The sequence below is a fragment of the Perca fluviatilis genome, chromosome 22, assembly GCF_010015445.1.
Source record: "Perca fluviatilis chromosome 22, GENO_Pfluv_1.0, whole genome shotgun sequence".
In the NCBI taxonomy this organism is placed as follows: Eukaryota; Metazoa; Chordata; class Actinopteri; order Perciformes; family Percidae; genus Perca; species Perca fluviatilis.
In genome coordinates, this window is record NC_053133.1 from 12,492,216 (window position 1) to 12,612,119 (window position 119,904).

At 38.9% G+C, this 119,904-nt stretch overlaps 4 protein-coding genes across 6 annotated transcripts; 3 read left to right on the forward strand and 1 right to left on the reverse strand.

Annotated features, from left to right (window-relative positions):
- The first annotated feature begins 1,393 nt into the window (after positions 1-1,393).
- LOC120552538 (retinol dehydrogenase 11-like) lies at positions 1,394-5,503 on the forward strand. 2 transcript variants are annotated; one of them, XM_039790672.1, is made up of 7 exons: positions 1,394-1,719; positions 2,121-2,236; positions 2,652-2,807; positions 2,972-3,076; positions 3,439-3,648; positions 4,339-4,531; positions 5,074-5,503. In XM_039790672.1, exons 1-7 carry the CDS (start codon positions 1,706-1,708, stop codon positions 5,174-5,176), a joined length of 897 nt encoding a protein of 298 aa, XP_039646606.1. In that variant the 5' UTR covers positions 1,394-1,705; the 3' UTR covers positions 5,177-5,503. The 2 variants fall into 2 exon arrangements, with proteins under 2 accessions (XP_039646606.1, XP_039646607.1); XM_039790673.1 differs by having other exon boundaries at positions 1,397-1,719; positions 4,339-4,545; positions 5,074-5,090.
- Positions 5,504-15,769: 10,266 nt separating this feature from the next.
- LOC120552208 (retinol dehydrogenase 12-like) lies at positions 15,770-22,485 on the forward strand. Its single transcript, XM_039790041.1, has 7 exons — positions 15,770-15,901; positions 16,500-16,615; positions 18,686-18,841; positions 19,178-19,282; positions 20,534-20,743; positions 21,327-21,519; positions 21,693-22,485. Exons 1-7 carry the CDS (start codon positions 15,891-15,893, stop codon positions 21,808-21,810), a joined length of 909 nt encoding a protein of 302 aa, XP_039645975.1. The 5' UTR covers positions 15,770-15,890; the 3' UTR covers positions 21,811-22,485.
- A 1,598-nt stretch (positions 22,486-24,083) lies between these two features.
- sec61g (SEC61 translocon subunit gamma) lies at positions 24,084-26,034 on the forward strand. The gene is made up of 4 exons (XM_039790045.1): positions 24,084-24,227; positions 24,610-24,716; positions 24,921-25,023; positions 25,867-26,034. The coding sequence occupies exons 2-4, from the start codon at positions 24,623-24,625 to the stop codon at positions 25,874-25,876; spliced, it is 207 nt and encodes a 68-aa protein (XP_039645979.1). The 5' UTR covers positions 24,084-24,227; positions 24,610-24,622; the 3' UTR covers positions 25,877-26,034.
- Positions 25,542-107,852, reverse strand: tpk1 (thiamin pyrophosphokinase 1). Of its 2 annotated transcripts, none has more exons than XM_039790044.1 (9): positions 107,761-107,852; positions 104,286-104,376; positions 96,714-96,788; positions 81,656-81,725; positions 69,623-69,695; positions 65,211-65,306; positions 60,403-60,549; positions 49,923-50,031; positions 25,542-26,862 (listed from the first exon to the last, which is right to left on the reverse strand). In XM_039790044.1, exons 2-9 carry the CDS (start codon positions 104,326-104,328, stop codon positions 26,717-26,719), a joined length of 759 nt encoding a protein of 252 aa, XP_039645978.1. In that variant the 5' UTR covers positions 104,329-104,376; positions 107,761-107,852; the 3' UTR covers positions 25,542-26,716. The 2 variants fall into 2 exon arrangements, with proteins under 2 accessions (XP_039645978.1, XP_039645976.1); XM_039790042.1 differs by having other exon boundaries at positions 49,923-50,034.
- Between the last annotated feature and the right edge of the window lie 12,052 nt (positions 107,853-119,904).

A 119,904-nucleotide genomic window follows, 5' to 3' on the forward strand; every position in this document is an offset into this window, starting at 1 on the left:
TATGGTACTTTGTAAAAACAGGAAGTTATGACTAGCTTTCACATGGTTTACATGAGACCTGGCTGCCCGGCCAACACAGAACCTGACTGTAGATTTGAATTATTTTGGCTTTTTTTTCCTTTTTTTCTCATTTGACTGATAATATGTGGGATGTCCTAAACTTCTTCATGTTGCTACAGTCTGCCCCCTAGTGGTAACTGTATCTTAGGATGACAAAAAGAGAAGGCATCTTTAAGTTAATATGGAAATTCTGAAAATGAAATACAATTAAATAAAAAATGTATAAACAGGTCCTACATTGGCTTTGGGGTGGCTGTTACTCAGGAGGCAGAGCGGATTGTCCTTTAATCAAAAGTTGACAGTTTGATCCTTCCTCCTCCTGTCCACATGTGACAAACCCAAGTTTGAGTTGCTTCCGATGGGCAGGCCAGCACCTTGCATGGCAGCTTCACCACCATCAATGTATGAATGTGTGTGTGTGAATGAGTGAATGAGAGACAAATTGTAAAACACTCTGTCCAGTAAAGTAGAAAGGTGCTATATGAATGCAGTCCATTTACTAGACATAGTCTGTGGTTTCATACTCATACAAACATAAGGCCCATTTACCACAACACATACACATACATTTTTGCATGTTTTGTATTTAATGCTAATGAAATAAAAGAAATAGAGCCCCCTGAAGAAAAGAGGGAGGTGGAGGGGGGGAGGCACTCTCAAGTAATGCTCCGGGTTCAGCGTTCACACTCCAGCCCTTACATGCATCAAATAAACTGCCATGGTCACCCCAATCAGCAATTAGGATAACAGCCTCACATACAGCCAGGTGATAACTTAGATCTTCCTGTGGAAAGCACCAGAAAATCCACAGTGGTGAAATGCTGAAATTACAGTCAGCTCACCTGTGTATCCAGGTTTTCAATTTCACCTGCAGTGACTCTTCAGCATAGACACTTAGATAAGATTGGTGTTATTTCCCAAAAGGTAATTTTTCATTCAGCAGATGCAGTTTCTAGTTACTTCACAGAACTTTTTGTATGCAGGATATGTGAGGAGCTTATAAAGGTAAAATCAAACTACCAAAAACTATATTAAGTAATTTTACTTAGGAACACCTGGATCATAACCTTAAAATTAAAAAAAATTAGAAAGATTGTTAATCACTTTTTACGTGTAATAGAGTACTTTTCTTTGTGTAATAACTACTTCTACTCAAGTAAAAGATCTGAATATTTCCTGATATATTTTACTGACACACACCAATAATACTTTTTCTTTATATTTTTACTTGTTTTTCGGCAGAATACAGAAGGAAGAAAAAGAAAAGATACATGTGACATCACAACAATCTTCTGTGTCAAAAGTTAAGCAATATATATCTGTAACTAGATACACAAACAGTTCTCTGTTACTTACGCTTTTTGAAATGTAACAGTACTTCATGTGATTGCTCACCATTAGCCCAATTAGACACTGGCAAATTCATTAGCTACATTGACAGACTTTTAACAGAGGGGGGTTTGTATGAAATTATGACATCCCAATGCACTCTCAACTATATAAAGGGCAAATAAGTACTTTTTATTTCTCATTTCTCCATCATCCTCTCTTTCACATCTCTTGAGTCTTGAGATAACATCGGTGAAATAAGGAGCCACTTACATCTATTCATAGGAGGGACAATTTTGTGTCACCAACTACAGAAATGCAAGCAGTCAGGTAAGAAACTTCTCATGTAGGATATCATCATGTAAGCCAAAAAATCTATTCACAAGTCACTTTTATTTTCCTGATTTGGGTGATTGGGCTTCAGGTCAGTTCAGACTGATGCTGAAATGGCAAGTGAAGTTGCCAGGTCAGCTCAACACCTGTGACTTTTAACTTCATTTTATACGCTGACTGTTGTTTTTTGGCATTTACTGTTTTGCCTTAGGTGGTAAACCTCACCCACCTTGTAATTTAGTTACTGTAAGTTTAAAACAGGTCACATAAACAATAATTTATTTCCCTTTTTAGTTTTTTATTCTGTTGACAGTAAAAATAGGATTTCCCTCTAATGCTTTGTGTCAAGCCTATTAATATTTCACTCATCATTTATACCTTCTTGCCTCATTCCTCAGGTCTCTGTTTATCCCCAAGTGGTCTTCAGATGTGCGTCTAGAAGGGAAGACAGCTATAATAACGGGGGCTAATGTTGGAATAGGCAAAGAGACAGCAAAAGACCTGGCCGGCAGAGGCAAGCAAACAGAACTGCACATTTAAAGACACATGAGTACCATGATGACTTATAGGCTCTGTATTATTCTTTATTGCTGTGTGACTCAGAGTGTCTGCTTAAACATTTTTTTAAGCTTAGCAAGCTCATATGAATAACAAATATAATGAGGTGGCTCAAGTATTAAATTAACAAATTAAATAATGCTTACAAGCATATAAACCAATACTGGTTTTAAGAAAATACAGCTAAAATCATATGACCAGAGCAGAGAACTGGAACTACTAATGCCTGCCACACTATGTATTGATATATGAACACTGAGACAAAGATACATGTTTAAAAGTAAGCTCAAAACCACCTCACTTTCTTCAAATTTCAACATGAATGTACATGCAAGCACACAGTCACCATTAAGAGGTATTAATCTCCTTAGGTGCACGGGTGATTTTGGCATGCAGAGACATGGCAAAAGGAGAGCAAGCTGTTTGTGACATCATGAGGGAGGTGGAGGGAGCCAAGGTAGTCGCCAGGCAACTGGATCTAGCTGACACCAAATCGATCTGCCAGTTTGCTGAGAATATCTACAACAGTGAGTGACACACACACACACACACACACACACACACACACACACACACACACACACACACACACACACACACACACACACACACACACACACACACATACACTACAGAATACAGCATACATTTTACAAAAAGTATTGCAGGTAACATATGTTGTGTTTTCCAGCTGAGAAGACTCTTCACTACCTGATCAACAATGCAGGGGTGGCTATGTGCCCTTACGCCACCACTGTGGATGGATATGAGATGCAGTTTGGAGTCAATCACTTAGGTATGAGATTAAAATATAGAGGAAATACACTTTGGGGATTTTTAAATTAATGGTGGGGATGTTTGTTGAATTCTGAGGGCCTCTCATTTATTAAAATAAATCTACTTTAATTGGTATGGGCCCCTGCCAGTGGCCCTCACTACTTTTTATTTTAGCAATGAAGTATAAGTATAGCAAATTATCAACCAGCTCATTTGTGTGTCTTTGTTCTTATCACTGATTGGATGAACAGTGAACCAATCTCTAAAGCCTTTGTCAATTTCTTTTTCATCCCATTTTTCAATTTCTTTTTTCAACTTATTTTCTCTTGCTCCAAACTGCTTGTCTTTCTCTTTTCTTCCGCCCACCGTCTCCATCTTCAGGTCATTTCTTCCTGACCTTTCTGTTACTGGACTTGCTGAAGCACTCAGCCCCATCCCGGGTCATTAACTTGTCCTCTGTAGCTCACAACATGGGCAAGATCCAGTTTGATGACCTGAGCGGTGAGAAGAACTACCACCCTGTCAAGGCCTACGCACAGAGCAAGCTGGCCAATATCCTGTTTACCAGAGAGCTGGCCAAAAGGACTGAGGGTATTGATTGATTGATTTATTAGACAGTAACAGAAATAAATGCATAACAAGATGCCAACACAGTGACATTGTACATTTATCAGAACTGTCGAGGATAACACAAGAAAGTTACAAACTTATTTCCATTGTGGTCCTCTAGTAGGGTGTGTGTTTGTGGAAGAGATAGCAACATTATGCGCCATGTATGTTTGTCTTATGTATCTTTCTATGCCTCTCTATCTCTTTCCCTGTGCGTAAAAAATGGATCCGCATCTCTTGCCAGTGTGAAAGTCTCATGCCTTAACCACAACCGCTCTGGGCAAGATACAGAGCAAGGAGAGACTTGTTTGTAAAAAACACATCATTGCTTCACTGATCACACCTTGTTTCTCTCACTATTAATCTAATCATTTCTACAGAGATGATATGAATGAAAAATTACTTTTGTAAATGTCTTATCATGATATAATAAATGATGTGATGACTTTATTCATGAAGCTAAAGTTAATATACCCGGATTCTGATATTGAGCTGATCATTACATCCATGCACCATGTAATTTGTGTTTGGCTAGTATTAGGTTGTTGTCAAGGATTTTTTCCATTTCAGTTTGACCAAAGCACTACCGAGGTATAGGAAAGTAGTGAAGATTTTGGGAAGTTGGCATCCACATTAACCCATTTGAACCTTAATGCATCCCTTTGCCTACAGCTCTAGGTGTGATGGCCTACTCTGTGGACCCCGGCACTGTAAACACTGAAATAACAAGGCACCTGAGGCATCCTCTTGTGGGCATAGTCAAGACGTTCAGTTCCTTGCTCAAGACCCCGGCAGAGGGAGCCTACACCACCATCTACTGCACCGTCACTCCTGAGAACCAGCTGCTCACTGGAGGATACTACAAGTCAGTCTGAACTGGTATTGCACTAGTAGCAATACTCAAGATCAATCAATTCAAATTAACCAAACCAAGCCACTTAACAAGCCTTCTTAAGAAGTAAAAAGCTGAAAGGCAGCATTACAACACACACATTTAAACAACCAGATGCCATTGTTTCTTTACAGGTGCATAATGTTTGAAATTGTAGTTGTCATTAACATATTTAGTTACAAGTCACAACATTAATAGTATATCTTACCTTCTTAGGATTTGTCGGTTAGCAGGACACTTCAGAGACCTTACACCACCAGAAAGTATTTTTATAAGGTGGCACATGCAAACATATGTCAATCAGCTACATGACAGCTACATCTAAAAGCGATCACAGCTACTAAAAGGCCATACACTGAATGTACAAAATGTACACTTCTCATGAGACACTGTTTAATTGAATCCATGTGGAAGCCATCATTCATCATTGATTTCATCCCTAATTCTGTATTTTTTCTATTTTAAAACATGTACAAAAGAGGTCATTACATGCCTTTTCTTTCCATTCCCTGCAGAGACTGTGCCATTGCAGAGAGCTCCAGGGCCGGTCAGGATGATGGCACTGCCTTAAAGCTGTGGGTTGTGAGCTGCCACCTGCTCGGCATCTGCTGGATATAAACTTACATTTAAATATGCTCTCCTATATGATGTGAAGCACTATACATGAGCACATACAGTGATAGACTTGGTACAACAAATAATATGCTGATGCTAGATTTACTCAATGCTGAACATGTAGGTGTTGGACAAGTAATGTGTAAATTGCCAAGCTAAACAGGAAGATACTAATACAAGCCTAATCTACTTCCACCAAGGAGGTTACGATTTCCACTCCGAGCGCCCTTCTAGTTGTAATAGGAGTGTAATAGTTAGTGATGGTCAAATAAAGCTTCTTGAACCATTTTATTTATTTTCTGAGCTCACTAGATGGCGCTCTCTGTTCAAAGAAAAAGGTTAAAGGAATGGCAATTCAGTGTGTTTTCAACCCTTTGTTGAAGAGAGAGCCCCATCTAGTGGGCTCAGAAAAAAAGAGAAAATGGCTCACGAAGCTTCATTTGATCATCATCACTAGTAATAGTGTTAGAGTGGTTATGCGGGCTGAGATGCTAATAGGTTGGAATAATAAATGTTCATAGCTGCTGATAATAATAAAACTATCACTGATACTCCAAATTGCCAATTGTTCTTAGGTGTTTTGTTTGGCTCTAAGTTATCAGTATTATTATGTTATGTGAGCCTCAGGATGTCATGTATGTACTTGTAGTAGGATGTAACAAATGTCCACCATTGCATGTGCACGTAAATGTGCTATTGAGCGATTAAATGTTTGCAAAACCTCCTGTGTTGCCATCTTGGAGTTTGATTAATTTTGATTTAATTGATTAAATCTAATTTATCAGGTTTAATTGTTATTATTGTTATTGATTGGTATAAAGTGTTTGTCAGCTGGTGAGAGAGCACAACTTAAAATTATGGAAGAATCAAGTATGTTAAAGAAAACAATATTTAAAATTTTATAAAAGGGGAAATAATAAAATCAGAAAATTAGTGAATGCCTTTTGCTTCTTGTTGTAGTCATGCTTTCACCTCCTGCTCCTGTATGCTCGTCTACTGCTGGCAGTTTTCACTATCCAAAGATCTGCTGCAAGCCCAGCAAGAAGACTGCTGATGTCTGTCATTTTCATAGTAAAGAATGAGCATAGATAATATATATAATTATAATAATATAAAATTGCCATAGTGCCATAAAAAAGTCATAAAAAGTCAAGCTATAGTATTCCATAAGGATTTCAGGATATAGTATGTCATAAACATGTCATAGTATAGTATGCAAAAAAAGATTCATACAATTGTCATATGATAGTATGCCACAAAAAGTCTTTAAGGTAATAGGCATGTAATAAAAACATCATAAAAATTCATAGTATCGTACATAATAAAAATTATCATAGTACAGTATGTGACAAGAAATTCATAAAAAAGTCATAGTTTAGTAGGCCATAAAAAATGCCATGTCATACAATTGTCATAGAATAGTACGTCACAAAAAGTCATAAAAGGTCATAGTATAGTGTGTGATAAACAAAAATCATAAAAAGTGATGTCATAGTATGCCATATAGCATGCCACAAAAAGTCATGAAAAAGTCAAAGAATAGTTTGTTTAAAAAAGTCATAGTATATGTCAAAAAAGTCATAATATAGTACGATAGAAAAAAGTTATAAAAAGTCATAGTATAGTATGTCAAAAGAAATAATAAAAAAGTCATAGTATAGTGTGTCGAAAAAAAAACATTAAAAAAAGTCATAGTATAGTGTGTCGAAAAAAGTCATAGTATAGTATGTCGAAAATAGTCATAAAAAGTCATAGTGTAGTGTGTAAAAAAACGTCATAAAAAGTCATATTATAGTGTGTCGAAAAAAGACAGTATAGTGTCGAAAAAAGTCATATTATAGTATGTCGAAAATAGTCATAAAAAGTCATAGTGTAGTGTGTAAAAAAACGTCATAAAAAGTCATATATAGTGTGTCGAAAAAAGACATAAAAAGTCATATTATAGCGTGTCGAAGGTTGCTGGGTGGATCAGTGGTGTCCCACTCCCCTCACCCCTGGACATTTACCAAACCCGCCTCACCCGCAAAGCAACCAGCATTGTGGGTGACCTCAGCTACCATTCACGCAGCCTCTTCAGTCTCCTGCCATCTGGGAGAAGACACCGGAGCATCCAAGCCTGTTCCACCAGACTGGCAAACAGCGTCATTCCCCAGGCTGTCAGGAAGCTCAACACCCTCCCCTCTCTCCCTCCCCTCTGCCCCCCCTATCAGGATCAGCACTGGCCACTTTATAAAAAAGAAGACACTCCGGAACTCTTCTTTTTCTATTGCACATTTCAATATCTTTATCTTTAGTTTTCCTGTACTGTTTGAATTTGCCTTACATTTTCACTATTTAGAATGTATTACTGTATTGTATATATTACTTATCTTTTCATTTCATGTTACTTATCTTTCTATATCTTATTTGTATATATTACTTATATATCTTTTATTTTTATTTTATACATTGTATATAGTGTCCTTATTGCACTGTGGGTCGGAGAGAAACGTATTTTCAATTGCTCTGTATGTCTGGCACATATTGCAGAATTGACAATAAAGTTGACTTGACTTGAATTGAAAAGAGTCATAAAAAGTCATAGTATACTGTGTCAAAAAAAGTCATAGTATAGTATGTCAGAAAAAATCATTAAAAAGTCATAGTATACTATGTCGGAAAAAGTCATAGTATAGTATAGTAATATTATAGTACAGTATGTCAAACATAGTCATAAAAAAGTCATAGTATGTCGAAAAAGCAAAGCTACCAGCATACTGGGTGACCTCAGTTATCCCTCATACAGCCTCTTTAGCCTCCTGCCATCTGGGAGAAGGTATTGGAGTATCTGAGCTTGTTCCACCAAACTAGTATAGTATGTCGAAAAAATGAAAAAAGTCATATTTTATGTCGAACAAATCATAAAGAAGTCAAAGTATGTCGAAAAAAGTCATAAAAAGTCATAGTATAGTATGTAAAAAAAAGTCACAGTATAGTGTGTTGAAAAAATCATAATAAAGTCACAGAATAGTATGTTGAAAAAAGTCATGAAAAAGTTATGGTATAGTATGTAAAAAAAAGTTATAAAAAGTCTTAGTATAGTATGTAAAAAATAGTCATAGTAAGTTATGTCAAAAAAAAAGTCATAGTACAGTATGTTGAAAAAAGTCATGAAAAAGTCACAGTTTAGTATGTCGAAAAAAGTCATAGTATAGTATGCCGAAAAAAGTCATAATATAGTATGTAAAAAAAAATCATAAAAAGTTCATAGTATAGTATGTCGAAAAAGATCATGAAAAAAATCACAGTATAGTATGTCGAAAAATGTCATACTATGTCAAAATAAATCATAAAAAGGTCATAGTAAAGTATGTCGAAAAAACTCATAAAAATCTCAGTGAATGGTCAACAATAAGAAAAAAGTGTTAGTAAAAAAAAGTCATAGTATAGTATGTCGAAAAAAGTCCTAGAATTGTATGTTGAAAAAAGTAAAAAAAAAGTCATAGTATATGTCGAAAAGTCATAGTATAGTATGTAGAAAAATAGTCATACAAAAGTCATAGTATAATATGTCGAAAAAAGTCATAAAAAAGTCATAGTATAGTATGTTCAAAAAGTCAAAGTAGAGTATGTCGAAAACAGTCATAGTATAGTATCTCGAAAAAAAGTTTTGAAAAAGTCAGTGTACTATGTCAAAAAAGTCATAGTATATGTCAAAAAGTCATAGTATAGTATGTCGATAAAAGTCTTGAAAAAGTCATAGTGTACTATGTCGAAAAAAATCATAGTATAGTATGTTGAAAAAGTCAAAGTATAGTATGTCAAATAAAGTTATGGTATTTCAAAAAAAGTCATAGTATAGTATATTGAAAAAGTCATGGTATATTGCGTCGAAGAAGTCATAAAAAGTCCTAGTATAGTACGACGAAAACAGTCATAGTATAGTATGTTGAAAAAAGTGATAGAATAGTATGTCAAAAAAGTCTTGAAAAAGTCATAGTATAGTATGTTGAAAACAGTCATAGTAGAGTATGTCAAAAACAGTCAGTATCTCGAAAAAAGTCTTGAAAAAGTCATAGTAGAGTATGTCGATAAAAGTCTTGAAAAAGTCATAATGTTCTATGTCAAAAAAAGTCATAGTATATGTCGAAAAGTCATAGTATAGTATGTCAAAAATAGTCATACGAAAGTCATAGTATAGTATATCGAAAAAAAAGTCATGGTATAGTATGTCGAAAAAAGTCATAGTATAGTATGTCAAAATAATATAAAAATAAAATAATAATTTGCACTTGATGGGAATCAAACTCCCAACCTAAAACACCCCAACCATATATTCTAGCAGACAGAGCCAATTAACAAGTCATATTACTGCATGTCGAAAAAAGTTATAAAAAAGTCATGGTATAGTATGTAAAAAAAGTATATAGTATGTCGAAAAAAGCAAAGCAACCAGCATTGTGGGTGACCTCAGCTACCCCTCATACAGCCTCTTCAGCCTCCTGCCATCTGGGAGAAGGTATTGGAGCATCTGAGCCTGTTCCACCAGACTAGTATAGTATGTCGAAAAAATTTAAAAAGTCAAAATTGATGTCGAACAAATCATAAAGAAGTCAAAGTATGTTGAAAAAAGTCATAAAAAAGTCATAGTATATTATGTAAAAAAAAAAGTCACTGTATAGTGTGTTGAAAAAATCATAAAAAAAGTCACAGAATAGTATATTGAAAAAAGTCATGAAAAAGTTATGGTATAGTATGTAAAACATAGTCATAGTAAGTTATGTCGAAGTCATAGTACAGTATGTTGAAAAATGTCATGATGTAGTGTGTGGAAAAAAAGTCATAAAAAGGTCATAGTATAGTAAGTCGAAAAAAGTCATAGTATAGTATGTCGAAAAAAGCAGAGATGGCAAAAGTACTCACTTCCCGTACTTAAGTAGAAGTACAGATACTTGTGTTAAAAAATACTCTGGTAAAAGTAGAAGTACTGATTTAACTTCTTTACTTAAGTAAAAGTAACAAAGTACAGGCTTTGAAATGTACTTAAAGTATAAAAGTAAAAGTAGCCTTGCGAATGACAACCACTTTTTATGCAAAGCTACCTGGACCACACACGTTACTAGAGTGCAAGATGAGAAACTTCAGTGGACATAAAAACCAGGCTCTTTATATGCCATTGTCTACATTTTAAATGGATGTCTGCCAAACATCACATACTGTATATGATTATTGTGACAGAGACTGGGACTCCAGCTTAATAAGATTCTGACTGAGTAGCAAGATATGAATTCAATTGTGATTCTGTGAGAATTCACAGATCCAGTTTCTCTTTTTTAATCGTCCCCTTAACATTTAAAGGAATCTACATGTATGTGTGTGTGCTCAAATATAGAAAGAAAATAAAGGATACAATATGAATTACTAAACATAGATTAATTAAGAAGTTCCCCATACTTTTAGAGTTACACAGCACATTGGCCAGGAGTCATACTTGACGCCTCCTAGCCTATCTCAAACATCTCTCTCAGATAAGGCCAGGGATGATTGGGAACGTCTTGCTGCTTGTCTGCCTAATCTCTGGGATCTCGGTTTTCTTCATTTTCAATCATGTCGCCGTCCATACTAATAGTGCTAACGTTACCACCATCATGCTGCAATTATTTGCCGCAAATGAATGCAGAATGCGGCCGAATCTGTCGAGTCGTCTTGTAGTGGTGCGTTACATGCAACGTAGCCTACAGTATATTCCCATCCAATTAGATTGAATTCGGTATTGATCACGTGAAAAGTAATAACGGTAACTCCAGTGAAATTATTTGAAACTTGCTAGTGAGGACTAGATTAGGACCGTATTTAAAGCTGATGTTGGTTTCAAACTCCCCCCCCCCCCCAGGTGTGTCTGTAAAACACGGACAACTTCTCTCTTTTGATGCTTGAGAATGACGTTGCGTGTAGCAACGTGAAACCTAGCTAACAGGTGAAAAACACAAACAACTAAATCACTAGCTAACCTACTTTAACTGTGCAGGAACTATAGACCAATACAACAACAGGCTTACATTAACTGACAACATAAGTTATACGACTTACAGTTCTCAAGGACGCACACACACGATCTCAACTGATTATCCTCCGGACAGCAGTCTCTCTTTCTTTTTTTCTCACTTTTTTTTGTGTGGCGCCCGCCGCTCGCCGTTCCGGTGAGGCGCGTGTCCGCGCTATTCTCCGACATTACGACCTCTTGTACAAAACTAAAGTAACGAGACAATTTTTAAAATGTAAGGAGTAGAAAGTACCGATATTCGTGTTAAAATGTAAGGAGTAAAAGTAAAAAGTCGCCACAAAAAAAAATAGTAAAGTAAAGTAGAAATATCCGAAAAATCTACTTAAGTACAGTAACGAAGTATTTGTACTTCGTTACTTCCCATCTCTGGAAAAAAGTCATATAATATGTCGAAAAAGATCATAAAAAAGTCACAGTATAGTATGTCGAAAAAAGTCATAGTATAGTATGTCGAAAAAATCATAAAAAGGTCATAGTATAGTATCATAATATAGTATGTCGAAAAAAATCGAAAAAAGGTCATTTTATTTTATTTATACCTGCAAATATCTACCACCCTGTGTGTTTTTGTTACATGTAGTGATTGTATTGTTATGATTGTTTCTGTGACTGTAAATTGTGATCTCTTGGTATGATTTGTTTTTGTTGTTTATAATCAATAAAAAAGACAAAGGAAAGAAAAAAGTGTTAGTAAAAAAAAGTCATAGTATAGTATATCGAAAACAAAGTCATGGTATAGTATGTCGAAAAAAGTCATAAAAAAGTCCTAGTATAGTATGTCCAAAAAGTCAAAGTAGAGTATGTCGAAAACAGTCATAGTATAGTATCTCTAAAATAAGTTTTGAAAAAGTCATAGTGTACTATGTCAAAAAAGTCATAGTATATGTCGAAAAGTCATAGTATAGTATGTCGATAAAAGTCTTGAAAAGTCATAGTGTACTATGTCGAAAGAAATCATAGTATAGTATGTTGAAAATGTCAAAGTATAGTATGTCAAAAAAAGTTATGGTATGTCAAAAAAAGTCATACAAAAGTCATAGTATAGTATATTGAAAAAGTCATGGTATATTGCGTCGAAGAAGTCATAAAAATGTCCTAGTATAGTACGACTAAAACAGTCATAGTATAGTATGTTGAAAAAAGTGATAGAATAGTATGTTGAAAAAAGTCATAGTATAGTATGTTGGAAAAAATCATAAAAAAAGTCATAGTATAGTTGAAAATAGTTACACAAAAGTTATGGTATAGTACGACGAAAACAGTTATAGTATAGTATGTCGAAAAAAATCACATTAAGTATGTAATTGAAAACTCATAGTATAGTATGTCGAAAATAGTCATACAAAAGTCATAGTATAGTATGTCCAAAAAAGTCATAGTAGAGTATGTCAAAAACAGTCAGTATCTCGAAAAAAGTCTTGAAAAAGTCATAGTGTAGTCAAAAAAAGTTATAGTATGGTATGTCAAAAAAAGTCATACAAAAGTCATAGTGTAATATATTGAAAAAGTCATGGTATATTGCATCGAAGAAGTCATAAAAAAGTCCTAGTATAGTATGTCAAAAAAAGTCATAGTATAGTATGTTGGAAAAAATCATAAAAAAGTCATAGTATAGTTGAAAATAGTCACACAAAAGTCATAGTATAGTTCGTCGAAAACAGTTATAGTATAGTATGTCGAAAAGAATCTTTAAAAAAATCATAGTAAAGTACGTCGAAAACAGTCATAGTATAGTATGTCGAAAAAAAGTCATGCAAAAGTCATAGTATAGTATGTCGAAAAAAGTCATAGTAGAGTATGTCAAAAACAGTCAGTATCTCGAAAAAAGTCTTGAAACAGTCATAGTATAGTATGTCAAAAACAGTTATGTTATGGTATGTCAAAAAAAAGTCATACAAAAGTCATAGTGTAGTATATTGAAAAAGTCATGGTATATTGCGTCGAAGAAGTCATAAAAAAGTCATAGTATAGTATGTTGAAAAAAGTCATAGTATAGTATGTCAAAAAAAGTCATAGTACAGTATGTCGGAAAAAATCATAAAAAAGTCATAGTATAGTTGAAAATAGTCATAGTATAGTACGTCAAAAACAGTCAGTATCTCGAAAAAGGTCTCGAAAAAATCATAGTATAGTACGTCGATACAAAAAAAGTCATACAAAAGTCATGTATGTCGAAAAAAAGTCATGCAAAAGTCATAGTATAGTATTTCCAAAAAAGTCATACAAAAGTCATAGAATAGTATGTACAAAAAAAGTCTTATAGTGTGTCAAAAAAAGTCTTTAAAAAGTCATAGTATAGTAAGTCTAAAACAGTCATAGTATAGTATGTCGAAAATAGTCATATAAAGTCATAGTATAAAATTTGACTTTTTCTCTGTGACTTAAAATAAATTAGCTCTTGATGGGAATTAAACTCCCAACCTAAGACACCCCAACCAGTTTTCTAACAGAGTGAGCTAAGGAAGGAGTCCTACTACTGTATGTCGAAGAAATCCATAAAAATGTCATAGTTGAAAATAGTCATAAAAGGTTATATGTGACTTAAAAGTTTTTTAACACTTGACAGGATTCAATCTTCCAACCTATGAGACCCACACAAGTCTTCTAACAGACTGAGCGGAAGCACAAGTCATAGCATTGTACGTCGAAAAAAGTCTTGAAAAAGTCATAGTATAGTATGTCGAAAAAAATCATAAAAGACTCACAGTGAATGGTCAACAATAATCTGCACTGGACCTAACTAATTATAAAATGCTTATTTATACCTGCAAATGTCTACCTCCCTGTGTGTTTCTGTTGCATGTGGTGATTGTATTGTTATGATTGTTTATATGTTTCTGTGTTTTATGTTTCTGTGACTGTAAATTGTGTTCTCTTGTTTTTGTTTAAATTCAATAAAAAAGGAAAGAAAAAAGTCACAGTATTGTATGTTGAAAAAAGTCTTGTAAAAGTCATAGTATAGTATGTCAAAAAATGTCATAGTATAGTATGTTCAAAAAATGTCATAGTATAGAATGTCAAAAAAAGTCATAGTATAGAATGTCAAAAAAGTCATAAAAAAGTCCTAGTATAGTATGTCCAAAAAAGTCATAGTATTGTATGATGAAAATATTCATAAAAAAAGTCATAGTATAGTGTGTCAAATAAAGTCATAAAAAATGCATACTATAGTATGTTGAATAAAGTCATAGTATAGTGTGACTTTTTCTCTGGACATGTGACTTAAAATATAATTTGCACTTGATGGGAATTAAACTCCCAACCTAGAACACCCCAACCATATCTTCTAGCAGACAGAGCTAAATAACAAGTCATACTACTGTATGTCGAAAAAAGTTATAAAAAGGGTCATGGTATAGTATATCAAAAAGGGTCATAGTATAGTATGTCGAAAAAAATCATATAAAAGTCCTAGTATAGTATGTTGTAAAAGTCATAAAACAGTCCTAGTATAGTTTCACTTTCCTCCGAATTAAGGTCTGATGGGAATCAAACTCCCAACCTTAGACACCCTAACCAGTCTTCTAAGAGACTAAGCTAAAGAACAAGTTATAGTATAGTGTGTCGAGAAAAATTATAAAAAGTCAGAGTACAGTATGTTGAAAACAGTCATAGTATAGTATGTCAAAAAATGTCTTGGAAAAAGTAATAATATAGTATGTCGAACAAAATCATAAAAAAGTCATAGTATAGTATGTTGAAAAAATCATAAAAAAGTCACAGTGTAGTATGTCGAAAAAAGTAATAGTATAGTATGTTGAAATAAATCATTAAAAAGTCATAGAGTAGTATGTCAAAAAAAGTCATAAAATCATAGTGTAGTATGTCGAAAAATTTTATAAAAAGTAATACTATAGTACGTCGAAAAAAGTCACAGTATAATATAGTATATCATAGCATGTCAATATATGTCGAAAAAAGTAATAAAAAGTATTTTTATAGTATGTCGAAAAATAGTCATATTATAGTACGTTATAATATTTCGTAATTCATAAAAACTTATAGTGTAGTATGTCATGTAGTCATAAAAAGTAGTACTAAACAAGTGCAAGAAAGTCATAATATTTTGCAAAAAAGCCATAGAAATATAGTATGTGATACAAAAAAGTTGTAGGTATAGTATGCCATATAAATATTCATGCAAAGTTATAGTATAGTATGACACATAAAATGTCATTACAAAGTCATAGTACAGTTTAGTACAAAGTAGGCTACTTAAAAAAGTCTTTGTAAGGGCCTTAATGGGACCTTTCGGACATTCAGGATCTTATCATGATAAAAGCATGCTACAGGTGAATGCATAATAAATTACTACAAATGTAGTAGACTAGTCTACCTCTTCTTCTAGTAGGTAATTCGATCTCGTCGAACTCAATTCTTTTGACAGAATAGATTTCCTTCCACTCTCTTGGGTCAAGTCAGCCAGTAACTTGAGTCTTTCCGGCAGCAGGGGCCGGCTGTTAAACAGTCTGCAACTTGCGAATCAATTATGCGTCAGCTCGCTCCTGATTGGCCCAGCCGTGGGTTTGTCATGACAAACGGGGCGGGGTAGGCAGAGGATGACAAGCACGACATGATTTGACGAGCTGTTGGAAGGACTGAAGGAGGTAAATTAATTTCTTGCTGAAGTGGCTCACTGGTCCTGAGGTGGGAATCTGTTGGTCTTGAGGAAGAATGTTCTGCAGGTAGGAAAAATACACAACCGTAATAAAACAGCAAAGATTAGGTTGGTGGCGTAATAGGAATGTTAGTAATTTTAAGGAGATTACATTTCACCGTGACATCGAATTGGGCAGATTAGACCTGTGTAAAATGTTTAATTAGCGTCGATTTTGGACGTATTTCTTTGCTTGGTAAGTGTTTATTGTTTTTTGCTCCTGTGAATCTGTGTCTTTGTGACTGAATATTTTCTTTCATTCATACAGGAAAAAAGCCAGGTATTCTCATATAATAGCCTTATCATAATCACTGAATAGAGATACAGACCACCTGTTATTTGTACAGGATACAGAAAATAAACATATGTGCTTAAATGTAAAACAAAGTCCACATTTTAGTAAAAGAGTCAGTTTAATCGACAATTTATGGATCATGTTTAGCATGCTTGATTTTCCTGTTAACATATTTCCAAATGTCTACACTTCTGTGGAAAATTCCACTAAGGATCACGTTTCTGAATAGACAAAGTAGACGGGGATTGGACACGTATACATATTAGTTATTATGAATGGAACTATTTTCATTTATTGTTTGTATTTTCTGTGATTGTTGTATGTTGTTCAGGAGTGTTTGCTGTAACCGTTGGTCATCTGTGGAGAGGTTAGATGGGAAAACAGTCATCATCACAGGAGCCAACACTGGAATTGGAAAAGAAACAGCCAGGGACCTGGCAAGAAGAGGTGATGTTCAGGCTGGTCTGTCCAGCTGTGTGTCTCTCTCCATCTGTCTCAGTCATAGAATATTATATATATACATATGTATGTATATAAAACATTCTAGGGCTCAGTCTATTTCTGGCTCACTTGCATTAATGTGTTAACCTGCCTCTTTGCATTTTTTTCTGTCATTTGTACTTGACTTTCAAACTTTGACTAACACATTCCCTGGATTTAAGCACCCCTAATGCTTTGGGTGGTTTAAAGCTATAAAGCGTGATCTTTGTCCTCAGACCTCCACAGACTCAGGTTTAATCCTACTTGTTTGCTTATTCGATGTGGCTATGCTGTGTTATGTTTTGGTGGGACTATCAGGCTGTATCAAGTGATTTTATAGCCTCAGCATAACTTAACCTCTTACATATTCCAAGACCAAAATAAAGGGCAGACGGAAAAGACATTACCAAAATGAGCATCTTGCTTAACACTTCACCAATCCAAGTGAAAGACAAATGGCAGTGATGGAAGACAGGCAATGCATTAAGAGGACAGAGGGAGCATTGTGAGAATCTGCCCACTGCCCCCCTTAGCCAGACAGGCAACAAAGAGAGATTTGAGGGTACACCCAGCAGTACACACACGCACACACACACACACACACACACACACACACAAATGCAAAATAATATGAAAAGTGGTTCTGCATACGTGTTTCCGTTGTTTCATTTGTTTGCACTTGAAAGGCTCAGCATGGTATCTTCCTCCTCTTTTTTTTTTTTTTTAAAACAAGCACTGTGCATGTGTGAGTGCATGTGTGTGTTTTATTTTTGTAAATAAAAGGGCAACCAGGACTCTTATTTCCATCCAGTAGTGAATTTTACAGTAACAGATAAAATAAATATAAATACAGAACAATGTGAGAAATCCAAAGTGACAAGAGAAAGACAGGACGAAAAGAATCATTACTGCATGAGGGAAATAATAATATTGTGGTCCTTGCTTCTGGAGAGTTCCCTGTCAAAAATAAATAAATTACATTTCAATAAATGGGATTATGTAATGACATGATGGCAACATGATTAGATTTGGGAGGATTCATAACCGAAGGTTCTTCCTTGGGGCACTGTATCACAACCAAACTGTATCTCAATGTTTAGTTATAACATTCATTTACCATGTTTACAAAGTGAAATTTGCATATTATTGAATCAGAATATACAGAATATGATCAGGTTTGACTTAAGTCATTATGTACATTTTGTCCTTATTTGCATACGGACATCATATATGCATGCATGAGACTGTGTAATCATTTGCTGGATGATCTTTAACTTGACTCAGTATAACCTTCCATTGTCATTGTTTGTTTACTTTTTATTTAATTGAGTGAACTTGGCCTGGGAAATGTGGGAACAATTGGGTTTTCCCACATGGGAACAGCAGGGGGGGGGAACAAAGACACTGTGATGGGATACAGACGCTACACTCCAACTGATTAATGGCTCTCCTCTTCCTTAATTGGTGGGCACAGCAGCTATTTGTGTGTGTGTGTGTGTAGTGGTGGGGGAATTGTCTCTCTATTTGTTACTTAGTGTGGGCATGCATGCATGTTTGTGTGTTTCTTCGTGGGTTAGAGAGAGTGTGTGTGTGTGTTCTGGGCTCATTAAGGAGAATGCATCGTAATTTGCATCAGAGGCGAATGAGAATGACACAGTTGAGAGGGTCTTGTGTGTGAGTGGAGCAGCTGGCTAAATCAGATGCTGAGTAAGAGGTTAGAGAACATTAAAGGGTGGTCAAAAGTGCACTGAGAGATGTACGTACTTCCTCCTTGATTGACAGCTTTGTGTGCCTGAAAATGAGCAAAGTTTGGGAACTTTAAAGGTTTCAAACCTCTTGTGTGTAGAATATTTGCCTTAATATATCACTGTCAAGTTTATATTTAGCCATTAGTATAACACAGTATAATACCTAGGAGTAGTTTAAAGTTTCACTTGAGCTGTGTTTCTCCAGACTTTGGTAGGAAAAAAGTAGTGTGGAATGGGGAGAACATGGCGCTATTATCATAAGTTGTGACCTTCGGCCCTTGTTTTTCAGGCGCTCGCATCGTCATGGCGTGCAGAGACCTGGAGAGGGCAGAGGAAGCCCGGGCGGACATTTTGGAAGACACGGGAAATGAGAATGTGGTCATCAGGAAACTGGATCTCTCTGACACCAAGTCCATCCGAGTGTTTGCTGAACTCATCAACAAAGGTAGGAAAGTAACTATTACTATCTTCATCGATAGAACGGTTTTTGGTTCGATCCCCTGGCTCCTCAAGTCCACTTCTCTGTGAGCAAGACACTTAAAATGTCTCCTGATTGTTGGGCCATTGCTTTGCACAGCAGCTCTGCCACCATTGATGTGTGTGTGCGCGTGGGTTAATGAGAGGCAACTGTATTTAGGCCATTTATCTAACATCTGGGAAATTATTACTAACTCTTCCTTCTCTTTCTGGGTTTGTGTGGGATGTTCTTTTCAGAGGAGAAACAAGTGAATTATTACTAACTCTTCCTTCTCTTTCTGTTTGTGTGGGATGTTCTTTTCAGAGGAGAAACAAGTGAATATCCTGATAAACAATGCAGGCGTCATGATGTGTCCCTACTCCAACACTGCTGATGGGTTTGAAATGCAGTTAGGTGTTAATCATTTGGGTAAGTCGTACTGGAAGTTGCAGTCTCTCTCATAACATGCAGTGAAGTGATTATGTTGGATAAATGAAAGAGAGACCGCTCAGTCTTGGTAATTGTTGTAACATAAACAGTTGGAAGTCTTGTCTTTGAGTGATTTAATAATATCATTATATAGTGACAGAAGGCATTTTCCTACTAAGGAAGGTAACAATATTTGAATCCATATATGGTGGTGTTATCAAGCTACATGTACAACAAACATGTAAGTCAGGAAAATGGACTAGAGTTACTGTTTTCTTCAAGCTATCAGTATTTTCCCAGTATTGAAGAAAGGCTTCCTTCCAAATGATATTTTCCTCGCTGGTATTTTTATCACAGGCTGACAGAGAGAACAGGCTGTACTCGAACATGGTCACCCACACACCTACACTAACACATGGGCAGACACACAGTCACACACATGCAAACACATATTTAAATATATACCTATACATTCACAAACATGCTTTACATGCACTTTAAAGAATGACAAACTCTGGTTAGAACAAGAGTAAAACAGGAAATAGAGAACAATAGTATGGAAAGCAAAAATACTGTTAAGTGTCCTTCACAGAGTTCACATGTGAATGCTTAGGGCAGTGGCATTGTGTAAGTGGACCCTGAGCAGAAATCAGTTTCCATGGAATCACAAGAACATCACATACTAAATTACATACATTCAGAGAGAGACAAAGACCACCACAGAGGAAGAAACAGAAGGTGACAAAGACATAGCAGTACTGTAAAAATAAAAATCACTTCAGTGTTATTGATAAAGCTAAAATTGATATTGCCACAATTTAAAAGATGTGTGTATAGAGCACTTTACAGGAGCTCTCTGTTCAGAACTACAAAAACACAACACATGCCAGAAGACCAGAGACAGTACGTTTGTTTGTACATAAGAAACATACCAAGAGTTTAAAGAATCTACATAGCATCTTGTCGGTGGTAATGTCTCACAGAGGGGTACCTCTTCAGCAGCTCCAACTTTCTCTTTCTCAGCTCTTTTTAATGACAAAGTAGGTTATTTAGGCTGTTTTATGAGTTGCTTTTCCAAATGTGTGTTTTTGGCTGGCAGTATGACACCTTCAGATTTGAGTTGATAATGATAAGAATATGTGTTTGGCTGTTAAAGTTTTAAAAATACCATCACAGTGTGGTGTAGTGATGTTTGTTTGAGTAGTGTGAGACAATAGCCTGAAAGTGTGTGTGTCTCATGACTTTCCTCAGGTCACTTCCTGTTGACTTACCTGCTGCTGGACCTCATCAAGCGTTCAGCTCCTGCCCGTATTGTCGTTGTGGCATCAGTGGCCCACACCTGGACCGGCCTTCGACTGGATGACATCAACAGTGAAAGGAGTTACGATACCATGAAGGCCTATGGGCAGAGCAAGTTGGCTAACGTCCTCTTCGCACGCTTACTTGCCAAACGGTTACAAGGTGAGGTGAGACGGTGCATGCCATAAGCACACAAGATACTTTGCAGTTGTTGCTAAGAAAGGTGAATCAGAAAAGGCAGCACTGTATTCAGTTTTACATAAGAACAGACTGACTGACTTGTAAACAAGTTCAGGCTTACCATTACTTTCACACTGGATAGCTTGCGCAAGTGTTTGTTCTAATTTAATTGTCTCATTCTGAGGAAGTGCAGCAATTACATATAAAACAGACTTTATTTGGAAATTAGCCATTTTGTTGACTCAATCCTTTGGTCTTTATTTTTCTTACGGGCCATGTCCATTAGAATTTTAACTCAAAAACAAACAGAAGACAACATTAAAGAGAAAGGAAAAAAAAGTACTATGGCTAATATGGCTATTTTGTTTTTTTCACTTTACTCAGTCAGTGATACAGCTACTGTTTGAAAAAGAAGCATATTTTGCAGAGAAATATGTGTAAATTGTATGCAAAATCGGAGCAGAGTATGCAAATGTTAATAATGTGGACATGCTTGTTTGCATTTGTTGACATAAATACACAGTATGTGTGGGTGACTGGGTAGGTGCCTGTATACGTGTTGCAGGTACAGGGGTGAGCGTGTTCTCTCTGCACCCGGGGGTGGTGCAGTCTGACCTGTGGAGGCACCAGCACCAGTGTATCCAGTTGGCAGTGAAGATCTTCAGGATTTTCACCAAGACAACACTGGAGGGAGCACAGACCACCATCTACTGTGCTGTGGAGTCAGGCCTGGACAGCCAGAGTGGAGGGTACTTCAGGTACACACAGTATTTCAGCCAACCTACAATTTGTTATAAGAGCTTTCAGAGTGCAGACTTCATGCTGCTCTGTATTACTACCTGCTGTCTTTATAGCTGATGATTTTTATTTTTATACACACATTTACAGAAATGCAGCACACTGTGTAATGGTCATTCTCTGTCCCTGACAGTGACTGCGCTCCTGCAAGGTGTTCGAGGGCAGCTTCTGACGATGACTTGGCCCAAAAACTATGGGAAATCAGCTGCAACATGCTTGGCATCTCCTGGCAGTCAACAGTGGCAAATTAACTGTGCAGTGAAGGATATTGTATGTTATATATCATCTTTTAAACAGCACTTTTACACACTTCTATAAAGGCATTATTGTTACTGTAACTGTGAAACAGATGTAGTTTATGACTCAAAGTACATTACAGTCCAAAAGTCATTAAAAAGAGTTTGTTTATTTTGTAAAATATCAAAATGAATCCGACGTTTTAGTCAAATTGTATTTATCAAACAAGACTGCATGATGTCTTTTACCGTACTTTTACTAGCCGATGTGGACATTCTTTATTTAGTCAGTTTTGTATCCTGAGTGCAGTTACTGTTCTATTTTATATTGGACAGCTTGTAAAGACGTTAGCCAGCATGGTCTTGCTTTTAATGAAAATGACCTGCTTTGTGAAAGTCTCTCTTACATGCCCCTTACAAACTTTGAGTTCCAGTGTGGCTGTAGTTTTCGGCACTGATGAGAACAATTTGGCTCTAAACTGCCTCCAAAAGCCTTTTTTCAAAGTAACATTTGAATGAAATACTCTACAGCAGCGAACACATACAGTATTGTGGTTGATAAAGCACTTACAGTTGCTAATAATACGAAGTGGGTCTTTTTCTGCTTTTATAGCACTTAAAGTATTATAATATAGGCTACAATTTTTAATAAGTAAAACTTGCGCCATTAAATGAGTACAATTAAAATGATTTCTTTTTTCACTGAAATATGTAATTGAATAGCCTCATATCGTGCCATCTGCCATTTCAGATGACTTCCTCAAACCTCAAAAAAAGTTACACTGGCAGACATATTGCAAAGTTCTGCTTGTTTGTGACTTTTATGTAAAAGTTACTGTGTACATGAGTTCATCTGAGTGTTTTTAGTTAATAGTAACATTTTCCAAGCTGTTAGGTTGACCTTTTCAGTTGCAGTAATGTGACACTGGGATCAATTTAGCCTTTGACAGCTAAAAGAGATTAGTTTGGTGTATTCATAATGAGAGAATTGAGGGTCTTAAAGTCTTAGCCATACCACCCAAACAGATGACTGAATGTCGATATGACTACTTACAGTCGATATGTAAAAAGTAATGTCGGAATCCTGCTGCCTATAGCAAAGTATTGTTTAGTATTATTCACTATTTTGCTAATTGATTGAGGTCCCAATAATGGATGGAAAAGTGTATATAATGCAGCGGACTGCTCTTAGTATTACTGTAAGCGTGGGACTTGTTACATCGTAGACTCAGTAAATTGTGGCACAAAGACCAAGAGAAAATGCCACAATTCCTTTTAGAAACAGTATCTTAATCTAAATCACATGATGGAGTATTTAAGACTAAAGGAATGTGGCATGAGCAAGAGGAGTGGCTATGAGCAGTCTAGGACCAAGTTCCCTGAGAGCAATGTGTGAATTCAAATTTAGATGTGTGTGTGTGTGTGTGTATATATATATATATATATATATATATATATCAGCTATCCTTTTTCCAGAAATGTGCTCTATTTTGAAAACAGTACTTAATTTATTCTTATTTTATTCAATACAAAATATGAATATTTCATTAATACTCCCCCTATATCAGTACTGATCCCACAGCTGCCCTGCTGTGACACAAATATACATTCACGTTTTCATGTGTAAGAACAAAAAGAGCGAACATGGTATCATGTAATTAAATTATTATGTGTATTAAATTATAAAGAATACACAGACAACTGCACAGTAAATGTAATGGTGTAGGTAGCTGTTTACGGTCAATAGAAGAAGAAAACATTTTTATATTTTAGAAGTAGTAGTCTTGTATATTCATAGTGTATTCTAGTCTATTTGTATATTGTGTATTCTAGATATATATCTTATATTTACAGAGTATGCTAAGGTTTTTCTTGTATTCTGTATTGTGCTATTTTGATTTATATTATTTGTTGTGTTTATTTTTTATGACGGTCTGGTTTATTTTTCTTTAGAACTTGGATTTTGAAAAGTGCTCTATAAATAAAGATGATTATTATTATTTAATTTATTTAATTTTAATTAATTATTTTGTATTGATAGATATTTTCCCTGCTGTCTATCTATACGATATGTGGGCAAAGAAAAAAGGAGGTAAACATGAATATTCAAGTATTTCAGTCTGTAATCAGTCTTAAAAAATAAGTCAGGCTCGAGTGCTTTTCTATTTCGCAGTGTCACTAAAAAGAGTTGGAACAAACCCGGAACAAAATATATACCGTATATATATATATATATTTTAAAGCGAGTATGAACCTCCTCGCCTGTAGGTGGCAGTGTGGACAATCCAAGCTCAGATAAAAAAAGAGAATGAAGATCATACGCATGCGCGTGCAAAGTCTACGTCAGCTCTTCTCTACTAACAAGCTGCCCAAAAGCTACGTGGCCCTCACTCTACTGACTGTCTTCTCGTATAACACGGCCTCACAAACAGGTAAGCTAATTACTATTCTATTACAATTTATTTTATGTTTTACATGAAGATAACCCACCAACCTGTATGAGATTTTTTGACTTGTATTTGTTTATTTATTGGATTTCCAGCTAACCTAGCGTTACGTCGACGTGATAGCTTTTCTTATGATAACGTTAGCTAGCTAGCTTAGATACGTTAACTAACTTAATAAAATGCTTTTCAATGATAAGGACATATCTTTCAACATACTTGTTAATATTTGATGGGAAAAAAGAGAACATCTACAGTATATTAACAATATAACATATGTTGGTTATGTAAGGCTCGGGCTGTTGAAGTCAACGTCAGCACTCAAATCAGTCAAGTTTTAACACTGATTTTGCTCTTATCCTGACTGTAGCTTGAACACCATCATGGATCAGGTAATGCAGTTTGTTGAGCCCAGCCGGCAGTTCGTCAAAGACTCCATACGGCTCGTAAAGAGATGCACAAAGCCCGACAGAAAAGGTACGTTAACGTTAGGTTCATACTTTCATTTGGCACAGCCTGTTTTTGTCTTTGGCAGCAGCGTCCAACCTTCATTTCAATCCAGCTACCCAATTTCAAGTCTAGGCTACATCATTCGGGACTCGAAGAGCAATATTGTTTTTTATGTAAGGTCACTTGATTTTTTGATGAATTGTAACCTTGATTATTATTGCTCTCCTTCAGAATTCCAGAAGATTGCCATGGCCACAGCGATTGGGTTTGCCATCATGGGCTTCATTGGTTTCTTTGTCAAACTCATTCACATCCCCATCAACAACATCATTGTGTAAGTAGCAGCAACACAACTTACTTACATTTAAATTGTATCAAATTTGTTTTGTTGATTATTTTAGTTATGTTATGTTTACAGTCATTGGTTAAGACAATGCTTCAAGTATTGTTAATGCCATTATCTAAGAGGAACTGTGAAGAGGTGGCCCAATAGAAAGGGGCTTGTCTTGATGAGAGATTGAAACATTTTATCTTAGTGTCTCAATGATATCAGTGATTACTTCTCAGTTTCTAATGACACTACCCACTCCCTTTTCATGATCAACTGCTTTGTCTCTAACACAATTCTTATTGACCAGTTCCTAGCATACATTACCAGAAAGCACAGTAATTTAATAAAGACCAATTTTCTATGAATAACAAGTATTTAATTAACATGAGCATTAGGTGTTTGTTTTTTTTTGTTTAGTTTTTTTAAATCTCCTCATTGCAACAATGCAGTTATTTATCATTAGTTATGCCTTCTAAAGTTAAGTTTTATCAGTACACAAAAGATGAGGGGGGACAAAAGTCTAACTGGTAGCATCAATGCTTTTATTTGTGTGCACAGTAGGATTAAACGTTCAAATACATTTAGGATGTTATCTTAATAGTCAGAATACACAGTATCCTAAAGTGCAGAAATTGGATTGTCTGTTTTTGAAAAAAAGAATTGTGGTACAACGTTAAATGGAAGTGGTACTGATACACACAATCATTGTATTGTGGCTTTCTTAAAAGCAGCAATTAATTGGTTTGCTTTGCCATAAAACTGAATACATTAAATAAAATATCCATGTACCAGTTTTCTTTCTCCAATCACTAACACTGCTTTTTTTTTTTTTGTATTTCCATCTAGTGGTGGTTAAATCCTGGTCAAGAAAAAACACAAACTTCAATACCCGGGGACAGGAGATGGTGGTGTAAAGTGTTATTGAGCTGGTGTGATTGGGGACTGAAGGGATGTCATTTTTACATTCTGTGCAACATTTATAGTCAATGTGTAAATAAAACAGATGAAAACCCACAGACTGATCCCATCTATTCAGATAGCCCTGCTATCATTACAGCATGCATACAACAGTTTGGTTTTACATTATCTGACTTAGAAATACTGTCATTAAAAGGCACAAATAATTTGAAGCTGGTTGTACAGTATTTTCCATAGTATTGTTGATATGGTAGCTACAAGTGGACAGAGGAACCGGAGCACTGATGTCAAAGGCACGTAGTGAAGGCTGTGATACAAAGTAGACACCTGCACACATTTAAAGTAAGGTGTACTTTTAGGGATAGTGAAGCAGGTCCTTAAAAGTTCCCTGATATCAATCTTTCTTCTTCTATGAAACAAATCAGATGGTGGTGTGTGTGATAAGGCTTAGATTTTGGTTGTGTATTTGGTACATATACATAAACAGGGATACATTTATATACCCTACACTATACCCTAACCCTCTGATATAATCAAGACATGGTCAGCTCTGTTGGAATAAAAGAAAATTCCAAACCGACCAAAAGAACAGTTGACTATTTTTCAAAATAGTATCAGCTCTTTTCATACACTTAAGTGAGGTGTTTGGCCACAAGTTATAGTGCTTTTTACTTAATTCTGCACAAAACACAAGATGAGTGACTTTGCCATAACTCAGCGGTAGCAAAGTAGGTTCTGACTTGTCAAATACTGCCTGAGAAGAAGGATTTCTTCTGTGTCATTCCCCATCCTTACGTATGCCCATGCTCCAGAGCAAAGGCTGGTCTGTTGTCACGGTTACAGGCTTCCTGGGCTTTCCAGGGGCAACGGGTTCATAGGTGTTGGAGGTGCTTACCAGCTTCCCAAACTGCAGGACGTGGTTATCTGGACAGAGGAGACAGGCCGTGATTAAATGCAGCTGTAACGAGGGCCTACTGAGTGATACCACACTTAATGGCTACTTTAAATATTCTAGTTAAATGATGCAATGGGTAAAAGTAGATAATTGGTTTTCAGTGTGACTAGTTATAATCATGCACAATGCCTTCTGTATTTTCTGTTATTTGATTATTAATAATGCAGCTGTATGCCAACGCCTTGCTAGAGAGGATGTGGTCTTGAGCAGTTTGTGTCCCTGTATAACTGAGGCGAGGTGGACCACATGACTTTGCTTTATGTCTGAGCAAAGAAAGTTGGACCTAGCGAAGCGGTCCGAGGCCAAACGGTTCACATTCACAAAGGCTATTATGCTAAGGCAACTGAGCATACACTTTATGGTTAATGATGTGCTGAAAAAAACCTCTGAAAGAGAATCCTTTAGCCGCCACGAACAGGAAAGGGGACTTCTGAGGTGTATGTATGAGGTGTATTTGTTTTTGGCATCCTAAGTGAAGCAAAATAACTTCAATAAGACAGCCTTTATAAGAGGAATGTTTTGATAAATTTTCAACCACATGATTTTCACAGACTTGTAATTTACCAGAATTAACATATCTATTATATATGACTATATTTTCACTTTCAAGACCAAATGCTTTAAAGGTTAAACCATACATTCTGTAAGTCTTTGGTGAGATATATGCTTTAATTTCATAATTACATTTCCTCTGTGCTTTCTATTGGTCCCCAGACTAAGGGATATAATCAGTTCACGCTCAAATTAATGAATTCAAAATGAAAAAAAAAAAATTTGATTTACTTTTTATAAAGCTGAATATAACAGTGTGAACGTTCCAAAAGTTGAACTAAACCACTCAGACCTGAAAGGACACCTAGCCAACACTGACACCAAGTGGTCGAATCAGGAAGCTCAGCAGTATCTGTAGCGAAGGGACATCAAATTCTACAAGTGTGAGGCAATCAGTGGTCAAGAGTTACCTGAATAATATTCATGTAATAAAGGTAATTATTTTTTAATCTTACCACGCTTTGTAACATATAAAATTGTAATGATAAACCTCTAAACGACTTGTCAGACAAATTAATAGCTATAACTCACGTGGAAATATAGACGTTTTTTATTTAGTCGTGCAAAATAATGAACTTTTAAAGAAAAATACCAAAACCATTGACAGTGCTTCAACAGGCCCAAATGGCAGAAATAGAAGTGTCACTTTTCTCATTAACAGTTATATTTATTCACGCAACATTTGCTCTGAAAAAGCTGAGCTGACAAACACCCTGAGAGTGGAGCTGCTGGATCAGCCTAATGTGAAAAGGGCAAACTCACCTCAGGAGATTTCCACCTGGGGCTCTCTATTATTCATTAACTAGTATTTGTCATTATGTCCTTACTATCTGCAGCAAATCAAATAGTAAAGCCTTCCTCCCCTGCAGATCAGAAAAGTCAGCTTTTATTGTGTTGATGTAATACGTCACAGAGAAGACAAAAAAAGCTTTCACCTGTTTAAGACTCAGCACTATCGTATAAACCAAGCCACAATGTAGCTTTTTTTTAACATTTTTAGTCTATAAAGCACTCTATCGCTCAGCTCTTTCAACTCTGGCTGCTATTTATCTAATTATCTGGTTTGCCTGCTAGGTGTCAGTGGGCCATGAGCAGTACCTGAAAGTGAGATGGATTAACACTCTGAGAGGCACAAATCTCAGCTGTGGGCCAGATGAAGTTTGATTTCTACCTGTCAATCATCTCCGTTCCATTAATAACTATTTTATTTACATTTGAGGAGCTAGCATTGACATCTGCTCTTCTGAATATATGACGAAGGCACCAATTTGTAACTTTTCTTTACACATTCAAAGTAAAGTTTTTTAATCTGACTGCTTTTTCTGTGCAGTTAAGATCAACCAGGTAACATATTACATAGTAAAGTCACATCATACAGATGGATATAATAACAATATAAATAATAATACAGATTTCACCTAATTTCACTACAGATCATAACATAAAAGACTAAAGAGTTGTTTTACATTACATAAAAAGGTACTAAACTAGCATTCTCTATGTCAAGTATGTATTAATGAATCTGTAAAATCTGTATGAAAGAAAATGATATGAAGATTGCTTGTTATAGATTTTATAATATGAGTATATAATGTTTACAGTATACACACAGTAGAGTTAGTTCTCATAAACTTGGACTTAGATCTAAAAGGCATTACTTTAGCAAAAGTCTAAATCCTTAAACTTCAAGTCCAGGAGTATTTCATGGGACCATTCTCCTCAAGGTCTCAGGACATTCGGTGCCAAGGCAACGGTGATGCATTATTAGTAGAGAATATTTTAGATTAGTCAACGTTTTTTTTGTGGGGTTTGTATATCTTGATGAAATAAAATGAATTTCTGGGTCTTGCAAATACAGCTTTTCTATATACAGTATGTATTAAGGTTATTTCAAACAAGTAAAAGTTATATTCTCTTGTGTAGAATAAGGAGACGATGCAACTATTGCACACTATTAACCCAAAACCAAAACCTGATAATTGCATTGTTTCAACATCCTTTAGAAGAGACAAAAAAAATAAAGAAGGTTATGAATGTGCAAAAAATAGTTTGGGTGGAATCACTACATGCAGAGGTGAAAGTGAACACAAAGGAACAAAGACAGGGGAGAAAGAAGCAAATCATTTGTCCACAGGCGCCTGCACGCACATCAAACGAGGACCAAAAAAACTACTGCGCTTCAAAGACTGCCACACAAGCATGATATTAGAACAGCTTGACTCAGACCGAGGAGGAAAATAAGATGTGTGTGAAGTTTGAGTACTTAATAATTGAGTGAACACAGAGCCACAGTCACTATGTTTGTATGAGACTAATGTCTGTGTTAAAGTAATGTATAAGGGAAATGTGTTTCCTCTAGTTTCATACCAGAAGAAGTGTTGCCAAAGAGCTGGAAAAAAACGGAGAAGTCGAGGCAGATGTAGTAGTATGTTGCATTATATGTGAGGGAGCGTGTATACTTTTACAGCTCTCTTTGGGAGGATCAAAAAGTCCCGATAAGTAATTGTGAAGATAAACAGGGATTTCTGTGTAGATTCTGATAACAATTGTGAATTTTAAAACCTATTTTCTCAATCAGTTTCTTATTAAGAGCAATATGGTCCAACACTAACAGGCCATTTTCCAAAGTTGAAACCGTTTTACATTACAACCTTCATTTGTGTTTAAAAGGTGAGGTCACGTACCAATCAGAATTTAGCAATACAATAATCAAGATGTGATAACAGTTGCAGGGTAGCTTGAGTATGTTGCCACGCCACTACCAATCAAATCGCATTAAACCATCCTTACACACTCCTGATGAGGCAGATTAGCTGTTGACTGTTACACTTGTAATAAATAATAACTAAGTATGTATTTTCCAAACTTCAACTTTGATTTTTGCTATTTAGCCATGAACATTTAATGTTATAGAGACTATTAGGGGCTTTAATGTCTTTCTGTAAGGTTTGTAATTGGCTTACACTTCAGTTGGTCAATGTCCCAATAATTTAGTAAGGATAATATAAAAATATAAATGAAAACTTTTTATATATATATATATATATATATATATATATATATATATATATATATATATATATATATATATATATATAGTTTCATAACTATGGTTATAACATTATCATGTGATTTCTACCTCAGCACACTGTGATTGTATTACAATCAGAGAGGTGAACACATGTCAGAAATGAGGATGTTTTTTAGGGGTAGAAGTGATGGCTGGTGTAAATAGCAAAATTACCACCAGAGGCAGCAGAGCACTATAAAAAGGAAGCATTAGGAGTCCTACTCAACAGGATGGCAGAGTGGCACCTACATTTACAAACAGACATTTTCTATTCTGGCTGTCTCTCATCCATTTTACAAACACACACACGCACACACACACACACACTTAGAGGCACCCCCCCCACCCCAACCACACACACACACACACACGCCGCCCAACACACACACACACACACACACACACACACACACACACACACACACACACACACACACACACACACACACACACACACACACACACAAACTATTTACAGCACAAAAGGCTTTCAGATGGCTTCATTAGTAATCCCCTCCTTAAAGCTGATACCAATCAATAATGGGCCCTGTTGCAGAGGGGACCGAAATGAGCGTCGCACCCTCCAGTGATAACAATGGAGATGTTTGCTGCCTGTAATTGCATTTCCAGCGCCACAGCCGAAAGGGCCCGTCAGCTGTAAGTAGGCCGTATTTACACAACAAATTACCCAGGAGAGAGGATGGGCGAGACAAGGAGAGTCTCACAGACACTGCAGTGGACAGGTAGAGAGGGGAATTATGGGTGTTGTGGGCCATTTTTGAGAAGACTTGCTCCGTTATTTTTGCCTCTCAATGTTTTTTTTGTCTCGAAAGACATGATAAAAGGTGCAGTATGAAGCATTTCTAAGCACCAAAACATTACTGTCAAATTATCTGTGATATATTAGTGAACTGTAATACACAGCCACAGTCAAAGTAACTGGTCTCTATCTAAAGCTTCCATTTATGTTCATTTCTTTTAAAAAATGAAGACCATATTTTCAATTAAACTGAATTTATTTCTTTTGCAAAGATGATGCTGATATGTGACCCAGCTTCACTTTGTTTTACTGTACAGGTTGCACCAACTTTCATTCCCCTCATTTCCCTGCCACTATTATTCTGAGCTGGAAGGAAATCACTTACTGTTTTGTGCCATTAAGATATTGACAAGTAAAATCTGCCCATCATATATTTGTTTAGGCTAATTTTACTATTCATTTGTAGTGACAGATGAAATTGTTCACTGACAGGAAAATGTGACACATCACGCCTTTAAAATAGCATTAAGCTAGTCACTGTGATCCCAGGTACTCCAACACAAACAGTTTGTTTTCTTTTCCCATTATATTTGAATGTGTTTAGCGTGAAACACTTGCCCCCTTTGAACGTGACTTGTCATCGAGAGGCAAATGGAACTCATTCAGTCAGATCCTCCACTCCTTTAGACCAGTGTGCTATCAAATTTCATCACGCTTCACAGTTCGAGAGAAAATCATTTTCTATAAATCATGTTTGTTCAATACTGAGCTGTCCAATTACTAAAATGAGGTGAATATATGACTGTGTTTTGCAGAAATTCTGACGTTTTATTGCCACCTTCAGAAAGACACAGTGCATCACTGCGATAAATAAGATTGTACAGAATCTATATTTGTTCAAGGTAAGACAAGAGAGCAATAAGAGAAAACATAATAGGAGGTATTTAATAGGGCCAAGTCTGATCTAAGGCCTGTTCACCTCAGATCCACCAAATGATCGTGGGGGAAGATACTGTTTTGTGTGGTTGTTTTTTAAACATTCATCTTTAAAAACCTGAAATAAGTGAATTATAAGCTCACACTTGTCTGTAGTTTGCAGATGGATGAGGCAAAGACAGTTAATGTACAATTTACAATATTCAGCCAAGTTATATCTAACTTTCACAGAACACAAGAAAAAATGTGGGTTTACCGGTTAAACTATTAGATACAAAACTACATAAGAGCCTCTTAGAGTTTTGTTTTTGTAGTTGATTCTAATCCTTTGGGACTCTATATACAATGTACACGTACTCCCAGTTTTAGTGTGGTAAGGAACTAAAACCCCAATAATAGGAAAGATTTTGAATATCACGGATTAAAAAAAGACTGTCCTATTCAAAAAACCATATATATTTAAATTAGCCTGTAATTTCAATACAGTGTCCTTCGTTTTCTCTACCTCTCTCTTGTATTTAAGGCTATTTATTGGCATGAGCCACTAGCAGTTAGCACCATCTGCTGTGCAATGATAGCTGCTTCCATTATATCCATATAATGTTTGTGATTGCGCTGCTGGGATGGTCTGAAGAGTTCTGGCTTAAGTTGACCTTCAGATAAAAAAAACTTGTCTCTGCTGGGAGTGTTGTATTAGTCAGTCGAGAGACAAAGTGCAAAGAGACACAAGAGCAAATTATATATTTTGATATTCAAGGGTGATTGTAGGGATATGTCATTGTTTATGTGTTTTCATGGGGTGGCTGTGGCTCGAAGTGTCCTTGGGCAAGACACTGAACCCTGAGTTGTCCCCGATGCTGCGCATCGGAGTGTAAATGTGTGAGTGTTTATCTGATGAGCAGGTTCCACCTTGTACGGCAGCCTCAGCCACAGCGTATGAATGTGTGTGAATGGTGAATGGTTCCTGTACTATGTAAAAGCGTTTTGAGTCGTTAAGACTAGAAAAGCGCTGTATAAAAACAGTCCATTTACATTTACATTTTTCTTGATGCAAGTGGTTGAGTAGTTTAGTTGATAGGGTTGATGTGTTTGTGGAAATGAATATGAGTTTACTGTTTATTTGTCTATACGTTAGATGATAGCTAATGCATGTTTGGTCCAAACATCTGTGAATGTGTGCACTCCTCTGCCTCCTTGCTAGTGTGCAGCTCCACTGGGGGTACTAGCAGCAGTTCACATCAGGCTGCTCTTCATTCCCCCTCTGCCCCCGTGTGTGATGTGCACAGTGCCAGAAATCTACAGATCCATAAATAAAACCATAAACAGCAGTTTTCCCTCCCGCTGCCACACTGCACCGCTACAGAATGCATACACTTTTCATTTCCCCTCTCTAGGACCTTGGTGAGGGGGGAGCGAAGGAAAGAGGGAGGAAATGAGAGGGAAAAGAGAGCACGGAGACGGCAGAGAGTGGCGGTGTCATTATATAGAAAGGTGTAGCAGAGGAAGAGAGTGAGAGAGAACGTGTAGAATGGGATATGAAAGAAAAAGCAAGACCGAGAGATAAAGGACGAATAGATTAATTTCTTTGAAATGAGACAAAAACACCAGGCGAGAGCAAGGACAGAAAAACATTATCGGGGAAAGAAAAGAGAAAGGAGATATGAAAAGAATAGGAGAAGGTCAGGGCGCGTGTTTGCATCTCGAGAAACCGAAGGAAAAGGAGAGATCTTACAGTAGAGATGTCTGCCTCTGGCAGGGACACTGGGTAAGACCTCACTGAACCAAGTTTTGTCAGACACATCCGTTTGACTACAAGATAAAGTACATTGCTTTACCTTTGAAAACAATCCTTTCCAGTATTTAGAATGCTTCCTGAATACTGAAATCTCAGGCTGCACACACTGCTAAAGGCTTGGGCTGCAGCAAACAACTTTAAAAGGTCCTGTCAACATATTCTTAGATTTACTGTTTCTAAATTCATATCAAAATATTTTTTTGCTCTCTGTTTCACAACTACAGAATGGGATCCAAATGCCTCGCCTATTTTTCCTATAAGGCTGTTGTGTGTTCTTCAGAGTTTGAAACAGACATCACAGCACAGCAAGGAAAATAGTATCTATAAGTAAAGTCTTCGCCAACCTTTTAAAGCAAAGAGGCTAGTAGGAAGGCCTACTAGAACTAATTTCAGTTATAGAAAAGTGCTAAAGAAGTGCTAAAAGTTGCTCTAAGATGGTACCAAATGTACACAATTTGCTCCAACAGTGAGTATAGGCTAATACTGCATGTGTAAATCGTCAAATTACTGTATACCTGTATCCTCTCAGCGATTCTTCATGTTCAGAGTGCAACTAAAAATATGGAACATGCTGTGTAGTCTAAATTAAAACATCTCATTTGCATGCCAATGTGTTTGTGAAGGCTTACACTCATAAACAGCATTCTCTCATTAACAGTGAGAGGAAGCTTTCTAATCTTGCCCAAAGTTTACTTTTAATTAAGATTTCTCAATTGCTTCTGCTCTCTATGAGACTTTGCCGCAGAAATCCATCTGTGTTCACGTGTTTGTTTTTTATCAAACTCAGCACCTGTTTGTGTTGGATTCACGTGTCTACGCATCTCATGTTGCACTAGTACAAGTGTGTTCACAGGCGCTGGTGTCTGGAAATACCTTGGGAGAATGAGTTAAGAAACCCCATCTGGTAGGTCATTTGAAGGTCTTTTACTATTGCCATGACATTTTAAACACTGTGTTCGGAATAGCATGCACGTGAGAGTAGTTTCATCTGCAGATTAGGTGTAGCATTTGAAATTGCTGGAGACACAGGGAATGGGAGGGAAAGAAAATGCATTTATATGAATTTATAGATGGAAATGTGTGTGTGTTTGTCTCAGACTCAAACATACATACATGCATCTGTGTGTGTGTGTGTGTTTCTGTAGGCATGTGTCAGATTGTATTAGGAGTGGTGTATGTCGTTTTAGATCTGATATAGTACATTTACTCTTAAAATGATCAGCTGTGATATTGACAAACTCAAGTATTGTAATATTTAAAAGAAATATGCGATATGATCAAAAGCATAAGAAAAGCTGTTTTGTCACTGCTTTTTCAGAAGTCAAGAATTTACTTTTGATCTCAACTTTCAAGCAAAAGGGACAAGAAGTCCAGTGCTCAGGTAAAAAATGGGAATTTTATTTACTATTCTATGACAACTGAACAAACTCCATCTGCTGATGAAGATCATGTCATATGGTCAAACGCTCAAGAGCAGTTACTAAATGGTCCAAAGCTAGATCCACTGTGCATTTTACCGGGCAAGAACACACAAGACTTTTTTTTCCCAGCAAGCGCCATTCAATGTATTTACGTTTGGTAATTGCCTCTCTATATATTGCAGTAGATTCCATTGTTACATTATGCATTCTACTCAATCTATATACACGAAGATGCAACCCCGAGCGTATGTTCACGCCAGCATGTGAGTGGAGTGAATCGGTGAGAATTTCTGCTCCTCTCTCACAGAGCTGTTCGTTCCCTCCACTACCCCGCTCAAAACTGCTCTGCTCAATACTGCTCCGCACTCAACTCAGATTTTACCTCGCTCCACTCAAGTCGCTTACCTCTCGCTCCAGAAAAAAAAAAAAAAAAGGTGTGTTGTAATTATTAGATGAACACCGCCCTAATTCCCTTCATGCAAGGAGCTCCAGCAGCAAAAAGCCCAGTAACACAGGACTCGGCCATGCTTCAAACTCAGGGTGTGAGCGATACCCGGGCGAAATTGGAGCGTAAAGGTGCAGGGGATAAGGCAACGCTAAAAATCCACTCTGTGCTCTATACAAAATACAAAATCCCCCAACTCGCGCTCCTTACTCGCTCGCTTGCCTTTCACTCACATGCTCTTATTCACGCTTCAATTTTCCTCCGTTTTGTGTGTGACAATTAAAATAAAAGTATTGATTAATCTATGTATTGGGTTCTGAGTGTTTGCTAAAAACTCAGGTGACCTACACTCAATACTGTACTTGAAGGCATCCTGTGTAGACACAAACGGAGGACTATTGCTGCTGCTGCTCTGTTGAAGTGCTGCTTCCGCAACATGAGTTGTGTAGAAATTGTGTAATTCTGAATCATTTGATCATGATTTTAGTATTACCGGTGTTGGACAACATTGACTGTGATGAATCCTCTAAGCTAAAAGATACAAATACACACTTGATCTTCTATGGCATTTATGCAATTTGACATGTCACCTAGTTGCCGCTCTAGGCATTTTTGCTGCCCCCAGTATTCAATAAAAGTGTCATTTGGAACAGAACTCTGCGACCAGTGTTATAAAGTCTTAATGATTAAAACTTTACAGACCTGGAAAAGACAAACTTTAAGATACCGCTTAAGATTTAGTAAGCTATATCTTGATATTACATTAACAAACTCAACCGAATTGTATGTCACAACATCAATATTATGTTGATTTATTGCCCAACTCTTGTGTATGTGTGTGTGTGTATGTTTCAGTTTGTGCTTGTGTGTGTATTTAAGTGTCTGATGCTTATTATTGCATCGATGTATGGGCCTGATGATACTGAAGTTATGAGGAAAAAGGTTGTACCAACAGGAGTACTAGCAGCTTATTTGCATATCAAGCTGAATGGAAACCTTACAGAGGAAAGCCTCCTCAGCCATTCTATCATCAGTGGGCTGACAGCCATTCTTCATGGTTCACAGAAGTTTCTCTTGCTCTTTGTTACATGGATAACACACACACACACACACACACACACACACACACACACACACACACACACACACACATATATATATATCTGCATATCCACACATAAAAGAAAACTATCACAAAGTAAAACACAAACAACAGCACAATGAAGCAAGTGCACGCCCGCAAATGCAAAACACAAGCATATAAAAGAAAAGATACATTCATATCCACCCACACACTCACACACACGCTTTGCGGGGAATAGTTGGTTTGTGGATGACAGCTATTCAAATTTGTTGTCCATTATGATCCATGCTAAGCCGAAAACATCATGACAAAGCAGGTTTTAACACACACACACACACACACACACACACACACACACACACACACACACACACACACACACACACACACACACACACACACACACACACACACACACACACACACACACACACACACACACACACACACACACACACACACACACACACAGTGCCAGAGGCCATAACTCAGACGGTGTTGCTGCAGGATGAAGGCTTTTTAATATTAAGTTGTCTGACGGGAGAGGGCTGAGTCACAAAGAAATGACTACGGAGGTTTTCCGCACATAACACACACACTCGGACACACACGTAGGATAGACGTTCTGTCAGTCACACAGATGGAGACCTATTGTCTCAATGACCTTCATAACCATAATCATCCATTGCTTTTTACTAATTGGAATAAAACTGTGGTGATATAAAGGTCCTCAAAAAGCACACTTGGGGGAATTTCATCTCTGACAATAGCTCTTGACCCACATTTACTTCTTAAGGAGCATACTAGATGGCAGTCAATGAGAGGCATCATGGGGAATGAGTGTTTAAATACTAAGCCTGAGGCATGTGTTGGTCACTTAAACCCATAGACATTATATAATGGACCAACAGACCCCGTTGCTCTGGACGGAGACCATTGAAGGATATTAGAAGCACTTTTCCTGTGATGGCCAGCTTTACTGCGCAGCCTCCAACTGACAGAGACAACGTAAATGTGACGTGAACAACGTATCTGAAAGTTGTAAGTCTTCTGGTAGCTGTGCCAAGAGAAATCTCAATCATTTCCAATCTTACAGAGAAAGAGAGCGTAGGTATATGTAAGGAGATAACATGGGCACAGGATAATTATTGCTCACTAAAATGCTAGTTAACATTAGTAATTAAACCTAAACAGCTTATGTAAGTCAAAACTGCCTGCGAGCTTCTCCTGTACTATACGGTAATTCCTCTACTGTGTGACAGTAAGTCTTGTGGTTATGACACAATCGTTAGCCTATTTTTACAAAAGCGTCTGCTACGGAGCCATAACGTGAGGTACAAGGTAATGGAGCCTTTTATACATTGTCGTGTTTCTTTAGAACTAAACAATGGACAAATAGAGTCTTTAAACGCTTCAGATGTAAAGTTATTCGCTGTCAAGTGACACCAAAATGAATGCTAGTCAGTGGAATGCTAACGGGAGGTGATGGCCAGGTAGCAACAAAATGGCGCCATAGGAGGTTCGAGTTCTGAAGCGAAGCTTACCCCCTTGCTTAAACCGTGGCTGCCATGGTTTTGACTGAGCTCCATGTTGTATTTCAAAACCACTGTGTGTAAGAGTTTAGATCAAGTGTTTGTTTATTTCAAAGTCCCCAAAATTGCCATCACCATGTGAGTGGCCTCACTCAAGACAAAGGCATAATCAAAATTAAGGTATCATACACGTCATCCCTAAAATATTAGAAAGTCAGCTGAAAAACTGACAAAACATGCGATACCATTCCAAACTTGATCAACTTTGGGGACATCCGGACCACATGGGTTGATTTGGACTAGATATTGCCACATCTTTAAGTAGCAGTGTCATAAAACATTATTGTAATATAAAATCCCAAATCATGATACAATAAGAATACTAGTCTTCTGGCGGTAATATTGAATGGACTGTCAAAGATCATGAGACTGTCATGACTTCACAAAAGTAATTTTCACTTTGAACAGAAACAGGCCATAAAGCTGGAAGATAGCTGTCCCCAAAGACATTGCCTGAAACCAGAGGTAACACATTCAGTGAATGGGCCATTTAACGGAGTACAATGAGTGTTTGATGTAAAACAGTCAGGCTCTCTTTTTCTTCAGACAGTCTTTTCATAACTTCCATTCACAGTGCATGTGTCTGTATAGCTTGAACTCTTTTGTAAACAACAAATCCTTTTAATGACTGCCAAGGAACATTTTATCTCCCAAAATTAGCTTCATATCACAACGGTAAATGCACTTAACAACTCTACAAAAGCAATATCCATAAAAGCAAAGGATAGGGGAGAAAATGAACAATTAAACTAAGACAGAACCTTCTAACAGGCAGTGGCTTTCAAAATAAATGGGAGTTTAAAAAGTCCAACTAACCAATCAAAAGTTCTAAAATGTCTCAACATGACAAAGCAGGCTTAAAGTGTCCATCCAAACCATACAAAATGTTCAATTTGCAAGTATAATACATTTTAGTTCATATTCCTATCTACATTGATCAAATTGAATAGTTCCATAACAATATGACCTGTGCAATAGATATTCCAGGTATAACAAATGCCAGCCACTGACACCAGCGTCTCTCCCACACACTGGAGCTTCATCACACAGGGGGAAATGATCCCATGTTTGTGACAAAATAAATCAGTCATGCTGTGTGAATGTATAAATTTATTTCCTCCAAATACAACCCCTCTAAACCCTCTTCCTGAATAAAATACTAATAATGGTCAAACAAAGTATATCCTGAATACAATGTTTTATTTAGTGTGCAACTGGCTCCAACGAATGGAGGCTAAATACTAATAATAATGTACTTTATTTGTCCCCTCGGGGAAATTCATTTTTTCAGTCTGTTAATTTATTTTCTTGATTAACACACAGGCACACACAGGCAAATGCATCACCTACCCATGGATCCATGTTTTTGAGCCGCAGCATTACAAAGGCCTAAAAAAAACCTACATGAGACCCCCTACCTCTCCATCATCTACCCACACCTGCTGCTGTCTATCCCTAAAATCCCAACTCAGCATGAAGGCTCAGTTTCTATTCATGTCAAGGGATAATGTTAGTTTGAAACTTTCACAGTGGATATTATTGTACCTTTATGTAGGGCAGTTTCACAAAAATAAACTATGCATAAACATACAACAATCAGTGTAACCTGTAGATACATGTTGTTGTTAGTGGGTTGATAAAACAGGGTTAATTTATTAGGCATTTTAATATAGTTGTATTATAAATAACAATCAATGTTCAAGGTTCAGTGGGCTTTTAGTTGGTTAAATACATGGCTCCTTACTTGCACACTTTGCATTAGCTTCTCCTTACACTTCATCTTTAATATGTGTGCGTTTGGCATTAGTATAAGGTGTCATTAAATGTTTGCAGAAGGTAATAGAGGAGCTTTGCTGCATGCTTATTGCACCTATATGCATGCTTGTGTCTGGGCCCCCTGATGCACAGGCTTTAAGGGGAAATAAGCATGATGTAGTGATGTGTAGGTGTGTGTTAAGGAAAGAGATAATGACCTTGACTTCATGGGTTTGCCACAGTTGTTTCTAAACAGGGATGAAAAAATAATACACCATTAACTGACTTCAATAAGCTATAGTGTGTGTGGGTATGAGGCTTGCCGAGCTGAATATATCTCCAGCTCTGCAAGATTTAATGCCAAACACTGCTAAACATTATAATCAGTGTGAATAAATATATAATGCAAGAGCAAAGTCCAATCTCCAAATAACTGGAGACATTAATGTGGTTGAACATTCACATACACCTACATACAGTGTGATCTGAAGGTTGCTGTGCTAGAGCTGAGCATGTCCGGCTTTCATTGCTGTGGAGACTCAATGACATCCCTTTACATCAGATTAATGTTACAGTGATTATTTGCTATGGGCGGTCCACTGCCACTTAATTTTCTGCGGGGTACAGCAAGGGCAAAGGAATGCAAAACAGCTAAGAAAATGAGGAGGGAAAAGTAGGGGTTAGGGCTACTTAATGCAAATAAATTGGCAGGGGTCTTAAAGTGTTACTGCAGGGAACACCAATCAACAATCGGAGCCTGGCCAACAAAAGCTGGGTCTGGGTTTATGTTCTCGGGCATGGCTAATCAGGAGCACAAAGAACCCTTATTTTGCATAATTATTGGTATCAGCAACCCAGTTTGAGCTTCTACAGTCAATGGTATGAGGAAAAAAATACAGCCTTAGTCTGAGTCTGCCATTGTTTATGTTAAAAATATTTAAAGCTATAGTGTGTACTTTCTGTCGCCCCCATGAGGAATTCTAAGTAATGACAACAACACTGTCTGCGCATTCCACATGACGCAAGTTCGGTGATCGTGCACCACCCCCACCTCTCCTCCACACAGTTGCTAGTAGTCCCATCAAAGGATGAGGATTAAAAAAAACATGATGGACTCTTCAGAAGAGGTTATTAACTTGTAATTGTTAATGTCCTCTTCGTCTCCAAAGCTGAACGCTGCTGTTGTCCTTTCTTAGCGGTAACGTAAGACGCATCACTCGAGCTTCTGTGCGCGAATGTCGCCGGACTTCACCATTTTGTAAACATAGCCATACTGAGAAATACAGAGAGTTGATATGCTTAATGAGCTTTGTATCAACTCATTATAATGTAACGGACATTCATTAGTATGAAATAGTTGCGCACTATAGCTTTAAGCTTGCAAGAAAGTGCAACATTTTGCAGGATATTTTGGAACTAAATAGGGACCCTATTTAATATGAGATACAAATGTATGCTCACCATACTTTTTATTTCTTTTTATTTCTTTTATTTAACCTTTATTTATCCAGGTAAGCCGATGGAGAACAAATTCTCATTTGCAACGACGACCTGTCACATTCACACAGTTCCACATTCATACCTGGAAGCTGCCCAGTACAACCTCAGTCTGATCTGCTGGCCACTGAGCAGCTGCACTGGAGCAGTTGGGGTTAAGGACCTTGGTCAAGGGCACCTCAGTGGTGGTAATAGGAGAGACAAGTGCTGCTCTTTCACTTTCGGTCTGGGAATTGAACCGACAACCTCCCGGTCACAAGCTAACTTCTCCCTTTGCATATATAAAAAAAAACATTAAAAAGTGTGGTAGAAGCCTGATGTTAAATTCAAAAGACCTGAAAAGCTTTACCTTTTAAAGGTTTTCACACTTTGTATTGTTGAACCTCTCCTGATAACTTAACAATTGTGTGTGCATATGCTGTGTGATCAAGCCAAATAAAATCTGTCAAAGTCAAAATCAGATCTCTCTAAAGCAAACCAAACTAACACAATGTGTGGTTCATATTGAGGTCTAAATGGAAATGTGTACAGTTATCTTGAGGCTGAAATCTTTGCAGGTGAAACAAGCACATGAAGCTAAAAAACTCAGCTCCCACAGATGTCCACTGCAATATTTGGTCCAAGAAAGGAACAGATGTACTGCCTAACATTAGAACTACAAACTTCTGAAGAAAATGTACACTATTACAACAAAGCAGCAGATCAGTAGAACTAAAATGAACAAAGAGAAGGTAAAACCTGTAAATTCCTATTGGTATCTAATGATGGCTACTGAGAAGTAGATGGAGAAGTCAGCAGAGAAAAGAATCAGTCACCTCTAAGTAAAATAGTAATTATAGAAGAGACTGAATTAGCATAGGTACAAAAGTAAGAATTATTGATTGATTTTATTAAGTTTGAGGGTTGAATTCTTAAGATATTACCAGGATACACATTCCCAGGTCCATCAGTTGCCAAGCCATCAAGCAGGCAGATTAGGAGTTGGAGAATAACTACTGTTCTGCTTATAAGACTGTGAATTTAATTTTGTCCAGTCTGAACTATGATTTGCATATTTCCTATTTGAAAACACATTAGAAAAGAAAAATCGCTTCTTCAGCAGAGAATCAGCCATTAGTATGAGAGTGGAGAACGCCTTACTCCCCACCTCCAGAGTGACATTATTGCATAAGGGCTCCAAACCATAGCAGTCGGTGGAGCCAGAAACAGAAACCCTGAAGCATGTCCTACTCTTTGGCAGATGTCACAAGCTGCAAGAAAAGTGCTGTTAAAGTAAGACCAGGGCAGGAGGAGCAACAGCATCAAAGAGAAACCATCCTTGACCGCGAGTAATCGTATCATTTTTCTTAATCATCTAATTTAGAAGAAGGTGGATGCCTGGTTTGAGCAAGATTGCTTTATATATAGCAAAGCATCAACATGAAATTTTGTTTTGCTATTATGACACACTACTAAGATTTAAAGGTACCCTGTGGAGTTTTCTTGTAAACAAAGTGTCTGTTTATGTTCAATATTTCATATTTTGTGCATCATTGAGGTCTAACAAACATGTTAAATGCATGTCCTTTCAGATTTTTCTTAAAAGTTTGAAACCTGCATTGTTTACCTCAATGTTTACTAGCTTGAAGTCTTCTTTTCTTTGCCTTTGTTGGCATATAAGTGCGTTTCTGGATAATGTTACCCTCACCTGTTCATCACTGGAATAGTAGAGAGCATTGGCTAGAATGAGTAGTTTGACATGTTGGAAAAAAGTATGAACACAACATGTTGTGGTATTACATGGGGCCATGTGCTGGACAATTTCTTGGCCAGGCACAGTTACTTCCTGGAGTCTCTACTAATTACCTGTCAACCCCACGGTGACATTACAGGAAGTCTCTGTATGTTTGGCTAAGAAATAGTTCTACACAATCCTCCATTAAAATAAAACACAAATTGTTTAGGCTAGCTGTTTCCTCGTGTTTCCAGTCTTAATACTAAGATAACCAGCTGCTGGCTGTAGCATCCAACCGTTTGCAGGATAGTGATTATTTATTTTTCTTAATGGGCCCTATCTTGCACTCAGCGCAATTGCCTTTATACACCGACGCATGTATCATTCCTATTTTGCACTCGACGCACAGCGGACTTTTCCCTCCACAGACGCACGTCGGTAAATTAGGGAATGTATTTGCGCTCCCGGGGGCGGTTCAGCGAAAAGAGGAGGCGTGTTCCGGCGCTAACGTTACGTGGTGCTATTTTGCAGTTTCAGAAAACAATTCCGCCACTGACCAGGAAAAACCTGGTCTAAAGTCAGTGGCGCTAGTCTAAAGTCAGTAGCGCGTTATTCAGATGCTATTTTAGGGATGAATGCTTGGCAATAATGTAGCGTGTGCACAACGCGCATACACTTCTCTCATCTACAGCAGTTCCCATTTTTTAAAACCATACATAATTACAAAGAAAAATATTACTGAAAATGCGCTTCATGTGTTTGGATAGATCAGGAGGCACTTTACAGTACAGTCCTCAAAAAGTCGCAGCATTCTTTGTGGCTTGTTGTGTTTTACACAACATTTCCATGAATCATGGATGTGTTGATGACATAAATGAGGAAATATTAGAGGACTTAAGGAGACGTGATGTTGAACTATGGTGGGATTGGACACTCCGACGGAATCTGGTCCGGGAGTGGCAATGCGCGATGCGCTCCTGATGGAGCGGGTGGACGGAGATGGAGTGGGCCGGCCAAGACGGCGAAGGCATTTATTACTTTGCCGCATCCCGGACAGCTCCCGCTGGCGTGCGCCAGGCAAATCCGCCGTCATAATAGCAATCCGCCATGGAACAAGCGCGCCTGCTCTTAAAGGGAATGAGAGATGACACTCTGATTTGTTATTTTCACGTTACGCCCAAACCACACCTAGCTACTTCAGACCAACCCATTTAAGATTTGCGTCGGGCGCATGAGTCATTTATCCCGCCGGTATAATAGCAACAGCACCCGAGATCCGCCCACAAAGCTACTTGCGTTTTGCGTTTCACACTTGCGTTTCAGATCGTTAAAATAGGGCACAATAGCTTAATAGAGCAACGTATCCTCTTCAATCGTGAAGAAATATTGCTAAGATTTAAAAAGCTAATTCCATGGTTGTGGGGAGATGGAGGACAGCTTCTTTATCTTCTTTAGACGTTACAGCAACCCTGTAATACTTTAATAATAAGCAAATATATAATTGTTTTGCTGACTGAGAAACCTGTGTTCACCCTGCCATGTCAAAGCTAAGCAGTGGTACACCTACGTTGAACCCTGGTCAAGAGCATGGTTGCAAATTCAAGTTGGATTGCAAGAATTTACCAATTTAGTCAAACATGCAACAGATGTGCACTGCTTCTGTCTGACATAGGAACATGATTTACACAAGTATCAACAGAGATTGGGTAAACAGTAAATAGTAGGAGGTTGAGAGGGGGAAGTCAAACTAGAAGAAATAAATAACTGGATGAAGCAGGTTTATTGGACAATCTACTGGCAAGCATCTACTGTGGTAAATCGTCCTAGAGAAAGAAAGGGAATACTTGCTGGCCTATCAGCCTACAAACTCACTCAACTGCAAAAACACCTCAGCTGTGGTAGCTGGTGTAACCTGATATCAAATAATTGGAACTATAAAAGTAGTGAGAAGAGGAGGATTAAATGAGGGAATCACGGAACAAGAACGTTTTGTACAAAAAGGAAAGGCAAAAAATACTTTGTTGGAAATTGACTACATTACAGCCGAGTTAGTACATAGCTGTGTGTGTGTGTGTGTGTGTTTGTGTGTGTGTGTGTGTGTGTCATCACAAATGACTAAAGCCTGCCATGTCTCTTTCTCTCCCTGTCATATGTCGTCACATCATAACCTTTCACCCTGCTCTCACTTCTTTCCCAAAAATCCCTCTTTTCTCTCCTTGCATTTCCATTTTTCTAGCGGTGTTGCTCTCTTCCTGTCAAGCTCTCCCTTTGTCTCTCTAACACCCCGTCTTCACCTCACTCAACCATTCTATGTGTTGCAAGTGTATAAACAAAATGTGTTAGTGAGTATAACATGACCATGTTGTTGCAGCGATAGAATTAGTGCTGTGAAAATGTACATAATGCTGAGTTTACTATGCAGGGATTTAGGGACCCCGGGAGGAGTAGCTACTGTTACAATACAGTAGCTACTCCTCCCGGGGTCAATTACAACAACAACAACAAAAATTTGAGAATTTACACCATAGAAGTGCGTGTTTCACCATGTTCAAAGATAGTAAGACAGGTTTAACCGCAGGGCTTTAAATTACCTTATTATCTTAGGTCATTTAATTTACTCATGCACTGAATGCAAATAATATAGACACCTCCTTAGAAGAAATGCTGTGATCCTATACTGTATTCATATTTACTGTATTGTATAAATTATTAGTAATTATCACACAAAAATACATTTAAATAGACTCAACAACTCTTTGTGTGTATGTGACATATTAACATGAATTTAAAGAAAAATCATAGATAGGAAATCAAGGAATATTGCCCTGAGCTACTGTCCAGATCCCACACCCCATCTTAAAATATATGCACGAATGCGAGCTCACTCATGTATGGACACATAGACACAAGCGATAGCACGAAAAGCAATATGTTTGCACAGACAATGACCGTATTTACTGACAGTTACCAAGGGGGATTTTAGAGCGGATGATTGAAAATTAATGCAACGTACAGAAGGTGATAAGTAGCTCAGCTGTCAGAGTATCTAATAATGAGAGGGAAGATAGCAGGAGTGTCAGGGAGAGACAGGATGAGAGCATATTGGAAGGTAAAGGGGAAGAATGAAGCGAAAAAGGAAATGGCAGTTGTGAACGAGAGACAGTGTGAATTAGTACAGCTTAGTATGTGAGTGAGAGATTTACAGTATGCGAGCTCAGAAGTCCATCTGTCTCTCCAGCCGGACTCTCATCACCACATTACATTCAAAGCACTTTACACAACATACACTGCCCTCTTGCATGGCTATTAGCAAATAGCCCTCACTCCATTATAAACTTGACACTCCCCTCCTACATTGTTACCTCTGCTACACCGCAGTCACTTCATTATTTAGAAGTACACTCCCTTCCTTTAGTATCATTACCGCAGTGCAGTCCTTTCATTAGACAGCAGTTTCAACAAAGACTCTCTTGAGCCACGGCCATCCACGGCTCGTGATGTTGCAGATTGCCCTTCCTCCTTCCTTTCTTCTCCCTCAATGCCTCACAGGCTGAAGGCTCTGAAGAGTTTGCTATGCAAATCCTGTGCATTCAACCTCTACTGCAGCACTGGGTGATACAAATAAAAAATCTATATCACAACTGTTTTATATATTTGCCTTGACAATGGTAAATTCATAAGCACTGTTAGCTCTCAGGCAGCTACAACACAACCACGCGTCAAAAATCTGCTAAAATAACCATGTTTTCAGCAAGCTTAGTCATTAAGGAATTAACTCTCATCTGTTGCATGCCTTTGTTTTTAGGATTAACACAAAAAAAGGAAACTTTGTCCTCAGGGTGTTGGAGTTTTTTTTAAGAACATTAACTTATTAGACACAACAACATGAGCAAAATGAAGTTCGTTACTTGCTCCTGATGGCAGTTTCTATTCTACTGGTAAGCACTTTGCTTTCCAGCTCCCACGTCAATGTTCAACTTGAAATGCCTGATTCAAATGTATGTTCAATTTTGTATGCCTCAACTGATGTAACGTTATCTGCAAACTGCTTCAAGGTTCCAGTAAAGTTGCCACTCTGCTGTCTCTGCTGTTCCTTCATGTCTTATTAAAGGATCAATTCAACAAAATGACAAAAGCACATTTCCTCAACTGGCATCTAGCTAGATTTTCTTGAGGTTATAAGATATCCACCACTAAACTTCTGCCACTACTCCGATACAAGGGAGGTGAATGGAATGTTGCTTGTTGTGCTGCTGTTTCCCACAATTTTCTATGTAAATGTATACATGTACGTATAATTTTAAAAGAGATATTGTGGTTTACTATTTTCCAGTTTAAATGAATAACAAAGTAAATCTCACTGACATTTGTTTCAGTATGACATCATAAATACCAGATGTGTAAATATGTGCTGTTGAACCTTTTAGACTTGGTGTGATAGAATGTTTTCATACATGTGTACTGTGTCTGATTTGATTTCACAACAATATCAATTATTAAACAACTAACATAAAAAATGAACACATGATATAATTTACTTGGGCAAATGGTATTTCAAATCATCCTGCACATTCCCCTGGAGTACAACCAAGTTGGCTAATAACCGACTACTCATCCCACATTTACGCTCTAGATCAAAACACCATGAATCATTGCAGAATTTTATTTTTTAAAGCAAAAGTTAAAACAAGCTCTGGATGCAAGTAAAAAGTCCCCTTTGGGGCAACAAGGCTGTAATGGCTGACAGCCCAAAATTCTTTCTTTATAGGAATATCATATATTTTTCATCACAGAAAGGCTTTGAACGTGGGGGATCATTTCAATGGACTTCTAACTCGAGAGTGGCACAAAGCTGATTTGGGCCCCTGAGCAAGTTGCTTTGAAAACCCTGCACAGACAAGACGCACATTTAAATAGTAAAAACAAATGAACAAATCAACGAAAAATAGTATTACAAGATGCACTGTTGCTATATGAACGCTCATACATACAGTCAAACATGAAAAACTCCTCATATTCCTAATTTTTGTTTCCTATTCTGGTCTTTCCTCCCAACCCCAACGGGAAATCATTACTTCCAGCCTTCTAAATATGCATATGATTAATTATGCATCTTGTTATCACTGGCTAATCTGCATTGGACTCTCCATGTATAAAGTCCCTCTCATTACCATTCAGAAGGCCATCCAGGTGTGCTCAGTAAATATACAACACACAGTAGCTGATCAAAAAACAAACACAAAAAAACAAATTAATAAACGGAGCACACACACACACACACACACACACACACACACACACACACACACACACACACACACACACACACACACACTTGCATATTCAAACAAGCAGACAGACAAGCATGGACACACAGGTGTGCTCTCTCAAGTGTATAGACTCCCAGAAACATACACACATGCATACACAGACACAGAAAGGACACCCACCAAGAATCAGACACATTATGCAACCCCACTGACAGAAGGTCCAGGTTTCCCTCGTACTGGTGGCAGGATGGTTTGTGCCAACTCATTAAGAATACAGCTGGCCATAAGGCTTAGAGCGGGGTAAGAGCACAGAGGTCCTCAGTCGGGTGTCTGATTGAATTTCCACACAATGTTCAAGAAAATAAAAAGCTCATTGTGGCATCTACAATGTTCAATATATGAAAGCTGTCTAAAATGCAGTTTCATTTGACTGAAGCAAATTAAGCATCTGTTCTTGAATTGGAGCTTATCGTGCGTGTTGAAAATTCAGTGGAAGTCAATTCCACTGTCAACTGTATTGTTAACTTACGGTAAAGCGTAGACACTTGTCCTCTCCTTCACCTGAAAACCTTATCTTTAGGCTACATACCGCCACCAATCTTCCTAACATGTATCTTGGTTATTTGGCTCTATAGCAACATAAATAAGAGAGTGACAATTGGCCTAATGACCGGTATAAGATTAGATAGCAAAAATATGACGGTTTCACGGTATTGCAATTACAGTTAATTATTATTATTTTTTTAAATGTCTTTAAAAAACTTTTTTTCTCCATTATTTTTAAACACACTGCATAGGGCAGGGAGACGGATTACTAAACTGCACTTTCTGTCCTTGACCACTCATAAAAAACCAGCTCATACCTTCGGAACAGTATGACGGAAAATGTTAGTGGTTCTAAAACCTTGACTTTATCAAACCGCGGTGTACCTTGGAACCGGTCACCGGCCCATGCCTACTCCCACTGCCTTTCCCTTTATACATCCCTTTCCTCTGTCCTGTGCACGAGCACGAACGGAATAGTGTTGTGTGGCTTTTTACTGAGCCTACAAATAAAGTTCAGTTACAAGGAAAGTTGGAGACTAATTATAGGCTGCAGAGCATCATTCAAATGCTAAAAATGAAAAAAAGGACTCACTCAGGTTCCATTTCAGTCCAGAAGTGCTTGTTTGGCAGGGTCCACCTACTGGAATGAGGCTGCACCAGTCACCCTCCAGGCCTGTGTTCACCTCCAGTTTATGGCTGCCCTGCTGACACACAGCATAAATGTGAAAATAAGTGTGTGTGTGTGTCTGTGTGTGTGTGTGTGTGTGTGTTTTTTGTGTGTGTGTGTGTGTGTGTGTGTGTGTGTGTGTCAGAATCGATGACAGGTGTAAACAATGAAATAGAATAAATAAATAAAAGAGAAAACAAATGTGGAGCAAGACTTCTTAACTATTCCAGACCCAAATGAGAAACTGAGACTCTCTGCCCAGGGACTAAGGCTCATTAAAATAAATGATTGCACGTGTCAATGCTGCAACCCAAGGATACCCTGCCATTTTGAATTGCAGTCCATTTTACTGTGTGTCACAGGGAGTCAAACTATTATGTACTGACACCCCACAACAGTACTAACAACCAGCTTGTTTAACTTGAAAAGCAGTTAGTGGTTGTACAGTTATTAATTTTTCATTTAAAGTCAATGGGCAGAACATAGCACATGTTATTATATTATAAAGAACTGTATCTATTGATGATGGGGAGGATGGCTGACTTTGTTAAGAGATGTTTTTCAATGGTATGTGAAGGACAGGTGAATGTGTTTTTGAGTTACAGTGAAGTCTTTCTGAAGTGCTCTACAAAGAAAATAAATATGAACAAAATGTTAAAAAGTCACAGTATCCCTTTGAAAAACTAGAGCGTAGAGGGGGGAAAAAAAGCATCACACAGTGTAGGTGCAAGGTAGTGTCACTCTTCAGACTGAATAATGACTTTTCTCTGAATGTACTGGTTATAATAAAGCCTGACGCTGGAATGTAAAAAGGTCCAAAAAAAGTTTCTCTCTTTCAAAGCACACAGAAAAGATACAAAGAAACACCTCAAACTCATTACAGCACATATGAATGTATTCGGTAGGGAAACTGCTTGAAATATAATAATTATGTATTATAAACACTTTAAATATCTGCAGGCTACAAGTACCATGTAGGCTCAAACTGTCATACACCCAAGCATAAGTACAAAAGACAAAAAGCATTGACAGTTAGAACTTAGATCAGTCATCTAAAAGGATCACACAGACAAAGACAAAGACAGCAAAGACTTTTTCAATTAGGAGTTTGAAATCTTGAAAGTGTGATATGTTGAAAGCAGAGTTTTTCTTTGCTTGGCTTCCTGGAGCTGCCGAGCCAGAGGGAAGGAATAATGGGAAAATTCTAAGCGTTGGAGCGTTTGGTGTTCAGGAAACATCCCTGAGGTTGTTTTCTATACATAAACACAGTCTCTTTGTGCAAGTGTCAGAGTTAAGAGTGTGCGAGCAACAGAGAGAAGGAAAAACAAATGCACGTGCACACGCTTATGTACAAACATATGCCGAAAAAAGGCTTCAATCAGGGTGATAACGTACCTTTTATGGTTGTAGAGCCAGCTGCTAACTGTGATAGCAACTTCTTAGTTAAGACAGCGAGAAGAAGATGGATGAAGATGGAACTTTAGTTGTTAAAAGTGGCCTGGTAACTTCTTATGCAGTGGTTTTAATTCAAAACTAAGTATGAGTAGAATTTTACTGTTAAACGTTTTCGGTTTTAATTTAGTCATATTTCCTTTGTGTTAAGACTACAACAATTTGGTGGTGGCTTTGAGTTCCAATTTAAATGATTTTTGAAAATATTTTAAAAACTGCATAAATACAAATTAAAAGGCAAGCATGTTATCAATGCTACCACTAAAAGTGAATATGTTTGTAGGTGGTGTGATATGCAAACAGGCCTATGTGCATAGTACTAACAGAGAATAAGGAATAAGAAACATACAGTAAAATAACACAATGGGCCCTATTTTAACGATCTGAAACGCAAGTATGAAACGCAAAACGCAAGTAGCTTTGTGGGCGGATCTCGGCCGCTGTTGCTATTATACCGGCGGGATAAACAGGCTCGTTCGAGATGAACTGCGCCTCGCCTGTAAAGTAGACGAGAGCAGGCGGCAGCAGCCGGGGGCGGGGACAGAAATCCGCTCTCAAGTCGGACAGTTTTCCAGCTGATTCCAGCAGCCTTCAGGCTGAACAGGAAGTGACACAAACACTGTGGTCCGTTCGGGTCCGATTCCGATTTAATAAAATGTTATCGGACCCATATATCAGCTCCTACACAGTCTCCAGTTGGTTTTATTATGACAGAGTAGCTCTCAAAATGCTCTACATGCGATCTGTTGCTGATTTTAATTAACAACAGACTGTAGATGATCAGTAATCTGAACAGATGTAGTCTCTCTGACTTCTAAACATCACTATCAGCCACACAACATGTGTTCTGTACAGAATAAGCTTTTAAATCAGACAAATCGCAGTTAAAATCCCTCCAATTCAAAATCAATAAAAAGTTTATATAAAACGTCATCATGTTGAGTCGATTCTGAACCAATCAGCTGTTCGATCAGCTGAGAGGCCGGCGTTTCCCAGCATGCCCTGGGTCCACCTGCGTCCGCCTGGCTCTTGCAGTTGGTGAAAAGCAACCGCGCTGCCTGTCAGTACCCGATCCGTTCCACCTGCACAATCCGTTCTGCGCATGTGCAAGATGACACGTATGCCATGACGTAGGCGCAGATGATAATGCTGCGTTCATTCCACCACCACCACCTTGGAATAACGGCACAGCTTCCACCTGCACGATCTGTTCTGCGCATGCGCAAGATGTTCACACGCTAGCCTCCAGCTAACGTTAGTTAGCTAATAGCTAATTCGGCGGACCGCTAGGTGATTATAGCGGCTTGCCGTTAGCCTCCCCCGGGAAGCTAACGTTAGTTTAGCTAACGGTTAATTCGGCGGACCGCTAGGTGATTATAGCGGTCTGCCGTTAGCCTCCACCGGGAAGCTAACGTTAGTTTAGCTAACGGTTAATTCGGCGGACCGCTAGGTGATTATAGCGGTCTGCCGTTAGCCTCCACCGGGAAGCTAACGTTAGTTTAGCTAACGGTTAATTTGGCTAACCGCTAGCTGATTGCAGCGGTCTGCCGTTAGCCTCCACAGTTAAGCTAACGTTAGTTTAGCTAACAGCTAATTCGGCTAACCGCTAGCTGAGACAGCATGTAAACTTTAAAAGACCCTCAAAATAAAACTTGAAAATAAACGTTAACATATATAACAGCTGTTACGTCAGTTCTACTTTACTTGTGCTCATTTAAAATACAATCACTCAATACTTGTCTTTATTGTTATTACTGTAATGTCTTAATTTAGCTGTAGCTTGCTTTTCCCATTAAGTTTAACTTAACGTTATTTTAGACTGAATCTAGCTGCAGAAACAACGTAAACCAGTGGGGCGGTGCCTCATTTGAGGTTTCGGCATGAACGACGCACTATGCTTCGCGCACGTCATAGCATACGTGTCATACTTGCACATGGCAGAACGGATTGTGCGGAACGGATCGGGTACGGTCAGTACCCTATCCGTTCCAACCTGCAATAATCTGGTAGATAATGGAGAGGTACTGACCGTACCCGATCCGTTCCACCTGCACAATCCGTTCTGGCGATGTCAAGCAATGACACGTATGCCATGACGTAGGCGCAGATGATAATGCTGCGTTCATTCCACCACCACCTTGGAATAACGGCACAGCTTCCACCTGCACGATCGTGTCATCTTGCACATGCGCAGAACGGATTGTGCAGGTGGAACGGATCGGGTACTGACCATTGACATATATATTAATGGACCAATAGACCCCGTTGCTCTGGACGGAGACCAGTGAAGGCTATTAGAAGCACTTTTCCGGTGATCTCTTCCTTTACTGCGCAGCCTCCAACTGACAGAGACAACGTAAATGTGACGTGAGCAACGTGTCTGAAAGTTATTAGTCTTCTGGTAGCTGTGCCAAGAGAAATCTCAATCATTTCCAATCTTACAGAGACGGAGAGTGTAGGTATATGTAAGGAGATAACATAAGCACAGGCTAATTATTGCTAACTAACATGCTAGTTAACATTCGTAATTAAACCTAAACAGCTAATGTAAGTCGAAACTGCCTGCGAGCTTCTCCTGTACTATACGGTAATTCCTCTACTGTGCGACAGTAAGTCACTTAGTTATGACACAATCGTTAGCTTATTTTTACAAAAACGTCTGCTACGGAGCCATAACATGAGGTACAAGGTAATGGAGCCTTTTATACATTGTCGTGTTTCTTTAGAACTAAACAATGGACAAATAAAGTCTTTAAACGCTTCAGATGTAAAGTTATTCGCAGTCAAGTGACGTAAAAAAAAAATGGCGGTCAGTGGAATGCTAACAAGAGGTGATACCTTTGTAGCAACAAAATGGCACCATCGGAGGTTTGCGTTCAGAAGCGAAGCTTACCCCCTTGGTACTGACACTGCCTGCGTCTCAGAACTGCGGCCGCCTTGGTCTCGTGAGATTATCGTTGCCCTCGTGTGCATGACGTCAGAGCAAGTCGGGATCAAGTCGGACACAAATCTAACCGGCATGCATTGGGCGCCGATCGCCGGTGATCGATTCTGCGCAGATCTGGCTCATCTCGAACGAGCCTAATGACTCTTGCGCCCGACGCAAATCTAAAATGGGTTGGTCTGAAGTAGCTAGGTGTGGTTTGGGCGTAACGTGCAATAAACCAATCAGAGCGTCATCTCACATTCCCTTTAAGAGCAGGGCGCTTGTTCCATGGCGGATTGCTATTATGACGGCGGATTTGCCTGGTGCACGCCAGTGGGAGCTGCCGATACGAGATGCGGCAAAGTAATAAATGCCCGTCTTGGCCGGGTGGCGATGTTGCTGCGGCCTCTCGGGCGCGTCTCCTCAAGTCTGGAGAGGATTGCTGCAGCCATGGAGCGTGGGCCTCCAAACGCACCACCTGCTCCTGTTGTGCCCCTTCCTCTTCCCCCCACTCCATCTCCGTCCACCCGCTCCATCAGGAGCGCATCGCGCATTACTCCCGGACCAGATCCCGCCGTAGTTCAACATCACGTCTCCTTAAGTCCTCTAATATTTCCTCATTTATGTCATCAACACATCCATGATTCATGGAGATGTTGTGTAAATCACAACAAGCCACAAAGAATGCTGCGACTTTTTGAGGATTGTACTGTAAAGTGCCTCCTGATCTATCCAAACACATGAAGCTCATTTTCAGTAATATTTTCCTTTGTAATTATGTATGGTTTGCAAAAATGGGAACTGCTGCATCCATTTAGATGAGAGAAGTGTATGCGCGTTGTGCACACGCTACATTATGGCCAAGCATGCGCCCCTAAAATAGCATCTGAATAACGCGCTACTGACTTTAGACTAGCGCCACTGACTTTAGACCAGGTTTTTCCTGGTCAGTGGCGGAATTGTTTTCTGAAACTGCAGAATAGGACCAAGTAACGCTTTGCACCGGAACATGCTTCTTTTTCGCTGAACCGCCCCCAGGAGCGCAAATACATTCCCTAATTTACCGACGTGCGTCTGTGGAGGGAAAAGTCCGCTGTGCGTCAGGTGCAAAATAGGAATGATACATGCGTCGGTGTACAAAGGCAATTGCGCTGAGTGCAAGATGGTGCCCATTAAGAAAAATAAATAATCACTATCCTGCAAACGGTTGGATGCTACAGCCATAGCTCTGTACGACTCAACATGCTAACATGCTCACAATGATATATATATATATATATATATATATATAAATATATATATATATATATATATATATATATATATATATATATATATATATATATATATATATATATATATATATATATATATATATATATATATATAACAGGCCAAAAGTTTGGACACACCTTCTCATTCAATGCGTTTCCTTTTTATTTTCATGACTATTTACATTGTAGATTCTCACTGAAGGCATCAAAACTATGAATGAACACATATGGAATTATGTACTTAACAAAAAAGTGTGAAATAACTGAAAACATGTCTTAAATTTTAGATTCTTCAAAGTAGCCACCCTTTGCTTTTTTTTATTAATAAGGCAAGGCAAGGCAGCTTTATTTATATAGCACATTTCAGCAACAGGGCAATTCAAAGTGCTTTACATAAAACATGAAAGAGCATTCAGAAAACAATTAAAAACAATTTAAAAACATTCAAAGTCAAGAATAAAATTTACAGTGCAGTATAAGAATTAAAAAAAATAAAACTGAGAGAAACATAAAAGACAAGAATAAAATTTACAGTGCAGTTTAAGCACTGCTAGGTAGGCACTGCAGGTAAAACATTAAAACAGTTAAACTTTTAAAAGCAGATAAAATAGGTTATTTAAAGAAAGGCAAGATCAAAAGATAGGTCTTCAGCCTTGATTTAAAAGAACTGAGAGTTGAAGCGGACCTGCAGTTTTCTGCGGTTTGTTCCAGATATGTGGAGCATAAAAACTGAACGCTGCTTCCCCCTGTTTAGTTCTGACTCTGGGGACAACAAGTAGATCTGTCCCAGACGACTTGAGAGGTCTGGGTGGCTCATAGTGTAGTAGCAGATCAGAAATGTATTTTGGCCCTAAACCGTTTAGTGATTTATAAACCAGCAAAAGTATTTTGAAATCAATTCTTTGAGGCACTGGAAGCCAGTGTAGAGACTTCAGTACTGGAGTGATGTGATTCACTTTCCTGGTTTTAGTGAGGACTCGGGCAGCAGCGTTCTGAATCAGCTGCAGTTGTCTGATTGATTTTTTAGGGAGACCTGCAAGGACACCGTTACAGTAGTCAAGTCTACTGAAGATAAAAGCATGGACAAGTTTTTCCAAATCCTGCTGAGACATAAGTCCTTAAACCCTTGATATATTTTTAAGGTGATAATAGGCTGATTTTGTAATTGTTATTAATGTGGCTTTTAAAATTCAGGTCTGAGTCCATGACTACACCAAGATTTCTGGCTTTGTCTGTTGTAACATTGTCGTTTGAAGCTGAGCGCTGACTTTTAATCGTTCCTCTTTAGCTCCAAAAACAACCACCTCAGTTTTTTCTTCATTTCATTTAAGAAAGTTCTGGCACATCCAGTCATTAATTTGTTCAACGCACTTATTCATTTGTTGTATTGGGATAGTTCCCTGGTGATAAGGTTATGTGAATTTGTGTGTCATCCGCGTAACTATGGTAACTTATTTTGTTGTTTTCCATAATCTGAGCCAGTGGAAGCATGTAGATGTTGAACAGAAGAGGCCCCAGAACTGAGCCTTGGGGAACTCCGCACTTCATATTTGTATGCTCAGATGTATAATTACCTATAGACACAAAGTAGTCCCTATTCTTTAAATAGGATTCAAACCACTTTAGTACTGAGCCAGAAAGACCAACCCAGTTTTTCAATCGGTCAAGTAATATGTCATGGTCGACCGTATCAAATGCAGCACTGAGATCAAGTAATACTAAGACTGAAATTTTGCCACTATCTGTGTTTAAGTGGATGTCATTAAAGACTTTAACAAGAGCCGTCTCAGTGCTGTGGTGTGGTCGAAAACCTGACTGGAAGGCATCAAAACTCTTGTTTAATAATAAGAAAAGGTTGAGTTGTTGAAAAACCGCTTTTTCTATGATTTTACTTAAAAATGGAAGGTTTGATATCGGCCTAAAGTTGCTCATTAGTGACGTGTCAAGATTGTTCTTTTTTAGGAGTGGCTTGATGACTGCAGTTTTTAGGGCCTATATAATAAGGGAAAAAATTCCACTAATTAACCCTGAGAAAGCACACCTGTGAAGTGAAAACCATTTCAGGTGACTACCTCATGAAGCTCATTGAGAGAACACCAAGGGTTTGCAGCGCTATCAAAAAAAGCAAAGGGTGGCTACTTTGAGGAATCTAAAATATAAGAAATGTTTTCAGTTATTTCACACTTTTTTTGTTAAGTACATAATTCCATATGTGTTCTGTCATAGTTTTGATGCCTTCAGTGAGAATCTACAATGTGAATAGTCATGAAAATAAAGGAAATGCATTGAATGAGAAGGTGTGTCCAAACTTTTGGCCTGTACTGTATGTATATATATATATATATATATATATATATATATATATATATATATATATATATACACACACACACACACACACACACACACACACACACACACACACACACACACACACACACACACACACACAAGCAGTGTCATGACTTTTCCTAAAATGTTGCATTAATTTGTAACTTGGAATTAAAATCATTACCAAAAATTCATTATTATCATTTGGTCCTGTTTAAAAGTTATCTCTGCTGAGACACTATTTAGCATGTCATTGGGTTTCTATGTAGATGCTGTTCTTCATCTGACCGTTACTACCAACACGAGAAAACATACATATGAAAGGGTATCGTCATTTTTGTAAAGATTTTATTTCTATAAACAAAGTTGAGACTTTTCTCTTTGTTGTCTTGCATTTATTACACTAAAGTATTAGCTTCAGTACAAAACAGACCACCCTGGGTCAGTTCTGCGGCTCATATCTTTATGTATTATTTTATATTTGAATGTCGTTGCTACCTTGGGATGAGTTAACATACCTCAGGTATCACACTTTATCATTTAAATCAGCTCTTGTACTGACAAGTTTCACTCCTCAAAAGGGCATCAGGTAAACAAGCTGGTACATTTGACCTGAGTGTGTGCGCCTTAAGAATGATGTATAGCACAGATTGGCTGACACAGCGCTGTGCAATGCCTGTCCCACAACACAGAGAGCAGGCTTTCTCAGGTACCTTAGAGCTGGGATGCTAGCTTGAGTAAATGTGGCTCTGCTTGGCCCTTGCAACAGAGACTCAAATAGAGCAGACAGCAAAGGAAAAAAACAACAAAACAAATGAACTCAGTGCAACTTTTTTATTTTATTTTTTAAATTCAAATTGAGCAAATTTAGCGTCACCTTAAGACCTAGACTGATTAAAACATCTTCGGACTCAGAATAAACAAGGCTGCAGGCAGAGTCCCTACCCATATTTTGATAAACAACATGAGAATTATGCAATGCCCTGAGCCAGCTATAGAAAACACAAGATTTCTGCATATTTCCCAAAGATAGCATAATAACACTTTGACACCTCATCTGGGAAACAAAAGCTAAAACAAACAGACATAACCCTGATTAAATCAGAGCACATCTGTGACTTAGACATGCACTGATTTACTCAGGAAAGAAGAAGCATGTCTCACTTATTTTCTAAAATGTGCATGTATAATGGGATATTGCATTTACAAGCGGCTTTAAAGCTATAAGCAATATTTTCGGGTGACACAATCCCAACTTTTCAAATTTGCAAAACGGACATAACTGGTAATTTACCAGTGGCTTTAATTTGTTGTGTATTGAACATAAATTTAAAAAAAAGTATGCATTGACTGTACCAACGAATCCTGAAGCTAAGCACGTAACGAAGCCGTGATTGCATGGAATACGGGTAGTGAGGATATTTGGCAAAAGTTGTAAACACTTCAATAACAGATGTAACTTGAACAAATAGCACCGGGTCTTTCGAAGGTTGTGTTCACCTTCATGTACAGGCGTCTGCGTTCATCAGTCGCTGGCGAATTGGAGCTGCGTTGACAAACGAGCTTAATTTACCCTCACTGAAGTAAGATTAATTGGAGGTGTCGAGGTATGAAGCAGCAAATGACAACGCGCCTTTGGAATAATGACGAGAAGTAGGGAGGGAGTGCATGAGAGAAAGGTTTACTTAACGTATTACACAGTGTCACCAGGAAGTGTGACAGTTTCTTATTTGTCCTGAAGATCCTGCAAATAAACAACAAAGAAAAAAAAAAAGAGCAAGAAAAAATAGCAATGTTTGTCCCAAATGGCGTCGGCTCGGCCCACTTGTAAACTCAATCAACTGAGGAACATGAGAAAGAGCTGGCATTGAGGAAAAACAATTTGGGAGCATCAAAAGAAACTCTCTCTCTCTCTCTCACACTCTCTCTCTCTCTCTCATGCACAACAACAAATTAGGGCACCATAAGAGCAGAGAATTGTGTGTCTGTGTGTGTGTGTGGGGGGGTCTTGAAGTGATTACTTAACAAAGAAACAAAGTGTTCAACACTCCAATCAAGGTGGAAGCAGTGCCAGGAAAAAAAAAAAGTTTTGAGAGAGAACAGAAAATGAAGACCTGGGAGAGGGGTGATTCGAAGGGGTAGAAGATGCAGATGCAGATTAGTCTGTTGTATTTTAGTCAAAATGTACTGTGGGTCTGCCTGTGTGTATAGCTTTTATATGCGACTTCAAATACTGATACAGCCATATGAGTCCACCTTTTGCTTCGTGTAAAGTGAAATACTGTGGACACCTGTGGAAAAAATGACTAGCTGACTTAGTACCTCAAAAATGAGAAACAATGGACAGGACGGAATCATTACACAGTGGTTTGTCTATGCATATATGTGAAAGCTGTGTAATGCATGTTTATAATACACTCACGGGTCTGAGTAGGTATGCCAGGCTAGTCCCCTGTATGATCAACAGAGGGAGTTGGGTCATGGACAGAGCGTGGTGGAGGGTCTCAACAGATGCCATGATCTGGTCAAATCTGCCAGCCAGACCACCCAGTGTCACTATGGCATCCACCTGGAAAGACAAACAGCACATATGAAAAATGCCACGGTTCGATATACTGGACTGGTTCTCTGGCAGGGTGCTATTGTTTGTATCAACGAAGAAAAATGACAGCAGAAGTGGCTGCAGAAACACAAAGAAGAAAAACATTTAAAAAATAAAGGTTTAAAAAAAGCCTCTATATGTGAAATGCCATTGCTCTGAGAAAGTGTGTAAAATAGACCACATTTAGAATAATTTGGCAACCATTAATAGAAAAGGAGTATGGTATAATAAAAAAAAACAAATGCCAGCCTCTTATTTTAACAAAGAAACAAACAAGCAGAACAACACATGACATTGGGACAAGTAAACATTAAAGGAGAGCAAGGACAGAGCTTTGAGAGAAAACTAAGATGGAGGACAGATAAACAATCAGTGTTCAATTATAGAATGAATTTGAGCCATTATAATGACATCAGTCCCTTGAATTAAGAAGTGAACATGTTAACAGCAAACCAAGTAAGCTATAGTAAGTGGATTACTTTATAATGCCATTTTCTTCAACCTCAGAGCTAAAATAAGGTTATTCTTAACTTTGAGCCAGCAGTTTTCATAGATACAGTATTTAGAGCTCTCAGCAGTTATATCCTTATACAAAGTCCCTGAGCAGTCAAGCACCAGTGCTGACAGCCTTAAAACCCAACAGAGTCTAGAGGGCTGAGGCGCTGTCAGAGGCTGACGACTGACAGTCACACCAGCACGGAAAATTAACCGAATACCATCAATCACACTGACTTCACTTCAATGTTTTCACTTCAACCACATATTGCAAATAAATAAATACAAAAGCAAACACAATGTATGAGGTAAATTCATTTTCTATTACCTGTTCTGATCCTGGGCTGCAGCTAAACTACTAATCAGCCAGATCATATTGGCTACATTCATTTGCTACTAAAACAGATGAGCGTTTTTCCTGTGTGGAAATGTATAAGCATGCATTAAACCATTTAATAAATTACAGCACAGGAAACAGCAGCCTCACTTAGCCACTCTGAAATGCCATTACCTCAATGTATTTAACATTTTCCAAAAGGTAAAAGAGCTCCAATCAAACTTATGCTGTAGCTCCTTACTATACATGTAACAGACTATTTACCCAACTGAATGTATAGTAACTAACTTCCTGCCGCAGGTGATGGAGTTCAAATAAAACCAAGTGCTGAGAGATTGAGGTTATTTCAACATCTGGCTGACACCCCCACATTCAGAGGCATCACCTGAACTGTAAACAACAACACTTGGTAAACAGACATCCTTCAGCAAGAGAGAGAAAGAGAGAGACAGAGAGAGAGATAGAGAGAGAGAGAGAGAGAGAGAGAGGTTATGAAGTAGAAAAAATGAAAATCTTCCAGTCGAAAATGTTCACGGGATTTAATAAAAATTATGTAAGAAATCTGAAATTCACTGCATTTACCTAGCCAGAGCTAATTCATTCCTACAAACAATGTACATCTTTAAAAACAGGTCACAAATATGAAAATCATTAAAAAGAATGGCTCAGTAATTTCCTAAAACAGGTTTTAGCTTTCATTACTCAAACAGGAGTACATAGTGCATGGGGGCCATCTTCGGCCACTAGTAAGTAATCACAGTACAGCACCAGGGACCGTGACACCCAGGTGTGGCTCATTGATACTGTGTGTTTTTAATAGTTTTTGAACAACGGACGTCTATGGAACAGAGGAATAAGATACATCAGTCTTTGGTAACGAAGAAAATACTTTAGTTAGTGGAATCAATTCTTCTCAATTTTTGGTTTTGCTCTTTTCGTGAGTTTTTCAAAAACGAAAATTTCCAAAATGAAAAGACAGAAAATTGCCTTAAATGTATCCTTTAAGTAGGATCTCTTATCTACAATATGTTTGGCCCTTTTGTCCTTCCATCAAATCATCTCCCAAATTCATCGCTGATGTCCTTCCCACCTTTGTAATGGCTTACTAAGAACAATTTATCATACAAAAGAATGCCCTGAAAGGTCCAAAGCTGCTAGAGGTAGGAATGAGAGAGGAGTGGAGGGATCAAACCAGCAGCGAGTCGGCAAAGCCAGACGACAGAAAACCTAAGAGAAAGCAAACAAAGCTGAAAGAGAACAAGGAGCAATGACGACAGAGAAAAAAAATAGTGTATTGTGTTTCAGCGTCTGATGACACACTAGCTTGTTTAATCTTCCGCCTCCCATCAAAGTTCTGTTGTGTCCGCTACGCATATCAGACTCCATTTAACGGTTTGAATTTTTATGTGTTCCTATTTCATGTTTGTTTACTGAAAACAAAACAAAAAAAACAAGCAGGGCAAGGAAAATCTCACGACTGAATGAAGAGAATCTAACAAGCTGGCTCAACAGATCCGGCTGTACTCTCTCCTGATTGGCTGGGGGAGCCAGAGCGAGCAACGCTGCCTCGGAGATCAACACAAAAACTCATATCCATTTCTTAGGGATGATGAACAGATAACTAGAGAAAGAGAGAAGAAAATTAAAAACAGTAGTGCTGCTTATGCCTGCAACAGTGAAGCTACAGGAGAGAAGCTAACTAGGACAGAGCTGTGAGAAGACAAACACACACACACACACACACACACACACACACACACTTCAACAAGTGCACACACACACAGATGTAAACAGGTACCGAATTCTCACTTGCAAACTCGCCTTTCACAAACGCATGCACGATATAGATAGACACATACACACACAGACAGAGACGTAAACACACACCCACATATAAATAAATATGTATACCCACAAACAAACACATACTCATCCACCCACCATAATCCTTTGATACCATTCTTTGGGAGATAAATTCTCCAAATCGAGCGCGGAGCTGTGTGCAAGAAAACATTCAGGGGCTAATATGTTGAATCTTAAACAGCCCAAACAGGAGCACAGTGTTTGGTAATCTGCACATCAGCAGTTATTATTTCATCTATGTTTTTAATAATTTAAAGAGGCTAAGTGGATAGAAATTAGGGAAAGTGAGCAAAAGACAAAATGACAAGGCATGATATTAAAACCATTAGAAGAGTTCTGCTTTTATATAACCTACTCCTAATTGCAAAGTGTTGAAGGGAACAAAAGTTCAAATAAGAGTCATAGTGGGTAAAAAAGAAAAAAGTGTGAAAATCCTGGTACACAAACAAAAAAGTCATCATCAGAAACTCTAAGAGAAAGTCAAAAACTGATTGCCAGGCTCCTATCTCTTGCAGGCAGACAGACAGACAAACACTCAAAGGCAGAGTAAATATTAGCCAGGCCTCGAAAAAAAAAAAAAAGGCCAATGGAAGAGAAGGACAAAAGTGTATCCTCTCTTAAAGCCTGACACTGAAAAACAAAGTGAAAATGCACAATGTGGCAACACACGTGCATACTGTATGAGAGGAAGTGCAGTTTTGTGTCTGCAAGCGTCTTCTCCATGGTCTTTCATCAGCATAAAGTGATTGAGGCACTCGCCAGTGATTGGGGCAACACTAAGCATGGCGCTTAAAAATTCTAATAATGGAGAAAATAGGGAAAGAGTGAGAGAGGGGAAAGAGACAGATGGACAGGACGAGGACAGAGAGATATATAAGTACACAGGTAAACAGACGACGAAATAATGATAAGGAGGAATAAGGATCTTTGTTGAAATTAGAGATATACTGTTGGTTATAGTACATATTTTTTTTCTGATGTGATGTACATTCTGTTCAAATCAGCTGACGTTTTAAGAGTCGGAATAGAAATTGAGTCAATCTCTGGATCACATCTCTGCATGTCCGACTGTAAAGCAGCCAGATGGGCACGGGGCTTCGCTGTAGCTGGCAGCTCATTTCAGAGTTTTGGATATGAGTTTGTTAGTTACTTTGAAAAAAGTCACAACAAAAGTGAAGAACTTCATCTTAAATTTGACAAACCACAATTACACTTTGCATTTTATGTGTAGGTGTAAATGGGGCTTATGTCATTCCATTTCTTCAGGGAATGTTGAGTGAGCATGTGTGTTATTCTCCAGCAGCACGCTGTTTTATATTCATACGCCCACACACACCTCAGATCTGCACGCAGCCAACCGAAGTCCAACACTACTGACCTCTGAGCAGCTCATCTGGAGTTCCTGAGGAGTGAATGCCTTGCTTAAGAGCACTAAACTCTCTGACGCTATGGGAGAGGAGAACTTTACTTATTCATTTTACCCAGTGCTATAACTGCTGCTCGTCCTTTTAATAATAGAAACAATATCTATTTAAAACAATGCTTTTGACACTGATATGCCCAGGAAGTCACTGTTCCTGGCCAAGAAATAGTTCAGCACATAACCCCCATAAAACCACAACTTATTATTATTATTATTATTATTATTATTATTATTATTATTAACTATTTGTGAACTTTGGAGGTGCTGGTAGGCAGATTTTCTTTCTTAATTTTTAACAGACAGAAATGAAAGTGGGATTAACCTTCTCATCTAACTCTTGGCAAGAAAACCCATTTTGCAAAATCTCAAACTATTTCTTTAACATAAAAATGTCGGATACAAATTTAAAAATATAAAAATAAAAACGGTCAGAGTGTGTGTGTGTGTGTGTGTGTGTGTGTGTGTGTGTGTGTGTGTGTGTGTGTGTGTGTGTGTGTATTGGATGTTTACCTGTAACCGTCGTCTCTGAACTTCCTCCACCATGATTGCAAGGCACTTGGTGAAGTCAGTTAGATCCTGGTCAGCTGTTTCTATCAGCTTGCACCCCTACGCACAAAGAAAAATGGAAACCGACACGAAGGCAACAAAACACAATCAGATGGATGTACACACACACAGATAACAAAACAAAAACCCAGGCAGAGATAAAGGATAGGAGGATAAAACAGCACAGAAAAACAGAACTAGATAGAGAGATGGAGAGAGGTATAAATCAGTGTTTTAGTCTTGTCTGGCTGTCTGTGGGCTGTGTTGCTGAATAATGTAGAGGTTCCAGTCAGTGGTCCTAAACTACAACATCCAGGTAAACAACTGTGCTCTGGCTTTCTCTCCCTCTGACTCCTTCTCTCTCCATACACTGTCACCAACTTTGCTATCGCACATGCACACACGCACGCGTGCGCGTGCGCGTGCACACACACACACACACACACACACACACACACACACACACACACACACACACACACACACACACACACACACACACACACACACACACACACACACCTCCATTTGATCCCATCCATCCCCCTCCCTCGCGGATGCTTTTCTGTTCTCTCCCTTCCATTTATGCAGAATTATTCACCGTTTCCGACAAATCTCTGAAGGAACGCCTCAAACTTTCCCATTGTTCTGCTCCTTAGGCATTACCATAAAAGTCTGTTCTCTTCAAGGAAAAAAGGTATTGCTCCTTTTTTTTTTTTAGGCAACCTGTGTGATATTTGTGAAAAAGGACTAATATTACAGACAGCTGCAGAGAGAGCGAAAAGGGTGACAGGGAAAAGGAGGGTGTGTGATCGTGCGTGCGCATGGTAAAGTATTGGATCGGCATTTCAAACTGTAAACTGATTGCACTAACACAGTACAGCACAAAGATCACACAGGCACTGCATATTCTTTCGTCTAAGGTGTGTGTCTATGTGACACCTTACAGTGTATTTATTATTTAATAGAGCTTCACATCTCCTCACACATATTCTGGTTTGACATTTTGCTCGTTATAAATAACGAGGAGTCCACTTCATAGAAGAATTAGCATTTTATTTGCATGACCTTGGATAGTTTAGTAGTCTAAATATGCCTACATGAACAAGTCTCTTGCGATGCGCTAGAGACCCAGGGAGCAAAGGCTACGACGTAGGATGACATCATAAGACTCTTGTACCTGCACAACGTTTATATATAACTTGGGTAGAATACATTTACATCTTATGTAAAAATGTTTTTCAAGTAAACACACATAACTCTTTCGGTCTCCTCCAAAATGCAGACTGCTGTTTATTTCACTTCCCAATGTGATATCCCCATTGGGATTATAGTCTTCTATAACTGACACTAGTCACCACTTCTTGCATGCTACACATCAGCAGGTCCTTAAAACATTTTGCATAAAGTATTTTGGTTGGATCCATTTATTTATATTTTACAAGGTAGTGGATTTGTGCATTAAAGTCAAACAAACTCAACAGACATCTAATAGCGATTCCCAGTATTTTATAATAATTTTATTTATTTGGATAAAGGTCTTAAAGGGAAAAGCACAATGTATTTCCACAAGAAAGAAGCAAAGACTAGGAAAAGGTCTGAAAAATAAATAATACATGATCAGATTCTATTTTCTTCCCTTTATTTCTACAGGGGTATTCATCTTGGGACCACCGATCTGACAGAAATATTGGACAAGTACTGCACATCCAACATCCAACAATTGCATTGATCTGTAGCAAGTGTTAAAAGAGAAGCAGTGCTTCCTGCCAGGCTGTGTTAAAATTAATTTTTTTATTTAACCTTTATTTAACCAGGTTAGTCTCATTGAGATATAAAATCTCTTTTTCAAGAGAGACCTGGCCAAGATAGCGGAACAAATATGTTACATATTAAAACAATTTACAATCACAAAACAAACACAAAAGAGGCAAAGACATCTCAAGTGCATTTCAATTAAATAAAAGTACCATTAGTTAAAACATTTGCACGTGTGGATGGACTCATTGGTTCATAGCCAAAGATGGTGTTCAGGCTATTGGCAGAGAGGGTCAATTGAGAACAACAAAGTTTAACTTTTGTAAATGTTTACAGGGAATTGGTCATGAGTATGATGGAATGTATTTTATTTCTTAAAAGTAAAAAGGTTTGCCTGTTTCTGGGTCAGCATGTGACTCTAATCACCTCTAGAGGTAGTTTTTAATGACTGGGTTTAAATGGATCTTGGTGCACTGATAGTTGAAGCAATGTCAGACTGCACACTTTGATGATTCAGTCTGCATGTTCTTGTCAATGCAGGTGGAATTCCTGGAGAGTCTCGAGCATATTACACCCCAGTCAACTTTGGATAGTCACTTATCCACTTAGGCAGCGTGATGTCTGTTCTGTAAACCTGAAACATCACACACTCAGAATGCATTTCTCAAATCAGTCATGTGTGTGTGTGTGGAGTTTGCGTGTTCTCCCTGAAAACGTATGTCAGGTTACTGCTCCTGTCAGTGTCCGTGACCAAAAGGCACTGGCGAAAGAACTGGAGTTGGCTTATATGCAGAGGACACATTTTGTTTCTATGTATACAAGGGCTGTCTAGACCTACTCTATCTGTAAAGTGTCTTGAGATAACTCTTGTTATAAATTAATACTATAAATAAAATTGAATTGAATTGAATGATGGCAAACAGGGGACCTATTCAGGATTGGATGTATTTGGGTCACAACATTGAAATGAATTATCTGGACACAAAAGCTCACAGAAATATACCAGTATTTCCTATGTTACCAACTAACCCTTATTTTAACTGCCCCATATATACACTGCGCTGACAACATTTGTCTTTTATTATCTCATTAAGTAATTGAGAATATCCCAGGAATTATTCAGGAACAGAGATAACTTGTGTGTACTTATTCACAAGTACATCGTTTATTCGTATCCTCTAAGCCGGATTTTCCACCAGGCGCGTCTGCCGTGTTCCGGCTGCGCCGCGGTTTTGTTCCGTCCTCCGCCAAGCGCCATACCACGCTGGGAGCCACTCAGAAGCGGAGCTTCTTGCCTGCCCGACTCGCAGATTTGATTGTCTCTAGAAGTACTTAAAAGAACAATCACGTTTATTAAGCTAGTATCTACCGTCCACTCCAAGCACTCCTGCAATTAAACTACATGCCTTCTCTTTTCTGGCGTTGTCCTTATAAAAAGGATCTGTGGTGTCGTTTTATGTTTTTCCATCTCCAAGACGAATCTCTCGTCGTCCATGGTGTTGTAGAGGAGACATATACGATATTGGGGGGTGTCTTTTAGCAAATTGATGGGATGCTCTCGTGGTTTCACTTCCTGCCCGGCTGTTTGAACACCCCGCGGCTCGCGTGAAAATAGACCTGGCGCGTATCTTCAGCGGAGCGGAGAACGGCTTCACGCAGGCTTCTGGGACGCGCCGTGACGCGGGTGGTAGAATATCAAGCATTGATTTGAATGGCAGCGATTGCTGGCGGGGGCCGCAGTGCCTCCGGAACACAGCGCAAACGCGGCCGGTGGAAAATAGGGGTTATATATGACCCACAGGAGCATTTTCCTTCCTCATATCTAAACCTTTAAACACGTTGTTAACATTGTGAACATGGGTAACATGGGTCACAGTTTGGTTCTGTCCAGGCACCAAAACTACTTAGTTAAGTTTAAATTTCATGGTGTTTCATGGTGTTTTAAGTTTAATGGTAATATGTATTGGTTACATTTGTTTACCCTATTACCTGTAGTGTCTTGCAAAATGTATGGACTTTTACAATACATATCTTCATCTTATTGCCAGAAATCTCCACTTAAGTAGAACTTACATAAACATTTTATTCCTAGCATAGTGATGGATTTTCACAGTATTTTCTAAATGATAAATAATCCATATTCCCTCTGTAAAAGTCTTTGACTCTAGAAACAAGAATTTTCAACCTGGCTTTATCCAATGTTCACATTTATGTTCTGGAAATGTATGCAAATTTGCACATATTTAATTAGATAATGCCTGATTTGCATATTAAAACATACAATTTCAGAAAACTTAACATAAAATATATGTTCAAATGTTTACCCTTTCCACCTGTAGTTTCTCCCCTTAACTTCAAGTCATGCCTCAAAGGAATCCATGCTGGGAAAGTCAACTTCTTACTAACGTTGCCTAGATGTCAAAGTGGTTAAGGAGTCAAGTTGTACATTTAAGGATAAAGATAGTACTGAGTTATTTAGTCCAAACTATCAACTTATGTCTGTTTAAAGCCCTATTGCTTTGTTTGTGTGTGTGTGTGTGTGTGTGTGTGTGTGTGTGTTAGTATTTCACAGTGTGTACACCTGTAGATCTGAGAATGTCAAGTTGTGTTCCACTCACCTTGTCTGCATAGAATGCTTTGACCTCGGCAGTAATGGAATCAAAATCCCCACTGATATAGTCGGGGAGAAAGCTGGATGTAAGGATAGAAAAAGAGGGTGAGTGACAGAGGGAGAGGGTTACGATTGCAAGAAAGGCAGAGATAGAAGAGACAAGAGGAGAGAGGACATCAGGGCATGTGTCAGCTCTTTGATCTGTGCAGCGAGGGAGAAGGAGTGACGCCGCCGGGGGAAGACGAAGAGACATGTAGAGTGACAGGGTGATTCTCTGTGGCACTGAGCCTGGCCCTGTCACAAACGTGCGCGCGTGCACGCACACGCACACGCACACGCACACGCACACGCACACACACACACAAATAAACAGCATGATGTACCTGGTGTTCATCAGATATTGGGCTGTTCCATTACACTGAGTGACACTACATTCTCCATTACAGCCGAGTATCGGTTTGATTACCACAGGTCACAGTGCAATTTGATGTTTTGAATAATGTGCTCAATCAATGTGTATACTGTAAAAGTAAACTGTGAAATAAGTTAATACAAATAATCAATGTGTCCGTTTTAGGAATGGGTTTATTTATACAGACTACTGATACGGGTTAGAGGACAAAGTGAAGTAAAAACAATGCAGACTTGTGTGCTGCAATACACTTGATGTTTTTTAAACAACATTGACATACACATTGACAGTCAAGTTGCTGTCAACCAAACAACACTGATAAACAAATTGTGATACTATAAGCCAATATCATAAAGTATAAGTCAAACTGTTTCTGGTTTCTTAAATATTATGTCCTGTGCATCCAAAACATGTTGGGTTTCTCGCTGAGGGAAGATGCTGATCAAAACAGTCGACATTTGAAGCTCAAATCATGCTTTAAATACTGTAATAAAAAGTGATGAGAAAAATAGGGAGAAAACCCAAATTGTGTGCTCATTATGCACCATAGCCCCCCTATATAACAGGGTTAAGCTTTGTTTAAAGGTGCACATTTCAGCCATCTTAAATGATTAAAATCATAAAAATAAATTCCCTATTCTTTAATAATACCTGAAAAGTAATGTGCACTAAGAATACAGAATGTATTAATTTTGACAGTTATTTTGTAGTTAGTATGCAAGTAGTTTATATCGACAATGAATCATTTAGGGGATTGCTACAGTCCCGCCGGAAGATCTGTCGGATGTCCCTCATTTTAGGCCGGATGTCCGTTACCTTCTGCTTTCTTTCTTAGGACTACGGTTAACGGCTCCTCAGATCTCTACAGGATAAATCCAGACAGCTAGCTAGACTATCTGTCCAATCTGAGTTTTCTGTTGCAATTTTTGAACGACCACATGTTCCACCAAAACAAGTTCCTTCCCGAGGCTATTTTGGAGAGGCACCGTTATTGTGTCCGGTGCTTAGCACCGGCCAAGACGATTGTGATTGGTTTAAAGAAATGCCAATAAACCAGAGCAAGTTTTTCTCCCATCACGGAATGCTGTGTGGACTAACCTGACCCTCCTCCGCAGAGCTGTGGAGGAAAGTCTGGCAATGCGAGACTAGTATGCAAGAAACAAATGTGTGTTAACTTTCACGATTACAGGAACATGTGTGCTGGAGGATGCAAATGAACCTGGATCGTTAGGTTCTAAAGCATGTTGTTTGCTTACGTAAGGCCGCTGTACATGCACATTATTTGTATAACAGAGTACGAAGAAAGAAAAAAAAAAGTCTAAATGCAATTAATTGACATAAAAATTCACCCAGCCCTACTTTTCCATGGTTTTATGACTTGCATAACCCATTATTGCCCCTCAGAAAACAGGCACAATGATCACAAAATTAAGTAATACAGAATATTAGTTGTAAACTACATAAACCTGGCAGAAATACTATGTTAATACATGCAATTAAGAGGATTACAACGGAAAATTAAACTGGGCAGGAGGTTTGGGAATATACGTGCATGCAGACGTTGCATTCTGAATACAAATCTCCCAATGTATTTCATTCATCCAAATACAACTGTGTTTTGAGGCAGCCTGCATTCCCAGGGTGTAGGAATTAACAAGGTCTGTAGCAGATATCAGTGGAAACAACCAAAAATCTACCAGCCGCTACTGAGTAGAATATTTCTGTCAGAGAGACAGATAGCTCTCTGTTTATTCCATTTGTGTGTGTGTGTGTGTGTGTTTATGTGTAAGGAGCAGGACCACGCAGGGATGCGGCTGCCGCTATCTACAGGCATTAACAGGTCTGACATTATGATTTCATGGTTGGTTGGGTGTGTGTGTGTGTGTGTGTGTGTGTGTGTGTGTGTGTGTGTGTGTGTGTGTGTGTGTGTGTGTGTGTGTGTGTGGTGTATGAATGTGCTGCCCAGCAAGAGGCGAGAGCGATGTTCCGGTTGGTTGAAGAAAGAGATACAGAAGGATTATTCCCTCCCTTCCTCCTCAGTGTTCCCATTTACACCAACAAGATACAGCAAAACAAACAGAACAGCAATTGTATGCAATCTGCTGCCACACACACACACACACACACACACACACACACACACACACACACACACACGTAAAGACAATCTGACACAACCCGAGCTGGATAAAAAATTTTATCCAGGTAAAAACCTTCCTTGTCCACACAAACACATACAATGTACACAAACCTCTGCAATAAGCAGGTTCACACAAACACATGCACAGTTTTGCCCGCCTTATAATCCACGACGCCACAATTGCATCTCCATTCAGAAATAACCTTCATGTGACAGATGGGACGAGACACTGGGCCTGATCAGAGCTTCACACACACACACACACACACACACACACACACACACACACACACACACACACACACAATTGTGCCCTGTGTGCATGACTCTGTTGGCGGATAGTAATTGACCAGGCGAGATTCTAAATTCTGTATTTGTGTCTGTGTGCGTAAGCGTAAATGCGTTTGAGTGTGTGTGTGTGTGTGTGTGTGTGTGTGTGTGTGTGTGTGTGTGTGTGTGTGTGTGTGTGTGTGTGTGTGTGTGTGTGCATGCTGAGTGTCTGACAGTCTTCACTTCCACATTAATATTAACTGACACTTTAATTTGGATGGGAAATAGAGCATTTTACCGCCAGTTTGTCTGAGTACCGGGTGGCGGGGATGGCTGTGTGACCTTTGCCTGTGTTTGCGTGTGCGTATGTTTGTCTATCAGCCTGCTTGTGTGTCCCTCTCTCTGCAATCTCTTTGCCGGCTTTTTTTCTCCCTCTCCTTGCCAACCCACACCTCTCCTTTTGCATGCTGTCTTCTCCTTTACACCCTCTTTCAATCTTGTCTCATTTCCGCTCTGCAATACTTACTTTTCAATATACCTGAGGCAATTTCTGTCAATCTAACCACTTCGTTAAGTCAAAAAAGCATTCCCTTCCACCATCTTATACTTTCTGTCTTTGTTTAGAGCAAACTAAACCTGCACCATGCTTCCATTTGACCACTTAATTACAGCAAAATGTTTTGTTTATATTCTCTTGCTTCCTTTCATCATCTCCTGAATCAAAGCATGATGACGAACACTCTTCTCACTTTTCTTGTCTTTTTATCACTTGAGGAGATGCAGCTCTGATTACTCCTCTCATTCCTCCCATCTCCCAATCAGAGGAGGAGAGCCAGTGAAGGGGTGGAGGTATTATTTTGGATGACATCATTAACGATCCATATTCAGTACATAAACAAGCCAAAGCACAGCACTTTGTCACGTTCAGCTCTCTGACTCATAAGAAGACTCACAAACTTGCATATAAACTCTAGACATGGTTTGTGACAAGATATAACTTGTCAATGTGAGTGTATGTGCTAGAGAGTATTCGTTGATTGAATGGGTTTGTAGGTGACGGTCATATCTCATCAGAAAAACAACATAATCGGTCATTTAACCTCTTGTGATCATGACTGTCCCTCTTTCATTATGAAAAAGGCAGAAGAGGGCATAGTGCTGCAAAACCTCTTAGGCAAGCTTGGTGTCTGACTTGGCACTGGAAGCCACAGCATCCTGTCTTTCACCAACAGCCAGGGTTGAGTTTAGAAACCATCGTAATCACATTTAGAAGAAACCAACAAAGTAGTTTTAGTTTCATGAACTTAACCAAAACTCAACCATAGAGATACCAGACTAGAAACCATATTAATCATTGGTCTTAGGTTCATAAGGGTTATTTTGAAAAGGTATTGACAAATGACCTGTTTTGTAATTCAAATATGAGGACTTGTTGGTTTGTAGAGGTGAGTTGTATGTGGTTTATAAGTGTCTGATTTCATAAAAATAAAAGCAGTACAGCAAAGGTAGGCATTAAAAATCTGTGCTAACAGAGATCTTATTATCCCATTGCAACAAAAGTTGTGATTAGCAAGACCTCAAGGCACATGAGTGTGAGGTTGCTTGCATGCTGATGTACAGATGTCTTTAACGTGCTTGCGTTATTCTGTATTGAAGCAATTAAAAGAGCCACCTGTTTGACAATGTTTGGATGTAGGTATGATTATGAAAACATCTATGTGTGTCTGTAGCATCTGGATTTGTTCATCCAACAGCAATCCAATGATTTGTGATACAACAGTGTCTAATCCCAAAGTTTATCAGCTCGATGCCCATAGGCTGTCAGACTAATAACCAGACACAGTCATAATTCCACACACTCCTTATCCCCTAAACTCTTAGGGCTACTAGGTGTACTAAAGAGAGGGGGGAGGAATAATATTAATTTGAATTAACCGTAATCAAAACAATTCGTAAATAAATAAACTTAACAAAAACTAATGATACCTCAACACACACTATGTCAAAAGTAAAGTGCAAAGCCCACGTTAAAAAGGTAAGACCCAGTTCCCCATGCTCATCAACTCAACTCAGCATTTCCAACACAGAGCAATAAACGCAAAGGGACCTTTCAATCAGTCTATAATAGACAAACTCCACTTGGAGTGTAACAGCATAGCAAGTGTAGTGAAAGAATATCTGGGTTTAAAACAAGCAGAAGAAAGACAGTTAGGCTATGAGCTTTTTGACAAAGGATGACATGATAATAAAGAATTCAATTTTATTTTATTTATAGTATCAAATCATAACATAAGTTATCTCGAGACACTTTACAGATAGAGTAGGTCTAGACCACACTCTATAATTTACAAAGCCCCAACAATTCCAACAATTCCAGTAATTCCCTCAAGAGCAAGCAGTGCGACAGTGGCGAGGAAAAACTCCCTCTTGGGAAGAAACCTCGGACAGACCCAGGCTCTTGGTAGGCGGTGTCTGACGAGCCACAATAAACACAATAAAATCAGTAATAGTAGGTAATTACTGCTGATTGAGAAATTATTTTACTGCTAAGAGACCTACTGTAGTAACGTAACATTAAATAAATTATAACCACCTACCACAACAAGAAGAGAAAAAGAAATCATGAATCCAAAAAGGTTCCATTGTAAAATGACTTAGCATGTTGCTTTAATTCATGTTGAGTGTGAAATGAAATGAAAGCTAATTAATAACTGCACTGAAAGCAATTAGGAGCAAGAAGCTGTTTCTTATTAGTCATCAGCTGGTCCATGAGTCTCTCAAACGCCCTGCCCGGTTTCATTCACGGTGTAATCCTCCTAATTGTTGGCCTGTGACTCTGTTTTTTAGATCACGCAATTCTCGATACCCCAGCAGTTAAACAGTTCCCAAGCTGTGTGACTTGCAACATATTTGAAGGGAGCTTTGAATGGATCGTATAATGAGAATGATACATTTGAAACCTTGTTAAGTACATTCTAAACAAATATCCTTCTAAACAATCATGTCAGCCTTAGAAATCTTTGCTGACCCCATCTGCATATCAACTCAACTCACATGGGGACCACAACGCTAAAATATACTGACCCTATAAATACTTTAATCATAACACAGTCGGCCTGTCTGGTGAGGATAAAGAATAAAACTTGTGATATGCAAATGAGAAAACAAGAAATGACAAATAGAAAGAGCAACTGTCGGGAGATATCTCTTTGCCACTAAGTCTTATAAAATAAGCAGTCTCGCACTTGACAACTTCATTTGCGGAGGCTGACAGCATTATCTTCTCCAAACCCAAATGCATACTCTCATGCTGACAAAACTATGCTCTGACAATCTCTTCCACATATACAAATGCTTAGTCAAACATGGATTGATTCACACATCTCCATCTTCCTGTAACTCCAACACACACACACACACACACACACACACACACACACACACACACACACACACTTTATAAACTCTGCTCGTGTACAATTTCCTCCTCCCACATCCCCCCTCTTTGCTCCCCCACCAACCCATCTCTTGACTTCTTATCCTCTCAGAGGATTTGATTATATGCACAAATTAGACCAAATGCTTTTTTCATTTAGAAATGGGGAAGATAGAGGGTTCGATTACAGGAGAGCCAGAGGGTCTCAGCTCCGACGAAAGAACCTGAGTCCAGATGAAAGCAATTTAAGTGCAAGTTTGGTATATAATAATACTAATTTGCCAATTCATTTTATGAGGTGAAAGGCTTTAAATTGCTGACAGTTGCTCAGTGGTCATGTTGGTCAGCTTAAAGTGTTTTGAATACCAGTTTGTAAGTTGAGGGTGAGGGTTCTGTTGATAGAATTAAATAATTTACTGATAATAATCCATATAGCACAAGTTATTGTATAGACCAGCTGTATCCTACAGATACACACACACAGCCATATAGGGCCATATCTTGCACTCAGCGCAATTGCCTTTGTACACCGACGCATGTATCATTCCTATTTTGCACCCGACGCACAGCGGACTTTTCCCTCCACAGACGCACGTCGGTAAATTAGGGAATGTATTTGCGCTCCCGGGGGCGGTTCAGCGAAAAGAGGAGGCGTGTTCAGGCGCAAACGTTCTCTGGTGCTATTTTGCAGTTTCAGAAAACAATTCCGCCACTGACCAGGAAAAACCTGGTCTAAAGTCAGTGGCGCTAGTCTAAAGTCAGTGGCGCGTTATTCAGATGTTATTTTAGGGGCACATGCTTGGCCATAATGTAGCGTGTGCACAACGCGCATACACTTTGCTTCTCTCATCTACATGCAGCAGTTCCCATTTTTGCAAACCATACATAATTACAAAGAAAAATATGCGCTTCATGTGTTTGGATAGGTCAGGAGGCACTTTACAGTACAGTCCTCAAAAAGTCGCAGCATTCTTTGTGGTTTGTTGTGTTTTACACAACATCTCCATGAATCATGGATGTGTTGATGACATAAATGAGGAAATATTAGAGGACTTAAGGAGACGTGATGTTGAACTACGGTGGGATTGGACACTCCGGCGGAATCTGGTCCGGGAGTAATGCGCGATGCGCTCCTGGTGGAGCGGGTGGACGGAGATGGAGTGGGGGGAGGAGGAAGGGGCACAACAGGTGCAGGTGGTGCGTTTGGAGGCCCACGCTCCATGGCTGCAGCAATCCTCTCCAGACTTGAGGAGCGGCGCCGAGAGGCCGCAGCAACATCGCCACCCGGTCAAGACGGGCATTTATTACTTTGCCGCATCTCGGACAGCTCCCGCTGGCGTGCACCAGGCAAATCCGCCGTCATAATAGCAATCCGCCATGGAACAAGCGCGCCTGCTCTTAAAGGGAATGAGAGATGACGCTCTGATTGGTTTATTGCACGTTACGCCCAAACCACACCTAGCTACTTCAGACCAACCCATTTTAGATTTGCTTCGGGGGCAAGAGTCATTTATCCCGCCTGTATAATAGCAACAGTGCCCGAGATCCGCCCACAAAGCTACTTGCGTTTCACGTTTGATAGCCTACTTGCGTTTCAGATCGTCAAAATAGGGCCCATAAAGTACTAATGTTATTAACTGTATCAACAGCTAAACAACACATTACTTTAAATCATTGCAGTTTTCTAATTCACCTGAATTCAATCACCTGAGCTCCAGTTCCTACTGGTACCAAGGAGTCCCATTACTAACTGGGTTTTTGGTTAGTTCTTGCATGAAACTCAGCTCTTTGTGGAGTAGTTAGTGGCTGATTTTGCCAGTTTCCTAACCACAAACTATAGAGGTATGTAATTAAATGGGCAGTATTTTAGTATTTATTAATGCATGTCCATGGTGGATACTGCTTCTTGCCTGCTGCTAACACAGTAAGTAGAAGATTCAGAAAAAAAGATAAGTAAGACAAAGTAAAAGACAGATTAAATTGAGAGAGAGACAAAAGCATGTGATGAGCAATCCATATAAAGGCACATTTATGGGGCTTTGAGCAATTTAATGCAAATATGTCAGAGTAGTACTTTAGATTCAATACCAGGAAAAAAAACAAATAAGTGACAGATTTCTAAGAATTGAGCAACTGCTAGGACAAAGTGATCAAGTGTATAGACGTCAGTCATGTACTGTATATCATCACATAACAGAATACTAACACAGGGTTTAAAAAAACAGTGGAGACAGGACCATAGATGTCAACAGAGATGAGAGGTGTGTGTGTGTGTGTGTGTGTGTGTGTGTGTGTGTGTGTGTGTGTGTGTGTGTGTGTGTGTGTGTGTGTGTGTGTGTGTGTGTGTGTGTGTGTGACTGAGAAACTGAGAGATTGCTTTAATAAAAAAAACACAAAAAGCATTTGAATGGAAGGTCCATCTGGATTTTGTATGAAAATATAAATATGTACGGTTTGTCTTCTAACACTCCATACAGTGAAGTTAAACCATTGTCACTCGACTTATCATGAGAGGCAGAAAGCCTTAGCCTGACGTGCCCTCTCCTCTCTTCATCCTTAATGACTATCATTAAGGCTGTTTTGACAGAAAATCACCACCTTTCTTTTAACTGTGGCAGGCCGTCCACCCACATTGTGAGAGAAAAGCATGGAGGCTGTAGAAGCTGACCGGAAACTTTATTATCCTCATTATTTTCTGATGAAAATACACATTTGCAGGCAGACGTGGACAAATACACACACAGGTAACCTCACTCAGTAAGGCCATTGCTTTTTCAAAGTGGTTTGCCATCTTTTACATTTCAAAGAAAACCTTAAAAGATATTGTAACGCTACAAATTTGGTTTGTCCTCCAAAACACCACCTCAGGCACAGTTTCTCTACAGGCAAAAGAACTGCCTTGAGTCTCTCAACAAATCTGACATAACTTAACATCTTCACTAGCATAAATGCAGTAAATTTGGTCAAAGTGATGTCAGCGCACAGACTCCGGAGTACTTTTGCTGGCTTTTTTTTTTTTTTTTTAACTAAATCTTAAAAGCCGACGTGTTCCCCTGCAGCGAGGCAGCACAATTTTGTCAGCATCACTTGCAAAGGTTTCGAAGAGGACTGATCCTTTAATGAGTCTGTTGATGTGTAAGCAACAGTTTAGATGCAGGGCCTCTCAGAAGGCTCTGCTCTGCTTGTATCCGACAAACAAAATAGCCCAGTTTTGATATTTTGAACTCAAGTTTTTCACTGTGATTTCTGGGGTGAAATAAATGTCCCAGCAACGGGTTCATTTGTACATTATTTGGGGGAAAAGTGAAAGCCCTAAGATGTACACCTGCACACAAACAACCCACAGAGCTTTGCTCATCTATGTATTAAGTCTTTATCTTGATTTCAAAATCATATATCAAGCAATCTCATCTTTTGTTTTCTTTTTCTTTTCCTGCATTTCTCTTATAAATCCCTCTATTTGATTATGTGGGGCTGCTGTTGTCTGTGTGGCCAGTACTGAAAAGACAGTAAGTAAAAGCACCTCCCTTCCTCTCCTCCTTTCCCTCTTTGTAGCCCATTAGTTATGTTAATGTTAAGGTTAAATACATCTTAACTTGCTAGTGATTGATTTATGCATCCCCACCCGTAAACATTCCCTTCTTTTCCCTCTCCTCCTCTTCCTCATTATGCCCCCCCCCCCCATCTCCACCCTCCCTGTATAATGTATAACTTTTCAGGACATGCTGTTTGGGGTTGTAAGCGGTTGGGCTAAAAGTGAGGCTTGGCTGTCAACTCCACTGTACAGGCTGCTGACAGAGCTCAGACTTGAGGGTCAAATAATGAATGCGCTATGTCTTACAAACAGACAGACGTATGAGCGATGTCTCTGCCAGCAGGCCAAACATGCTCAAACTCACTCTCGGAGACAAAGAAACATAGCCATGTTTCTTTTGAAAGTCAATGAAAAAAATAAAAATACATGCTCGCAGACACGCAAAATATACATGGTTGTCCTACTGTACTAGTAAGGACCTTCATCATTCTATAATCACCAACAAAAACTGTACTGGCATACTTTTAATCACATATAATTCTAGTTCTGTACAGCCTCATTCCCATCTAGAAGCATAAGTAAACAATTGCTGTTGGTTGAGCATTTATTGTGGTAATCTTAGTAATCACGGCAGTGTCTAATTCCAATTTTCCCTATCTGCAGAGGCACACCACCATAAACTGCAGCGACGCACTGCCATGAGTCACTGAATGAGGCAACTGTCTGTGGTTAGTTCACGTCTGTGGCAGCAGGACAGTCAAGTGTGTTATCTAAGTCAGTTAAACAGGTAAAGTAAAGCTAACGTAGGTAACGTTAGCCTGTTACGGTTACAAACAGGTTTGGTGGTGAACAACACACTAACAGATGCTGACAGATTTGGTGTTTTTAGCTGAGCTAGACCAGAAAATATGCCGTTAAAACAGTTCGGTGATGCGTTTTTTCCCTCATTGTTCTCCATGAAGTTTGCTGGAAGTGCTTTAATGTAGCGTTTTATGTGGAGTGAGCACTTTGCCGGACTCTGATTAAAAAATAGCCTTTTATGAACTACATTGCTTGTAAGGAAATAACGGGAGTAACCGGTAAACCAGCTTTGAAAGTGACATATTTACATAAATCATTGATAATTCTTCAAAGAAACTTTAAAGTGTTAAATTTAGAACAGAATTTGGTCTAATCCGCCAGGCTACAGCAGTCAACCTGGAAGAAACACTGGTATTTGTCCCGCGGCTGCCCCTCCTCCACTGTGAATGGACAGCTGGGTAAAAAGTGACTGTGACGAACGCAGCTTTTTACCCAGAGTTGGACATTTTTCTACGACCAGAAAAAAGCACGCAGCACTCAGCGCAGAATAGACGCACAGCACCTCGTCATGCTGCTGGTGTTTGTAGCATCCTGTGAATATGGGGCACCCCCATTGCGAAGCATTAAAAACGTATGGTGGCTTTAGGAAAAAAACGCTTTGATGGACACACAACACTTCCAGGTAGAGTGCACTGTGGATCATTTAGTTAATATAGAGATAACATGCAGATGTTTTTTCCCCCCCATCGACCAAATGGTTGAAGTGTAGGTAGAATATCAGTTGGGCAAGATTTTCGTTGGTTGAATACAGTCTTACTAATAACACTATATTTGTTGTTAAAACAATAAGAATTTCAGCTTTAATCTTAGGTCCTAACCTCAAGGACAAGAATAAGTTTGCGCACTGAGAATGTGCAAATGGGCCTAAAAGATGTCCCTTTGCAAATATGTCCTCACCTCAGATAACAACCTAAAATGGTTGTTTCCAAGACAGAATTGCAAGAGCATGCATGTAGACAGACAAACATAGACGCACATAACATCACATTCACACCCTGACAGAATACGCACTCATGCTCACACTCGGGAGTGTTAATGTGAAAGCCTAACACTTCAGGGACACAGTGAACCCCAGATCCATCTTGGCCCTGACAGCGGTCCTCCATTAGCCACACACAAAAAATGGTTGCAGAATGCACACAGAGTACTTTGTCAGAAACACACACAACACTAATGCATCAACAGGGTGCATTTTCCCACACACACAACACACACACACAGTTGCTGAATGCATGATGCAGTACTGCTGCTGCTCAAAAACAAACACAATGCTAATAAATAAACATTCTGCACTTTCAAACATAACCACACATCTGAATGCACAGAGGAAGACATAAGTGAAAACACAAATTAACTAATGCAAATGTGAACACAAGACAGACTCACCTGTCTCTAACTCCAGCAGTGATGTTATGAAGGTGATTGGCAGCTCCATCAGCACAAGCCCTCAAGAGAGCTACAGAAAGATAGACAGAGAGAAACTTTAACCTGTGTAACTGCGGGCAATTACTTTTTACAAAAATAGGACACCTTACATTTACCGACACGCCTGCTTTTTAAAATATAACCAAGTTACTGTTACATATGACCCAGTTAAAACTGGTGAAAACGATGTGTAGTGTCACAATAAACCAGTTTCCACTCATGCAGAGGTGTGCTTAGCTTACAGTATGTCCACTCCACTTCAGATGTTTTGATTGTTGAGTCAATTTGTATGTTCCTATCTGGTTGCACCACGACCAGTTTAGTCTAACTGGTGGCATACAGGTGTAACTTTCTCTACGTGCTTCACTAACTAACATTATTTCTCCCTCCCCAAAAACTCATCACATTTAGTGAGAGCCTCAGTGCAGACAGGAAACCCCACTTGGGATTAGTGCCACAGGAGAGGGGTGCAAACAAAAATGGCACTTACTAAGAATACTTGGCATTGTATATTTTGTTGAGCAAAGAATTAAGAATTGTGAGCTGCAAATTTATGAGTGCAAGTTGTACAGGGTACAAGGATGTTCAAATATATTATTCTCAGGTAATAGAGTTTGTAGGAGCAAAATCACACACTACTACTCCTGATAAATATACTGCATGCTCTCTCGGTGTATCCTGTGGTGCGGCTTCATTTTCGTGCAAAAGTTCATTTATTTCAGTAATTAAACTTAAAAGATGAAACTAATATATTATATAGACTCATTACATGCAAATCGAGACATTTCAAGCCTTTATTTGTTATAATTTTGATGATTATGGCTTACAGCTTATGAAAAACACCAAACAAAATCTCAAAAAATTTGAATATTACAGTACATGAAATCACACAAAAAAACCATTTTAAATAAAGAAATGTCAGCCTTCTGAAAAGTATAATCATGCATATGTGCTTAGTATTTGGTTTGGGCCCCTTTTACATGAATTACTGCCTCAATGCGGCGTGGCATGAATGCTATCAGCCTGTGGTGTTACGGAAGACCAGGATGCTTCAGTAGCGGCCTTCAGCTCTTCTGCATTGTTCGGCCTCATGTCTCATCTTTCTCTTGCCAATGCCCCATAGATTCTCTATGGGGTTCAGGTCAGGTGAGTTTGCTGGCCAATCAAGCACAGTAATCCCATGGTCATTGAACCAGGTTTTGGTACTTTTGGCAGTGTGGGCAGGTGCCAAGTTCTGCTGGAAAATGAAGGCAGCATCTCCATAAAGCGTGTCTGCTGAAGGAAGCATGAAGTGCTCTAAAATGTCCTGGTAGACGGCTGTGTTGACTCCGGACTAAAGCACAGTGGACCAACACCAGCAGATGACATGGCTCCCCAAATCAACACAGACAGTGGAAACACTGGACTTCAAGCATCTTGGATTGTGTGTCTCTCTACTCTTCCTCCAGACTCTGGGACCTTGGTTTCCAAATGAGATGCAACATTTGCTCTCATTAGAAAAGAGGACTTTGGACCACTGAGCAACAGACCTGTTATTTTTTTCTTTAGCCCAGGTATGACGCTTACAACATACAACATTTGAAGCCCATGTCCAAGATCCATCTGTGTGTGGTGGCTCTTGATGCAGTAACTCCAGGATCAGTCCACTCCTTGTAAAGCTCCCCCACACTTTTGAATGGCCTTTTCCTGACAATCCTCTCCAGGCTGCGGTCATCCCTGCTGCTTGTGCACCTTTTTCTTCCACACTTTTCCTTTCCACTTAACTTTCTATTAATGTGCTTTGATACAGCACTTTGAGAACATCCAACTTCTTTTGCAATTACCTTTTGAGGCTTTCCATCTTTGTGGAGGGTGTCAATGATAGTTTTCTGCCTAACTGTCAGGTCAGCAGTCTTCCCCATGATTGTGAATTCTACTGAACCAGACAGAGACCATTGAAAGGCTCAGGAACCCCCTTTGCAGAAGTTTTGGATTAATTAGCTGATTAGAGTGTGACACTAGCCTACAATATTGAACCTTTTCACAACATTCTAATTTTTTCTAAAGTTTTCATAAGCTGTAAGCCACAATCATGCTTCGCATGTAATGAGTCTATATAATACATTAGTTTCACCTTTTAAGTTGAATTACTGAAATAAATGAACTTTTGGACGATATTCTAATTATCCGAGTTTCACCTGTAGGTAACCTTTCCCGCTTCGGTTCCCCTACAGGTCGGAAGCAGAATTGTTCATTACATTACATTATGCCAGATCGGGTAGCGAATCTTTAGTTCAAATGAACTGGACAATGTAATGTAACCGACAATTCTGCTTCCAACATGTAGGGGGGCCGAAGCGGGAAAAGTTACCTACCTAAGTTGCTTTAGAGGTGTCCAGGAGTTTTGTGAGGACACCCACAGTTCTAGAGCCTGCTGGCTTGATTTTTAAAGGCAACATAGACACCTAACAATGCAAAGCACTGATCTATGAGACACTTGTTTTGTAAGAATTGTTTAGATAAGTGCCATATAATAAAAGATGCACTATTAGACAAGGATTGTAACATGCTTTGTGAAGATACACGGAAATTATCTCTAAAATATTGCATTATATTTTGGCTCATACATATATATGTAACACGAATAAAATGACATTATTTTGATGACAATATACCAGACACATGTACTATGTGTATTGAATGTAAAGGAAACATGTAACATTGCATGTGGGATTGCAGGGAAATAGTAGAATTTTGGAAAGTAAAACGTGATAGACAGAATCCCCTCTGTAGACTTTTTGAAATTAAAACTTAAAACTAAGGAAAAAGGAATATATACACTGACACATGACATGACATGTGTATCTTGCAAGCCAAATGGCTTATTGCTCTTTATTGGGAGAAAGCAAACAGACCAAGAATTAAATAATGGATTAACAAAATGGCATCATGTATGGTGTTCAAGAAGAAATCTTGGAAACCTTTTATACATTCCTTAGAAATGCAAGGGTTAGATAAGGCAAAAGAGCACGGAGAGTACTACCTAGAGCGTAGGCAACATTGTTTTTCCAGTCCTTCCAGAAAAAGTTTTTTTGTGATTATTGCGGGCAAAAATCCTTGATTATGCAGCAAGTTTTCTTAAAAAATGCGATGGAATATGCAGGATATTTATGCAATTTTATGCGATGAAATTGTGGGAACTTGCAAAAATTGCGGGAACTTGCAAAAACTGCGGAGAAAAAAAAGTGATTCCCCCAACACAATGCTTTTCGATGATGTTCACGTCACATAATTACGTCACTTCATAAGGTTCCCATGGCGACAGGGGAAAATGGCTGTTCGTGTGAAGTAAACGCAACATTTAAGATATATGGGACTTTTTTGCAGGGATTATGAAATCATGCAAGCCCCGCATATTTTGCACGGAAATCGGCAATTTATGCGGTGAAAAAAATGCAGCCCCCGCATCAATATGCAGACTTTGGCTGATTATGCATTGAATTATGCAATCGCATAATCGCGTTTTTCTGGAGGGACTGGTTTTTTGGTACTGCTGTTTTTTTGGTTGTTTTTTCTGTGTGGGTTTATGACACTCATTCATCTGTTGTTAGTAATACATTATTGTAATGTTTTCATATGGTGTTATGGACCTTTTTCACAGCAGACATTTTGACTTGTCATAGTAGGAAAAGCACAGCTGAAATTGATAACCTTAACAATGGCTCAAATCCATCAAGTGTCCCAGTAAGCTATTTCAGTGAGTCAGCATGCACAATACCAGGGCCTCTCCTAAGTGGAATGCAGCAATCATTAATGGTTTGGAATACACCTGTGCTTTTCCTACTATGACATGTCAACATGTCTGCTGTGAAAAAGGTCTATTGGGAAGGGTCTGGGGAAGTGGGGTGAGGGAGGGGAAACATTGGTTGTACTTGTCATTGATTTGTAACTAATAAACATTGTTTACAAAATGAAAAACTTTGGCATGACTTCAATCACTGCAAAAGTTTGATCCAAATTGGTTTGAAAGAAAATTTCTGCAATAGAAAAAAATTACAAAAAGGCACGCTACATAGACCATAGACCTGTAAATTTGATTTGACCCTTTGAAGGCAAAGTAAGTGAAAGTGCACTTATCTTTTCTGATTTTAAAAACAGACAGATGAACCATTCTTAAAAAATGGTATTCCAGTTGCACTAAATTAGATGCAAACTATTTGCAAATGTATGCACTTTCATGGCCTCTATTCTATTCAAATTGAACAAGCAGCCTATTATTTTAGTCTTTTTTTTCTGTTTGGAGCTGCTGTGGTGCACACAGGGGAAAAACTTCAAAGTATCCGCTATAATTTTATACTTGCACCTACTTTCAAACTAACTAAAGCCTGCACCAAAGAGATGGGCAAGTACACGTGTTCTGTCTCATCGGCTTTGTTTCTCCAAATGTGTCCATTCCCTAAACCCATCCTTGAAGCCTCTGTGAATGTCATTTGTCTCGTTGCAAAAAGGAGTAATACAATAGGTTATAATATGAAGAATACGTTCCAGTCACAGCTGTCTATTACACATGTGAACTGTGCAAGCACACATTCCTGGAAGTTGACACGTATTTTTACTAAATACATACATTTGCTACTGTGATAAAATCCTGTCTCACAGGGCTCAAATTATTCGTTTATTGGTGAATACAAGCCTTAGTCAGGGGGAAACAGTGGTTAACCCTTGTGTTGACTTCGGGTCACATTGACCTGTTTTCAATTGTTGTTTTATATCAGAAAATATAGGACGTAGAAATAAATGCTGAAAATGTGTAGAAGAAAAATTTAACAATTTAATATGTTGGAAAAAGCAAAAAACGAACAAAAAAAGGCGTCAAAAACGTCGAAAGGTTGACAGAAACACAACACAAGGGTTAAACACAGACTAAGGGTGTAACGATTCTCCAAATCCTTGATTCAATTTGACTTTTGACTTGAGTCCCTTGATATTACTCGCTACGGCGAAAATTCACACGTAATGTAGGTCAATGTCGGCCAAACTGCGTTGATAAACACACTAAAAAGCGATTATGCATCTTGATAACGCACCAAAATGGCATACAAATTGGCGTGTCATACATACGCCACTTTATGAGATCAGTGGATTGCTGCCTACCCTGCATGCAAATGATGAAATGAATCGTACACAAACACGTTAGATGAATGCCCAGGCTCTTGGGCTCTCCAGCACATTGTTTTGTTGCCGGTGGTTGCGCACGTCTCCGGCCATTCAGCACGCTGTTTATTATGCAGGCTGAGAAGGGCTCCCTGCTCCCCCTGCCCTGGCTGAAATGCTACCTGGATGTGTGAAGGCTAGACGGAAAAAGGGGACACGGCAAATCTCTAGATGAACCACAGCCGAGCCGAGCCTGATTAACTGCATGTTACCAGAGTAGCATTAGTTTGAGCAAGAATGGTAGGTGCATTGAGTGAATTGCATGCCCACACAGGTGATTTCTCTTTCGTTGGCTGACTAGGCCTCTTCTCTTGGGTTGGTCCCTCAGTCTCCTGTAAGCTTTGTTGCACCTGACATTTTGACTTGTCAAGGCAGCAAAAGCGCAGATGAAACCGATTTTGTTCACAATGGCTCAGTTCGGTTTTGTTTGTCTGTTTGTCAGCAGGATTAGAGAAAAACTACTGGCCCAATTTTCATTAAACTTAGTGAATGAGAGTAGCATGGGCCAAGGAAGAACACATTAAACTGTGAAGCGGATCCGAATCAGGGGGCAGATACAAAAGTTATTTTTTCCCCTTTCGTTAACAATACGAGACAGGGCATGACAGAGGTCTGCGCTCTCCGAGTGCCCTTCTAGATTTTATATAATCAATTACACCAATGCTTTCCCTGCTATGACCTGCCAAAATATCTTCTGTAAAAAAATTAAGGTCTTATTAGTTCAAAATACACGGCCCTTACATAAACCACAAAATAGTTTGGCCCAACTTCAATCTAAGCAGAAGTTTAATAAATCAGAATACACCGGTCTGCGTGTATAGGGCCTTTAATGCATTACCTTTCTCAAAACATTTGCAAAGATGATTTTTTTTTTTTTTTACAGTCTGAAGACTTTATCATTTACATCCATGTGTGCTCGCTGACAGTCTTCTTCTCTTGTCTTGATGTCGCATTGCTAAGTTTCTTTGTGCGTAGCTACCAACTGTCGATCATCGTCCGTGTGGTTTACAATGCTCACGCGTGCGTGTCCGTGTGTCCTAATGCACACAAACTAAATATTAACAAAATGGGAAGCTCTCATGAAAACTAAGTTCTTTCAAAATTGGTATTTACTTGAAGAATATCACCTTGTGTTCTAAGGTATTTAATTATTAATGAGACAAAACTACCTACTACCTACCTCACACTTCAGGGTTAAATCACCATCAAGACTTTCTACTTGTAATTTGCCTTGATTTGCTCACCTCACAGGCATGAATTAAATATTTCAGTTTGCACTTCTGTCCTCCAGGTTGTACACTGTAATAACACATCTAGGTGCAGAGTTTAAACTTAGCATAACTGCCATCTTCACAGCAGCAGTTATTATTTCTATATCTACCACGCATAAAAATATAGCATCTGCAACGCATACTGTGTCACACCTACATACTGTAAAATAAGTAAGACTAGTTTAAAGGAGAGGAATGAATATTTTTGATAGAGGAGGGTATCCTTCTAAATCTAACTATCCCAGGCTTGAGAGTTTACAAAGTGAGAGAATGCAGACGCATTTGCAATGATGTAAATAAGACACTTTCTTAAGGCAGCGCTTTTATTCATAACCTTACTGTCGCCGTTTCTTGTCAAGAAATGATTGGAATGTAAATGACTCATTATCTCTGACAGAGTGCAAAGGCTGAGAAACTTTTCAAACAATAAGAGAGAAACTCTTCTTGGTGGTGACAGACTGTAAAGCTATCAGTCATTATAGGTGTGTGTGTATATATATATATATATATACTTTAATTTTCAGAACTAAGGTTGTAAAACAGTTACTTCTGTCTGTCAATCATTTACTTAGCTTTGCGCACACACACACACACACACACACACACACACACACACACACACACACACACACACAAATTTACTTATATTTGTATCATTTTAGATTATATGCATTTGGACTTTTTTCTTATATTTATAATATAATCTTAGGCTGCATTCACACTGTGGTGTAATAAAAACGTCTGTCAGTCAACCACAAACTGCAACATTTTATGATGGGAGACTTCTCCTTGCCAAAGCTAGTTTTGATAAGCAATTCAATGTGTTTACGTCAAAACCACTTTTGACGTTATTTTACACTGTTAATTTATTTACCATTTACCATGCCTCTTCACAAATAAAAAGTACCTCCGCTAATGTAAAAAGAAATAATAAAAAAAGTTTATAAACAATGTTAGCCTTATTAAGCCTCAGGGAAAATGATCAGTCGCGCTATACATCAATCAGCAACGGCCGTGTATTAAATGAGTGAGGCGATTCTTCAAACTGTTTAGAAGTTGTTTCCTTTAAGTGTTTCTCATGAAAATGCATAGAGAGCTTGTGGTCTAACAAATGTGTTTAATATATTTCCTTTCTAATAAAACAAATGTAAGGCAAATCCTTTGAATATGTTAAATCATGCATTGTTTACATCCATGTTTAACAGCTAGCACTATTCTACATCACCGCCTGACACATTACTACACTTTTTTGTGTGTTACTGCCACCAGCTGTCAATCAGTGGTATACCATTAAACTGCATGTGCACATTACAAACAAACAAACAGATACATAGGGAATGTGAAATGATTGATCCATAGCACTACCAGTAGTCAAAAACTCCACTGGGTACCTTTAATCAGCATAGCCCACTGTAATGTCGGGGGGAAAAGAAAACTTCAGAAGTTTATAGAAGTTGAGAAAAGTAGAAACAATCTGATGCTCAAGTGTGAGAAAAATACTTAAAGCTGCACTACAGGGTAGACACCAGGCTGACATTAGTCTGAGTATCACCAAATTGACAAGTGTATCCAATGCAGTCTGGTCAAGTTGAAATTAGTTAAAGTTATATGGACCTGCTGGACTTGAAACATCAATGGCTGTGATCATCTAACCAACTTCCCAGGGGGAAACCCTTTACAATGTTTAAAACCTTTTTCTGCTGTGTATGCATTAGTAATTGATGTTATATTGTATGTCCCTGTATTTTAAAAATGTCACAGCAAAGCACTTTGTTCCCTGTGTTGATGTCCAACCATATAACAAGTGCTGTTGCTTTTCTTGGGTCTGTGTGTCAAACAGTCAAGTGTGCTTCTTCTGTCGTTTTAAGATTGCTGTTTTTGACTCCAAATTCACATAAACCGAGTCAACCTTATTGAGACGTTAACCTTTATTGTAAGGGAAAGGCCTGTGCGATCATCTGGCGTAAGTGGGTAAACTGAACTTGAGAAAGATTATCTCTCCATCTGCACTTTATTCACAGGCAGTGAAGATACAATTACTGTCATTCTTCCACTGAAAACAATGAATTGCCGGCTGCTTGAAGTACGCCACAATTGTAAATGCAACAGCCTACCCGACTCCTCCTCAGAGCGTATGGGTTTTACAAACAAGCTCAACAGAAAATCACATCTAGGGACATAAGCAGCCAAATGAATTCTGCTGATGGTACGATGTGAGCTTAGCAGAGACAGCAGAAGCGGTCAGTGGAGAGGACCTTGTAAATTAACTAGCTGTAATAATCCCTCCCCAGGCTTCAGAACCAACTCCTCCTGTCACTTACTCTGCTGGATGACCTATACACATGGTTGTCAGGAGATAATGCACTTCCACACACAGTACTTAACCTGTCATTCCAGTGCTTTTCAACCATCTGTTTTGCTCTTGAGTTTGATGCAGGAAAGATGCATTTACATGTTCATGCAACACACACACACACACACACGGGGAATATTCTATAGCAGGCAAGTATTGATGAGGTTAGTGGTAAGGATCAGTGTTGGGAAGGATACTTTCAAAACGTATTTCGTTACAGAATACAGAATACATGCCCACAAATGTAATTTGTAACGTATTCCGTTACGTTACTCAATCTGAGTAACGTATTCTGAATACTTTGATTACTTCAGGATTACTTCCACATTGAATTGCGTTTTATAAGTGTAGGAATGCAGCTATCACATCCAGCTTACTAAACAGGCCTATACTGGTGTGTTCTTTTTATTCCAACTAGCTGAATGTGTACCTGAACAAGCAGATAGATTATTGTATTGGTAGTCCCGAACTGCATACTACAAAAATCTAACCGCAGTCTTGCTACCACGAGCTAATTTTAGCTAACGTCAAACGGGGCTAGTCAGTCTTTAAACGGCTCAGGAGCTAGTAAATCAGCACGTAGGAGAATGTAAAGTCGCACGTCAATGTTAAAATAGCAAGGTGACCAGTAAAACTACAGCAGACGACTACTCTTGGCTAATTAAAAAAATAGCTTACTTTAAGATGCTTCTTCAGGTTGGAGGTGGAGTAATTTGGACGCTGAAAGGAGGTTGGTTGCTGGCTAGCACAGGTTGCACTGCACAGTTATATTTCATTCTCCCCGTTCGTTCTTTAATCTGAAATGCTGTTTGAATTTCCAAGATAGAAACTTATTCCTGCCCTGGCTCTGTCGTGCCGGTTCCGACTCCATTGTGACTGATCATGCAAATAGCTATTTTTTTCGATTTCATATCGGGGCTTCTGGAAAATTGCCTTAATTTAGTCAGAGTGAATAAACTCGTGAAACAGAGAAGTATCGTCATGTAATCCATTGATTTCAACAATGTAACTGTATTCTAAATACCAACGATTTAAATTGTAACTGTAACGGAATACAGTTACTCATAATTTGTATTCTGAATACGTAACGCCGTTACATGTTTTCCGTTACTCCCCAACACTGGTAAGGATTAATACCCATCAGTATGGGGCTTTAGCACTGTACAGAAGAGGGCAAACGGTCACAAAGAGCGGTGAAAAGATTATTATCCTTATTATGATGCCTTGATGTCCTCCCCTCATCTATCAGTCCACCTCTCCCCCTCCACCTGTCACCCTGTCTCCAGAGCCACCCTCTCTATACCTTGCCTCAACTTTGATTGATTTCCTGCACAAATATCTAATTTTCTTTTTTTCGAGCTCCACTCTATTCTTCACTTTGTCATTCTCTGTGGCAAAATTTCACCAGCTCTTCCATTCTCTCTTTCCCATCAAGTTTTACAGGGATTACCTTATTCTTCAAATTCTCCGTGTACATTCACTCCATCTGACACATGGGCTTAAATGCAGAAGTTTAGGGTGGTGGGTGGGTGTGTGTGTGTGTGTGTGTGTGTGTGTGTGTGTGTGTGTGTGTGTGTGTGTGTGTGTGTCTGTGTCTGTGTCTGTGTCTGTGTGTCCGTCCGTATCACCCACCCGGCCTTGATTGCAAGGCTGACACTCAACTGGCTGATGGGTGATGTTCATAAACTTCAACAGGCTGCTCCACATCAACAAATGATGAAATCAGGCACAGGCCTGGTTTTCTCTTGTAGAGAGTTACCTCTGCTGATTGCTTTATTGATTTGCTTGTTTGTGTTGTTACACAGTGAAGTAAGTGAGGCATCCGTAAGTAAGTAAATGAGTGACTGATTGACTGACTGAACAGATGACTGACAAGATTAACAAGAGTGTGACTGATGGACTAGATGAGTGGGAGGGTGCGTGAGTGAGATATGCAGCATGATCCCACTTCGCAACATCACACTCGGCACTTGTGAACGAGCTTCCCTTTGATCAGTGTTGCACTCTTCCAGCCTCTATCGCTCCTTTGCTCCCTGCTGCTCTACCTCTCCCACAGGTGATGAGGGGGCCCAGGGGCAGCACATCAGAGAACCTGAGAGTGCTGTGTACGTGTGCGTGTGCGTTTGTAAGGGTGGAGACCATGCTACGATGCCTCCAGGTGAACAACCATCTGGAGAATGACACACACTTTGACACGCTCATCTGCTCATCCCATAAACAACATTAAAAATACATGGCATTTCAAGTAAGGAATGTTAAACTTGCTACAAGCGTGTATCCATCACACTGCGAGAGATCTGAGATCTGCCATTCATGCACCATCATCATCCTGTCAAAACTTCTTTAAGTCCCATGTGCACTGCTGCCCAGAGCAAAACTGATCAAGAAAGCTTTCCAATTTCTGACATCCACAGCACAGCATTGCTTGTGGCACTTACAAAAACCACCCAAAATCTGTCTGAAACTTTAATAAGTAGCCTTATCTAACAGGGAGCACACATATGACATTATCAAGCTGCATCATGTCATGTCAAAGTACATTGCAAAATGGTGCAGTTAGATGATGTTTCTGGTCCTGTATTACTGGCAAGTATTGAATGGGATAAGAAAAAAAACGAGTGAAACAATCAGCAAAAGGAGATGTAGCTTTGTATTGCATTTTTGTAAAATGAAATCACTGGAGTATAACCATATCAGTTCAACTTTGCTGGTCACAGTTTGGATTTGAAAATTAGAATATAAAATGAAAAATATCAATCTCCAAACATCGTTCAGGGTCAGTTACTAATAAACAGGGCGTAAAAAAAAAAAATTCTATTACAAGTCTAATTTCTCCACATGTTGGTAGCAAACAAACAATTTAAGCTGAACATTGAAAAACTGTTTTCATTGTAGATATTGTTAGCACTGAAAAATTACAAATGGGTGTTCGAATGCATTTCAAAATCATATAAAAACTGCAATTTTCTAAAAAACAAGTAATATGATTTTTGGAGTATTGTGCAGAACTACAGAAAACTGACCTTCTCCTTTATTCTGGATGCTCAGTGTAAGACCTTGTTGCGATTTATCATCAATTAACCCATATCAAAATCCTTTGGATGAATGTTGTATACGTTTCTCTTTCTTTAAATTCCATATTTTGTATTCTTCTCACTTAATTAACTATCCAAAGAATCTTTATCTTGGGGCAGCAGGCAACCTTTGGTGTGAAATCAGATGAAGAAATTGCTTTGTCTAATGCCATTAGGCATTTTCTAGAGGTCCTCTACTATACAAGCGCATACCAAGAGAGGTGTGCGATGGAAAAAGCTCAGGTGCCTCTTGGGTTTTGCAAAGTTGATAAGAATATCAAAGATGGTTCATTAAATCTCAATCTGATGTGGTTTGCCTTCAAAGTTATGGGTTTACTAACCTTCTTCCCTGATTGTAGTCTGTGGATTACATTTTTCATTAATTGGCGTGCTGTGTTTTTTTGTTGTGTTTCATGGTCTAAGCATCAAAACAGTTGAGAACCAGCGATGACACTGTCTGGTTTAAAAGGCTCAAAGTCAGCTTTGCATATTAAATACATCACAGCCAAGCAGCACAACTGCTATGCATCAATGCATCTCAGAAGCGACACCTCAGGGAGTCTGAAGCTCCATTTCCCTTCAAAAACTTATTTTTCCTCTTTTAACGATGAGCCTTCTGTTTTGAGGTTTCTGAATTTCTATTTGTCTTTTACTCTGATAAAAGGGCCTTGGAGTACTCATGAAGCAGAAGGAAAATCAAATCTATTTTTACATCCTCGAGTTACCAATGACAAAGATGTGGTTGGACTCTAGGGGACTTCCTTGGTTCATAAATTACTAACAACATGTGACCAGCAGGTTGCTGATGTATAAGTGACTGAGCACAGTTCTTCCTATCTTCAACAATAAACATAAAAATGCCCCTAGGAATGACTGTTAGTCCAAAACTGCTAGTGAAGCTATTGAGTGAGTTTGTATTGCGCAACAGGTACTGTATGTTTGAATATGACGGTACAGCCGCCGGCTTAAAAGTTTCTGCCATTTTTCACAGAAAGTGTGTTCTTTGCCAATTCTATATGTATAGAATAGAATAGAATAGCCTTTATTGTCATTGCACTGTGAAGGTACAACGAAATTTAGGGTGCTCTCACAGAGCCACCCTTGCACCACACATAAGAAAAAAAAAAACCAAAGGCCAACGCAAAGGAATAAGATAATATTTAGCGTGAGACACAAATGTCTCACAAGCGGTCCCCACCTGGAGAGAAGGTCCGCCCCCAGGTTCAGGAGGCATGGGACAGGAGTGGCTCCAAGAGATAGAAAATAAACACTGCACGATTGCAACAGAGAGCGAGACAGTTTTAACAGGGGAAGTGAACAGGTCCCTGTCTGTCTCTTTTTATCTAGGAAACCACCGTTGTATTGTACGTCCTGATCAGAACATGCTGGCCTGTCAGAACTGGACAAAAATGCTTTAAAGCCAAAATTCGCTGAAAGCTCCATGTGGTTGATGTGGAGAGTTTGCTTTGTCCAGACCCCTCTCCCTGCTGCTCGTCCGGAAACGCAGTTTGCATCCCAACTGAAACTGAGCGAGGCAGCGAGAAAACGCTGCCACTCTGCACTCTGACAGACATGCCCTGGAAAGGGAGCATATAATTCCAAGCCGAGGAAAGAAAACTGCTGACTCAGGATCAGCAAACTTTTCCTTAGATTTACCAAAAAGCCCAGTACTTGAATGTATGACTGAACTAGTGATAGCTGCGCCACTGTTTGTTCTCTGGAAGTCGCTATCAGAGCCCAAATCGTCTAGATAAGGTAATACGCGAACGCCTCTCTCGCAGAGAGGAGCTAATGCCGCCTCGACACATTTGGTGAAAGTGTGGGGAGCGATAGACAAGCTGAACGGCAGCACCAGGTATCCGTAGGCCATGCCCATGAATACAAAACTTAGGAACTGCCTGTGGTCCGGGTGTAACGCTACGTGAAAGTAAGCATCTGTAAGATCGATTGTTGCAAACCAATGACTGATAGCGCTCAGAAGCTGTCTGAGCGTTAGCTTTTTCAATCTGTAAGTTTGCAGGTATTTGTTTAACACTCGCAGATCAAGAATAGGACAGACCCCTCCCCCTTTCTTCAGAACAACTAAATAACGGCTCCATGTGGAATACACAGTTACCCGCTGGGAGGCCTGGAGCCAGGATTCTTTGCCCGTTTAGGCTTGGTGCTCATACCGAAACACAGAGCGCGTGGATAAAATACTCATTAAATTAGCGCTCCGCGGGTAGCCGGTGGCTAATAAAAATCCTGCACTGCCCCGTGGCTTTACAGCCCCGCACCAACAGGGTCTGTTAAGCTAACTTCGAGCTGGTAGTAGCCTACTAAAGAAACAGAGCTAACTAGCAGTAGCTAACTAGCCTGACTCGGCAGAGGTGTACTTAGCGAGGTGAGATGTGAAGACAGGAAATCAAGACCATCACCCCTCTTATGAATGGGTGCAAAATGTAAGCAACAGCTCAGTCAGTTCTGAGGGTGGATTTGTTACGACTGAAATGCCCACATACTAAATGCAGGGGTCTTGGGTCCAGTGGGTTTGTTTATATCCACTCTGTCACTCCCTCGCTGAGTGGACGCTTACTGCCACTGCCTGTGTTTACATTATTACATTATTTACCAACCAATTAGCTATAATGAATGTTTACACACTTGAATGAATCAGAATGAATGTGCTATTCTTGTTACCTTGAGACCTTACAATTGCAATAAGAGTGCTTTCAGAAAAGGCAGTGCCTCGGGGGCAACAGAATCATTCTGCAATATTCAGGCTGGGAATGCACTGGAACTGCAACTTGAATAATAGTTTTGTTTTGATCAACTGTCCAGGTCATGCAGCCACAAGAGTTATACTGTAAAACAAAAAATAAATATTTTCTTTAATTTAATTTTTTCTGAAAAAAAAAAAAATGTCATCTTTAACTTCATTAAAAGACATCTCACAGGAAATGTGGGCAGAGGGCAGAGACGGGGCATTTTCAATGACAGGGCAGTAATTACAATTTTGCACAGTGGAGAAACAGGCTAGAAAGCACAGTCTGACAAAAAACAACAACAGGGGAATACATGCCCAGTACAGGATCTAAGTGCTAAAAAGGGGCCTTGTTTAATCTGTGTTAGGGATGTGTGAGATATACCTTTACTCCAGAGGATGTGCAGGTAGTCCTTATCAAGAGGCTGGTTCAGAATAATCAGACAGATCCTCTGTGTGCCTGCAGAAGAAGATAGAAGGAGGGGGGAAAAGGGAAAGGTATAAATCATGAACAATCAGATAGAGACACTACAGATGATGGAGTGTAATGGACACATAGCAAAAGCACAACACATCACTCTTTGCTTGCATGTATAAAAAAAAAAAAAAAAAAGACCTTTTTAAATACAGATTGGAGGCTGTTTGTGTGGCGCTGAATGTGTTAAATAAAAAACTAAAAACTAAAACAATGTTGTGATAATGAGGTCCTTATCGTGCTTCACACAGAGACAGGAAAATAAGGAGGATTAAAAACAGAAGCCATTCCAAACCAGTCAGGATGCTCAATCTCTCAACAATTTTCCTCAACTACAGTACCTTCATTGACCAGGATCACAATCAATGTCAAAGTCCTTATTATTACTTAGATTCTTATAGAGCTCCGCATATAGTTGTTGGTTTTATTGTTTTTTAAGTGAAATGTTTGCATTGACAAAGTAAAACCTCCGCTGCTAGAAAAGCCTTAATGGAGCAAACACTAAAGCACAACCTCTCTTCCCCTCGCCTTCAAACTTTGCCATTTCCCTGCTTACTCCTTTATCTTTCCCTCTCACGTCTGCCCTTATGAATGATTTCTCATTCATTTTTAAAGTTGGTGCCCTTTGTAGCAAAGCCAAAATGCCATATGTAAGCTTAAGCAACACTGTAATTACCATGCCCTCTTCCCTTTTTCCTAAACTGTACTTATTTAAATTCCACACAAGTGGATTCCAGGTTTGGAACAAAACAACATGACAAAAAGCCTTGTATATTTCCCAATACACCTTTCATAATACATCATGAATGCAGAGGGAGGCCAGGGAAAGCAATGGTGAAGAAGGAAGTAGAAGAATATACTTCAGGTGTCATGAAATTCTCACTGCAAAATGTGCATCACCTTGTGTCCTGAAAAACATACTTTTTGGATTAACAAGTGTAAAGATGCATTTTGACTTGGCTGAGAAAGTGTGGAAAAATAATTGTCCATTGGGTTTAGGACTTTGTTGCAGCAGCGGGCTTGATGTTGTTAAAAAGTTTACATCACTGGAAGGTCATTTCCAATACGAAAGTCAACCCCAGCAGAGTGTGGTAAAAGGCAGAGAGGATAAAGAGAAGACACACAGGAGGAGGAAAAGAAAGGGGGACACAAGGAGGGCTAGGTGAGGAGAAGAAAGAAGAGGAGTATATTTGTCAGTCTTGTCTCTTAATTGGCTCGAGGTGTACAGAGAACAAAAGGCAAAGTCAACCAGCCGTGACTTTTCAGCTAACCCCTCGTCGCACAAACACTCACCTCTCCACACACACACCCACAAGGAGGTGTGCGGCCTTTTGTGCACTCGTTCAAAAAATGTCACCTTGGTATTCTTTTAAAAGTGCCAGACAGCATAAATAAATAATTCTCGCGCACACACACACACACACACACACACACACACACACACACACACACACACACTCCAGGAATATGTATTCATAATTATAATAATAACTATATAATTAAAAAGAGGAAATTTAAAAGGCTAACTTTGCACACTGGGGATTTTAAAATGCAGACATCCATGGGGCTGTTTTTATATTCTCCACCGAGAGTCTAGTTATGCATTTCCTGTAAGAGATGAAACTAAAGAAAGCATGCAAATATTCTCTAAACTCATCTAAAAGGGGGGAAAGTGTTTCATTATACTGTACAGTTGGGAGAAAGATTTTACAAAAAGTATGATACAGGGAATCTCAAACACATATTTCACCTTTGATAGAAAGTGACAGATTTATCAAGAAAAATATATATCATCAGGAGGGTGGGTGTGTGTTCTGATCTGTTCTGCAACCATTTGGGGGATTATTTGCACAGCCTGTGAAATATGTAGAATAAATCTTAGATTTGCACATTGAGCAAACCCAAGTGCGTAGCCTGTAATGCTTAGCTAACGTGTTTGAGTAAACATTTGTTTCAATGGGTGCTTCAGAACTGCTGACAGCGTCCTATCAGAAGTGAGTGTCTCTTGACTGATGTTGGCCTTTTAGTGTTATTGATTTTGGAGCTATACAAGCATAGAATCAACAGCACTTCTGTGTTCCTGCTCTTCGCAAATCATACATGTGCAAGAATGTCAAGTATATACAAACACACACATACACACATATATACATACACACACACACACACACACATATATATATATATACACACACACACATATATACATATATATATACACATATATACATATATACACATATATATATATACACATATACACACATATATATATATATATACATATACATATACATATATATATTAGTGATACACGAAATGAAAATTCTTGGCGAAGAAACCGAAAACGAAAAAGAGAAAAACCAAGACAAAGCGAAACACGAAAAAAGAAATTAAGGAAGTATTAGTACCATTGCATTTATGGCTATGACTGTGTACTACTTTACTAATATCAAGGGCATTGCAATTGTATAAAATTAATATTAAAGTTTAATTAAAAATATCTAGCAAAATGGGTACAATCTGATAGTCACATACAGTATAGTAATTAAGAACAGAATACTTACCTATTGTTATATAATTATTATTAAGGTAAAAAGAGGCACTTTCTTGCAGGATTTCACTGAACATATCAGACAACGAGGTGCATGCCCCTCATCTGGGTACAGTGAGACAAGTCTTTTTTCTGCCGCTCTGATCTCCTCCTCGCTGAAGCTGCTCCGTCTCCGTCTCCACAGCGGGTTCTCCGCGCATCCATCGCCGGCCTGGATCATTTCGTCGCCCTGCTTTATTTCCGCGATCCAAGTAATGGCTTCTTTATAAACGGATCAGTAGTCGCGATGAAGTGCAGAGGATCCGAACAGATCTCACTGAAATATGTGCTGACAGACTCTAAGAGCACTTTTCATTGTTTTCACTCCGTGGTCCGTCTCAACCTCTTTGGTTAGGAGACGCTTTGCAGGTGGAACGGATCCGGGTACTGACACACGTGCAGGTCGCGTTTTCTGTTTGCGTCATCACAACATTTTCGGCCGTGTGTTTTCGGTGATAAAGGTATTTCCGCGAAAACCGAAAATGCCCTTTTGGGCCATTTTCGCCGAAAAATTTCCGTTGGCGGAATATTCCGTGCATCCCTAATATATATATACATATACATATACATACATATATATATATATATATATATATATATATATACACACACACACACATATATATATAAAACAATATACACACACATATATACACATATATATATATATATACATACATATATATACATACACACACAAGTATATACAAACACATACAGGAGTACAATTACAGTGGCCTTTGTAGTCTAAGAAGGGGAATTACAACCTTCAAACAGCAATCAATGGAGACGGAGAGGGACACAAAAGAAGCAAGACACAGGAGAGCAATGCACCATAATACAACCTACACTACTATCAATACTGTTTAAAGTCATAATGCAGTACTGATACACTAGGTCTGTTCAGTGGCACTCATTTGATCACAATGGAATGAATTACGTTCTAGGGCTACACCAAATGATTTTTAAATTACTGATTAATCTGAAGATTTCTTTTTTTATCTAATTATTTGATTAATTCATGTCAGAAAAATAGTACAAAATGTCCATCACAAGTCAGAAGAGAGTCTTCAAATTGCTTGTTTTGTCTGACCAACAGTCCAAAACCTTGAGATATTCAGTTTAAAATGATATAAAACAGAGAAATGCAGCCAATCCTTGCTGGAACCAGAGAATGTTTTTTGGTTGAAAAAGTGACTTAAACAATTAATTTCTGTCGATGGATTAATTGGTACATTCATCATCAGCCCTTATGTTCAAGTTTGTCTATACAAGAAAAAAAACAGATTGTCTTCATATTAGATGGAAACCAAACACATTCTGAATCCTCATTTGCAGCTCAGTCTTGGGCAGTCTGCATTCAATACAACTGATCGTCAAAGATCACAGGGAGTCTAAGAGCATGCTGTTTGCCACAATACAGTAAGTGATCAGCCAAGACAGGTTTAAACAAATGTGAACAGAGGCATGATGAACAGGGTTTTTATCAATGTTGGAGTGTTTATATCTAATGTGGCTTTCTTTCTGTCAAATTAGATTCTTCAGCTGTCCAAACAGCAGTGACAGGTTGAAGAAAAGTGGTTGCACCAAATTACTTATTTGTAAAATAAAAAAATAAATAAAAAAATAATAAAGAAATTACTCCAAAATGCAACACCACAGATTACTGAGATACACGAAATCCATCTATACCTTGTCAGTAAACTGGACACAGTATGCGTACTGTATGTCTATAAACCAGGTTCATCTGTGCCTGTGTGTCGATGAATCCAAGAAGGATGAGAGAGGCAAAAGCTCGGACACTGATGAGCTTTCTGGGGACTTTGTTTTTCACTCCTAAGCTCTCTATTTATATATTTCTGTGGGTGGACAATATTTCTAGCCAGTGTCATACCCCACACCACAATGTAATTTGGACATCTGTTGCTACTCAACCAATGGCCGCCCCCTTTATTATAATGTACAAGCATGTAACACAGAAATACTTCCCATGGAAAAGTAGCTCTTTATCAAACCAATCTAAAGAATTACATGGAAATAAGGAATGGTAACAGGTAGGGATGGGCATTCGATTACATTTTCTTCGTCGATCGTCGGGAGATCGATCGACTATCGATTAATCATTCATATTTTTATATTAAAATTCATTATTTATTTAAATTTTTATAATTTAAAAATGCAATGAAAATACAAAAATACAGCGTGTTTTTCCTCGATGAGATCTTAATTACAAGAACAACAACTTGTGGTAGTTAAACTGGAGGTTATAGATATAGATTATAGATATATGTGCTGCGGTGCGGCGCTCTGAAGCAGCAGAACCTGTAGCTGCGAGCCGGCGTTCTTAAACAGAATGTAACTCAAAACTATCCAAGGCACGGACAAAGCCTAATAAAAAATAACCAGTAGGCTAACTCACATACAACTTCTGCACCAGTCTACTGATTTTTGTTGAGAAAGATAAGCATGGGGACATGATCTGGGGTGAGACGCGACCGCTACCTGGTGACCGTCAGTCCAGCTGCCGAAAACAGCCACATTGCCGGGATGCACAGGTACCTCCGCGCTAACTTGGCCAGCCTGGGGAACCTTATTCCGTTCTTCGTAGTGAGTTCCTACAAGTCTGGTGATGGTACGTCATGATGGAATGTGATATGCTGGTTCCAATATCCATCTCAATGAACTTGCAGATCCCTTGGGTAATTTTCTCTGCTCGTTGTGCATCGCAGCTCCTCCATGCTAACGCGGAGTTTATGCTAGGTTGAGACTGAGAGCAGGGTGTACCGCGGCCGCCACCGACATTAACCAGGGTCGGATACACTTTGTTTAGAGGTAGGCTACGTCATTTGACTCGTGGCCGTGTTGTACTCACACGGCATCTCAGTGTTTGCGGTGAACTAAAGCCCTTTTCGCACGGGATAAGTATTACCTGGGGACCTCTTGTAGTTTATAAATTACCCCCACACGTCTGTATTTCGTCTGGCGCATTCACACGGGATAACTGAAGTCTGTATTTTACTCAAATTTACAGACATTATCCCCGGATATGATGTCAAAACTTTTCATTTATAATTGACAACGCAGCCAGTTAGACCCCAAATCACAGAGATGCCGATTCGCACGGGACTAATATTATCACAGGACCTCCGTTTTCGGCGAAATATGGTAGGTCATTTGCGGGGGAATTATTACTTTACAAATTACAGACATGACCGATTCGCACGGGATTAAGATCACAGACAACCTCCGCGATTATTACAAATGACTGGAGGTCACCAGGTAATACTTATCCCGTGCGAATAGGGCTAAAGTCGTTTAAAAAAAATAATCTAAATGGTCCCACGCCACACTTCGCCGTGTCCTCTTCATGATTACTTTTGAAATCAAAACGGAAACTCGCAGCCAGGTAACTGAGTATGGAGTCAAATATTGCCCTCGAGTGGTAAAATGTTTAATTGCTGCCACACTGTGAAATTAATTTAATTGCTTCAAGACTCACACTACCCAACGCAGCCAGTGTTAGTTTAATCGATGACAAATTAACGTCATTGACGAAATTCTTAATAATCAATTATCAAACGTCTATTAATTATGCCCATCCCTAGTAAGAGGTGTAATACAAGACAGACATAAGAGATAGAGAGAGAACTACATGTGCCCGCTGTCTCCTCTACAGGCCAAACGGTTGTACCATGCCCTTGACCTTTACAGCTCTGGGTAAAGCCTGCCCTTAGGCTCAGAACAGCTTTCCTTCCTCCACACTCACTCACACACACCCCTCCAGGGAGCTCACGTATACCTTGACCTGAGAGAAGTGGCTAAAGGCAGCTATAACCAGCTTCCTCCTCAGGTCTGAAGGGCAGTCAGTGACCATCTGGAGGGTTTCTTTTTCTCAGATACAGAATATCTTTGAGGAAAATAATTTTGTTACAAAAGCATGCCTTTGGAAAAGAGAGAATAAAACGTACTATGGTGGAACTTTTTCAGTCAAATGTCAGACTGAACTTGAGTTTCTAGTGTTGCGTTTGAACAAATGATGACAGGGATGTTATTTAGTAACAAGATTATTTTTTGAGGAAATATTTCAATAATCAAAACGCCTCCTCAAAGTTACCGGCGCTGAACTCCGACACAGTCGGACAAAGTTTGCAATTAGCCATCCATTTTCGTAAAGCGGCCCATATTTGAGCTTTACATAGTTGATTTCTCGCATAAAAAAGTTTCAGAAGTGAATTTTGTAATGGAATAGCAGAGATCTGCGTGACCTAGTTAGATTCAGAAGACTACCTGATCTCAGGTCAGTTGTGTAGCCTATGTAAATGTTGGGGCGTGACCGTTCTCTTAATACACCCAAGGGCTGACAAAGGTTCCGGTTTTTGGGAGGTTGACGTCAACTTCCAGCTTTGTTGAGATTCGCCCGTTTTCAGCGGCAGTTTCAAAATATGAGATTTTCATAGTAAAGGGGTGTCAGTGGGATTTTGAGCTTCTATGTATGTCCTATTTACCCACCGAACTGTCGTTATTCAACTATGACAGGGTAAAATCGGTTTTGCATTCTATCACCCCTTTAATAAAGATTCTTTACGCAGCTAAACAAAAAAGACAAAAAGGAAGTGCGTCTCATACATATACACATTGCTGTATGAAAGTGTCAGTGATATGTTTTTGAGTTTTAATTCCACCAAGACAGTCCGTGTGTGTCAGAGTGGCTGGGAGAAGCTGACAGAGAAAGACAAGTGTGACAGTGATGTGAGTAAATGTGTGTTTTGATCAGACCTTTGTTTGAGTCCCAGTTTGTGGCTTGTGGGGAACACATAATATGTGCATGGACCTGCATATTTGACGTATGTGTGTTTGCGCCAAGGGAATGTGTGTTTGAAAGGCAGTACCTGAGGGCAGCAGGCAGTCCAAAAGCGTCAACTCTTCATCCATGGCCAGGATCCACAGGAGCCCGTCTTCAATCAGCCGACTCACCTGGAACTGGGGAGAGGAAGACAGATGCTGTTGCTACTCTTCTTGTGTTTATCTTTTTTAGTCATTTCATTTTCCAACTTGTCTCCAATCCCAGTTTATGTCCCACCTTCACTCTGGCCTAATTATTCCCCCTGAAACAAGCAGACAAAATACAAACACTAACATATGCACACATGAGCACGATGACACTATATATCACTGCGTAAGTTAAGACCGTTTTATACAGTCTATGCTTAAGACACAATATTCACACTAGAGCTGCAACTACAAATTATTGTGCCAATTATTTTATTGATTTATTCGGTGGTCTAAAAAATTTTAATCTTCATGGAAAAAGTGAAAAAAGCCCATCACATTCTTCGTGGCATCATCATCAGTTTACAATTATAAAGCAGCGAAAAGCATTTGGAATTTCTGCTGACTAACATGATTAATCATTTATAGTTGTAGATTGGTTTTCTTTCCATGTTGATTTATCGACTAATCATTGCAGGTCTAACTGACATAATACATTGCCCATGATAATGGTAGTATCACCATTCAGTCAGGACAGTCTACTAGCTGTGGAAGAGGAAACAAACCCTTACAGCAGCAAAATTAGTTAATAAAATAATTAGAGCTGAAGCAATTAATCGATTAATTGATTAGTCATTTGACAGAAAATGTATCTGTATCTCATTCCTTTCAATTGCTCTAAAGAAAAAGCGATAGGATTACCATTCCAAATATCAGCATCTACCCCTTCTGTTGTTTCTGGATTTTTATTATTTCTGCCGGATCTGATCCCACATTTACTAAAAGATTGTTTAAACCATTAACCACATCTTCCATGTTATTTATTTTCTCATCATTTTCAATATAACATTCTGGGTAACTTGTATTTCTATTTTTAGTTCCATTTCTAATAATACTATTTAGAATATTCCATACACCTTTCATATTATTTTTATTATCATCTAACATTTTATTATAGTATTCTTTCTTATATTCCTCATAATATTCATTAATTTATTCTTATATCAACTTTATGCTTCTGGGATACGATAGTTAATGAATTTTCTATAAAGAGTGTTTTACTTTTTGCAGGCATTTAATAAACCCTTAGTTATCCATGGACTATTTGTTTGCCTTTGTCTGTTTGTTCTGTTTTACAGGACAATTTTTGTCATAAAGAAATGTAAAGATCTTTAGAAATCCATTGTATGCTTTATCAATATCTTATGTATAATATAATATTTTCCAGTTCTGTTTCAGTAACTAGCATTTATGTTTTCTGCAGTTCTTACTCTTTTGTATTTGAGATGACTACTATCCTTGGGTTTCCTATAATTACAATTTTAGACAATAAAATCAGCTAAATGATCACTGTTGTCATTGTATAATAGCCCACTATCTACATTGTTTCCCATAATGTTTGTGAATATGTTGTCTATTAATGTGGCACAATGAGAAGTGATCCTACTAGGTCTGGTGAATGTTGGATATAATAATAATAATAATAATAATTTTGTATCTTTTATTTATATAGCACCTTTCAATAGACCCAAGGACACTACAGGCTGTAAACAGGTGGTGTTCCAGGAGTTTTTTTTTTAAAGTCCAGGAATGTAGCATTTCAGATATCTGCAGGGAGGGGGTTCCAGAGGGATGGGGCTGCAACACTTAAGGCTCAGTCTCCGCGTCTGGTGTGGGGAATTGGAGAGCAGGCCAGCGTCTGAGGACCGCAGGTTTCGGGGCGGGGTGTATGGATGGAGGAGGTCGGAGAGGTACTGTGGGGCCAGGGCATATTTGTAGGTGAGAAGGAGGATTTTATATTTGAACTTAACCCTTGTGTTGTCTTCCCGTCAACCTTGAAAAAAAATCTTTTTTCGACCTTCTTTTTTTTCACAGTTTGTTTTTGCGTGTTAAATTGTTAAATTTTTCTTCTACACATTTCCAGCACTTATTTCTACATCGCATAGTTTCTGATATAAAACAAAAATTGAAAACGGGTCAATGTGACCCAAAGTCAACAGAAGGGTTTAATCGGGAGCCAGTGAAGGTGGATGAGGGTCGGGGTGATGTGCTGCCACGTCTTTATTTATTTTTATATATATATATATATATATATATATATATATATATATATATATATATAGAGAGAGAGAGAGAGAGAGAGATAGATAGTCAATACCATACATTTTATTAATGAAATCTGTCATTTTATGCTTTTTTTTGATTTATTAGGTCAATGTTTTAATCTCCACACCTTGAAACATAAATGAACAACAAAAGTATAAAGCAGACATAGTGCAACTTGCCAGCACTCCCATTGCTCACCTTTCAGCTTTACAATCCAGCGAGCAAAACAGAGCAAACCATTAATTAAGAAAGCATAAAAAAGCACTGTTTCTATACTGGTCCAACTGCTTAACTTTTAACAACCTCCAAATTAAAAATTTAAAAACAGGACTATGTAAATGATTACCTGAGTATATGTATAACTGCACTGCACTACAACAAGCTGAACTTTAGCCGACATAAAGTGGAATTATGTAATCATTATATTGCCCACACCTCGTCTCTGAAAATTGAAGTACCTTTCCACAACCTCACTAAAAGTAAAACATATAAAGATACATTTCTAAATATAATTTGTTTTAAGATAAAACTGTCCCCACAATTACACATCATGAATCTACCATCATTCAAATAAATGTGAATTGGTAAATATTATCTATGTTATTTATTTCTCCCCATTTTATTATAAAAGTCCGTAACATCTGCTTCCATGGGTATCAATATTAGTCTACACAAGTGTTTTTACAGATGTCCAAATATGCATCTAACAACAGTTAGACTTTAAATCTGGTTAATTATACACACGTTTATGTTTTAGCAACAACAACAACAACAACAACAACAATCAACAACAACAACAATCAACCACCGGTGTTTTGCCTCCAGGGTTTCTCCATGTGCTGAAATAATACAATACACTTTGAGCAGTGTTAATATTGAATGCAGCAGCTCATTATCATGAATGTATTGAGCTCATTGTGCATTATCTACTGCTAAAAACAATGCAACTTTTCATGACGCGTATTAGGCAACACTCCCTTGGGGAACTGGACTTTATCGTTCGCCTTAGAGGCGACTGTTCATCAGTGTCATAACGCGCTGTAACACTTTAATGCAGCAGTTTGCAAATGTATGCCGGGGCATTGGAGCAATGAGCCACGCTGCTCCCCGCTTTTCACAGATAAAACCGTACTATTCTGATAGAAACAACACACATGCCGACACTATGCTTCACTGCCAATAAACCGACTTTACATTTTCAGCCTGTCATTGCTTTGCTTAGTAAGTATTATATATCTATGAGTAAGCATTCAATACAAACTCACTCACCGGCTGAAGCGTCTTCCGCACTTGATGCTGTAAACAGTCAAAGAGAGCGCAGGCAGCACACAGATGAGCCAGCAGGACTGAGGAGTGGCGGGAATTTGTTACAGAGACACCTAGAGGCCAGAAGTGGAAACGCGTTTTCTTCGTAAATTGCTTTACACGTGCAGGGGGTTTCAAAGGCAGTCCCATCTGTAAAGGAGACTCTAGGGTTCTCCAGCAAATTCAGAAATAGTTTAGTTTCACTCTCAGTTTTATTAATAATAATAAGAGACTTCCCATCACTGCTTTTATTCTTCACTGTAAACATCATTTGATGTTATGCGATTACAACAGTGCTGAACAGAAGTCAACAACAACAAAACAGAAACTAAATTCTCCCAATATAGTGAGTAAAATAAATCTTTTAAAACAGGGTCTGCTGGCCTAATGTTAATTTTGGGTGTGTATGTACAATTGGAATCTTTAAAATGTCAAGAACTCCTAAAACAGTTCTGCATTAACACCACTGACCCATACAGGATGAGACTTTTATTGAAGGAGACTATTTTAATGTTCAATCTTAATTTTGTTTAATGGAGCATTAACAGTGAGACAATTAGATGCTTCATTGATCCCCCTCCACAGGGAGAACTACCAGGTCTACGTCTTTAGCTTAAAAAATGTACAGTAAGGTGGATAAACCAGGATCTTCTAAACTATATCTGCCACCCTGCAGTCTAAAAGTGAGTTGATAAAACAGGGGAGAGATTGAAAATTGACACCAAAACAGTTGTGCATTTCTTCAATATCATCTGACTGGAACAACATTATGAAATTAAATGATTCCTCATTTGGCTGAGGAGTCCCTGCAAACCAGGGCTGCAGCTTCCTCTAAGGACATTGCGGTCCTGTGTTTGATTCTGGTAATGTGTGAGTATGAACCTGGGAGGTGTTACATTCACATGGAAGGTATATTTTATAGGCTGATTCCACTACTTTAAAACATAATAGCCTTATATCTAAATTAATCTACTTTTTGTGACAAAGATTCTTTTTAGATATTGAGTTTTGGCTTGAGTCCTTAGATAATATCAGTTCTAAAATATCAAACATTAAAGGTCCCATGGCATGAAAATTTCACTTTATGAGGTTTTTTAACATTAATATGCGTTCCCTCAGCCTGCCTGTGGTCCCCCAGTGGCTAGAAATGGTGATAGGTGTAAACCGAGCCTTGGGTATCCTGCTCTGTCTTTGAGAAAATGAAAGCTCAGATGGGCCGATCTGGAATCTTCTCCTTATGAGCGCATAAGGAGCAAGGTTACCTCCCCTTTCTCTGCTTTGCCCGCCCAGAGAATTTGGCCCACCCATGAGAGAGAGACATCATGGTTTTCAAACGAGCAAAGTGGCAGTTGGTCAAGGCCACACCCCCACCCTCCACCTTGCCCCCCTCTCTCCTCCTCAATAGCTACAGACACAGAAATGGCACATAAGGAAAGCTCATTGTGGGACTGGCTCTAGTGGCTGTAATTCTGCACCAAGGCTGAGTTCTGGGAAAGAGACTTCAGATACAGTATTAGGGGACCACTAAGGCCTATATAAAAGCATACAAAGAGCACCATGTCATGGGACCTTTAACCAAAGATGAAATTATCAATTAAGTAGCAATTAAATTTAATTATTACCATGTGTAACGAATACGGCCAAAGACTGTGACTGCTGCTTATCATTCACACACTGGAGAAGTAATTGAATTCATTAACTAATGAATTAATCAATTCATAGATGATTTCATATATTTAGGAAATAAGGGACAGAAATGTTAATGGCAGAGACAAAAAGAAGACCACCACAATCAATAATGTATAGGACACACACCCACCCTCACTCACTCACTTGCAAACAACACACAACTAGTTACACACTAACCCAGGCGCACCAAAAATGCAGGCACATCAGAAAACTCTCACATACTGCACAAATACACAAGCAAAACACACACAGGTAAACAGACATCATGAGCACACACACAAGCAGCAGACTGATGGTGTATGCTTCAGATGTCTTCAGACAGCAGTAAAAGCAGTGTAAAGTGAGAAACCAAATCTCTCTCAAGGTGAATCCACTCCGGAGGCTCGTTAAAACAAACGTTCTCTCATCAATCAGCACTTGTCCTGTCTCCCAGACAGACTGCACATGGGGGGGGGGGAATTATACACACACTTAACACACAGTTTTGCACAGCCATGTATAGGCTACACACACACACACACACACACACACACACACACACACACACACACACACACACACACACATGCTATATGCTCAGATGCATGGGAAGTCATTCATTCTGGCCATGCATTATAAATACATCTATGAATAAATTCCAGGCTGAGAGCATTCTTCATTGGCAGGGATTTTTTTACAAGGCCACACCACCTGAATGTTTGATCGGATCTCTCCCTCTCTCTCTCTCTCTCTCTCTCTCTCTCTCTCTCTCTCTCTCTCTCTCTCTCTCTCTCTCTCTCTCTCTCTCTCTCTCTCTCTCTGCATCGAACTCACTAGCTCACCTTTTCTTGTCCATCAATCTTTCCAATATTTAACTCTTTTCTTTCTTGTAGTTTTTGCACCTTTCTCTCTTTTAAACCACATCGTGTTGTTTTTCGGTTTTGTTTTTTCTCACTCTTACATCATGTATGAATTCAGTTCTTTCCCCCTTCACTTCTTCTCTTTTTCGCTATTCGGGGGAAGGACATGGGTGAACAAGAAAAAGTGGGTCAGTAGCGGTTGTAAAGAAAGAGACAAAGTAAAGATTACCAGGCAGTTAAATTCTTTTGGCAGGAAGGAGGTTTATGACGCCAAGTGGGTCACTCATTGCAAACACCGTTCAAACACATACTGTATTTACACAAGGCTGAATTTGAGACATTTAAAATACAATATGTCCATTTAATGGAATGGTGCAGCCACGTCAAAATTCACACATAAAATTCACAATATTTCATGGGATATATATGTGATACTGTCGAGTGGAATACGATTTTTTTTTTTTTAAAGCTACTCAAAGGGATAGTTTGACATTTTGGGAAATACCCTTATTCATTTCCTGGTTGAGAGTTATACAAGAAGATCAACACCAGTCTCAGATATGAGAGTTATATCCATCTTCTCGTCTGTCTTCAAAAAGCTGATAAGCATATTTCCAACTGTCTACCTATTTCTTTAAGAGTTAAATGAGGGAAAAACTTTGCATTTAGAGGCTAAAATAATTTCCTTCCGTGAAGGTATACTTGAAAGAACAGTTTGACATTTGGGGAAATAGCCATATTAGCTTTCTGGTTGAGAGTTATATGAGAAGATCAATACCACTCTCAGATATGAGAGTTACATCCATCTTCTCCATCTTCAAAGAAGCAAATAAACATCTGTCCCAAAATGTCTAACTTTTCCTTTAAGGGGTGATTGAAGGGGAAACTTTACGTTAGCAGGCTAAATAATTTTGCTAAAAATAATGTAGCATAATAGTTGTAAAAAAATACATAAAAAATGCCATAGCTGAAAAAAGATGTAGCTGTGGATTAGTAACTTTCTATGTTTACTATATCTCCCCATTATTTCTGTACAAGACTGACTAACACTATGTCATAAAGTCCTTCATAAAAATTAACAGCTGACTCACAGTTAATGTAATATATATCCACGACGTTCCACTTCCGGGATTGCTCCGTTGCTGACAGAAATGAGGACTATGGTTAACCTTCTCTCAGATCTCTGCAGGGTAAATCCAGACAGCTAGCTACACTATCTGTCCAATCTGCGTTTTCTATCGCACGACTAAAACAACCTTTGAACGTACAAGAGTTCCACCGAAAACAAGTTCCTTCCTGAGGCTATTTTGCAGAGGCACCGTGGCTCCATACAGTGCTTAGCGCCACCCATGGCGATTGTGATGTAGTCTCGCATCGCCAGACCTTCCTCATCAGCGCTGCGGATGGGAGAAAAACGTGCTCTGGTTTATTGGCATTTCTTTAATGCACAGTCTGAACATTCTCACAGCTGGCAGATGGTTGAAACACAGAAAAACACCATTACTAAGAAGTAAATCTCTGCCAGGCATTCATTTTGTCTTTCCTTCTACTGTGCAAGGTAATAATAGAAGTGTATGAAAATCTCTTGCCAATTGCTTTTTAATTATCTCTTTGCAGAACATTGTGGTTGGTCTCTAGGTTTTGGCTATCTATCTTACGCAGCTAATAACCTTCATTATTTGGCACATCAGAACCAGGAGGGCTGTTTCCAATTTCTCACCTGCAAGAAACAGCGGGGTAACGTTAGGTCACAGACACCAATGTTAGTTGCTAAAGCTGAGACAACCGTGCTCGGTCACTTCGTCTTAAATTACCACCTGCTTACAGAGGAGCATACAGTGAGAACTATTGCTGTCGACATTCTGATTTAGATTTTCTCCTTAAGGTCATATCAGAGTAAAGTGAGGGTGTTTGTCTTGAGTTCAATTTAATATCTTCTATCAGCGAATACACGGGTCACATTATTACCCCGCTTACCCCTGGCAGAATCCACCTGTTATTGTGAAAGATAATAAAACAAAAAAATAGATACTTCAGACTCTCTCTCTCTCTCCCATTTATGTACTCTTTCTCCCTTTAATACTCCCTATCATTACCTTAACTGCTTTCTGTCATTTCTCTTTCTCCTGTTCCTTTCTCCTCAGTCCTCACTAATGCATTTTTGACTTTGTCTCCTTTGTTCCTTTTTATCTGCCTTGCCTTTTCCCTCTCCCCGCTCCCTTTGTCTATTCCTTTGCTTTCAGCTTTATTTCACCTCATTGTACCTGTCTGCTCTTTTCCATCATGCTCTTGGGTTTTGTATTCGTGCAACATTTAATTTCACGCATTAACCATTTTTGTGACGCTTGATAAAGGTGGATAGCAGCTCATACAAGCCAGTTCAGGCTACTCAGGGGATCTTAGAGCTCTGCTCAGTTTGGCTCCTGTTTATGGAGTAGTTGCAGGGGCTATGTGCGGCTGAATAAGGGCTAAGTAGGCCATTTTTCTTTTTTATCTGCCAATGATGATGACCCATTTTAGTTAGGAATGAACAAGACACAAGAGCAATGAAGGACAACCTAGTTTTCAGTTGTTTTGAGATAGTGTCATGGTGCCATGCTCAAGTCCAGTAAAAACAACATAGTGCAATCTGTCGCTTGGAGGGGGAGTTCTCTCTCACAGCTAACAAATGGCCCTCAGTGGAAAGAGACAGGGCTGAAATTACTCTAGGTATACCTCTGTCAGGTTTTTCTGTTTATCTGGACTCAGATGCAGACTCAGACTCAGTAGCGGAATGTGCAACAAGATTTTAATGAATCTTATGGACACAGAGTAAGTTGTTTGGGTGTTTCTTGTGGTTGGTTCGGTTGGCAGGGTTGAGGGGAATGAGAGGTGGGCTGTAGGAATCCAGAGCTGGTGGGGTGGCGTGGCAGTGAGCGGGTAAGAACTGCAATCCAAAATACACTGTCGTAGAAAAACAAACGAACAATTACTTCAAGGTCCAAGCAAAAAACAAGTAGATTTATACGAGAGACGGCCGCACTGATAAGCAGAAAAACAATCCAGGAGTCTTTAGGCAGAGTTGATTGGATTACCACGTACAGCTGCGCCGAAAGAGCCAGGTGCATCCAGGATGACACGCCCACAACCACACACACACTCACAGACCAACACACAGGATACAAACAGAACAGAGAGAAAAAACTAACAAAACAATAATTCACTGGCAGAACGTGACATACCTCAGGTCAAAGGAATGGATCACTAAGAACAAGGGGGGCACATTACATGTGATTGGACCTAGGATTTTGAAGTGGAGGTGGACACTCTTTTAACTCCGCTGTACTTAATACGCCCACAGGCTTGCTGTCATAAATCCAGGAGAAACTGATGGATTTCCTTTTGGTCACGATATTACTGCCTCAGGCCTGGTGTCCCTCACCTGCCTGTCGAAAAGCAGGGATAAAGACCAACCTTGAGCGTGGGGTGGCCCCATTATAGCAGCTAGTATGAACTCATATCTGTTGAGGAGGCCAACGGATGTGCTCTTAGAGAGGACTAGGGCTGGCAGCTTAGTGCTCGGCAGTCATTTTTTTCCACATGAAGCCAAGAAATGAGCTCTACGGGTTATTAATCACTCATGCCTCTAATTCTACACATTTATCCTGAGGGCCTGGCACCCGCTAGGATATACATTATTGGATTCTGTAATGGGTTTAAAGTGTATGGATGGGAGTGTGGTAGAAGTCTGTCATCAGAAAAGTGAATATTTCCACTTGTGTGTGCTACAACCCTTAGGCAGATTTCTGTGAAGGTCGGTATCACTAAGTTAGAGCACAACCTCTATCACTTAGGGGTAGAGAAAAAAAAGAGATAGACTGGACTGACCTCCCAGAAATGGCTGGAGGGGTTCATATAGGAGCTGCTGTGGGGTCGTGCCAGGCGCTGTGTGGGATGATACAGATGGTGCCTGGTGATGCCACAGGGGAGGAAATTTCTGAGCTCAGTGCAGATACCAGCAGAAACTGATGTTTGGCAAGGGGAATGGAGGCAAACTTTCAGTGCTGTGTGCATGGGTTATTTTAGACAGACACAGAGAGAGGGCTTGAACACAGCACGTGTTAAGGTCAGGACAACTTTGATGCCGATTGGATGTTGACACGACAACCTAAGTTAAGAACATTAAATACCTGATAAAATGTACCGTTAATACGAAAGCTGAAACACTGTGACAGAATGGTTCTAGATTAAAATATATTGTGCTATCTGAATATCATTTTATTTTCCATTACTGAAAAGGTAGTGAAAACAGCTTTCCAGGAGGGGATCGGTACTCCTTTAGAGGTCAACAAACCTGCAGATGCCAGTAATTTGGGGAAATAACCACAAGTGTTGCATAGTTTCACAGTGTTGCTTCAGTGCCTACAGGCTACAAATGTTTTAACTGGCTCAGTGTGATAGAGGGAAACTTTGAGTACAATCATGAGGCACGTACGTGGTCTTTATGTGAAAAGACCACGTGTTCTTTGTTTTGAGGCCAAATTAGCCACTTGGGGGATGCACAAGATAAGGATGAGTGGTTAGGTCTCAGGCAGTGCTGAAACAGATGGTCTCAGCATGTCTTACGGGTTATTTCTATTGAAATTATATTGTCATGGGAGCAATATGTTTGGGGCCTGTGAAACGCAGTTTACTGGGAAGAAGAGGTCCGACTGTTTGCATTCCATTCTCAGTGATACTTGTGAGCTTCTGCTGACGTGGATTTCCTGGGGCTTCTTCTCAGTTTTGTGGTTGATTTTGTGTGTGTGTGTGTGTGTGTGTGTGTGTGTGTGTGTGTGTGTGTGTGTGTGTGTGTGTGTGTGTGTGTGTGTGTGTGAAAGAGTGACTTATAGCTGGAAATATAAACAAAAAATCAAACATGTTATATATCATGTTTTGATTCAATACTTGACTCAAATAATGTAACCTTATGATGTGACAAGTGTATGATTAAATAATATCTTATATATCTTGGTAAATGTGTGTATGAGAGTTGTTGAGTTGTTACAGAGTTTGTTCGTTTCACTGTCTTGTTCAGGTATGTTTCATGAAAAGCCTTGAGTTTGAATTGTCTATGTGTGCCCCCACATCATCTCTCTCTCACACACACACACACACACACACACACACACACACACACACACACACACACACACACACACACACACACACACTGTCTATCTCACTTTCCCTGGTGCTCTCTTCTGCTTCCTACTTCATTCTTCCCTTAAAACACCATTGATATTTCTCTCCCTCTCCTGCCCAGTCTGTTGGGTTCTGTGTTGTCTAAACACACGGACCAACAGAAACTCTGACACTGAATCAGTCAGTTTAATGAATGAAGTGCCTTTCTGACTCTCCACTCCTCTGAGGCATAATTTGCAGAACCCCTCCCGCCCTAAAGTTTGGTCTTTTTCTTCTATATTTCTGCTCTATGTTTAACCTGCTCTTGTAAATCCTGCCAATCTAAATTTACCACAACCAAATTATCTTTCCCTTAGAGTGCACCCCTACTTCCCCTACCTTGGCGGCCAATAAAATATTGACTTATTCTTACTGTAATATCTACACTTGGAATCTCTCATCCCTAATTGACTGAAGGCGCACCTTCAGGGTTCAGTAAGTGCATGTGTTAAAGAAAGATGTTGTTTCTTTCATGTGGAATCCAGAAAATTGATAAATATAATCAACAAAGTTGTGGAAAAAATGACTAAAGTCAAATTATTTATCATTTAAAAGTCATTTAGTGATGATCAAAATGTTTGGTATGGAGTACTCTTACAGATGATTTTATATTGATTTGTTGATAAGATATTTGAACTGTTTAACCTCAGGATAATTTCAACAATGGAGCACTTTGATGTTGTATAATGTTGTAAAGCTCCATAATGATATTGTACAAAAAACAAAAACACAAAATGCAAGCTATTATACATCCTGAATAATATCCACTTTACAAGATCTGTGATTTGAGAGGATGAGCCCTACAGCTCAAGTGAACCTGGGCAGTCATTTAAAGCGATCGCTGACTCACAAACATTGACAAATCCAAAGATGTTGTTATCTTTTCAGAATGCCTATTTTCTCATTATTTTATTCAGTACGATGCCAGCTGTAATTGTCGTGCTCATATATGTACAATAAAAAATGTAGGCCTGTCTGTTTATGATTATTACACTAAAGTTCTTAGCTGCTACGAACCTTGAGTGACATGTAATTACCCAGAAGCGGGTAACACTGGCTCCTGCATTATGAACAATTCAAATGAAAGAATCAAAGGGAACTCTGACAACAACTCCCCTGACACAGCACTGATGGCCTCCAGGGAGGGCTATTTGTGATTCCCATGTTTCTCTTACCTTCTCTGCTCTCTTTCATTGGTGAAGAGAGCATAAAAGACGCTTATTCTTCTTTTTTTGTCACACTGAATAGAGCGGCGTAATCTCAGGAGACGTTTTTTTTCTGGGGTTATTTGTGTGTGTGTTTGTGTACAGTGTTTGTGTGTGTGTGTGTGTGTGTGTGTGTGTGTGTGTGTGTGTGTGTGTGTGTGTGTGTGTTTGTTGTGTGTGTGTGTGTGTGTGTGTGTGTGTGTGTGTGTGTGTGTGTGTGTGTTTAAGCAGTCTCTGTGGGATGTTCTTCATACAGGAAGTGTTTGAGAAAAAGAGTGTTACATTTTGCTTACCTTTCAGACCTCACAACACAGTAGCTGCACGGTGAATTTACTGTGAAGAAAACGCCTACATGAGACAGCCATATGAGGAACGAAAGAAAGTCCACATTTTTCAAGAACCTGATAAGAAAGGAAAGACACAAAACACATGATATGGACTTAACCGATTAACTTTTATCACCAGTGTTATGTAGATCAGCCTGCTGAGACTGTGCTTTCTTCACTGTCACATTAGTATCTACTCTGGTTTGGATCTGGGTTGTTTTTATTCAAAAATACTAAAGCAAGCTGATTTTCTGTGGCATAACGGTACCATTTTGATTTCCCTAAATCCAAATCCTCATGCACCGTTGCCCTTTGGGAAGCCTTAAGTAAAAATAATTGACAGATTTTCAAATGGTTCCAGGTTTTGGATTATATGTATTTCAGAACAGGGGATGGACATATGTCAGTGAGTCTGTTAGCCAATATTCAGAAATTCCTATGTTTTTTTTTTTGTTTTTTTTTAGGACAGTTAAGACATGAAAGGGTAGAAAGAGGGGCATGACGTGCAGTAAAGGGCTGCAGGTTGGAATTGAACCCACTGCTGCATGGACTGAGCCTCTGTACATGGAGCACACGCTCTACCAGGTGAGCTACCCTGGCACCCCAGAAATTCTTCTTTTTAAAGGCTTTTAAAAACTGATAGGTTTTTAGCGTGTATACTTCTTTGCAGCTACAGCCTGCTGCACACTCACACTTGCTATCATCTAGTCATAGGTAGTTCAAATACTGAACAGACTTTTACTAATGGAACTTGAGTGGAGAAGATGAGGGTCAAGTGCCTTGCCCATAGCCACTCTTTAAATGACACCTTTTCATGTGGGATAAAGAAATGGTTCTCCTCTTCCCCTGTCCAGATTTCCACAACTTGTCCAGGGATTCAAACTGGTAATCTTCTAGTGCCAAACTCGGGTCCCTAATCTTCTGGTTAGTGCTGCCTAAATTTATGTGGAAAGAGTATCAGGGTAAAGAGCGTGGACCTGTGAAATCCTCTGGCTTCAGCACCAGGGAGAACTTGTGACAGAACAGCAATGTAATAACTTTGCTCTTCATAAAATATGTCCTTAGGCCTTGGCTTTAATCTTCGATCAGTATGTGCTCCCACAGATGGAGCTTTAAACTTGGCGAGGTATGAGTTGGAGAGACTTTTGAGCTTAGTTTAGGAGGTGCCTGTGATGACATGGGATTGAGTCTCAGCTGCTGTGTGCTGCCTTAAATCTGCATCCTCTCCAAATTACTTTTTTACCGACACTTCCATTCTGTCTAAAAAAATATTATGCCAAAAATATATTGGATGTGGCTTCCCTGCCGAATAAAAAAAAATGCCACTGTGCCAGAGACAGAAACTAAGCGCAAAAGAGAAGACTTTTTGTGCCTCAAGTCTGTTGTTGTCGTTCAAAACAAGATGCTTAAGATGCAAACAGTGAACAGCTGTTTTCTTTTTCTTTTTCAGCCAAACAATGTCTGCATACTTTGTTAACATGACTAAATAGGAAATGCGTTGTTTTATCAGACATCAACACATTTGGTTAGTAGAAGTTCAGCAAGCAAATCACTCATTACTGTGTCCCTGTCTCAGTAAAAAAAACAACAACAACAAACACAAACAACACACACACACACACACACACACACATATATTTTGAATAATTCCTTGTTCTCCCTCAATGAATTGCTCAACATCTGGAATAAAGGTGTTTTACAAGTTGCATTAAAGATGCACTTTTTCAAAAATAAGTGTACTGTCAATAAAACTAAACAGTTGTCTTTCCACTCTCTACTACACACACTCACACTCACGCACACCAACACATACTTGAATCTTAAATATGTAGCTGTTAAAGTAGGATAATAAGGTTATTGCTTCTTTCACTTGATAAATAGGAGCTCTGGATTAAGTCAGCGCTCTGTGATGACATCATTACAATGAGCGGAGGATTATTTGGGTTTAGTAAGTGTGTTTGTGATGTTTAGTCAATGTGTGTGCACACCACGAGAGACTCTTGTCTCATCATCAGTAGGGGAAAGTAATTCAAATTTGCTTTTGGTTTGGTGTAATTTCTGACTGGATCGGTCCATTTCAGGTCTGTAAATAAAAAGCTTTACGAAGTCTACTTCAGTAAGGAAACAACAGGTGTTTGAAGGAGAAAATACATTGTTGTGTAAGTAAAACCTGAAGGTAAGAAGGAGATTATTAACAGGAGTTTCTTACAGCTATATTGGTTTTCCAAAATATACACTGACAAAAATGGGTGATTGAAATTTTGCATCAGTGCCTAGCGGCTTTGATTGGACCAGGCCAGGGAGATTTGTCCTCTTTAAACATACTTACGTTACTTTATTTTGGCCTTCATTAGATAGGGCAGCTGAAGATAGGAAAGGGGGAGAGCCATGCAGCAAAGGGCCAGAGGCTGGAATTGAACCCACGGCCGCTGTGATGAGGATTGAGCCTCCTCTTCCTTTGTATATGGGGTGCATGCTTAACCAGGTGAGCTAACCAGGCACCCCAATATTAACTTTTGGCATCTTTTATTCGAGCTTGTCTCAGAGATTGTCTCAAGGTTTATTGTGTATTTCACAGTCTCTTTTATAGTATATCGTTTTTAATGAGACTTTAAAATGCAGCTCATCTTAGGAAGCAAAGAGTCAGATGGAGTGTAGGAACAAACCAGGCAGAAAGTGAAAAAAAATTTAAATAGGAAGGAACAAAGGAAGAAAAAGAAGAAGAAAAATATTTCTTTTGTCAGACACAGAGTAGAATAGATTACCCTGCAAGAGCTGCTGTTGGGGCTAGATTTAACCTACAAGCAATCTTCCTGGAGAGTGCCAGCATGTATGTATATGTGTGTG

Coding starts and splice junctions, on each gene's coding strand:
- LOC120552538 (XM_039790672.1), top strand. Junction 2,237..2,651: donor AAAAGACCTGGCCGGCAGAG/GCAAGCAAACAG, acceptor TAATCTCCTTAG/GTGCACGGGTGATTTTGGCA. Junction 2,808..2,971: donor TGCTGAGAATATCTACAACA/GTGAGTGACACA, acceptor TGTGTTTTCCAG/CTGAGAAGACTCTTCACTAC.
- LOC120552208 (XM_039790041.1), top strand. Junction 16,616..18,685: donor CAGGGACCTGGCAAGAAGAG/GTGATGTTCAGG, acceptor CTTGTTTTTCAG/GCGCTCGCATCGTCATGGCG. Junction 20,744..21,326: donor ACTTGCCAAACGGTTACAAG/GTGAGGTGAGAC, acceptor TACGTGTTGCAG/GTACAGGGGTGAGCGTGTTC.
- sec61g (XM_039790045.1), top strand. CDS start 24,623: ATGGATCAGGTAATGCAGTTTGTTGAGCCCAGCCGGCAGTTCGTCAAA. Junction 24,717..24,920: donor CACAAAGCCCGACAGAAAAG/GTACGTTAACGT, acceptor GCTCTCCTTCAG/AATTCCAGAAGATTGCCATG.
- tpk1 (XM_039790042.1), bottom strand. CDS start 104,328: ATGGATGAAGAGTTGACGCTTTTGGACTGCCTGCTGCCCTCAG. Junction 81,726..96,713: donor GCACATCCTCTGGAGTAAAG/GTATATCTCACA, acceptor ATCTTTCTGTAG/CTCTCTTGAGGGCTTGTGCT. Junction 26,863..49,922: donor TGGACTGAAATGGAACCTGA/GTGAGTCCTTTT, acceptor TCCTCTGTCCAG/ATAACCACGTCCTGCAGTTT.